Raw genomic sequence first — 144,179 nt, forward strand, 5'->3', positions numbered from 1 at the left:
GAGGGGAAAAGGGACAGGCAGGATTTAGTTTCAGTTTCAGCAGCTTTAATTCATATCTAAGCATGATTTTACTCACTAAATAGCCTTAGAGATCTTAACCTTTAAGTAGTTACAAAATAGTATAATTCCTCATAAATACATGTAGAGGGGAAAAAAACAACAGACTTTCAAACACAAATATCAATTCAAGACTTAGGGGCACCTTAAAATCAAAGGAAAACTTTGTTGGCAGCACACTGCCCAAGATCGTTCTAAAGAATCTCATTTTTGAATATAATTTATGTTCCTCTTCTTGATAGGAACTCAGAAAGCCAAAAATTTGCTAAACTGTTTCAAGACAGAGTTCAATTTACAGATGTTAAAAAGGAGGCAGTGATACAAAGTTTTTGGACTCTGGCAAAAATCAGAGTCATAAAATCATTTAGGTTGGAAAAGACTTTTAAAATCATCTAGCCCAACAGCTAACCTAGCACTGCCAAGTCCACCACTAAACTATTATGTCCCGAAGTGCCACACCTACATGTCTTTTACATAGCTCCAGGGATGGTGACTCAACCACTTCCCTGGGCAGCCTGTTCCAATGCTTGGCCACCCTTTCTGTGAAGAAATTTTTACTAATATCCAACCTAAACCTCCGCTGGTGCAACTTGAGGCCGTTTCCTCTTGTCCTATCCCTTGTTACTTGGCAGAAGAGATCAACACCCACCTCACTATAACCTCCTTTCAGGTAGTTGAAGAGAGCAATAAGGTCCCCCCCTGAGCCTCCTTTTCTCCAGACTAAACAACCCCAGTTCCCGCAGGCACTCCTTATAAGACTTGTGCTCTAGAAAATACTAAATAGTCTCACAAATAATGGCTTGAGTTGAACTCAATATAGGCAGTTAAAGTAAAACCAAACATAGCTTCCTTGTCTTTGTTTTTTTAGTAATTATAGAAGTCTATCAGATTGTTTAGAGAGAATTCACTGTATTCTGTGAATGTTCCCATCCCCACATTCATTTAAGACAAAGCTCAGCCATACTGTGGCAGTCACACTACCAACGCTTGCAGTCAGGTGTTACTATTACTGAACAGTAATTTGATCATGTGAGCTCTTCCTGCAAGCTAGGGCCTGTCTTGTCACAGTTACACAAATTTGCTATACTTTCTGCTTGCACAAAAACTATGCACTTGGCCTATACAAGCCAAACACCTTTGTTATGTGATTATTAAAGGTTCTTTGTACCTAGCTCCAAAGGGTAAACAAGAGAGAAAGACACAGGAAAGCCAATTAAGAGCCATAATTTGCTATGTCACACCTACTTAAATAGCAGGACCTTCAGTCTGGTTATTCCAATGGGAATATTCAGTTCTGTTCAACTATACTTACCACCTGACTATGTTTATAATCTCACAGCAGTTGTCCTTATTCAAAAGCACTTATCTGTGCTTTTAGAGCTCCAACATCCTGTTTGTCAGAATAACAGAACTATCATTTTGTAGTCATTCTTCTCTCCCACCACACTGAGTATTTTGCCAAGTCCTGTTGATTCCCTCTTTACAGTACGTCCTTGAAAAATAAGCAAGTCCTTTCTCTCACTCTTTGTGGTTGAAACCTTTGTCTGAGCTCTGATGATCTTTCTTCTGAAGTTCCTAAGCTACTGCTACCTCCTCTGTTGCTTTTTCTAATTCCTAGTTGGTACTCCCACAATTGCTACAAACCGTTTCCACAAAAGCACTCCCTCTTACAAACTATGAATCACCTCATTAGCTTCCTCCATCCCAGCAAGCAAGCATTTCCAGTTTTGTTTATCCTATTCTTTCTGATATTTCTGATTTTTCTTTTGATCCTATATTCAATTGTATTGGCACTTCCAATCTGACTCCGTTCTGGCACTGGTAATACAGAGTCACTTCCCCAACCCCTGCATCAAATTCCACTGTCTCCTTCCCAAAGCATATCACTACCATACGTATTGTGATTCTACATACATCCTTCTAGGAATATTTTTTTGGCCAGGAAAAGTTTGGTTTGAGTATTCCTGAGCCAAACAAGAACAACTGCACTTAGCTTTCTATAAAGTTTTAACAGGCTCACATTAGAACTTCACAGTGAATTAAACACTGTAATTTCTAGCTTAATGCAGCTGATCTGCTGCATAAAGGTCCTCCTACGCAACAAGCTCTCTCATGCAGAGATTTTGTCTTTGTTCTGACACTTTGCTGAGAACATATATGTCTTCAGATCATATAATATAGGACATTTATTCCTTGTAAAATCAAAATAACTCCCTGCCTTTCCCTTCCTTCCAAAAATGCAAACTATCCTCCCTCTCCCCTCCTCAAAAAACCTCAGCTAATCAACAAACCTCTAATTAAACTAAAGGACTTGAATCGTTAGCTTGCGGGCTGGCAATAATTTTACAACTCAGGGGATGGTACGTGCTTGAAATGAAATGTTACTTTTACAGGGAAAATGTTCAAATTTGTTCTTCAGATATACAATTTAAAGTTATATAGCATTTATAAAACTGTATACTCACAATGAAATATAAATTTACCTTCTTGTATTCTAACTAAGCTTGTAGTTTCAAATTAAGCTACTTGTGCGTCACTGAAAAAATCTCACCAAAAATCTTCTGTATACGACACTGCCCCAAACTCCCATGATTGGGTAGGCTGGCAAGGATCCAATAACTTTACAAAATAAGGAGGGCAGGATTATTCCCCTGCCCTATGGCAAATATATATATACATATATGTATCAGTGTATAAAGTCACTTCTTTGTAACTGGATTTGGGTTCAAAATACTTAAGTTCTGTTATCTGTCTGGAGCCTTACAATGTAGTGCAACTTCACACAAGTCACATCATTGATTACCTCTCTGCTCTATCTTCATATACTTTGTGTGGACTCTTCATAGTTTTTAACATACATAGTTACTACAACAATAGGTAGCAAAATCCTGGACTTTTTAGAGAAGTCTGGTCAACTTCAGAGTATTTACCATTGATACATATCAGTAGTTACTGAAGAAAACTAGAAGACGTCCTCTAAGTTTTGGTGATGAACTATCAAGTAGGACATTTCCAGTAAACCAGAGTAAATTCCTACTATAGCTAGACAGACTCCTGTAAGGCAGAGAAAAGCTGTTTACAGTGAGCTATTACCCTTTAAACACAAACATTAAAGCGCCCCTTGAGAGTTCACATTGTAGATCTGGACACACTTCACACATCACATCCTTCACTTGCAGGGATGCCAACTGTAACCTCCCTGACAGGGCTTCTGGTCTAAACAGCATCCCATTTATCTGCCACACACACCCTGTGAAGAACCATGCAGGGCCAGCCTGTTGCATTGTTTGCCACATCTTTTAGCAATTGCCTACTTGCTGCAGGCATTCATTAAAAGGTCAAAGCTAGCACAAGGCTGACAAAGGGTCTCTCAAGATGACAGCACAACGACAACCCCAAGAGACTCCAGTCTTGCTGTGGCAAGATGGTTTGGTTACCTCTAAGAGAAAGAGGAAGGGAAAGAAGTACCAAGAGCACGGGGGAAAAAAACCCCACGTTTTTAAAAGCAGCCTGGAGGGAACAGTCATTCACAGATAGGAAAGGCAGGCTGAGGTGTCAGACTGTGATCTGGGAAACATTTTGGAGAGGAATTAAAAGCAGCTCCTGCTTCTCGCCTTTGCATTTTTGCAAACCAGAGGCAAGGATGCTATCACCAGTTCAAAAGTCATCTGAGCTGGCCTCTGAAGCATGACGAGAGAGAGAGACCCTGCATGTCCTGACTACAACCAAGTAACTGTGAAGGGTCAAACACTACCAGGTATGTGTACATCTCTAACACTGACCTGTAGGGCACATTGAAGATGCTCAGCATGGTCCAGCCCAGACTCTATACCAAGGTGCTTATTATGCAGACACTGGTGGTGTCACATGCCCTAGGCTGGCTACTCAGGCAGTAACACAGAAGCAAGACTTAAACTCAGTAACACTGTAAGAATTCATCACCTGGTAGAATGTAGCTAGAATGTATTAAGTTTTATAGCACTGTGTTGATTACCCTCCAGTGGACAGCGTTACAGTACCACAAATCAGAGAAACACACAGACAAAAGCTAAGATGTTCCTTTAAAATGAAAGCAGAGTAGTGGCAAGAAAGACTGTGAAAGATTGCACACAGACAAGCAGAGAGGTTTAAATATTGTTCTGCACTTTTTGTAAATCTTTACACAAAAGAGCAAAACCATTTCTTCAGGAACATGTTGAAGAGAGCAGGGTACCTTTAATGCATTTAAGGAAATACAGCACATACACTATCTTGCAGAGTTAAAGAAGGAAGAGATTGACGAAATTGTAATTAAAATTTGGAATATTATTTTGAGCCTTTTGTACTAAAATTTTATGCATAAATTAAGGTTGAGTTTAAATATTTGAAGAGCAGCAATGGAGAGATTTAGAAGTAGGGAAGATTTAAAGGAGAAAGATACACATATACTAAACAAAGACTTGAAACAAATCTTCAAATTAATTCAGAGTTGCCATGGGAAATGGAGGTCTCACTCTACAGTTAAAACATGCAAAAAGTTCAGAATGTCACAAAACCAACCTATAACGTTAAATCAAGATGCTTTATATCTGTGGTCTGTGTTTGGCATAGAATTTGTTTTGCAGGAGAAAATGGCACAGATTAAGATTTTCATTGTGCAGAACGATACTTCAGAACAATGAAACTCAACCTCATTTAAAATCCAGATTCGCTAACAATGCAAAAACTATGGAAATGGCAGGTCATGACCACAGTTTGACTTAAAAATCTGTAATAATGCTGTGCTTAAGTTCAATCTTTTGCAAATTACTTCAATCAAAAGACAGCTAGGGTCTATTGGAAAATAATATGAAAATTATTAAAAGAATTCTTATAAAAATCTGAGGAATCCATGATAGGTCTTATTTGGAACTACTACATGACAACACTTGTGAAACCAGGACTGTCAGGTACTAATGATGCTTAGTGGTCATATTTATCAACCTGATGTTGTTGTAAGAATTTACAATGCTCAGCTTTTTCATAAAAAAAAAATAATCCAGGAAGATGACGTATAATAATACGGGTTTGCATAATCAAAACCTTTGCATGTATATGAAGGCAAAAACTGTGGGCTGCCAGGAAGCTGTAGCTTATTTCCATGTAATGATTATAGCAGCAAACCTAAGAGAGTCAGAAAACACCTTTCTCCTTCTATTGCAGAGGAAGCTGAAAAGATGAATTTTGAGTCCTAGAGATCTGAAGCAGAACATGCCAGGAGCATGTATGGAAAGGACTAGATCAAAAAATCTGGCTATTAAGAAAATCTTGGCCAAATTTTCAGTCTTGCACAGAACCTTTCTAAATGTGAGGATCACAGGACTTCTGATTTCTGTATCATCCCTTCCTTCTCCTCCTCCCCATTATTGTAGGCCTAGATTTAAGAGCATTCCCAGTTCACAGTGGTCACACCCACCTTCATTCACTAGATAAAAGCACTATTTGCAGTCTACTGCAGTACATATACCCTTCATCTACTTTGGATACTTCAGCATTTACACAATTTACTATCAACAGATACAAAAACCTTACCCAGAGAAAGCAAACAATCTGTCCAAGATCAGTAAGTGAAAATCTTGAAACATGAATGCCCAGAAAAAGACTAATGCATTAACACTTTGGACCCCCAAATTTGAAATGATCTTATTTTCCAGTGTGCTTAAATTCTCAATTCCTACCCAAGTCAGTGAGAGTAGTAAAGGACAAGACCCTGTGTAGGGTGTTCCTTCCCAGATTCACTTCTAGTTTCTCTGATCACCTGCCTTTAGATGGCTGGCTGGTCCTCTACCTCTCCAGACAAAACCTGCATTTCAATAACTCTTTATGTTACATTTTTCCTCTCATAATCTGTGCTAATTTACAAGCCGAGAGGTTTGACAACTGCTATTTACTTTGCCAGTCACACAACACCACAACACAGGGGTAAAGAATTAGCTTCTCCTAAACAAAATATGGCTTACTTACCAAAAGACATCAGCACTCCACGTGCAAAGATGCAGCAGTTAAACAACAATCACCTAAGCGCAATCTTGTTTACACATGACATTTCTCCTGAAAACTAAACACATGTGGCTCTCCTGGTACTTATTCTCTGGGGAACAATTTTTAACATTTGCTGCCCTCAGTCCATCAATATACATCGCACAAACACACATCTATACAAGATACAAAACTAGCCTAAGATCCTGGATATGAACTCCATGCTACTCAAAACTAATTCAGATACATTTAGATAAGGCACATCTTGGATCTCATTTTAGACAGAACCACATTCAACATTCCTGAAAATACAGCTGCATTCACCCTTCAAGCCTCCATGTTCTCCTTGCTGCAAATCTGATTATTGTACTCTTTATTTTTTTAGTTGTTCTTAACTGCTACCCTTAAACAACCACTTCTGACCTGGTTCTCTCCACATAAGTTATTACCTCACACAAACACACTGGAGAAGACTTGATAGTTATTTAAAAGAAAATATACAGGTATTTCACTGTTCCTCCAAGCAAAGCTTATTCTGGAGCAGAAAGAAAACTTGTTGTTCTGTGAAAACCTTGGCCCTTCTTCCTAGCATCACATTCAAATTTCATGCCCTCAGGGTGAAAACATTCCATTTTTCATCAAACCATTTTCTTAAATCTGCACATAATACTCACCTGTCACAAGCTTTTGCTCTGCTCCTTTGAGGTGTTTCTGCAACTCCCACTCTTTTGGCAAGAACTCACTCCAGGTAAAAATCCAACACCTTCCTTTATTCATCATCTAGGAGGCATGACTAACTTTCTTTTTTCAAAGTTGTTGCCTTCAGCTCTGGGTGTTGACTACCCTCATATGAGGAACTACACCTTCTTCAGTGCTGGCACATGTTTCCGCTTCTTTGGGCTGAGAATTCATAATGAAGCTGGATCTGTGTGTTGCACCACCTAGCCAACATGATACTGACATCTTTTTGGCACCTGTTCCATTCCCCAATTTATTCATAGGCTCCATCTTGACATGGGAAACTACTTCTCCAAAGTACAAGTGATTTATTGCATGAAATATATTAAAGCATTTAAGATCACAGACGTAAGCAGTCTCACCTATGTATGACAATGCATGTGAAATCCCTAAATGGAATGTGCAACATTAAGTCTAGATCACATTTCACAGGTGCCAAGTTACATTTGCTACAAATCCTGGTTCTAGAATAATGCCATCCCTTTCCTGTAAATTTTGTAATAAATTATTTGGTCAAGGGGGAGGAGATGGCTGTTAATGCATAGAAAAAAATATTTTAAAACCTTATTGCCAGAGATGAGGATTTACTCACCCAGCTTGCATTTGGCCAATGTGCTAATCTAGCCACTGTTTTCTCTAATAATTCCTTTTAATCTACTTCTGTGCATCCAGGGAGTGTATCGTCACACAGCTGCACTCCAGGGCCTATTCTCTGCTAACAAGCAGAAAAAAAAAGTTAATCCAAAGCATAAATATTCTCATTTCCACAAGCAGGATGCCTGAAGTACAGAGGATCTTAGTTACCTTATGCACAAAAGGTGCATAGCTTTGGGAAGCCCCGAGTTAGCAGAATTTAGAAGTTCTCATTTTTTCCAGCTGTTAACTCTGATAATTGTACTTCACATATGCTTTTGAACAGACACCCACTCTTACATTCCTAGGGAGGTTTGCCTTGATGTGGATTACAAAAAAGGCTGAAACGAGGAATTTTTGTAGATAACAACTGATGAACAATGAATACTCAAGAATTAGTTCAGAATTCTTAATTAATTTAGTCATCAGACTAACTTCTCTATGCAGATTTTACAAGAAATTAAACCAAATTAAAACCTAGACATTTAGGAATGGCAGAGCTCACGGAAAGATGAGGAAAATACTATTTTAGTGATACCTATACTGGACTGAATAGCCTACTAATCTGAATACTATAGGCAGACAGTTTAATAGATTTAGATGATGGTTCTGATACTATTTTCCCCCCTATGATAATCAGTATATGTACAGTATTTATTCTTTGTGCCATTCTACAAAATGCAGCCTTTCCCAAAACAGAGCAAGGAGAGAAAAATCAAACTTACCACTGTCTAGTTATTTTTGTATCTTTCTAGAACAGCAGTTAGCAACACAGATAGAAATACTAATTCTCTGAACCAACATGTTCCCTAAAAGCTTTGACCACAGGAGAAATTGTGTGATGGAAATCACAGCCAATACTTTTTACTTTTAAATTAAGGTATGAGCCATCAGCGAGCATCCAGCAGAAAGTATGTTTGAAAGAGAAGCTCTCACAGAAGAAAAGCACATCTCAATATTGCTTCACTCACTGCTGCCCAAGGGTGCCCTAAAGAGGGAGACAGGGGCAAACACAGCCCATTTGTACCTATAAGGAGAGTGAAAGCTGTCCTATAAGGTGAAAAGAAACAATATTTCTGGTGCAGTAGTGAATGTCTGAAAAGCCGCAAGAGCTACTCAGACATGTGAAAACATAACCTCTCTAATATGACCACTGACATGCAGGGCTAGTGGATATACAAGTGCTGGTTCAGCAAACTGAAGTCTGTGGGCTGTTTTAACTTACAGTGCACTTCTTACTTCTTCCAAGTTCTTTTTTTTTTTATTTGTTCTTGTTTATCGCTTCTATATTTGGACATATATAGCCCTTTTTTCTTCCAAGCACATGGTATTTTCCAAAATACATGCCAAACTCTAGAGAAAACTACTACATTATATAATTCAATCTTTGAGCTCCTCTTAACCATTTAAAATTCCAGGAAAAGATAAAACACATGGGCTAAATCAGCTAAAACTACAGGTCATAAAAAACTGTTTCTGTTCAACTCTGAGATGTAATTCTGAATAATATGCTTTGTTTCAATAAGCAACTGCTGAGTGAATTTCACATAATAGAAAAAATTCTTAGAACCCTGATTTTTGAGAAATTTTTTGTTGTATGTAGTGTCCTGTAGGACTGCTGCATATAAATGTAGTTAAACACTGCATAAAAACTGCAGTATACTGCAGTCACAAATGGCCACATTAATACGCCAAAAAGGCTTCCAGTAAACATTAGAAAGACATGAGTACAAAAGAAATAAGAATCCTTGGAATGTAATAAAGGTGGAGTTATAAACTCCTCAGGACTTGCAAACGAGAAAAAAGAATTGTAGTTGTTCTTTTATATACACAGCAACTAACAGAAGTTTCTCAGGCAAGTCCAAGTTTATCTTGCAGAGCTGCATCGGTGCTGTATTTTGGAATCCCAGCCTCAAGATACAATTAACACAAAAGACATAGATACTTGCCCACACGCAAGGGCTGCTATGAAGGAAGCAGTGGGACAAGGCAGGCCCTTGCAGCACTTCTTTACATATCAGTTACACATAACCATTTCTTGTCAGGCAGTGTATCTCACCAACACGTTTTAGATAAACACAGCCTTCTTTTTATGCAGAGGTGGCAGAGCACTGAACATTACTACACTGCTGCTACTACATTAAAAAAAAGGATATTGACAGTTTCATAGTGTCTATAGGAATAATATCTCAACCTGATATTACTTGGAAGGAAAATGGTAATTAATAAGCTGATGACAGTACAGATGTTGACAAAAATTGGACACTTTGCTAGCACAAAAATTATTGTTGAAAAGATAACAGTATTCTCACTTGTTACTCTAAACATTACGACCACAGGATGCTAGCTATCTGAGATTGTTATGGCACAGCTGCACCTGTATGGGCCTTGTATGCTTCCATAAGGGAATAAATTAAAAATCACATAAAACTTCAGAGTCGAAGTAGGCCTACTCAAAATTACAAAGTGCCATGAAACAGAAGAGTACTTCTAGAAAGAGGTAAATGAAAGAGTGTGATTTCTGCTCTTAGATATCTATGTAGTCAAATTAAAAATGTGAATATATTATGAAAGTCCCAGCAGAAAGAGAATACAAATTCCTTCATCTGGGATAATGAGCTGTTGACTAAAACACCAGAGTATTTTTACACCTTAATGTCAGGCAAAACTTCTATACTGAAGAGCCTCTTGCTATGTAAAGTTCCCCTTCATGAGATAGATTAATGGAAATTTAGAGCTGTAACAAGACTAAAGACAGATAGGGTAAAGTCTTCTACAGTTGTCTTCCCTCCCCCCCCCCCCCCCCCCCCCCCCCCCCCCCCCCGCTTATAAAGAGTTCAGAGAGTCAAATACCAATTTGAGTAACCCAGATTATATTTATTCCTTCCAACATCAAAAGCGTACAATTCTTATTATTTTTCGCAAATGCATTTGGCTCACAAGAGTGGAAATGCTTATTGAATTTTATCAGAAATCAAAATTCTATATGCAGAACAAAGAAAGGAAGATCATTTCCATGCATAATGGAAGGCTCACTGCAGTCTGCAAATATTAAACATGACAAACCACCAGGAGAAAATAAACCTAGAAACATTTATTTGTTGAGCTGGGGCTTTAGCTGCAGAAGGCAAAAAACCCCAAAAACCACCCACCCAGAAAATCTTCAACGGCATTCTATGCAATTTCAAGCAAATATTTCATAGAAAAAATCTCCAAGTCTTGTCTCTGTTTAAATGTACTTCTATACTAGCCTATACAGCTAAACATTTACAAAGTATCTGTCAAAAAAAATCTACCTTCCCATGCATAGTGCCCTAAGGTATTACAAGTTCAAATAATGAGTCAATCAAACCTACTAAATAATACATAAAAGCAGCCATGGCTCTAGATGTGGTTCTATATGTAGTTCTAGTACAGGGACTCCTCTTACATACCACACAGAAAGCTGAGTGCAGCTCCCTAAAATCCCCTGTATTTACATAGCACTATGTCTTAAGTGGTTATATATGACATATACATACACCTACCCACAAAATGCCTCATCACTGCCAAGAACTGACAAGAATTTGACAGTATTCTTCCTTTGTATACAGGGAGATTTCCTTCCACAGCACAGCAAATACTGCCTTAGCTTTTGGGCTATAACACACACATTAAATGGCAACCAAAAATCCAGTATAATTACTGATCCTAAAAGCATAATGCCGCCAGTGTGAAGCGTGACAGAACAGAGTGATCAGACCTGACTTAGGAAATCAGGTACAATCTTTAGCAGCAGCCACAAAGATGCGAGAGCAACGCCAAGTGACAGGTCTCCAGGCACAGGGGAGCCCGGGCCCCTGACCATCCCCTCCTGCCACTCTACTCACAACTTCGCTAGATACAGCTGCTGAACGTCGGGAAAAAAAACACTTTGGATTTACACGTGGAATAGGGATATAGCCTTAAAAAGGGGTAAGGTGTTCAGAAAACTGATGTTGCAAGGATTAGACAGGCCATCGTCCAAGCGCACACCGCGCCCCCGCGCCCCCAGGCGAGCCCTCCGGTCCTACTGCTTGTGCCCTGGCTCCGATGGAGGGAGCCGGCTGCAAGAGGCGAGCAGCGAGGTGCACCACCGCTGCCCTCCCTTCCCCGCCCGGCCATCCGCAGCGCCCCGCTCCGTCAGGGCTCCCTCCCCGCCGCACCTGCGCCGCCGGCCTGAGGCGAGAGCGGCCGGGCCCGCCCAGGGTGCGCCCGCCTCTCCGCGGAGCCAGCGCCGGACGCCGGCAGGGCAGGGCAACCACCCACCCGACCCTGCCGCAGCCCGACACAAGCCAGCCTGCCCCCCACCCTCGGCAGAAACGAATGCTGTGGGCTCCGCTCCCGCAGAACCCCGCACCCGGCAGCCCAACACCCCGGCGCGCCCCCCGCTGCCCCTAACATGGCCGCTGCGGCCGGGGTGCGGCGGGCGGCTCCTCCCGGCATGCCCCGCGGGGCAGCCGCCGCTGCCTGGAGACCGCCGGCAGGGCGGGGCGCGGCGGGCTGCTGCGGCCGCCGCGGGGCGAGGGCAAGCGGCGCGGAGGATGCGGCGGCGGCGGCGGCAGCAGCAGGAGCAGGCGCAGGAGCGGGGAGCGATGCGGTGCTTGCGCGGCGGGGCCTTGGCCGCACGGCGGGGGTGCCCTCACCACCCTCCTGCTGACAGGTCGGTCACGGCGGTGTTTCACCGCGGCGAGCGGGCACGGGCCTCGTCGGCAGCCGCCGGCCTGCGCCGCGGTGCCCCCCTCTCCTGTGGGCTCCGGGCACCCTTCTGGCGGCGCCCCGCGCTCCCTGCGCTGTCCTGAGGCTGCGGCTCGCTGTACTCCGCTTTCCTCCCACTCCGCGCCCTCCGCCGGTGCGGGGCCCGAGCCGCATCGGCATCCCCCTTCCCTGTGGCTCCAGCGCTTCCCGGCGCGGCGGAGGGCACCCCGAAGGCGGCGCGGGGACGGCGGCCCGCCGCCCTCGCCTCTCCCCCCGAGGGAGCGGGGAGCCGCCGCCCGCCCCTCCCAGCGCGGCGCCTCGGAGCGAGCCGAGGGAGCCAGCGGGGCCCGGGCTGAGGGAGCCCGGCGGGGGCGGCCGGGCCGGGGACCGAAGCCTGGCGGTGTGGAGCGGGTTTGCGGGCCGGGCGCGGGAGCGAGGCCTGCCTGCGAGCCGGGGCGGCGGGGGTGGCGCCGCTGCCGGGGAAGGGCCGGGTGGCGGCCCCCGCTCCACCTGACCGGCTGGTGCCCGTCCCCGAGGACTGGGTTGGGCTACCTTGAGTACAGGGCTGTCTTTCGTATTAATCCACCCCCCCAGTTATTTCCCAGTTTGACCACTTAATCCAACAGTGCCAGAATTAAGACTGCAGGAGTCTTAATTCCGCTCCCTAATGCATGGGAGTAACAGCTGTTGTGCCATAGGCAGGTTTCACACCACAAGGTTCTTCACAGTGAAGTACCTCAAACAGGTAACACTCAATAGCAGCTGAGCCACAGGACTGCCTTTGTGAGACTGTTGCTACCCCCAAGAGCAATTAACAGCAATAAATCTATTTCTTAGGTTACTTTGTGGTCTGAGAGGTCAGTGATGTGTCATCTGAAAGCTAACAATCTGCTCACTCTCTTCTCACTAGTATCTAGGTACAGTTCCAGTATGTGGCCATACTTGTCATAGGATACTGACAGTAGAAGTGACATGAGGCATTGGATATATTAAAGATGCAATTAGCACCTAAGCATTAGGTTGTTCAATATGAAGATAAAACTGTCAGATGCAAGGTGCTGCTTTCTCCTTATATGGAAATTCTTCCTGCCTCTTCTGCCTCCCTCTCCCAAGTTCAGTTGTGGAATAGCAACAAAGAAAGAACTAGGACAAGCTTACAATAAGCTTTCAGTATCAACTAAGATACTACGTTTTAAAAAGTTCAACTGAAATGACTTTCTAGAAGGTGAGTTGTGAGCTTAATCCACAAGTCCCTTCCAGGCTACATCGTAAGAGAAAATGTCTTAAGGTTTTTTAGTGTTAAGCTTTTGCACTTCAAATTCAGATCTTTTTAAGCTTGCTTCAGTTGGATTTCATTAGTTAAAACAGCAGAATACACTGCTTGAGACCAATGTAAAAAAGGAAGCATGAACCTAAGTTCAGTCAAGATCTTTTAAGAATATCTATATAAAATTAATTCATCAAGTGGAGTTCATAGTATGTTTCTGGTCACAATTCAGGTACAAGACAGCTCATAGAAGTTTGAGTGATGCAGACTTTCCCAGGAGTTTGCCTGACCTGTGCCCACACACCCCTTAATCACCCCGCCCCCCCCCAAAAAAAAACCAAACAAAAACCAAACCCTAAACAAACCCCATTTTTTTTTTTATGATAGCATCTGCCTGCTTTCCCAGAGCCTTGACATCTTAACAGTGAACAGGTGAAAGAACTTCCAGCCTCATCTGCTGGCTCTTGAGATGAGCCACAGCCCTGCATGAAAATTCTTTCTTTTGAATCCTGTTCTTCAGTAGACTGTACAGTGCTGAAGCATTACTTAACCAGGTGAAAGACATCTTACAAGCAAAATAGAACATGAGAAGTAGCACATGATCTGTAAATAGATTTGAGTTCTCCTCTACTAGTAGAGATTAGTTTTTGCCATTTCTGTTGTAGCACTTGATCTACAGAAGAAACGTGACTTATGCTTTTTGCACTTCTTGAAGATGTATGAAACACATACTTAAAGGCTTTCTGGAAGAGGGTGGCTGCTATCAGAAGCTGGGTTGTCACCCTTCCACTCCTTCCTGCCCTCCCTGTGGCAAAACATTAATTCAAAACCCAGAGGTTTCAAGAGATTTAAGAGTTTAGAAGGTGTAAGAGTGATTTCATAATTCTAACATTTGTTCCGAGGAAGCTAATATAGTACTCAAATTGAAGGTACTGATTCTCAAACACTAGCTGGTGGTCATTTTGCACACTGCTAGAAAAAATGGGACGTTGTTAGAAGTGACGTTTAATACAAACTAAGTAGTTGTTCTTTGACTCCAGTTTCATAGTAACAGAAGTTTACTTGGTAAACTTCTTACATAGTAAACTCTAATAAACTTCTACCAGATTAAGCTAGTAGAGATGTCTGCCATATTAGTTTGACAGAGCAATGAAATACTCCCATATTTGCTTCTACAGAGAGAGTGGTCATCAAAACATTGTTTGAATGGCTGTGGCCATTTTATGGTTATTGCCTGTATTTCTACATGTAAAGAATTAGTTGTCGGTGCCTGTATTGTCCCTGGAATCTGTTTTATCCCAGGAACAGGGAGTCATAGAGCAATGGAGTCATATTCACCCTTTCCTATAAAGGGGTTAAAATAGGGAAGCAGCTCATTAGTTCTCACTTCGGAGGCTGTGATTACATGGTCATATTGTCAAAAAGTTGTGTTGCTGCCAGAAAGCATTCACCTGTCCTTCCACATCTAGGTATTTTTCACTGCTTCCCTTGTGGGCACTGAATAACTTGTACAGTGACACTATGAATTGGGTCATCTGGCTGAAAACTAGGCAACCCACAAACAAAAATTTTTCACTGAAATTGATTTACTGACCAGGACTTACATGGGATCATTTACGCTGGTGTGTTCTAGGTGGCCAAGGATGTGCTGGGAATCCCCACTTTCAGCAGAGCCACAAACTTATGCTAGTTTAAAAGAACTGTGAAATCACGGGCTAGGACGGGTATTCAGGAGACTGAACTAGATCCCTGCACGCATCCTGCTGTTCACAGCAGAAGTGCCATTGGCAACACTCCGCTTCTCAGCTGGGCTCTGCAGAGGGAGGCGGAACATGTCATGGATGATCTAGTGTTTTCAAACTAATACCGTTGCATACCTGCTCTTTTTTTTCTTTTGTGGGTGCAACCATAAGGGCAAAGAAACAGGTTTTCTTCATACAGGGCTCTGAACCTCTGCCTGTGGAAGATGTTGCCTGTCAAGTCTTTGTACTAACCTGATCCAGATCAATAAATAAACTTTATCATCAGTGAGGACTTGCTTGAATAAGTAACTAAAGGAGGGAAAAGGTAGCCATTCCATTAGTATGCTTTTCATTACAGAAGCACATTATTTATAGGTGGTATAGCTTACATGGAGACATCTTAGAGGTCCGAAAGCCAGACAATAAGTCATCAGCTTTAAAGCAGGAGTTCATCTTCTAGATGTAACTTTTAGTGTATAAAGAGAGGGTTATTTTTGCTCCTTGATATTGTTAGATTTGGTTAGAATTTCATTAAAATACTTCAGGAGCTACAGTCACCAAAGTAAACCCCTTTCTTCAGAAGAAAGATTGTTTTCAATCAAACTAAAGAGGAGTAAGTTCAGACTTAGACAAGAATATGTGTTTTGGTACAGCTTTTGGGCTCTTCTTGAGTAGATGTTGATAAATTTACAGCAGACCCTATCAGCGTAGAGTGCCTTCTTCTGGCAGAGCTCTGGGGGAAAGGAGCAAGTTGCTAGTTTTGATTACGTCCATAGGAATGTGAAAGAAACAGAAGAGCCAAGAAATCAGAGAACACATGTTAGTTTCACTCCTAATCAGTTGAACTGCTTTTCAAGCAAGTAGTAGTAGAATCAAGAAGTGTTCTAACCTCAGAAGATACTTTACATTGCTATCTTGCTGAAGTGTTTTCAATGTGAAACAGGGTGCTACAGACTGAGAGCTGAAGGTATGGATTTCAGTTTTCACAGATAAGTATTGCTGTGTTGGAATTCGCATGAACATGTTACATAGATTTAAAGTATACATTGTCTTGTTAACAGCATAGTTATGGCGCTCATTATGTAATACCAATTGCAACACAAACCACCAAAATGCCTTTTAAATAGATTATTTTCAGTGGCAGTCCAAGACATGAAGATTAGAAGTTAGAAAGAGCGATCTAGTGATCAGAGAGAAATCTTAGCATCTTGAAATCAGAAATTTGGAATGTAATTGCAGGAATACTCTGATAATTCATATCAAGAGATGATAGAAATGCGCGGGGGATCCTGGAATAGCAGGCTTATAGAGGTGACCTGGCCATACACCTTGGTTACACCATGGGGCTGGACCACAGGAACTGGTGATGTTTTCATCGCCTTCATGGAAAAGCTAATCTGATTTGGTTCTGTTGTCCAGCCTGCAGTAGGAGGGAGAATGGTGGTGGGTAAATGTTACTGCTAATAAAGCATGAGGTTTTTATTCTTCCAGTACTTAATTGGCAGCATTCCCAAGAATGCAAATGACAAAGTTTCACAGTGAGGCTGACAAAATGTCTTATTCAGTTACTTTTCTTGAATGGTATTGGAGAAATATTCAGATATTACAGGAATCAGTAGATAGCACAGAAACAGGTAGAAAACCATTACCTACTGAACACAGGTGAATGAGTATGGAGCTTAAGAACGTTTCTGGCTTTGACTTGAACTTTTACATCTACAATAAATGGAGTGCAGAGGGACAAGAGCAATCCGCAGTGGAAAACTAACACAAATTAATTCTTACTTCTTCAATGACAGCTACTACGTAAGAAGAAGTTGTCTGTTAGAAGGCATCTAATCTGTATGTGAATTTCCACTGAAATAATCCACTTTAATTCATAGTAAATTTCTACATCTACATCTACAATCTACAGATTGTTACTTAAGTACTGCATATTAGGTAAGAGGAAGGGGTGTGGAGGTTGGAAGAGGAGGGAGAGTGGGTGGTGGTGCCACTTCAGCCTCCTCTAGTGGATGGTGTGACCAGCTGGGCAGGTATCTCCATGCAGACACCAGTGGATCCTCGGTTAACTGCCTGGGTGCGAGCTCTGATTTGAGTGGTGGGCTAAGTACCTTAATGCAGATGGTTCCCTCTTGACAGATGTTTTGTTTCATCTTGGTGGTGTCAGTTTCTAACTGTTCTGCTCCACGGTTCTCAGCAGCCAATCAGAAATCTGTGCTGTGTATGGACCTGTGCTGCCAGCTCAGGATGCTGGAAGGACTCAGACCCAGATGAGACAGGTGGTAGAGGAGTGCAAGGGTAGTTTTTTGGAGCAGGATGGTGTGGTAAGAGAGTAAGGGGTAGTGGAAGTATGGCATAAGGTCCTGGTCTGTGGCATGAAGGTGGCAAGTACGTATTTAGGTCAGGTCCCAGATGAAAGTGGAGGTGTGGGAGAGAGGCGAAATGCCAGGTTTTGAGAGCCAGAGCTGTGTGCTGCTTTAGTAGTAGGGGAGACGGGCTTGAGATCCTACTTCAAAGAAGCGCTAAGGAGGATAGGTAAGGAGGATGAAGGATGGTGTGTGGATGTTAAGAGTGCAATAAAAAATGGAGATGGTGAAGTTGGTCCATGATACTTAGGTCCATTTCTGATTGTGAGGTGGGCAGAAATTGCGGGTATCTTCTCTGTTAAATATTCTGGTTTTAAATATTAATACTTAAAACCTTTACATAAAACCTATGTAAATATAATCAAAGAAAGGGAAAATAGTATAAAAAATAGGAATCTAATTTATAAAATAATACAGATATAATTAAAGGAAAAATAAAAGGATTAAGGAAAAGAAAATTAGAATAGTAATTAAAGAAAAAATTAAAGAAAAGAAAATGTTGTAGATGTACTTTACCTGGGCAAATTCAAGTCACAGGCAGAGCTGTGAGTTGCTCCCTGTGTTAGAAGTACTGGTGGCAGTGTTAAGACAGTCCTGCTGTTAGAAGCTCCAGCAACTGTGGCAAATGTGTAACAAACTGAAGAGTCTGATACTATTAACATTTTTTTCAGTGTGAGTACAAGGCTGATCAAATTAATTCTAAACTGTCTCTTTGATAAAATGCATAGTTTGAATTCCTGTATTCTGTGGTATAAGGCCTCTTTTGTCATCCTTTAATCATATTCACAGATCTTCCCTGAGCTTTCTTCATGTTGTCACTATGCTTCTTGAAGGCTCTATGTAAGTACTAGACAGAGCATTTGAACAGTGATCATATCTGTGTCAAGTACAAAAATAAAATCTCCCTGCTCTTCCTTGATGTTGCTGTTTGTATCAGCTGTTCTAACCAGTCTTCTGCTGAAAGTTTCCATTCAACCAGTTTGTGACGTACATCCCTGTTTTTTATCAAAGTTCAGCGTGCCTGAAGTGCGTGCTCTGTAGTGTGTATATTGCATGCCACCTTTGTTTCTGGGTATGCATTTATGTTTTATTCTGTTGAACTGAACATTACGCATCACCTTTTAACAAAACAATGCAGACTGTTCTGTGTCAGTAGCATGTCATCTCCATTATTTGTCAATCTCCTAGCCTTTGTTTTTACCTGCAGATTTTATCAATATATATTATACATCCATGTAATTTTATTTTATATATATGTATTTTATATATATATATTTATAAATAAAGATTGCATAAGGCCAATGCCAGAACCTTGTGAGGCCCACTAGAAGTCTCATATAACAAATTAACAATGTAGTAACCCTATTCTCTTGCTTGAGACTGCCATTCCTACAGTGAAAGCTTTTGAATGGGCAGTGTGCTCCTGAATTGTTACATTTCGCACCTGTTATTTGAAATCAAATAGATGATGGTATATATTTGTATTAAAACATCACACTGTAAACTCTAGGATCTGAAAGCAGGCACGCTGGTTGCTTTTCAAGTTCTCCTGTAAAATGAAGCGTAGGGTGGAGAGGTGGACAGGGAACCTTTAATCCCCACAACTAAACCTAGCAAAGCTTGTGAACCCAAGTCAAAGACACTTACTGATTGTTTATATTAAAAAATAAATCTTGGAACCTGACTTGTTGGGGGTTTTTTGTTTGGGTTTTTTTTTTTTAATACTACTTAAATAGGCTAGAATGATTTTGTATCTAGTTTCTCAATCAAAGTGCTAGGTGATAGGCTGTATATCTAAGGGTAATCGTCATTATTGCTGTCTTTATCAGAAAAAACTTGGGGACTCCTTAAAAGTGTCTGAAAAGATGCTTTCAATCCTTTTTGACTGTGATAAGTATAATACTCTTCTCCATTTAATAATTCAGTGATCAATCTTGTATTAATTGCTTTGCTTAATGCTGGTTTGTAGCTGACAAGTCTTTGATTGCCCAGCTCATCCTGTTGAAATACTGGAACAACTTTATTTTACCTTTTTGGATTTTCTTGAGTGTTCCAAGAACTATAGAAAATGTACACTAAAGGTCATATATAGTACTGAGTGGGATAATCCCTAGGATGGTATTATATTAAGACTTGTAATGTATTCAGATCCTTTGTGTGTATTGAAAATCAATGAAACTTAACAGAAATCCATGATTTAGGATCATTGTGGTGGTATGGTAATTTGAACGCATGTATATTTTTTTAATTGCACTTCATCCTCAGTTCAATTTTAGGTGTTTTGTGTGTGTAAATTATCATTAATAAATGGCTCACTCACATGTGTAGATTGAGTATTTGTGTATCTTGAGTGCTGCTTAAGTCAGATCTGTTGGGCTTCCTAAATTCTTTTTGGAGAATGTAGTATCAGTAATGTAATAGCTGACTGGTGTAACTATGTCAGCAGAAGTTTCCACAGATGTTTGAGCTTCTGGTGTAACTGATATTTGCATACTTCGAGTGTTTGCCATTAAGTGTTCATTTTTTCCTGCAAACTGGTATATCTATATGCAAGTACTGCTACTTGATGTTTCTGATATTGCTGGTTTTGCAAGGAAGTTAAGATGCTAATCTGATAACATCTTTTAACTGGTGTTTGACATGAGTTCTTGCTCCCAAACTATTTCAAAAAGAAGGCTGATTATTATGGCCACTTTCCCTTTCCTAGCATCTAACTGCAATTCCTTCCTTCTGTACTTTCAGTTGACATGTAACAATACAAACAGCTGGTTTATCTATTATTCATCACAGAATAAAGGAAACGAACAAAAAGTGGGAAATGAGGGGGGAGCTTTCTCAGGCAGTTCTGCTACTGGTGAAATAGTCTTTCTGTCAGCTCCGCAGCTGCTTTCTGTTTCCTGTAATCATTTGCTCCTCACCACATTTAAATCTTCTTGCACCTTCAGCTGCACTGATCCAGCTGTTCTGAGGATGTGTTCTAGCTGTGTGGGATGAAGACAACCATTTTTAAGTGGGTCTTTTTCAAAATTGACTATTGGTTATGTCTGCAATGGATATGTCTTTGCCTGTATATGGGGTTTTGCTGGTGCAAATACATGTATCGGAGAATGCTTTTCATCCTCTTTATTATCAGTATGCCAGCAGAACTGTATGCAGAGGTTTAAGCATTTAGTGTAAACCTAGCTTATTTCAAAAAATTAGTGTCAAAAAAGTGACTGTCAGAAAGATTATTATATGTTTATATATTCAAATCAAAACAAACACCACCATTTTTTTAAACTGAGTTTCCTAAACTCTGACTAAAACCAAAACCTGGTTTAGAAGGCATCTAATCCCATCTGACACTTTGTTTGTGGGAGTCTGTTGATCTGACTAATGTATTTTCTTTTGCATTTGTTTTATTCTGAAAAGCTTTTTTGTTAAGCTCTGCTGATGGCAATAATGGAACAGTTAACTGGACGACTAAGCAAGCCCACAGTTATATTATCAGCAGAATAAAGGCTGTTGGGAAGAATGGTGAGTTTAGGTTGCAAATTTAAATCCCATGTTGGTTCAGTCAAATCTGCTTTTAATACTACTCTTGCTCTTTCAGTCATGTCCTTGTTTTAGGAATAAGGTGCTATTTCAAGGTAAGTGATTTGGAAAATTTTACATTTCTTCAATCTTTTAAACATTCACAGACCTGTGTGTCTTTGAGTCTCCCCCAACTTTTCCTGTTCCTATAGCTTTGCTTGAAATAATGGCTGTGTGTATACCTAATATTGCACATTTTCTTACCATGGCTGGTTGCTTGGAGATACCTCTGCAGTTTGCTTAATACAATAACTTGTCTGTAACAATTTTAAAAAATCTATTCATGTACATATGTAAAAAGACTTTTACTGTCATTTATGCAAGTACACATAGAATATTGTAGCTAGTGTACACTAGCTGAGAAAACGCTTTGCACTGATTGCTTATCCAGGCAGGACATCTGGATTGGCTCCCAAATCAAGTTATTTCTGGGATTGGACTTCATCTGCTAAAAATCAATGGGGAGAGAACCCATTGAAATTCCCAGAAAAAAATTCAAGGTAGATTTTTTTTCTGAAGATTATCAACATATATGTTTCAACAGACATGGAGATCTGAAATTTCTGAAGATGGGGGTCATCTGTATCTGATAACAGACTCTGGGCTGGAGACTGATACAATCCTAGCTGAATTCCTGGCTGTGCCCATGTTCAAGTCCTACAAGAATAATAATTGGGACAGTTTCTGTACATAATTCTAAAAATGATGTATGTTTTCCAACTTTCAGTTCCCCATTAATCTACTTCTTTTCTAATCTCCAGAATGTCTAACCTTTCTGCACAGATATATCTTGGGTTCTACGTTAAATCCTTCAAGGAATCTGGAAACAAGAAAGAAGAAAACAGTGCTGTCGAGGTAGCCGATAGTCTTCTTTTTCTAGCAGGGGTCTGTTGTGATCCTGTGTAGTGAAGATTTTTATTTTCCCATGGTTAGTTTCACAGAAGCCTTTCACAGTCCCCAAGATTTTAGTCTACCACAGGGAGTTTGCCCAGGCAATTCACATCTAGCAGTCAGCTGTATTAGATCAGTATCTAGAAGTTGGTAAGTATATTCAGTTTCATCCCTAGATCACCTAAGATGATTATGCATTCATCTCCAGTCTCAGGCAGCCTTACGAAAATAATTGTGGGTTTTAAAAGCTTCTGAAGAAAATAGCATTTCTCTTGTTTCATTATTGAAAAGCAGCGATTGCTGTAGTGGGCTGAAGACTGATGATTTTCCTTCAGAGTTTGAAGAAACTCAGGGGAAAAAGAAGAGGGCTTCTCTGGCAAGAGGAGTGAGAACTTTCAGTTTCTTAATCTCCATACTTATGTCATTACGATGTGTTTGTCATTATAAGATAAAATATATTTGTATGTTTTTTCCTTCTGAGAGGCATTTTTAGACTTCCACCAAGATCGCTGTTTCATATCTGCATTATATCCGTGTTGATATGCTTACTTCAGCAACAGAGAATGTCTCATTACTGGGAATGGGCAGGCATTTAGTGGTGGCAATAGTTTTCTTCTCAAAAGGAAAAGGTTGGGTTTTTTTTCAGTAACTGCTGATTCTGCTATCCTTCCTTTCTAAAACTATTGCTTGTGGAGAAAATATACATTAATTTTTCACTGTTCTATGTGTTTGAAATGGATTTTCATTGTAGAGTCAAGTACTCAGAAATGGAAAAATGTTTTATCTAGATATTTGACAGATTTTCAGCCAGCCACCATATTTTTGTCAGCTTTTCTGCTCTATTAATGTTATAAATTACTTTTCCAGCTTTTCTTGAAAGTATTTTAAAGGAAATTAATCAGTTGTCTTGCTTTATTTATAGCTCATTCACAGAAGTGAATGCAAAATTTTTGAGGGTCATCGATTTACTGATTTTAATTATACAAATCAAATATTTATATTACTGTACTTAAATTACATAATTAAAGTCACAGTAACTGGTTTATTAACCACACAAAATTGTAATAAAGTATTTAAATTTCAGGATCCATTTTAATTTTGTGTTTAAGGTAAAATTATTAGAAAGATACTGTCTTCGGTACTGTGTTAAAAGTGGTTTCCAAAAGCGGAAAAAGCAACTGCTGTGGAATTTGATCAATAGCATATCCAAAGTTTGATACTATTAATTCTGCAATGTCAGTCTTGAAGAGTGGGAAGTATGTAACTAAATGTAGAGGTCTACATTAAAAATCTCTGCATCTCCTCTCAGCTGCCTCTGCAGTCAGTGGAGACCTAGTCAGCGTAGTCAGGATTCTAGGACATGATTAATCTCATTTTACAGGAGAAATCAAATTAATCAACACCTAAAGTGTCTTGTTTCTTCTCCACTGACTATAAAAGGAGCCTGACTAACTCAGTGGTGGATGTTGTTTCTGTAGGCATCTAAAATTAGGTGAGAGAGATTCCATACTGAGTACGTGGTGCGAGGGGTGGAATGCCTGTGATTAATGCCTAATTAGCAGTGGCTTTTTAAGCAGCTCTCTAGTAAGAAGGTTGGTATAACAAGGCTGGAGAAATTTTACCAGCATTAGAAAATTACATGAGCTTGAGCCGTGTTTCAAGTGTATCTTGCTTATTGATCCAAGTGTTGAAATTAGCCCTTTAATCATCCAGGAGGTACAGATTGGTTCCTATGAGTTTGTTGCAATGACTCTGAAGTCACTTTCAGAGTCACTTTTCTCTATGAAAGTACCCCCATGCTGTAGAGCCTATAACCTTTGTTCAGAGATGTGACTTCTCATAAAGGTTCTTTCAGTTGAGCAAGCAAGGCAGGTAGCTGTGGCTGATCGTTTTTATTTACCACCTGTGAAATCCTCATCTCACTGACAAAATTTATCAGCCATGTTTGATTCTTTCAGGGCACTGACTTAAAATTCAGTAGTGATATGGAATATGACCTACAGTCAGTCCTGTGAAGGCAGCATGAGAAACATCTATTAGATCAGTATTCTCCATTTATACTTAAATTTTAAAACTTTTTGATAAAGTAGTTATCCATTTAATGTATCGTAATGATTTTTTTGTTTTTCTGATTCATTAAAATGTGTATATAGTACTGCATCAAATAGGTTATATCTAAATAAGATTTGCCTTTATCAACTAAATTTGTAACTACATAAAAATAGCATATTCCTTTGACACATGCTGGTTGTGCTGAATTGAATTTCCTTTAGGTTTTTAATTCTCAGTCCTGTAAAATACAGCTTTGTCTTTTTTGTTTGGAATCATTGACACCTGACTGGCCTACAACTACACATGCCCTTCTGTTTCATCCATCTTCAGTAATGAGCTCTCTAACCAGATTTTTAGATGTATGTTATCTGAACCTGCTGGTGTAAGAAAGTCTAGCTTTAAGAACTCATAGAAATACTCAACTGAAGTGAGTTTCTTTGTCATTTTCTGCACAAGAACTGAACTATTGATTGGTAAGGTTCATCTGTATTCATCATGTTCTTTATTAAATAAAATAACAAGAAAACATGATTGTATTATTCATTTAATGTGTATTTATTCATGTGGCATTACAAATAAACCAACTATAAAATTACAATAGTCTTCCTTTTTTAAAAAAAAAACTGCAATAAAAATAAAGAACTCATACAATTTCTAAAATCCTCATGTAGCCAGTTTTGTTCATTGCAATGTTGGAAGGGATCCTATTGGGCAAAGAGAGGGTTTGCTCTGTGTTCTGTTCTTTAATCTATGCAACCTTTTAAAAATCTTATTAACAGGTATCTAATATTTGTTGCTTTCCTGCTCCCAGATGCCCACATTGCTGTTGAAATGCATGCTGTATTATCTAGAGCATGTCTCATTTTTGCTTTTTTCTGTCTCTTGTCTTCCTTCTGCTTTCCAGTGTACACAATTCTGTCTAAGGTGCACTCTGATCGGAATGTATACCCTTCTGCTGGAGTTCTTTTTGTTCATGTTTTGGAGAGAGAGTACTTTAAGGGGGAATTTCCTCCTTACCCAAAGCCTGGTATGGGATGCTAAGATCTTTCATCTTATATGAAAATGTAGGGGGAAAAAATGTTTTAAAAAATTCAAGTCTATTTAGCATACCTTAGGGTTCAGCATATAATGTACAAAGAACAGGTTTTAGTTTCTATTGAAATATCTTCAAATTAAATAAAATGTGTGGACGTACAATTTTAAAATGTTCTGGTTTGTGATCATAATTTGTGAAACGATGCATATAACTATTTATTGTGAAAAATGTATTTAAAAAATTGGGAAGGTATAATAGCACAATATGTTATTGTACCTGAGATTAGGAAGTATACCTTTTCTTCACTTTTGCATTAAATAGGGAATTGTGGAAGTTAAATGGCATTTTTGACAGACATAATTATTAATCTGATGACTGTTTCAGACATAGTATGTATCAAGCTATATGAAGGAGCACTTTGAAAGCATGTAGTAAACTTGAGACAAAACAGAAGATTAAATCAAATATGAGACTACATAATGATGCTTTCTTTCATTTAAAACAAATGCTCCTTCGGTTTCAGCCTTCCTATGTTTAGGAACAGTTTAATGTTAGTTAGCAGATTGTTTGGAGAAAGAACTGTAATTTCCGAAGTATGGTCTTTTGATGTACACCAAGGTAAAGCTAAAGGATTGATCCTTGCAGGTTGGAATACATACAAGCAGTCTGGATGGTGGGGAAGACAGCATTCTGCTGCACATGCTTATTGACAATGAAAAGGAGCAATAAATACATAAATGGATCCTATTTATATAACTCCTGTTTTCCTATAGAAATAGGAAAAACTTACAATACATGTACAGTGTACACATAATTAAAAATTTTTTCAGTAATAAGCTTTTGAATTGATGTAAAAGTACTATTTTCAAAATTCACTTTAAGGAAAAAATAAGCTTCTGTTAGCATTAGTTAAATTTTGTCATTAATAGAACCAAGTGTTTTAAAAGTTTCTGCTCCTTGAAGAAATGTTTTTCCTGATATGTATACCTGAGTCTTCATTTCATGTAACAGTGACTGGCAGGGAAGTTTGCCTCTGTCCCAGTTTTCTCCCAGTTTTGGCACATAGATGGAAGGAGCCTGGAAACTTCACTAATGATGGATTGTCTTTTGAATGCTTACAGCCCCAGGCTGTCTTGACATTCATGTGATTCAAAGGCAGTATGAATCTGATTTCGGATACTGCTGAAATTGCTGTACCCATAGACAGTTGTGATCATATCTGCAATTCACTGTAAGGCCAGATGTTCCCATGGTCCTTTCAGTTTTGTCTGCTGTGCTAGATCATTAGCATGGCCTATCTTGATGAAGGGGAAGCCACAATGTGTCTCAGGTGGCTTTCAGGATTTCCCCCAAATAATTTGTGATGCTGGGAATGTTGTTATGAATGCAGTAATTAGATTACTGAGATGTCCTGAGAGAGTTGTGAGGAAAGTTGTGTTACACCGTGGTGCTGGATTGGTGTGGTTCTGGTCCATTTTACCCACAGCTGGATGTGTAAATGCGTACCTGCAAGCTAGTTATCCTTTGGCAGTAGGTCTCAGTCTCTTCGTTCCTTTCTGGAGAAGATGACAGCCACTCTTCAAAGGGCTCAGTTTCTGGCTTCTGTGCCAGCCTGCCTGGTATCTTCTACTGTCACTTGTCCTACAGTGGCTGTTGTGGCCATTTCAAAGGCGAGTTGGAGGAGCACAGTCCAGAGGTGTCTGTGCAGGCTCAGAACTGATTTGCCAGAGTTCTGTGCCTCAGCTGGATTTGCTTTTGCCTCAGCAGTGAGGGTCCGGTAGTGTTTAGGCATGCCTGACTTTACTTACAAAAGCTAGAATAAACTTAAGTCAAGTCCAGACGTTTGTGAGAGTATCACCAAGGTCCCTGAGAACTGTTGTACTGGTTTGACTTGAGGGGCTTTTGCAGATTGCATCTGGACTGTTGTATTTAGTAGTCATTAGTGGATCCATTTTGCAGGAACGTCTGGTCCTTTTTTGAGTTAATTTGTTCTCTAAAGAAAAACTACTGCCAGGCTGTTGGTACTGAAGACCTGTATATATACTCTGATGCTAACAGAAGCTTTCAGGCATTGATGATTACGCAGCCACTGGATCCGGCAAGCCCTCCCAGGTGCATTGGGTCTCTGGAGCCATCGTTAAAAACATGAAGAAAGTTTTTTTTTGGTATTGAAGGACTGAGACTTTTGTGCTTTTGTTAGTAAGGAGGTTAGATGCTTCAGTCCTAGGTGGAACTCCGCTCTAAAAATCAAACTTACTAGCACGAGCACTCAGTTAGCCAGGATGCTAGTAAGTACCAGCACATCAATCTCTGTAGCTGTTTACACTTTTCAGATATGGTTAATACTTGCAAGTGCTAAGTAAGAGTTCGCATATGTCTGATACAGTAAAGGTTAGCAATTATTTTTTGTCTTTTTGGAAAAGTTTAGAAAACATAATTGGAAGTCATAATAAGACTTCGTAGTGGAAACATCAAAATCAAAGCATGTAGTATTTTCTTGCAAATGTTCTAATACAGTTTTTCTTATCTAGGTGAAATAAGTAATGATCCTATAACGTTTAATACCAATTTAATGGGTTACCCTGACAGACCTGGATGGCTGCGCTATATTCAAAGGACACCATACAGTGATGGAGTGTTGTATGGCTCACCAACCGTAGAAAATGTGGGCAAACCAACCATCATTGAGGTATTTTCTTCCAAAAGTCCAAAAAGACGTATTTTGTTTTAGAGTGTAAGGTTCAGAATTGTAAACAAGTAGTGCTTCTTAGCTTTGAAAAGAAATTACAATAATTTAAAAAGATTGTAAGTCAAGGACAGGGACGTGTAATATTAACATTTTCTCTGAGGTACCATTATGTCCTCTTTTGTGAGAAAGCCAAGTTGTATGACATTTCATTATTTACTTTTCAGGTATAACTAGTAAATAGCAATAGCCAGTTAACCTTAATGTGCCCAGTTGCGGTATCTCTTGATTCTTGCTGTTCGTCTAAGAGGCATTTCATTTCAGTAAATCATGACTATATTAAAGTTTTATTCAGAGTACAGGCAAAAAAACCTTTGCAAACAACTGTACTTGAAGAATAACTGAATTCTGAACTTGTAACATTCAACCCTAAATACAGACCAGACTTTTCTCCATTGGAAAATAGACTAGTCTGTGAATAAACAGGTTTTGGTTTGTTTTGTTTGGAGTTTTTTATTATTTTTAATTACCTTTAATCAGATATTTCCTGATTCATTGTTCACATTTATTGATAGATTTTATTTTAATTAGCACTCATATGTATTTAATTTTATTCTAAGTGTAACAATGACAAACCCCAGTACCTTTTTTTTTTTTTTACAATTAACTACCCCAGTGTTTAAAAGAACTAATTATTTATTAAGCAGCAATTGAAAGGGGAAAAGGACTATATTCTCTGCCATGTATATTATAAACAGCAGACTGAATCAGACACAGTGTCATTCACTGTGTTAAGGAGAAATCTGCTCATTAACTTGCTCCAGCCGTTTTGCTGCTTCAGCAGTACTTTTGTCTTAAATTTTTGATGAGTTTGGGGTTTTTTTCCTGAATTGCATTTGATACCATTTTTCTTCCTTAAGAGTGACGTTGCTAAATGTTAAGTTATACTGTAGATAATTTCACCCGTGCTTAATTGTATATACATGATTCAGTTTTGATTTCAGCAGGACTAATCACATCTGTGAAATCAATCATGTGCAGAAGTACTGGCAGACTCCGCTTAGCTTTCTGTAGAGGAAGCCATTATTTAAAGTGGCCCTTTTTTAAATAGCATGTGCTTTTAGATTCTAGCATCTATATCAAGATCTCCATTCTAAGCATGACCCCAAGCCTATATTTGAACTAAGTCTTGCCTAGCATACCAATTAATTCCTTGCAGACCTGTTCTCAGATGTGGTGTTTGAATTAATTCTCTAGTATGTGAGGAGGGCAGTTTGCACTTGATCCACTTCCTAGTGCCATCTGAGAGGAGTGGTTGCATATTCCTGGCCTGAATATAACTTTTATTGTGTCATAATTCCGGAGGTGGTGTCATGGGTAGGTCAATTAGTTAGAAGAGACCTCATGAGTAGAAGAGCTTAACATTACGCATAGCACTGCAGTAGAGCGGGTAACATTCTTAAGCTCAAGCTCCTTTGAAAGCTGTGCAAAAGTAGTTTGTGTTTGAATGAAAGTTCAGTACAGAGGCAATCCTCGCCAGTGTCACTATTACTTGGTACAGGTGCGTGGTCCACACTGGCAGCTCTCACTGCTGGGGTGCAGACTCAAAGTGGGTACTGTTATACTCCTGCAAAGAGTTGGTACAAACAGAGAGTTAGGTTTTCTAGGTACTAATGTTTAAACTACTGTTGAAACAGCCCATTGAAAAATTAACAGAATTGAGGATTGGAAAAATCTCAGGAATTTATTTTCTATTAATTTTATAACAAAATTGTTACATTATGTAAGATGTAATTGTGCCAGGTAAGCTTTTCCCTCTACACTTCAAGGAACCTGAAGAAGACATTCCAGAGCATTTTTCCTTTTCATTTAAATGAAAAGAAATGCAACATGTTACTTTTGTTTGTTTAATAACCAATGTCACAATGCTGTGAAACTCTGTTTGCTGAGAAGCAAGGTAGTTCTGTCACTGTTGCCACTCAGAGGAGGCTCTCCTTGTTCCTGAAATCAACGAGCTAAAGTCTAAAATTAGGAAATTATTTTTCTTCAGTTTGTTTCATGAAAAACTTACCACTTTTCAGGGGAAAAAATGAAGTAGAGAAAATAATACATAATTAGACTGATATCCAGCCTCATTCTGTATTTCTTATGAACAAGCACTTAATCATAGTACAGCTTTGGAGTACAGGCACCTCTGAGGAGTAACCACTTGTGAGCGTTTCAGGCATCCTGTACCTTTAAACTATATGATTGGTATCCTTACGTAATCTGACCATGAAAGCGTAAGTTTCCAAATATGTGTCATTAATGTTGCATCTACCTAATAGTTTTCAGTTCCCGTACAATTAGAGATTCCAGGATTTTTTTTTTTTAAATTTGTGTTGAAGTAATGCCTGTGAACCCATTCCTGGAGTATGACTTCACTGGTACCAGAGCTAAAGCTAAACCCCAGTCCCAAAGGCTAGAACTGCTGAGATCCCGACACTCTTTCCTTCAAATATCTCCATCTAATGTAGTTCCCTAGGAGCCATCAATGAATGTAGATTGTTACAGTATTGGTGGAAGGGAGCTGGGTGGTGGATGGGGAAATGGAGAAACCATCTTTGGTTATGGTTGTTCTTAGGTCAAAGATAGCAGAAAAGAAAGAATACAGTGTCTGGCCGAATACTTTTATCTGGACCAAAATATATTATTTTCACATACATCCCTTGGATAATTGTATTTGGCTACAGACTGGTCAAGAAAATTCCAGTATCCTGACTGAAGGTAGTACTGCATCAAATACATTGACCTTGCCTTTCAAATTTTACATTAGTGAATGAATGTTCATACATTTCAAAATAAGGAGCGTTTAAAAGGTGATAAGTATTTCTAAATTATCTATTTAATTTTCATTGGTGTTTCATTTACCTGATTTTCGTATTTGCATTGTGGTTTTGCAATCTTTTTCACTCTAGATTACTGCATATAACAGGCGTACTTTTGAGACAGCGAGACATAATTTGATCATTAATATAATGTCAGCAGAAGGTATGTACAGAAAATAGCTTGCTGTGCTTTGAACTGAGTAAGTAGAACCATCTTATGGGCTCCTGTTCTTTTAGGGTATAAAATACTGTAAAATAGTTGTCTGGTGTTCAAGCCAAATGCAGGGGCACAAAGGGGGGAAGTAAAAGAATATTCCCTGATGTGATTCAGTTTGTTATTTTTCTCCACATTATTGCTGTCAGGTAGGACTGTTATCCTTCATTCATAAAAAAAGTCTGTTTGCCTTTTTTTGATTATTTTTTCTCATCTTTTCAAATGGGCCTTACATGAAGGATTTTACTGTCTTTCTGCACATTGTTTAGTTTTCTTAGTTCTGTATGTTCTTTATGCAAAGGACAATTGTATAGGCAGATTCAGAAAACAACAGATGATGACATATAGATGGACATTTGTGTCCTTAAAATTAGTGCTTTTCATTATATGTACATACTTAGTCTGGAGTGCTGCACGTTGGAATGCATTGTTGCTGCAGATCAGTTTTGACCCCCAAATTAGAATGAATGTCATTTTCTCTCTTTAATGAAGATTTACCAGCTGAGACTTTTCCTCTAGACTACTCTTTCAACTCCCAGTTGTTCCATAAATAGCTAGTGGTTTTCAGCTTAAGTAGTAGGTAATGGTACTAACTATTTAATTAAACATAATCTCATTAGGTTCAAAATGAGCTAGTTCAAATATAAGATTTTTGGAAAGGTGTGTCAATCTTGGAAGTTGTATTACGTTAATCATTACTTCAAATTCTTCCTTATGAAGCCTTTGTTTAAGGCAAAACTCTTGCTTTTCCATCACAACTAGATTTTCCTTTACCATATCAAGCGGAGTTCTTCATAAGGAATATGAATGTAGAAGAAATGTTAGCAAGTGAAGTTCTTGGTGACTTTCTCGGAGCAGTGAAAAATGTATGGCAACCAGAACGCTTGAATGCTATAAATATTACTTCAGCCCTTGACAGGGGAGGGAGAGTTCCACTTCCTATTAATGACATGAAAGAGGGGTAAGTACATGTGTCAGTCTAATGTTTTTGCTTTAATCTTTTTTTTTTTTTTTTTTTCCCCCCTTTACTGAAAAGCTTAATATTTTTTCAGGTTTTGTAGAAAGTTTACAATTACTGTTTTATGTTTTGGAATTTTGGAATTAGATATGAAAAGTTTACTGATGATGTTCTGAGCCCCCGTTAAACCATGGGTTTATCATGTTAGTTACCATTTCAACAGGCGACAGTTCCTATGTATTGATTTTACAATCCAAGGAATACTGATAAATTCCATTAATTAGAAAACAGTTGGTAGTAAATATGCTTATTTTGTAATTCCAGTTTTACTTCTGAGCAGTTATTTGGCATGCTTTTCAAGTATTTAATAGTTACCAATTATCAGAACTGAAAATTTTGAAACAAGGTGCAATAGGGCATAGGTTACAAAGGCACTTAGATTTCTAAGAGCGTTTAGCCAGTAGCAGCATCATTCATAGCTGTGCTCTTACTTAGAGAAATGTAGTTACGTACTTCAGGAGCACTGTGGACTTTCATGTGAAAGTGATAAGCTGAGGGATGTGGGGAAATTATGTTACTGAGTGTAAACTGCAGGAATGGGCTATTTCCAGTTGTGATTCATAACCATAAATTCTATTCCAAAATGATACTTCACTTAGAAACTAAAAAGGATTCAGCCTTCAAAATATGGTTGTGGTAGTGTTTTTTCCTGGCAAAAATAAAGATGCGTAGTTATTTTTAGACATTTTAGGATTAAATAATATCTAAGAAAGGGCTGAGGGTTCAAAATCTGAAATGTGTGCAGAAAATACTGTTTCAGAGCCCTTTTGTGCATCTGGAGTTTCTGAGCACATCTAAAGAAGGAAAGCAACTTCAGTAGCATACAGAGTAGTAGCAGAGACACTTAATACAAGTTGCTATATTTCAAACATTTAGTTTGATAATGCCTAATATATGAAATGGCAACCAGGACCTAATTTCTGTTTCAGGATCCACTGATACATCATCACGTAGTACAGCAGACTGTATTTTCCAGGAGCATTCTTCATGTTCAAATACAAAAATGAATAATACAAGTAGCACAGTAGCTCTTATTTTATGTACTGTAATGCTAAATGAAGTATTAAGTTTACATTCAGCTTTCAGTATTCTGCCAATTTTGTTGGCAGTGTATAGCTGCAGTATGCAATATTTTAGGCGAAGCTGAGTGCTCTGGCATGTTCATATTAGTATTAGGTATAGAAATAACTAGCCTTCCATGACTTTTTTTATGAAAAAATGAGAACAAACTCTGAAAGTACTATGCTGAGCAAGACTGAGGTTTTCCTTATGGCAAAATTACACTATTTTAATGCAATTTTCAAAAGTAGTACTGATTTACTTACATGAGGAATCTACACTTGGAGCTCTAGGACTTCATAGAAATTGACAACTCTGATGGTAAGTAAACATTTACATTACGCAGCAGAACAGAATAGGTTGTAAATAAGTAGCTAGAAAAATCCTTTTGATTTCAATCTGTTATTCATATGCTTAAAGTATAATTTTTAAAAGTAGTTTTAGTCTTTAAAGTCAGATGAATGTTACTGTGAACAATAATAATGTTTGGAAGAGTGGTTCATCATCCTTTGGGGATTTGTGAGAGGTATCCTGACAGTCTGTCACTCACCTCTTTCTGCAGTGTGTATGTTATGGTTGGGGCAGATGTTCCATTCTCTTCATGCTTACGAGAAGTGGAAAACCCACAAAATCAGCTGAGATGCAGTCAAGAGATGGAGCCTGTAATAACATGTGATAAAAAATTTCGTACTCAGTTCCATATTGACTGGTGTAAAATCTCTCTGGTGAGTTGTTGGTTTTTGTTTTTTTTTGTTATTGCATAAAAAATGTTTACAGAAGTGCAATATTTTATGCCAGACGTGATTGAGGTAAGACTTTTGCCAGCCTGGCCAGACAAGTCTGCCAAATTCCACTTTACTATGACTGATTAATACTGTTTTCCATCTAATAGACACTCATAAGGATTTTGCTATGTAGGCTAAATTATATTAGAGTTGAGCATCAGTGAAACCACCATATTCATTTTCATTAGCAGTGATTTATATAAATGGCCAGAGAACTCTAGGGCTTATAAAACTAAAAAACAAAATAGAAAGAGAGAAGTGTTGACTATGAATCAAAATAAATGGGAACATTCTTCTCAGTCAAACACAAGAAAAATGATGCGTGAACACTAGGCTATTTGCCATGGAAGGAGTATAATTCCCAAAGAGGCTTTTTAAAATTATTTTTGTTTAGCTCTGGTAAGGAAAATCAAGAAATTATAAAGTATTGTAAGAGAACATTGTAGGTAAGTTTGAACAAAGATGGTGAACATACATAAAATGAACTTAGATGGTTATTGAGCTGGTTCAGACAATCCAAGAAGAAACTGCAAGGGATACGTGAAAGGCTTTTGTACAATGTAAAAAATGTATTGAGTATGAGAAAAGGTATTCATACACAAATTTGATTAGTTAACTTCCAACCCTTTCTTTCTATACACTAGGAAAGCCGTTAGAAAGCTGGAAAATACTTGTTTTAAAAGAATATCCAGATTACTTACTGTTTTTTGGGTTTCTGTTGAGAAGTTCCAAAAGATGCATGTGCTTACCAGCAGCTGAAAAATAATAGAATGCAGTCAGCCTTTATCAAGAACAAACTATGTCAAGTCTTTGATTTCCTTCTACAAGAAAGAACAGGTGCAGCAGCAGATGTCATTTCTTTTTGGTAAGGTTTTTTGATAGCTCATAAGCAAGCTCAGAAACATGGCCCAGATGAAGCTAGGACCTAGTGGAGAGCTGGTTGGATAGCCATAATCATAGCAGAATCAATAATTCCTTTCCGTTCTTCACTAATAAGCATGGTGATGGAGCATGCTTATTACACTGAATTTGTGGTCCCTGTGAAACTGAAAGGATCTGCAGGTGCATTGAAAGACAGGATACAGTTCAGAAAGGTCTTCTTGAGAAATTGGAGAAACAGCCTTAGAAAACGGTGAATTTCAAAAGTAGTGGCAGAGGAATAGTACACTAACGCAAGAACTATCAACAGTACCCATGCAGAATGAAGCGTGGCTGGTTAGGAGTACTTCTTCAGAAAAAACATCCAATAGTAACAGTGGCTCATAAACTCATTAAAAAAGTCATGAAGCAGCATTGTTGTGCTGCTATGAGAAAAGCAGAGATCACCCTGGGGTGTGGAACAGGAACAGGCTTTCAAGAGAAGCATCACCCTGCAGCAGCCTATGGTGCAACCTTCTTGAACTCGGCGCTTGTTCTGGCAACGTGCCGCAATAACTGAATTTAAACAGTCTTAGGGGTGTTTGCTGTTGCCAGCGGCACTGCAGCTGCGTGTTGTAACCTGGTGCATCAAAGGGAGAAGGGAGCCAAGCCTCCCCGTATCTAACCACAGTCTGCTTTTCACAAGACCAGGCAAGCAAAGGGGAGGGGGTCCCTCAAGGTCCACGGGTTGTGGGAGGGACTTGAGCCTCATTTCCCGTAACCACAGCATAGAGCAGCAAGTGAAAATACAACCATCAAAATCCTCTTCCTCCCGCTTTTGATGAGGTGACGTTGGCGGTTAGCATTTAAATTTGTGGGTCCCAAATTCTGCAAAGAGGGGCAGCATAATACATGCTTCCTCTTAACGCTTGCTTTTTGATAGCCCGTTCGCACGCCATGTATGGGCTTCTGTCAGTCACAGAAGTGCAGAAGTATTTTCTGTGCATTACGTAGGATTTGGGATTCGGCTAAGCAGCCAAGTGGAACTTGGTATACCTAACATAGAAGAAACTGCAGAATTAATGAGTGGAGAATACATAAATTAATTTGTGTCAAACTGTCTTGCACTTATTTTGTATATATATATGTGTATGCATTTGAAGCTCAGCACAACATTATTTCTAGCATTCCATGAAAACCTGTTCGTTCATTGCTTAAGTTTTAATACAGCATTTTACTTAAAGTGTAAATTATAAAGGAAACACCATCAGTTGCAAGATTTTTCAATGAACAGGCAAAAAGTCAAGCGTGCAGGCAAATAGAATTTATTTTCATTAATGATTTGAAGAGAGTTTTAAAACTTACGTTAAAACTAAATCTTAACAGTAATAGCTGACTGAAGATAACAAGAAAATGGAGGTGGAAAATTGAAAAGTCATGTGGGAAAGGCAGTCAAACAGTAGCAAAAAAAACCGGTTGTGTTTCTAGAAACATTAGACAGAGACATAAAAAAAACCCAACAACTTACTTGTGACCAGGAATGCAGCCTTCTGGAGGTTAGTTGAATTGGGAGGTAGAAAAACTTGGGCACTCTGGCTCTGATCAATTAAATGCGTATCTCATGTCAGGGTGCTTCCTGCATCGGGTGAGGAGGGAGGCAGCAGAGCTGCTCAGCCCTCGGCAGGTCTTTTTCGAGCACTGGATGTGAAGCTCAGTAGGGAGGAGGAGGGAGAAAATTGTAGGTACTCCACTCTTCATCTTTACCACCTTTATACAAGAGAGGGCAGTATTGCTATTTAGGAAGACTAGTAAGAAATTGATTCATTTGTCAAAAAGAAATAAGTATTGAATAACTAGTTTGCAGTAAAAAACATTTATTGATTTATTTTTTTTTAACTCAAATACTATTTGTGTGAGATATCCCTAAAATTAATTTGTAAAAAATATAGTATCTGTGGTAGGCACAAAATAAAGTAATAATATTACTTAACACATTCAACAAAATGTAAGGTTTATTGTTTAGAAAAAAAAGTGATTGGATGAAATTGTATAGAATTTGTAAAATGTGCAATATAGATTCTTTTATATGTTATGGTTGGTTAAATACTGCCTGTTTTTACATTCTGTTACTTTGTTGTATAATTGTGGTTTTTTTTCTTTTTTTTTTTTTTCTGGGTATCAGGTTGACAATACAAAACAAGTTTCCACCTTTCAGGAAGTGATTCGTGGAGAGGGGATATTACCTGATGGTGGAGAATACAAGCCACCTTCTGATACACTGAAAAGCAGAGATTATTACTCGGATTTCCTAATTACACTGGCAGTGCCCTCGGCAATAGCACTGGTGCTTTTTCTAATACTTGCCTATATCATGTGCTGCCGACGGGAAGGAGTGTGAGTACTTTAACACACTAATAAGTAATGATAGATTTTTCTAAGACTATAATGCATAGAAGACTATTTGTTAGAAGGATTCCATTCAGTTCATTAAAAAACATTAAAAACAGCCTAAAGGATATCTGCTTGAAATTTTGAACTATTCCTCATCCAAGCACATACAGTAATATCCAAGAGAATGGATTTAGGGCCTTTAGTCATTCTAGCTGAAAGGGTTAAAATCTCAGCACACACACAAAACTCCACAAAATCTCCACATGTGCGCAACTCTCCCAAATGCCCCAAACAAATAAAATACTAATAAAGGATCATTGGTTCAGGACAATGTTAAGTAACTTCTAAAATGCTAACTTTTATAAAATAAATCTGGTTGAGGAGATGAACTGAATTTAGACATATTATAAAAGAAAAACACATAAAAGGAAAGCAGCAAGTAACGTAACTTTTGCCATTTCTTACGCAAACTACAATTTCATTTTGTCACGGAATTTATTTTAGCCAGAAGCTTGTTCTTTAACTTGCATTTTCATTTCCCTGTGTGTGTGTCTCTGTGTGTGTGTCAGTCATCCGTATCACATCTCTATACGTGCGTTCATCAAGGCCTCATCATAAACCCAGTTGCAAATGCTGCCAAGTTGCGTTTAGCAATAACCTTGTCAGCATTTCTACATCATGTACTATTTTCATCATCAGATAGATTTAATGTTCCAACTATCAATGCTATTATTTAATTCATAAATTTTGTTTTGTTTTTAGGGAAAAGAGAAACATGCAAACACCAGAGTAAGTGTCTTCTTTCCTGTTATTTTTCTTTTACCATTTAATTTTCATTCTCAGTAGCTTGTCATGCTTCATACATGTGTGTCATAATCTTTTTTCATTCTCTCTAATACATGGTTTAATTCATAAATGTGAAAGCTGCTTTTAAATCAGTCTTGGCAAGGATAGAAGACCAGAATAAAAAGGGTTTGAAATTAACAACTGTCAATTCCAAATAAAATAGTGCTGTTAGAATAAATATGTAAATATGCAATTTATTCTCCTGGTTATTGGACTTCCCAGCCTCTATCTTAAAGGCAGTGGACAGGAGAACAAATATCCTGGAAGGTATCCAGTGCCTGTACTACAGAGCGTTAAAATTTATCTGTGAGTTTTGATGAATCTACCACAAGAATCAGGAGTTAACCATAACTTTTATTTTAACTGTAGCGAATAAATTGAACATTAGCCGTAAATTGCACAGTCTTGGATCCTATGAAAAATACATATGCAGACAGCAAAATGGAATAATTACTGCCTTAAAAATGAAATAAATTCAGTATTTATTAAATTAATTATGTAAAGGTTTGCTTCTATATTGCTGCACTGTAGAATCTGTAGCACGCATCAAAGCCCTTGTATCTTTAAGAAAAACAATAATTGTAAAAGTCTGTCCATTTTAATAGAGCACTTAGAATATATACTTACTACTTTATTTTCTTTTGACATAGCATCCAGTTGGTCCACCACAGTGCTATACAGAAATCAACCAAAGAGCTTCGTGACATGTCTAAAAACAGAGAGATAGCGTGGCCTCTTTCAACGCTTCCTGTGTTTCACCCGGTTACTGGTGAGATTGTACCACCCCTTCACACAGACAGCTACGATAATACCAGTATGCCACTGATGCAAACACAGCAGTGAGTATTTAGATGTTATTTTTTAATACTTACTGTGTTGCATAATTTAACCATGGATTCCAGTGCTTGTCGTCTGAAATGTGTTTATTACGGAGCTATTGGTAATGACTCTGTAGCTCAAGATTGCTGTGGTGTTCGCATTTCAAGCAGAAAGAAAGGACTTCTGTTACAAAGTTAAATGGCTGCAGACTTGGCAAGAAGCTTTGCGTGGAACAGTTGTGTTTCTGCATGTTTTGGAGAAAGACTACTTTGATAGAGGAATTAATTAAAACTGTTCTATTTTAGACACCCTGCCTCTTGACCCATGACTTTGGAGTTCTGGTATAAAACTACCACTGGATTGGTGGTAGTTTCATACCAGAAAACCCAGACTTTGTGAGTACTTAGTACCTGTCAGACATGGTTTATTTTTTAAACGTTAACACTGAACAGAGGAGCATATTCCATTACACAGATAATAAATACAGACTTGCCAGTCTTGGAGCTCTCAGCCATTTCCATTGTTGCCAGCCTCTCTCCGTGACAGAAACCAGAAGAGTTAGTTTCTATTCCTTAAAGTTAATTTATCAGTAACTTAATGAAACTGTCGAGCAGACCCATCCAGTGCTTTGCACACGGTTTTAATTCAGACAAGTCAGCAGTGCTGTAGAAAAAAGGCGTTTTTAGAAAGGCTTGGTTGAGGTGTCTGGGGTTGAGCAGATCTGAGGCAGTAGTCTCAGAAGTGGCTGGCGCTGGTTTTTGGTGTCGTGCTATGATACTAGCTCCAGTCAGTGGCTTCTCAGCTGGCAGGTCTGCATGGCCCCAGTGATACTGGTCCAGTGCCAGCACTAACTCAGCCCTATTTTACACATGCTTGCCCTGAATTCCCTTCATAATGTAGTTATGTGCTAGAAGAGTGTGTTCTTCCTGTCCCAAAGCTAAATTCTCCAGGACGTACAGCTGTATGAGTTATCCCTTGTACAACTGCTGCAAAGTGCTCTACCCGGTCTTTTACAGTTTCTTCTCTATTCAGAATAGCAATATTTTTTAATAACTGGAGTGCCAAAGCCTGTACCAAAGGCTTTCTTGAGTTGTGCATAGAGTACTTACCCACTTCACCTACATTCCAACCCCTAATTCCTTTCTGTAAAAACAGCCTTAGTATCTGGTAGCTGTTAAAATAGACACTTAAGCAGGACACAAAAGTGTTAACTTTGCCTTTATAAGTAAACTGATCCGATTTGTAAAACTAGCTGACCGTTCGTTTATTTCGCTGTCAATAATGTAAGTTGCAAATACTGTCACGATTTCTGTGTTCATCATTTACAAAAACCAAACTTTGCATAACATCAGAAACCTGTGGTGACTTCTGCTGCCTCTGGCGTTTCACCAGATCTGAGCCTCTGAACATAGTTGACAGGTGGAATAATAGGAACAACCCCTTAACACTTTCTTTCTTTCTTTCACTGGTTTGGCTAACATTTTGACAACTGTATTTGCATAGTGAAAACGGATTATTGCTTCATAAGCAAAAAAAATGAAGTTTAAATACTGAACTTTCATGCATAATGTATTTTAGACTTTGTATGGAAGCATTAAAGATATTAAATTGCTTTTTGTAGGAACTTGCCACATCAGACTCAGATTCCACAGCAGCAGAGCGCAGGTCAGTACCGAGAAAATACTCTATTAAGTGACCAGTGTGGAGGAATCACTAGCCAAAACGCATACAGTCTATGGGCAGTGGAAACCATTAAAGTTTTACAGCATTGTCATTCCAGATATTATTTTTTTCATACATCAGTGAAAACTTTGGGATGGGATTGATACAACAAGTAGGAGAAATGCTACGTTAGGACTCAGCATGAGACAGTGGAGTCTGGTACAGCTAAGATAGAAACCTCCTCGTATAAATAAAGCTACAACCGGATTCCTAAATGTGCTTACACTGTTCAGATTCTCTAAAACTCGATAGGAAATCAAAATTTCTAATTCCCACCCATACTGGTTAATCTGTGAAGGAGGAGCTTTTCATTGCTGTTACTGAAAATAAAGGAGTTGATATTGGGGGATCTGTGGTGAGGCACGTATGCATGCTGCAGGTTTCCTGTGTCTTATTCATCACTTCTAAATCCTATATATAGGATATAGCCATATGACAGGGGATAAGGATCATACAAGGAAAAAGTAGAGGCCACAGTAAAATTTTTGAATATTCAAAGAGGTATTTAGGCATTATTCTCTGTATATATTTATGTATTGAACATAATACGGGAACTACAGATCCAAGAGGAAGATTTGTTTTAACTTAGAGAGGAGTTACATAAGCAACTCTTTTTTTTTCATTCAAAATCCTTCTTCTTCATTACTGCTTTCGGGGATTAAAGGAGAATTTCGTATGACAACATTTCAGAGATTTGAGGCAAGTATATAATAGATGCTTCTGCCCATGTGTTTTGGGTTTTTTTGTTATCTGGAAATTAAAAACACATTTATAAAAACAACCCAACTGACTGCAGTTCTGCTAGCTTTGCTGTTTGTGTGCTTTATTATACGTATACTGGAAACGGCAGATGCCCCTGGCAGTCCAAGCCTCTATCCAAAGCCTCCAGCACTGGTTTGGGTTGACATTTAGCATAGCTTTTAACGCTCACTACTGCAGGCATTTGGAAGGCAGAGTAAAAATGCCACGTAGTTCAGCTCTTCTGTTCTGTTTTGTTACAAGAGTTCCAGTCCGTCTTGCAGTAAAAATCATCTGCTAGTGCTGTGTGTTGACAGCAGTGAGAAATTTTTAAAAAGGTAAGAAATACAAGCTAGCTAGGTTTGTCTCTTGCAGGTCACACTGAAGAACTGCCATAAGAATAGATCTTAAAAATCCTCCTGCGTCTGTATTTTCTGCAGGACATTATTTTGGTAGAATACACCTGTTCTTTAATATTCATCACAGATGCTGCCTGTGACAAGCTCTCAGAAATCAGAGGAGGGAAAAAAAATGTATTTGGGACAGACAATGTGTCCTCCTCTTCTCTTGGTTTACAATGACACCTTTGTAACTCAGATGTGCAGGTGACACTGCAAGCCATTCCATGACATGATGGCATGTGCCTCTTGCAGTTTATCTTCTAAAGGATATCTAAGACTCATGTCAGAAGGGTAGACTTTTAGAGTTACAACTTAAAAGAGAATTCAGGCGCTCCCAAGATGATTTTTTTTTTAGTAGCATCAGTACAAACTTACCAACCAATTTTCTTGATCTGTTCAAATCAGAAGTTTCCAGACACTTAAGGCCAAAAAAATTAGAGAACTAGATATTAATTCTTTAATTTTTTTCCCGTCCTACGAAAGATTCCCAATAATATATTCAGGATTATTAACATGCTATCAGTCACCACCATGAATAAGGAGACCTTTCTGTTTTAAAGGTTCAGTAGACCATACTTAGTAACTTGAAGAGCAGACTGTGTCTAATAACCACTAACCTCCTCAGGAACTATCTGAATCCCCAGTAAGAAACAATTGTTATTTAACCTTTTACAAAAATACGGACTTAACAGCTGAGATAACACTTGATGGTTTTCACAAAGTTCATGCAATTCTTTCCCAGTTATGTTTTAAAAGTGACAATTCAAATATATTAACGTTCATATTACACTGCTGAAAATTGCTACTGGTCTCTAATATGAAAAGTTACATTGGCAAAACTCATGAGGACTATTTTAAGGGGCTTAAATGAAAAAGTTTATAGGCTATTCCTATAAATATGCAAAAGACCAAACAGTGTATGTACACTGTATGGCGCATTTTCCATTTTGAGTTTCGCAGCCTCCTTATGAAGTCTGTTAGATCTCAGATAGAAAAATAAATTCCCGGTTAAACAGTCTTCTCCCTGATCTCTCTCTTCCCAGAAGAAAGCAAGCGAAGCTTCTTCACGTGTATGTCGTCTTTTGGTCCAGGTTGTACATGTAGTGTTTCTCCAATGTGGTTGTTGATACAGGGACTAATAAATCCTATTTATGTGCTGTTCAATCAATTGGCAGTTCAGTATTGTGGAAGCATCATCTGCCACTGATGGATTATACAAATTCTCATCTATTTGCAGGTAAATGGTATTCCTGAGGAAAGAAAACTAACAGAAGCAATGAATTTGTAATCGGAGAAGGCAGCAAATTGTCTTATTTCCTTATTTGTTCTGATTGATGCATGAGTTTTTCTGGTGTATATTGTGCATGCCCACAGTATTAAGACTATTTCAGTGCCAGAGAGTACAGTCACTTCCATGTAACTAGTGTACCTTATCCTTTTGTACTTTGGACATTTTTGACAATTTGTAAGCACTGATAACTTTTTATATTTGTTACATTCAAAAAAATAATCTTTCAAATATATGTATGAATAAATATCAAACTTTATTCTGTCCTGTGATCCCTCCTGAAAGTTTTAACAGGGAAATCAAAACTTTAAAATATGTGCCAGGTTCAAAGGATTTCAGCCTCTGTTCAGTGGGATAATTGCCTTACATTTGCACACCAAAAGCCGTAGTGTATAAGCATGAAAACTTGTGCAATGTGATGAGGTTCAGAATTAGTATTCCAAATTTATTAGGCATTAATTTTTTAGAGATTATCAAAACACAGTGAGCAAAGTTATTTTTGAAAAAAGAAAAATAACACACACACCCCCCCTAAAACTTTTCCTGTTGAAAATTGGATTTTTGTTCCTTTACCAGATACTACCCTATTTGAAAACGTGTAACCAATGAAACATTTAAAATCTGTCCATTCATTCATCTGGTTTATGTTACAAGAAACTGTTACAAACTACAGGCAGAAATTAATGTCTGCAAATAAATAAGGGTAACTTTTGTTATGGTATACCTGGACTAACTTTTAACTCTTTAAGAATACTTGTTAAATAGTTCTTTTGTTATATTCCTGATGCCCCAGTACAAGTTTATTTTTTGTATCCTCCACCTTCTTTGCTCCAAAAAGAATAAAAAGAATGGTGGGAGAACTAGCTATGTAATAAACAAAGGATTCTGTTTTAGCATCTTAAAAAGGAGTTTATTAAATACATACTTTCCTGGAGGTGGCTACTTTGAGAGGCATTTCTCTGTGCAGCTGAAAGCTTAGTAAGATGAAATTTGTTAAAAGGATGTGAACCGAGGTTTCCTTATTCTTCAATAGATGGTGATAAATTTATTTTCTGACACTTTTCTGTGTATTTTAGATGAATTATTCTGATGCTTCTTTAAATCCTGAATGCAGCATAACACAGGACTTAAGGGTCTCCAGCTGTAACAGCTCACACCCAACAGTTCTTGGCGTTTTACCTTAAAGCATCATACCATTTTAAGCTGACACTTAGGCTTTGGTTTTCTTCTGTAATATTTTGTCTTTCAGGAGCTGTACGTTCATCAGGATGCTACATTGTAAGCAAAAAGCTGTCTGTTTAAAATTGCTAAATGCTGGTTATATTTCCTTAGTTGAGAGTTTTGAGGTCTCTGCTAAGAGAAATTCCGAGTCATTTAGGAATTTAAGACTGAGGCTAAAAAGAATCTGTAAAATAAGGTTATTGGAGTTTGTAAAAAGACCAAAAGTAGTCACTGGCTTTTTTTCTTTCTTTCTTTTCACAGTTATGACCATGTTCCTTCAAAACACAAACACTTAATGTTCATTTTTAAGTAAACGATGTGTTTATAGGCTTGGGCCTGAACGCAGCACCTCAGCAGGTAGTTAAAACAGTCCTGAGCTGCTTTTTAAGCTGCATTTTGTGCAACAAGTATGGTAACTTGCAGCAAAGTACGTAAGTGGCGCTCAGTACTTTATAGGTACTTGTATATTGTCAAGCCTTAAATGTCAGTTTGCAAGGCTGCCCTAAATGCCAAGCACAACCCACAGCACATCCAGCCGCATCTAACCCTGCGAGTAGTGCTGGGGGTTGTTACACACTACAAGAGGTAGTTCAAGCTACAGTCATGTAAGTTGAAAAACTACGTTTCTGAAACAGTTGGAATAAAGAGCCATTCCTACTTGCTTTCCAAGTGGCATGCATCGCTCCTACCTACCTCATCCAAAAGGGACCAGGGAAGAGATTTCATCAGCCAGTGAGCCTCCTGAGACCCCTCCTTTTTTCCAGCAGCTTGGATGGTTATCAGTGGTGAAAAGTGACCTAGAAAACTGCACACTGAGATTTATAGTGAATAAAAAATTTATCCAAGCTGTGAAAAATTTGAGTACAATCAGCACTTGGTTTCTACTAGTTCCTATCATTTTCTACTCTATTTTCAAACATACAAGCTGTCAGTGCTTTGAAACAGAAATGAATGGAATGGATTTTAAATAATTTTTAATGCAACGTAAGACTAAACTTTGTAAATAGTGTTGGTTTTGAATCGTAATGATTTCTGATAACTCGAGGATGACACGACAATCAATTAAGTACCAGCTGAGCTGCTCCCATCTTAGTTGTACTAATATGTAACAGTGCCAATATGTTTAAAGAAATTTCTTAAAACTGCTATGTACATGCATGAACAATCACTTTGTACCAGCGGGCACTCCACCTATTTTGACAATAATCTGATGATACAGGTGACTTGCGTATTAAGCACACCTGAACTATTTTATGATTGAAAGCTTCATTTATTTCAGGTAAGTTTAATAACAAATTATTTTTACTTACTAAAACAATTACTGTGGAAGCATAGCTTTATAAAGCTGGCTAAGGACACTTAGTGGCTAAAGAATTAGTAATAGTTAAACGTGCCAATAGTTAAAACAGTAAATTCACAGCCTCTTTTTAACAGTGTATGATGACAGTATGAATGGACATTGTATTAAGTGACTGTCGCAACCAAATTAAACAGAAAGCACTACAGCTGTCTTTGTAAATATAGGAAATGTAAAATCTAATAAATAGGAAAACATTAAGTGGTGATGTTTTTGCCTGGTTATTTTACGTAATAATGCCTCAACAACTTCGTGTCACCGTTGCCAGTGTTATGGACAGTAATACTGGATGGTGAGCATCTAAGAATGGAGGTGCAGCTGACGGCACAGCGTTTCTGTTTAGCTGATGGAGATGCTGAAATAGGTGGTGTAACCAGCAAGGATGGAGAGTATTTGCCCACTTAGTTCAGGTGCCCACATTAGATGGTACCTCCCTGATTATACAAAGAGCTCTGGGGACAGAAACTACCACTCTGAGTCCTTTGCTTAAGGAGCCCCTTCTGTTCAGTGTGGGACTTCAGTAGCTAAATTAAAAGCTACATTTCTTGACCCAAACAAATCTTAAGGATGGATTTCTTGATGTTGCCAGACTGCAGAAAAGCCAACTCCGTTCCTCTGCTTTCACACAGTTTGCTGCAGAATTTCTAGCTTGTAACCCAGGGAGGAAAAGTATTTGACACCTCCGCTGTGGAGTTCTGCTCAAGTCCCCTGACCTCCAAGGGTGGTTTTGACCACTGGAGCTGTAATTTCATCAGACCTGGGACAGTGCAATTAACGGCAGAAGACTCTTTCTTGCTGCACTGCATCTGAAATAATTTGTGATACAAGTGAGTATCTGCCCTTCATTTGAAGTAACAGTATCCAGAACATTACTCTGGGGGAAAAAGCAATACTAATCTGTAATTTAAAGTAGGCATAATAGTGAACTGTACCCCAGCTAGAGTAAAGCAATAAAAAGTTTTTACTTAATTGACGTTGCTCCCATTACAAAAATAAGCATCCACAGCACATTTATTTAATGTTTAAATTAACTTCATATTTTTACATAACCTGAAAAGAAAATATATTTATCCCACATACAGTCATAGTAAACAAGTGCATTATTTCAAACATTAAAAATAAATCTTTTAACCAAGTCTGTACAACAGATAAATAAAATTATATCTAAAATACTTAAAAGTTGTGAAAAACAAAACAAAAATTCTCTCTCAAACTCACAGTTCCCCATTGCTCCTAATACTGGCATAGATGACAGTTATGCATCCTATCCCCCACTACACTGTTCCCCTGTACCATTTCTTTCAGCCATGCAGATGTACTGATCGAGGAGGTTAAGTTTCCAAACACTGGAAGTAATGCACACAATGAGTATCCTTCCAGTAGCTTCAAAGTAGCTGGCAGGCTTTGTAAAACTGCTAAACTTGGGGAAGTGAGTGATACATATTATTTTTTTTTAATGATGAAACTTCTCCACCAAAAAAAGAAGTGAAGCCATTCCTTTAACACAGGTTTTTTTGCACTTATTGGTGGCTGCAAGTTTGAATTCAATTTAACAGGGATAAGATCAAACCATGCGCGTGACAGTTAAGCACGGTACAAACTGGGATTCATGTTTACAATCATACATAATTGCACATACGCTTGGAAAACAGTATTGTGCTTGTGGTTTTGCCTGCTAGCAAGTAATCCATAGAAGAATAAAATTAATAAAGCAACTAGAGGTCAAACCAGCACCTGAACGCAAACAACAAAAGGCAAAGAAATGACCACAACCTCACTGAGTAAGTGGAACATAAATTACAGCTTGTCACTGCCACACTGAAGGGCTGTTTCTTTCAATTTAACTTTTTATGCTAAAGGAAAGAGTAAGAAAGATGGGTGCTGCTAAAAAGGACGGGGAAAAAAGGTTCCTCCAAACAGCTCCAGTCTCATCTGTAGTTCTGAGACTCCACCATCTGCATGCAACAAGATAACCACTCAGTCCCTCCTCCTCGTATCATCAACAGATTTACTTCCACCCTTGACTTGCATCCTTTGAAATGAAAATACTATTACTGGAGGGAATATGGCACCAGTTCCTTAATGAGACCTAGGTTCAAGGTCACCTGCAAACTCAGAGAGAGGTTTGAAGATCACTGCTGCCCTGTTCTCCTGTTTCCTTAAGATCTGGTAGACTGGATATGATGGGATTTCATCTGAGTGGCAAAAGGAAGCTGGAGGTCTTCCAAGAATTCTCCATCTTGAACTGAGTCTGAAAATTATTCATCTGTTTGTTCACTGAGATGTTACAGAGAACTGCACATAGTTAAATGAATTAGTAGAAAATTTATGAAAAAGCAAACGATTTTTGGAAAAAAATCAAATTGTCTTTATAAATTTCACCTCAATTTACCGCATTCGCTGAAAACATCTTAAATTTCTAAAAAGATCCCATAAAATATTATGTAAACTTGTATATAATCTTAAATCACTGGTGATGACTTTTTATTTCCATGTATAAAGGGTTTCATATAACATATACTATCTCCACCCAAAATACTCATTTCTAAACAAAAAAACTATCGCTTTGTTCAGAAAAATGCCCCCATTTACCAATAACTTCACGTTTCACATCCGCTGAAGGTGACCATTAACGAAGGATCACAAGTTTGCTCTTTTCCGAGAATGATCACAGCATGTGTTACGTGTAGGCGGTGCCCTAGCAGCATCCGCTCTTCGTTTGGCTAATTCTGTGATATGCCCATGATATTGCTAAACCACTTCACTTCTTCGTGTCATGTTTAAACAGATATGTAAACAGAAACATATATCCAGTAGAAAAGACTCATTTTCACATGCAATTCTGTACAGTGCATTCTTGTTTCTCAGATTATTTGAGAAGGCTGTTTCCACACAAAATATGTACATTTGCACTATATACATTTTCCACACACTTAACTTAAATATCTTCTTGTACCTCCAGTTGAGAATTTTTGTTTAGGCAGACACAAAATAAACCTGAAGAAAGTTTCCAAGAATCTTTTCAAGTTAATGCCTTGACGGATCTTGCATTGCTGAGAAGAAGTGTAGTCCAGAAAAAAAACCAGCTATGCATAGCAGCCTTTTCAGCAGAGTTGAGTTATCTTTAGGAACCACAATCTGTGCTAGATCATTAGTGATCTGAGAAATCTCATGTGCCACACACACAAATATAAAAGTGCTGACAAGAATGTTAAACATTGGATATCCAGGAATGAGCACCAAGATCCCCTTTGTGTCTGCTGCCAGCCAAATATGGTATTGGCAAATGAAAAGCTGAAAGAAAAAACGAAGTGCGGTTAATAATGATTATATATATAAATATTTTTACTTACATAAAAATATCTAATTATTACTATTGCACCGACACACTATCCTTCTGCTTAAGTCAGACATTTATGATTAAATAACATACTTCGAGAAGCTGTATTCCACATGTTTTTCATTTACATTATGTCAGAGCAGATGAGGAGTACGCCTCCATTCAGTTACTATAGCTCTGGTGAGGGACTGAACTAACATATGCGCCTGCAAATGAAAAGACGATGCTTCAACAGCTGATGAATGGAAAGATCCCGGGAGCGGATCAGGACCAGGAATCAGAACAGCGAAAATGTGATCCTTTAAAAAAATCAAATTCAAAATCATGTCCTACATACACATTTTATTGCAATGAGTTTCCCCCCTAAGTTCCTATCCCTTTTTAAAGTATATTTTAGTAATCAGATAAAATTAAACATTTAATATTATTAAACAGCAAATAAAATGAAAAGCAAGATAATTCCTACTGTTTCAAAATACACACTCAATGCAACAAGGTAATATTTGGACTAAGAAGGGGTTTTTTGTAAAGGTACATTGTTGATTAATGCAGGAAAGCTTTGTAGGGCAAACACTAGTTAGTATAATTCATGCTGATCCTTCAGCTGGCTTACATTTTTATCTTCCAACTGCATACACACCACAGCTTACTCCAGCATTAAGTCCCCACTCTCACAAGCCTATACTCCCGCCCCCCCCGCCGAAACAGCGTAAGAAATAAGTTTGCTACTGTGAGACTGCCACTTCAGCGATTTTTAAGTGTAGACAGAAGCTACAATGCCAAGAGGTCAAATACGACAGCATGATACTAAGTAAGCCAATAAATGTTTTCGCTATTTATGTGTTATACTCCAATATTGATAATAAAACCACCTGTCATTTCTAAGTTTCAATTCACTGTACTTCTCATCATTCTACTTACCTCTAAAGAAATTTTGCCAAACCAGGCAAAGAACGAGCTATACACAGATCTGACATATCCAGGAATGTTCCTGATGAGGATGAAAGCTAAAATCTTAAAACAAACAAAAAAAAAAGTGACTGTGGATGACAAGCAGATTACACACACACGCACATCAAAGGTTTAATCACTTTCGCTGTCCGAAGTACCCCATGCATTAAATTTTCTTCATGATCTAGTAAATATATAAACCAAACAAAAATCCATGCCAGTTATACCTAATAAATTTTACCTTGAAATTGCAAATCTCTTACATATTCTTATAGCATAGCAAGTCACATTTACACCTTCAGTAGAATCACTAGGCACCGTCACAAAACATGTTACACCATGCCAGCCTAAAATGAAAGTGGCCACAAATCGGAGCTAACCCTCAATTTTTAAAGAGAGGGTGTCGGTGGACAAACTAATATTAAAAAATTAAGTCACATATGCACTGAAGAGAGTAGGACAAACTATTTAAAAAGAGGAAAGGGAGGAAACAGAATCAGACAGCTGGGATACAGTGAGGCAGGGAACACAGTAAGAAGAAAATCTAAATTTAAGAAAACCACATGCATGCCCCTGTGGCCCACCCCCTTTCTGCCTAAAACTGACTACAGGGTCCCATAGGTTCCTTCCTACACTAACACCTCCCAAACACTCACGCTTCCCTACAGCCGCCTTCTTTTCTACTGCTGTGCAATTAGTTAAATGTTGGGTTTGGCCTTAAGCAGTGTATACGAAATCTACACTAAGGATATCAAGGTTAATCGAAAGCATAACCGCACTATGCGAGTTCAGTGCTTAAAGGCAATGAGAAACAGTGTACAAGGCAGTTAAACCCTTTTTCACTTTCAGACATTAAAGACTTTCAGAATGACGCTCAGTATCTGACATTCCATGTTAAAGCAAAAATATATACTTTTTTTTTAAAAAAAAAAGCCCCAACACGAACAGACTACATTCTATCACTGTAAGGAAGAGGATCATAATTATAATTACCTGCACCACAGAAACAGAAGGATGTAGTTCATTGCACTCTGTCTTGTTTTTACAGCTACTAGCCCAAATAGAGTAGGTCTAAAAGATATAAAAATCAGTCTGTGTAGCAGTTATATGTAACATTTAAAAATTAAGCACAAGGTAAGCTATTTTGAAGTGCTTTCAGCAGTAGTTGCTTCACTAAGATGTGAGACAGTAATAGAAAAAACTACATTGCGCTTAGTTTTGTGTTTGTCTCAAATTCATCTTTGCAACTGATGAATACCATACTTACTCACACCTTAAGATACATGCACACTGTTGGCAAATTTCTTTTATCACAAATAGACAAGCAATTAAGAGTGGAGGTAAGAGCCGCATTATCTACCATATTATTTTTATGATCCAATTTTCTTGTAACCTTTGCAATGAACTGAAAGAATGACGATGTTTTACAGTTTACTGAAAGGAAGAATATTTTATTGAGTAGACAGGTAGGGCTGTGCACAAAAACACAGCTGAAATATCTCCAGATCAAGATTTGATTTTTTAAATCAACGTATTTTCTAAACAAGAACTTCAGAAATCTTATTCTTTAGAGATTTACAAACCTGATTATACTAGTTATACTAAGTACGTACCAAAAAGGATACAACTGAAATAAATAATAAAACATTTGAAATTCTGCTGGAGAAAAGAGGGTCTCCCTTTCCTTCTGATATCATCTGACGTTTCTGCAATGCCAGGTAAACGAAAGCAAAGAGCATCCCATGAAAAACCACCTGTAAAAGACAAACAGAATGCAATGAATATTTCATGGCTTTTACAGGAACTTCAGGTACAAACTCTAACGCTACAGGATAAACTATTTGTAATACCAAAGCTTAGGCTTCAAAAGGTCCTTTCCCAGATTTACTGAAGTGAACAAAAATAGGCTTTCTACACTTGATTGTCATAAGCTGCATTTTTAACTCAACTCAAAAACTACAAATAAAGTACTCTTACTAATGCTTCAGAGCATTAAAGACATAACAACAAAATTTCAAGAAGCTTTCGAGTACCCAACATACCCTCTGCAATCTATGCCAGCATTGAGAAGGGCTTTCTCTGGGGAAAACCCAAGAGTCTCCGGCCCTCTCCCAAGCTGGCAGTTGAAAACATTCAACAAGCACTACAAGTGCTTCCCTCCCTCACAGACACAATTCTTAAACAGAGTGTTTTATGACCTTATGCCAAGTTCTCATTAGCTAGCAAGATGATGCTGTTTCAGGCCCATGTGGTGCTTATCTTCTGTATTTATTTTGAGACTTGCTCTTCAGCGGCGTCACAGCACACCCACTGTTCACGAGCAACAGCACTCCAAGCCTGAAATGCTGCAACACAGTGTGCGCTGCTGATGGGAGCAGCCCAGGACGAGCCTACTGTGTGCTTTGTGAATTTCAGCTACTGCAGACCAACAGACATAGAAGCGTGCAAGTCACCCTATTAAGCCTACGTTTAGTAAAGAAATGCTCCCATCTTAGAAACTCCACTTGCTTACCAAGAAGGCAAAAAACCAAAAAAGAGACCAGTGTCTCCCTGTTCTATTCCCCCACACTGTAGGTTCAGTAACCGGAAAGAAAGCACTTTCCCACTGGAAAACTATTTTAAAATACAGGAAAGAATAGTCTGGTTTGAGCATCAAGACCCTGATTTTAAAAGTGTTTCAGAGGTAACATTAAAAGAAATATATCCTTAACTGATATAACATTCAAAAAATATTATTAAGAAAGCCACCACAATAATTTGCCTTGTATTTCAATAGCCTAAAGTGCTACAGGTGTTACACTTCCACACTAAAATTTTTGAGAAAAGATAAATCTCGGTCATTTGATGACTTTATTTTTTAAAAACAAACTAAGTAGGATCCAGCAGTAAGTAAATCAACACCCAAGCAAGGCTTTCACTGACATTTGCAGAAATAAGGTGGAGGTAGCTTAGTCTTCTATTAAACAACACACTAGAACAAATTCTTGCTTTCTCTGGAGGAAAGGAAAACAACCCTCCCCTCTCCCCACATTAAAAAATATACTTAAAAGACCATGTAAATTAATGCAAATGTTACACACATAGCGATCCAGCTTCCACCTAAACCACCATTCATAAACATTCCCATTCAGTTCAAAACACTTGGACAGTGGCCAGAAAGAAAATATCTTCTCAAATGCACCCTGTAGAAAATAAACATGGCAAAAGCATTAACAATTGTCAGCCATATTTACTACATCAATATGCTGTCTTTTAATATTATCAAATCCCTATTTCACTAGCTACGTGCCATTACCAAAATAACAGGCTTCCTTAAAAGGCACTCCCCCCCCCCCCAAAAAAAAAGAAAAAAAGAAACCCAAAAATACTTCTTCAGATGAGAGAAGGTTTCAGTTTTGCTTCCCATAAAGGTATTGGCACACCTTCCATTTTGTACGGCAGGCTTAAAGGAAGAGAGCACTGACTTGTTGGGATAAGGAACGCATACTCTACCTACAGAAGACTGCAGTTCAACAGGCTTGAAACCAATGAGGGATTAAAACCACACAATGCCCCCTGTAAAATCCAAGTGACAAATCCTGCCCTTATTTCTGTCAGCTACACTTACAGCATTGCAGTGAGTTGCCAATTCAGCATGAGAACCAGTCTTTTGAGGAGCTATTGAAGCCAACACCTGGTCTCTAAGAGACACCGGTCTTCATGCCACCACCTATCACCAGATGTATCACCATATGCTAGCAAAAAATAGTAACTTTAAGCACATAAAAAAAAAACCCACCCCAAAACCAAAGCATAGACTTTTGTATTTATCACATTTGTAGTAGTATACTAAAAATATGTCAAGCATTATAAACAAATGAGTAAGATACAGAATTGTGTTTTTTCCAGCATCCACACCAATTCAAATATGAAAAGAAACTGAAAGTTTCAATTTTTTTTCATCTGTATTTATGATACAGGAGCAAATACAGAAGTTACAAGCACATTAAAAAGTAGAGATAGGTAACATACTCTTAGGCTGTTAAGGATAAAAATAGTCAAAATTTACGAACCTGAGAATATGACAGAAAATATATACACGTCAGTAAGCAAACCAGTTTCAGCAGTAAACCAAAGTGCCACAAGCAATTCCCTGAGGAAGAAATAACCAGTATGCAGTCATCAATTTTTCAACAGCAAACCCCAGGACACATTAAATAACAACTGCCAATTGTTTAGTGTAGCTATGCTTAGTAATAGATACACTCACAAATAATTGTTCAACTATTACCAGCAGTATTTTACCACTATCTACATTTACATACCAAATTTTACTTTAAACAATTAAAATAAACATTCACAGTAATTAACCACCTATTAAACTTAAATTAAGCCTCATGTCTGAAACAAGGACAACATACATACAGAAAGAAGAGAATGTAGGTTTTCAAACAGAAACACTATTTTAAAGCATCTGCTTTCCCAAACACCCTGCGCAGGCAGTCCTTATTCTAGGTGAATACAACTAAATAAATAAAACACAATGCCCACAGCTTGTGTCTTCTGAAATAAGTAGAGCATATGTTATTAAACTTTGAGGTACCAGTTGTACTCCAAAGCTCAATTGCAGGTCATTAAGGACAAGTATCTTGTTAAAAGAAGCCTGAGAAACTGCCCATCAAAGCTGTCAGCTGATACTAAGGTCTACCCAAGCCTCAGCACTGCAACAGAGATCATCTCCCTCTCTCTCCACACACATTGGCAGCCGTAAACAGGGACATAAACAAGTGAAAGCTGTCATTGAAACATTTTCTAGTTTCACAGTACACTGTTGCTCTGAAGTACACAACAGTCATTTCTCTGTATCTGGAACAGAAGTGCCTTTGCAGAAAAAAACCCCAACATAATAGTGGAGCTATTTGCCTTTGAGATATTTTGTAAAACTACTGTCAGATTATATTTTTGCAGCATCTATTCCTAGTATGCATTTGGTATATTTCATTGTCCTATCTGTAGACTATAAAAACTAGGTATTACTCCCATCAATAGGGAAAGAGGATCTAAGATTCCTAAGGTTCTAGTTCTAATTTAGGTGAATTAAATAATAAGCATTTACCAAATGATGACAGCTTTTGAATGAACTGCAATGCATAAAATAAACTGGGATTCACTTTATCTAAGATACTAAAATAACTAACCCAATGTTCTTACTTCACAGGATATGGCGGAACTGGTGCTCAAGGTGGATGAGACATATTGGCAATGCAGAACGGGGAAGGTTAAATGCTCGCTGTTCGTGCTCTAGCCATCCGTATGCTACAGCAACGGCCTCAGCTAGCTTGGGGAGTGTAACCTATGGGTTTAGCTTGCATTCAGTAATATTACAGCTCTTGATAGAACAGATCTCTGATGGTCAAAACCTATTAAAAGGTATTCTAATATAACTGTTACCAGAGACAGTTTAGTTACCAGCTGTTAAAATTTTCAGCTGACATATAGTTCACCCACGACAAACTATTTCTGCTAACAGCTGTCTAGCACGCTTTGGCTATGTTACGAAGAGACAGATCTACTAACAATACCATTTTCTGTATGGTTATCATTGTAGTAACATGCAAATGTTTTATAGCAGAAAGAAGAAAAACACGTACCATTTGCTTTCTTCTGGACTATCTGAGGCCATACAGCTAAGGTGGCATAAATGATCATAAACCAGACAGTGACTAATGGTACAAAGTAGTAGAACTGGTAAGGTCGGTCCATCACTATGCACAGTACCACAACTAAGAAATTGAGACGAAATAAAACCTGGAGGGTGTCAGAGGAGAATACATAAACTGGGAGGCAAAGGTGAGAGAGACTGAGGACGTGTTTCTTCAGCACTATAAGGAAAAAAAATCTATGTATTTCACACCTCACATGCTGATTCTATTTCAGTGGAAACTCAGATAAGTATCTCTCCTTAACATCCACAATGCAATACTACAGGCTGATCATGTAGTACCGGACCCATCCTATGCTGGCCTAGGTAGAGAGCGCAACAAAAATAGGGTAAAACAGAACTGACTGTTCCCCAGGCTGGGGACCGAGTATTCCGGCCACTGGATGCTGTTAATGCCTCTCTGCTTTCACACCCACAGGTACCTGGGCTATCTCAGTTAAAGCCAGGGTAATGTCATTACCAGTGCTGCAGTTAGGCTGTAGACATACCTTTAAAAAGCACCATGACCTGACTTACCTGACAATGTAATACTTAAGAGAAATAAAAGATCAATTCTTTAAAAAAAATTTTAAACTGCTACAGTACAGGCTGCCAAATGCGGAGAGACACCACAAAAACAGGTATGTTTTCCAGTATCATTACAGTGCAAAAATTCCTTTTCTTCATAACAAACGTAGGCTTCAATACACTGACTTTGGAAGACTGTGTGGATCATTACTTACATATTCTTCTCTACTGTAAATTGCTACTGCAACGAAAACTCCATTGCTATATACTGGAAAATATTTGTCTTGATATTTTAAAGCCTATGTACTTAAATATTTTACATTGTAAGTGTCATTTATATGCTATATGTTTGTATTAGATAAACACTACTGATAAAACAGGTCAGATTATACAGAAATAACAGCCATTTTTAATGTGCAAAACTTGGTTAAGTAATCTGATATCACACTATTTAGGGATTACAGATATATTATGGATGTTCTGCTATCTGAACAATTTTCTTTATAAAAACAGTAAGTAGAGATTCTTACCTGACACACTCTGTATACACCGAAGTCCCCTTTTATCCAAAAATATGAGAAGTGTCCATAACCTGTTTGGAACAGATATGCAGCAACCAGAACTCGAATGTGCATGTACACGGGCAAAAACTGTTGAGAAAAATAAAGCACCTTTTATAAATAGCCATGTAAATGCTTTTGGCTTCCCTTTTTACCCTCCTATTTTATATTTTTTCTGCATTGTGATAAATCAGGTTTAAATAAGAAAAGAAGCATTATGCTACATTTCCTTGTATTCTTACTAAGCTCTGCTGGTGCCCTAACCTCTCTGATGTTAAAATTAATTTCTTCTATTTATTGCTCTACGCTTTCCACATTCTATTACCAGTTAAGAGAGACTTAAGAGGGCTCTTTGAAAGCTTACCTTCAGCAGTTTCAAGTCCAGAACATAAAAAAAGAAGTGTTGCTAGCCATTAATGTAATATTCTACACGAGGAAACAAGTATTTTTTCCCACTGACCAAGTAATGCATAAAGTGCTCTTATCAATTAAATCGACACTTAAATAGAGAGAAAATCTAATTCTGTTTTTTTAAGTTTTTAAAACTACAGGAACAATAGCATTAGTAATTCATTCTATTCAATTTTAACACACATTTGCACTATCTTTCTTTTGAAGAAACACCCAAATTGCATTCCCACTTAAAAAAATATGAAATTCAAATCACTTACAGTGCTTGCTCCAGAGATATGATAAATCAAAATAACAAGTTGCATCCAGCCCTTCCATTCATCAGTCTGTTCTCTATTTAACACTTTAGTCTAATGCAAAACAAAACAAGAGTGTTGCTATTCCGAAATGTACAAAGGAACATCTACAAAACGAGGAGAAAAAGTTAAAAACGATAAACTACTTTATGGGAAAATAGGTCACAATTGTAAAAGCCTTCCGTCTAGCGGACACAGGTCTACCAGATTTTGACATGATCTCTACTCTTTTGTATCCAGGCTGTGCCCACTTCCAATATGACTGAGTGGCAATGGCTAAAAGTGCTTATACCCATATGCTTTCAAAAAGCTTTTGCATCTAATTCCATGCAAATGCCATATTGCTGGTAAGCGTATTTTTTGCAGATGAGTTTTCTTGACTTTGAAAATTTGACTTTCAATATTTAGCAATTAGTTATTTACACTGAAACTGGGAAACAATGTTATAAGCCGGATGTCAACATAATCATTACCTCTTTGGTATTTTCGGTATAAAATACCCCCAAAACCAAGATATAGATGATTGGTATGAAGAAAGATGAATGTGTATAAAATTTATTTTCCTTCATGAAAAGATTTGCTCTGTCACATAGATAAAAATAGGTCATGATTAGACCCAGCTTGCAGAAGGAGTGTAAGAGCATCTCTAAAGTAGAAGCACTAGGAGTGCTGATGGCAGGTTTCTTCTCCTCTCCACTTTCCAAATCAGTGCATGATTTGTTCTTCCGATAATTATTCCGATGAATTACATTGATAATTAAATATCCAATAATGGACAAAGTAAAGAAACAGAAAGCTAACTTCTGTATCAGAGTGAGAGGAGGCTGAGGCTGGCAGCAGGAGCCATCAATGGGCTTCATGATCTTATTGCAGTAGACGTTCATAAGAATCATCGCATTCTGTTAAAGAAATAGGCAGTTTTGTCAATTAATCTCTAATAAAAGTTAACATTTTCATCGTAAGGAATTTTCTTTTAGATCATGCATTGACATAAACCATGCAATTCTCCCTTATTATCACGTAATTTCACAGTCCCCCACATACCTAGCTGCATGCAATAGCAACGCCTCTTCCAAACAGGAAACCCTTGAGCTCCTTGAGGTAAGCAAAACCACCTAAACCTATTCCTTAGAACAGAAGGGTTCTCTCTACTGGCTGTAAAAGGAGCTATAAAGAGCTAAATGGGCTATAAATGAAAAAAAGCTAACAAACTTGGCTCCTAAAGGGGCACTGTAATAAAATTCTCTCAAACACAACGAGGAGGCTGAAACTTGTGGTGGGATGACACTTAGTTTCTAAACTGAAATATGCAAATGACTGGAACTAAAGCGACACAGCCGAGGAGCTCTTTTACAAGAAGGGCAGACTGACACAGCTCAGGGGGACTCACTACAGGCATATTTATATTGGTAGATTGCAGATAAAGTAAGAAATAAAGTCAGTGGCACTCCATGCAACCAGGAAGGTGTGTATTGTGTGTTTTGTTACCCTTTTCATACTCCTTACTATATAAAATCATATGGGCATATAGGGGAAAATTTAAGACTTATTTCTTAGCACTGCTTTACAAATCATTATCACCCTAATTCATTCATGCAGTTGAAGGCACAAAGTTTGCACTCAGGATCTAAAAGATCTAGTGGATTAACAGCTGTTGTAAAATAGCTACAGACTGATGGGTTCGCTGTGTTTTTCAAACATCTTATGTAACTGACTGCCCTCCCACCCGTTGAGATTTTCTTAACAAAATTTCTTGGAGAATGTGCAGGTCCTCATTACATTCATAGCATCTGCCATTTCAGAACATTCACTTAGAATCTTGTTTAACTATTATTATCACTTGATGTTGACCAGTTATAAACACACTTACTGTATCTCTGCTTGATTCAGGGAGATGCAGGCCATCTGCAGACTTCATGATAGTTTCTTGTGCTATCAATTTTGATACACTGAACACTTTAACTTTAGCTTTGGAATTTCGGGAACTGCTGTTCAGAATACGAACAGCTGCTTCATTATAAGCATCTATTTTCTCATTAGTGATCATTTTCCGGCTTTCACTCAGCATATCTTCATAAACAGGATCTGAATTTGAAAGAACAAAGTATGAGCACATTAATCTTCTACTTGACAAACACATTTGCTTAGCTCAAGTTGCACAGGCTATTTTCTTGTAGTTTGTCACAATTATTTAATGGCATAGAAAAAACATACAGCGAGGAATGAGTGACTGTTGAAGTAACTAGGGTAGTAACTAGAATTGTTTATGATAAAATATACTTATCACCACTCCCTAGTCATGCATATGTATGTATAGATTAGAAAGCTTTGAACAGACATAAATTCCTGTCTAATTTCCCCAAACCCATGAAAAGTGTATAATGCTGGAGTGCAGAGCCGCTTACGCCTTCTCTCAGTAATGGAATCCCCCAGGGAAAGACTCCAAAGCCAAAGGACACAAGACAGGCAGCAGAACAGACACATGAAAAAAACCAAACAAACCACACCCTAAAAACTCTCAAACTCTCTAGTTACTGTGGAAGAAACCAGCTTCTCACTTCTCTAAGTCACAGTCCAATGCATATACCACTTGCTCCTGTTGATTCCACTTTAACTAATGGCGGAATCTCAGTCTTTGAGAAAAATGGAACATCACTTAATTGCCTGCAGACTTCATGAATTATGTAAATCTTAACACAAAGCTGCATGGGGTTCTAGATCAAAAGGTCAGCTGGAATCAATAAGCTGCTACGAGAAGCTGCAGATGTTTATAACTAGTCAAATACACTCTAAGCATTATAAGTTGATTTACTTTTGCTACCTCATGCCTGCTTTTGGACAATCAATGTCAACACAGCTCTGTGTACAGACTGCTTCTCCTCTCACCTGTTCCATTGAAGAGCTCAGATGTGACTTAAATGGACTGGATCTTTACCAACAGAATGGTGGGACATGTCTGGCAGCTAATTGCTTCTGTTACAGATAAACATGGTTTTGAAAGTAATGCGAGAAGATGAATCTGTTGATTCAGATCTAGAACTATCTTTGATAGGAACTTAGATGTGACTGTAAAGGTACAGCTGGATATATTGCTATCAGGGCTCAAAATCTGCCTATGTTTTTAACTGAGGTGATGACAATCTAAAACGCTATGTTCTATGGCAGATAAACCAGGAGCACATTCTACCTATGAGCTCGCTGTTCAGTGTCAGGGACATAGTTCAGTTTTATTGAAGAAAAGCAAGGGAATATAGATGCCATAATAAAAATCTCACAGATTCATTGTGAACCATGATTTTTGGCTCCTAATGTTAACTCATCAGTGCTCAGTGTACAGAAGCAAGTTTCATTGCAGAGACTTAAATGCTCTGTATTCTCAAGAGTATGTCTATTCATTCTAGACACACACAGAAGATGCACTTGTTGAACCTCTTCTATTATTTATGTAATCTGAAAATTTAATAGAACACCAACACAGGAATACAGTTGTTTTATGCACCTGTGTTCTTGACTCCCAGGAGCCATATACGGAGCACAGCACAGGCAGAACAGACCTGGCATGTTGAGTCGGAGAGTAAGCTAACAAAGCATTAGGAGTTGAGAAGGCAAATAATTTTCCTGACAGATCTTTAAAATCTCCATCACTACTAACAGCTAGCTAGGGACCAGCTATTTAAGGCTGCAAGAAAGGCCAGACTGGAATTCAACCAACACCCTTTCTACTCTGCAAGTAACCAGTATGGACTAAGTTTTCCATATCCTACAAGATAATGATTCAACAGATAGTGACAGTACAATTTGTTACCTACTGTTCATTACTTTACCTTGTAAAACCCAGTAAACATCACTACTTTTTGCTAATTTTTCCAAAAGAGGTGCAATTGAAGTGATATTGATTTTATACTGCGCGAGGGCTTCGTTGCTGCCATTGTGAATTTTGATAGACCACTGGAGAAATAAAGAAAGAGATTCAGAACCTGTATGTCTAAGGACCCTTAAGTAACTGATGCCATTACTCTGACAGTAGCTGTTTTTCATTATTTTCATAAAGCTAGATTATTCTTTAGCCTTTGCTTTTGAAGTGCTAAAAAATTTCTTTTGGACTGAGCAGATGTCTAGACATAAAATTACACTCAAACAGACCATTTAAATACCGAGTATATAATACTCAATTTAATGTTTATTTGATTTTTCATTAACTAAACGATGCAAGGTGTTTAATTAAAAGCCCCTTGACTTTGAACAATGACGAAGTAGCAAAGCCAGTCACGTTATAGAAAAATCATGGCCAATTCAGTTGATTTTGCTCTAGGAAAACTGACCACAGCAAGAGATGCGTGCAAAAAAACTTGATGGCGGTACTGAGTTCCAATATTTCCATCTGTTTTGCAGATACCCGCAAAGAAAAAAAAAAAAAAAGAGAAAAAAAAGAGCTATTTTAATTTCTGATTTAATCTTCTACATGAAATGACTGGGAGGATGCTGTAACCACCCAAGAATTTCTCCTAACTTCTGAAAAGAATTTCCCACACCATAGGAAAAACAGATTTAGCATTTTTTAAAGGTATTACTGTATCTAGACTGATTCAGTAAAAACCTGCAAAAAAACCCCTTTAGCCTAAATGTAATGAACTCTCTAGTTATTTCTAAATATCTACATAAAAATTGTGATGTAAGCCAAGTACACTGATCAATCCACTTCCTGAGAATATTAGTGAATACAAATTAATACTTCATGAAATCAAGTGACATGCAGCTGCTCTGAGAACTCACACTCTGGGACAAAAAAAGCAGTTTCTCCCTTTACTTATGAATTTACTTATACCTTTACTTATGAAATACGTATTTAAACATAACAGTATTTAAACAGACATTTTAAGAAGCATATTCTATTCAACAGGAAGTCAGGAACTAATAAGCAGAGCACTATAGTGACATTCTCAAAGCATCTCCTTTTCCCAAAATATGTAAGCAACTGAGTTTTGTACTAGCTGGAGCTCCTCCAGCTTGTAAGACTTTACTTCTATTTATAGGCTGTTACGCAGTTGACATCTTAAGACAGACATGTCCCGATCCATGTAGCATGACCAAACTGAAAACTAAGTTAAAGACACAGGTAAGTTTCAAAATGCTGTTAAGTTCAAGGGCACGCAGCAGTTTAATAGCAGGTTACCACACTAGTGCTAGCCGTGGTAATGTTGCTGATGCATCAGATTATTTTTTACTCTTTTATTTTTCTGCAAGTAACTTAAAATAGGGGATATTCATCTTTGGCCAACTCTAGATATCATTATTAATGCTTTGTGTAAATATATTTATATGTGTATAAATATATTACAAAGAGCGGAGCATCACATGCATATAATGTTAGTTTGTATATCCTGCTGTCCACAAAGGACAACAAGCTATGGCTAATGCATATATAAGAGTAAAAGGAATTATTTAGCTATGAGTCCTGAAGTTCTGCAACCTGATCTGCATGCCAGAACACTATTCATATATAACGGCATTTTCTGTGTGAAATACAATGACTCATGCTAGTAAGACACGCTACATGCTCAGAATGAGCAGAGATATTCCAGTCTTACTAAGATTCCTAAAGCTCAAACACTTATGTGGATCATACAGAAGAAGAAAATTTAGGGGGTTCACCTGTAAAGAAACAGAATTTCTGATCCCTCAGGGCATGTGTGGCTATCTGCATACACATATGACCTTCCCCTAAAATTGGGGGAATTCACTCTAGATCGGCGTGCCCGGGAGCTTCCAGCTTGGTAGAATGCCTGAACTGTCTCTAAACCAAACTGCTTTCAAAGGATTTTGTTGTAAATGGAACACAATTTCCCCCCTCCACATTTAAGCCGATATGAAAATATAATAGCTAATCCCTTTCAAATTTCAGTTCCAAAATATTTGGAAGTAAGGAACATTAAATGTGGAATTAATGAGATATGCAGTTGTTCGACTCCTGACTCCCAATACCAGCCAACTATTACAATAGACTACTTAAGGGGGGCTGTTGAATTCTGTCCCTGGAAGTTTTAAAGAAGTGGTTGACTCTTGTCAAGCACAACACAGATATAACTGATCCTGCCTTGTGGCAAACCGATGGGTTAGGAGACCTCTTCGGGTCCTCGTCAGTCCTGCTTTCTGGGACACTACAGCCCATAGCAGTGGTGGAAACTTCCAGTGGAACAAGATTCAAGAAGTGCAACCTCTTTCGTTGTTGAATTATTCATGTAAAATTCAGAGTTTTGCCCATGTAAATCTAAAAGAAATACGTGTGCTCAAAAACAGCATTCCAGATTGGGTCATCTCCAAAAGCAGTATTTTGTGACTGAAAAGAGTTCATTAAAAATGCATCTCAGTAAGCATGTAAGTACTTTTATTAAACTTCCTTAATGAACAATCTGATTTAACAAAGCTACTTTATTAGCCAAGTTCAAGCTAATCAATGCTTATCAACCAGTTGTGCTGCCAAAAAGTACTGTACATCGCACAGCTACAATAAAGTATACCTGATATTTTAGAACTACTTGTTATAACAGAAAAATCACTGAGAGTGTATGTTGTTATTATAAATAGGGTTTAACAACTTCATCACGTAATCAACTTGAGACCATAAAATTTATCCTACTAGAACTTCCTTCTTTACTAAAATGCCCCATATATGTATAACTTACCGTGGCAGCTCCTGCTACAATTATATGAGGTTTTGCCACAGAACCCTAAGATGAAAGTAAAAAGGAAGTAATTTTAAAATATTCACAAATTATACTTATTATTATACTAAGCAGGTTAATTAAGATTCTTATCTTAATTAACTGTGGCTCAACTTGTCCATCAGTTAATGGTTACAAAAGAATAGATTGCAGATGCATTACAGAGAACACGAACTTGTGAAATACCAAAATTTTCATATAACAGAATCTGCAAAAGTGCCACGTATCAATAAGCACTTACAATTGTTATCTATTTAGCAGCATAAGCGCTCTGTAAAATATATCTGAACATCTTCTCCTAAGGTCAAATAAACTGTAGATCATACTATTGAAGTACTCTTTCTCCCAGTGCCTCTCGGTATTGTCAAACACCTGCTTGTGCTGTTGTACTGTCTGAAGTGACCAGTTTTTGCCCTAGAGGTCTGAAAGTTATATCTAGGACAAGGAACAGAACATGTACTCAAACAGAAGAGCATGAAAACACAAACCATTGATCACCTCAGTACCAGTCTTGCCTTGGCACTGTGAGGGTTTAGCAGCTCTCAATTTTTTGTAGTAATCGCAGAAAAACAAATGATAACTTCAGCTATCTTGATGGAAGGTGTTGTGCAAGAATGACCAATAGGGTAGGAAAAAAAATCACTGGGCTGTTACAAAATTAACTCCAGGCTATTTAAAGTTCAACAAAGGAAGAAACAAGAAAAATTTAGTTGTCAATCTGTAAACATGTTGTTACCAGAATTACATAAAAAGTTTCAGACTGAATTACATGACAACCTGTATCATAACTGAAACGTGAAATAATCATTACGTAATTTGAGGGAGATACTGAAAAAGAAAAATCAAGGCATTCTTGACTTCTCAAATTGCCTTTGTCCTTCAGTTTGGAACATTCAAATTAACCATAATATAAAATCACAGAATCATAGAATATCTCAAGTTGGAAGGGACCCATAAGGATCAAAAATATCCGGTCACATAAAAGCAGAGCCATTGCAGACAGAGAGGAAGTGAAACACCAAATCAGAGTAAAATCCTGGGGTTTGTCCCAAGTGAAGCCATCCTTGGGAGACCAAGAAATGCCCAGAAACATATATACCAGTAAACATCTGTCTTTCACTATTTTGATATCAAATTTCAGATCTCTGGTACATAACTGACTGAATAGATGTGATATGCTGCTGTTGCTGGTCTCCTAGAAATTATAGTTGTGCATATGAAAAAAAAAGTAAGGTAGCAGTCCTCATTCAGTTGCTGTATTTTCCAAAAACAGTTTTTAAAAACAAACCTCAGTCCAAGATTTGATACGTTGCCTCATAGAGCCATTAACTTCTGGATACCACAGAAAATCCTGTAAAATAAATGCAAGTTTACTCTGTAAGCTTAAAGAGAAGCAGTAGACTAATAACAAAAAATAAAAAAACCAAACTAAATGCCATCAATTCAACAGTGAAGGAAAAACACTCAGCCCACTGTGAGATTTCCTTCATAGTTAGCATGAAAAGCCCGACATTTCGCACTCGCATGGGAAACAGAAAGCAAAGGAAAAGAAACAGAAAAAAAAAACCACCACAAAACTTTGTCCCCATGAAAAAACAAGACATTTTTATTTGTAGTTCAGAAGTTGAGATTTCACCAAGAAGATAATTTTTTAGGTTCTGCCAAATGAGATGTCCTTGGGTTTCAAATACAATCCGGGATAAAACCAAGCTCACATCTACAATTTATTAGAACTTGCTTTCTGTTCAATTTCCCTGTTTTTACCGACAGGTTTTCTTCATCCCAGAACTTATTATGATTGATAGCAGGAAATCATAACTTTCAAACAAAAAGAAAACCTAACAACTTACTTTACAGCTTCATATATTATCAGATGTTTAAATCTAATAGTGCCACGGCCATTAAATGCATGACCTACTGACATTCTTTCAGCTGTCAGTAGTGCGCAACCTTCATCTACAAGGGCAGTTTAGACTTTGGCTAGTGCTATTGTGTCTCCCAGGTAAAGGCATGACTTCCTAGCATCTAGTTGCTCCTCAGGTGCAGAACTATCGAATGGACTACCAATACATATTAAAGTGAAATGGCATGGTTTACATATGCAGAAATCACTGTGTGGTAACTTTCTAATGCAGAATGCAGATGCACTGCTAGCAGAGAGGAAATCTCTATCTTCCACTTGCACAGACCTAAAGATTTTGGTAGTTCACTTGAGTGCTGTCAATTCACTACGTGGCAGGAATCTGTACAGCCCTCTGCAGTGGCGGAAGGACAGAAGGGTCAGCATGATGACTAGAAAGGGCAAAATTAAATTCTCCGCTTGTTCCCAGTGATTTTCTCTTTTGTTGGTCAAGTATTTTCCACATTGAGATTACTGGCTCACAGCCATTCTGAATGTGAAAATTCAGCTACCATGCCAATAATTTCAACAGCAGTAAGGCATCAAATCCAGAAACCAGCAGAGTAGAAATACATTCTTAACAACCCAGACATCTCCCAAAAGCCCAAACCTGTCATCTCAAATCTTGGTGGTTAGACACCTACCAAGGCTTAAGGGGTTTTGAAGATGTAGTTCTGCGTCAGGCTATGCCAACATAAATCACATTGCATCAGCCCCTTTCTTTGTCCTGCCTTGTGTTGTGCCCCTTCTTTTCTAGCACTCAAATAAACATACGATGAGCCACATCAGACCTGACCAAAAAGGAATCCTACAAGGTAAGTTTTTGGCTGATTCAACTCCTAATTGATACACTCCAAAGCTGTATCAGGGCTAGTTATAGCACAAAGACAGGAACATACTGTGAAGGGCAACAGGGTGGGACAGCACAGGCTTAAACTGCCATGGGCTCACACCCTAAAATGTTATTCTGTACCCTAAATCTTAACCATGTACACAAACAGATACTGAAAACTCGCTTGCAGACAACTCAGCAAATATACTGCTTCTTGGGTTTTCATGAACAGAGAATGAGTTGTTTCCAGGGCATAAACAAATACATGACTAGCAGAATCCCAGCACTGCTGACAGCTGTCATGGGAAGCAAAGAAAGCTATTGAGGACACCCTTTCCACTGCCAGGGCAGAGAAGAACAGTGTCCTTCATAAAACCTACCCTCAAGTACTTTGTTTGTTTTCTTTTTTTCAAATATCCACATTATATTCACCATTATGGTTACTTCTCCATGCAAAACCAGCTAAAGGAATACTTGGGATAGCACAGAGAGCTCAATGGCAAGTATGACAATTACCACCCCAGGTAAGTTGGCCCCAGATACATATTCTTACAGCAGTGGAAGAGTAAATTTCCTGGAAAAAGCTATTCTTAGGAATAAATTCTGACAAAAAGAAAAATTATACACACTTCCAGAGCTTATGCCCAAAGTTAACACAGAACACAAGCACTCAAAGCCAAAGCCTCTCAAAGCATCTTATTCAAAACATAGTATGCTAAACTCCGGTATATTTTGTAGAAAATTTTACAAAGGATGTCAATGTTCTGAAGCTTCTTTTGACTTTTACAACACTTGTGGAAATTTGAGAAATCCAGCTCTGACTGCAATTTGGATTACACTGTATGAAATAATAGTATGATTACGGCTTGCATTTTAATGCTAGATAAAAACTTACCACTTTAATTGAAGCTGATTTATCTTCAAATGGGATATTTCCATGCTGCCAAAAAAACCAAAATAAAACCAAAGATAAACTTTCAGAATGAAAAAAAACCCCAAAAACCTTACATTTGTATGTTAATTTGCTCTCACCCAAAGGTTTATCTTCAGTAGAATGGATTTTTCTTGTGTAAACTTGTCAGTAGTCATGCAAAATATTTATGTTGCTTGATAAAAACAAGCTACTTGCACAAAGGGTTATTTTTCTTGGAAGAAATCTATCCAACAAAGTCTGAAATGCTTTCCGTTTACTCTGCTACAAAGGTATAAAGTATTTTCCTAAATCTAGCCTCCCAAAATAAGAAAAACTTAAAAGATTTTTTTCTCTTTCTTTTCTTGCATTTCCTTTTCCCTAGCCTTCCTTTTCACCTGCCCATCTTCTTTGCACAAAACAACCAAGACAGTTTTTATTAAAGAATAAAAGAAAATAATCTCAGGCAGAAATAAAGCCTGGAATGCATTATTAAATTTGTTGAGTGAGACTGTAAGAAATCAGAAAGGAAGCAGTCAGATGCTGCACACACAATCCTCCTTTAAAATATTACTGAACACATATTTGTTTCAATCCTGGTCCAAAAGAATAGGTGTATTTTTTTTCCACAAACAAGGTCTTGATTTCATAAATACTTGACAAAAGATACCTCTTGACTCAAAATCAACTATAGCACTCTATCATCTCACCATCACTTTTGGGCAGCAACTGTGACCTAACCAGAAGACTAGGAAAACCGGAGTTATTCGATCAATCAAACATCTTGTTCTGACAAGTGAAATTAACTGCACTCCGTCTGCTGGACAAGCTACCAGCTTGCACTTCTAATCGACAAATCTGATGTACAGTTGAAAGTGAAAGGTGTCTCTCCCCTCATATATATACATAAATCCATGAAGGGATATGCCTAAGAAGCATGATAGAGCAAAAGAAATTACTATTCTGTTCAACAAATGATACAGCTAAATCTTTTCTTACTGCTTCCACCCAGCGAGCTGCAGTTTACATTCTTCGTCTTACAAAATTTAGACAGCTCTTCAGCAGCAATCAAAACGAAGGTAAGACCAGAAGCTATTTTTAGTTTCAGCTTCAAGTCAGACCTGGAAAACTGTCATTGCTCCAAGGATTTTTATGAACAGATTAGATCACCAATCTAATAGACATTTAAAATGACAAATTATAAGATGCGAATTACTACTATTTAAAAACACACAAAGGAGCAGTCATTTTCTCATCAAGAAACCAAATATGAAGCATAAGTTGCTATGGGATAAATCAGCTTCATCAATTTAATCCCAGAATGCCACAAGCTTTCTCTTGAGCTTCCTAGTTCACTTCTCAGATTCCCAATCATCTCATCTGAACCTAATTATCTTGGTCTAATTTGTTCTTCTGCAAAAGACTTTTCTGTGGTTCTCCTTCCTGATGGCTATGCCAACAAATGGTATAATTTCTTGCTTTTCTGAAGTTTAGAGAAGAGTTATGAGGTAAATTAGGAAGAAAGAAACAAAAACATCATCAAAATAAACTATCTCACCTTATTTCCTTCTTCTCTGACTTGAGGATTTATGAGTTTTATAAATGAATAGAACAGCTGTCGAATTCTAGAATCTCCTATAAACACAATATGTTTGTCTATGAGGCAATTTTTTGCTTCACTGCAAAACAAAACAACATTCATGTTACAGGAAATGTATCTTTGAGGAAAAGTCTTTAGGAGATTGACAGTAATATAGATAATTCTAGCCATTATGTCCAGCTCTAAGGAACGGTAAATCTTTTTTAAAACATGCTAAATTAATAGAAAGTTCAGTGTAATTTCCATAGAAATGAAAATGAATGGTTCTGCTAATGTGATTAGGCAAACAACCAAGCAGGCTTTCCTATTCTGTGCTGCTACACAGTAGTTTCAAAATGGTAATATACAGCATAATTCTACTTGTTAGATACTTTTTTAAAAGAACTTTTTTTTAAAGTTCTCTTACTAGTAGGTGACAAGAATGTGACTGTAGTTTTATTGGGGATTTTTTTTACTTGTGATTCTATACATAAGGTCAGCATTTTCCCTTTCAGCAGTCTGAGGGTGACATATGAAGCTATGCAGTCTCTTACAGTATCTTGTGGCTCTCTATAACATGTGTCAGTACTACTATCACCAACATTTATTTGTATTTTTACATATAAATACAATGACAGTAAACACCATAGAACACAGGTAATGTACAAGGAAAAGACTTCCTTCTGATAAATGTTGTAGATTTTTGAAAGCCTAGAGAATCAGCTATAAAGTGCAAAATAGGTGACACTGTAATTACTACAGCTGCAGTCAAACAACAACTCTTCTTTCCAGGCAGATGAACAGAAGGGTTTCCTTACCTGTTTTTATACTTATGCATCATACAACTGTGGGGTTGCCATACTTTTTCTCCAAGAAATCTCCCACTGGACAGAAGATACTCACATGTATCGCCACCTTTAAATGTTACATTAGGATTAGAATTAAGACACATGAAAGTTAAAACATAGCCCCATTGCTATTAAAAAAATAATTTGACAATATTTGAAAGACAGGAATTAAAACAATCAACAGCAGTAAACAAATTTAACTTCTTCTAAGAACTCTTCCACAAGTTTCTGCAAATTGCCTTCTCGCTTATTATACCACACTTCTCTGTAAATCAATCCTCTATCCCCCATTTCTGCTATCAGAAAGATATTGTGACCTAGAATGGCACTTCCATCACAAGATGCCAATTCACTGTATTATCTACTATCCAGAATACACTAATATGAAATTACAGAACACAACAATTCAATATAATAAACTTCTACACAGAATCCCCATACACAGCATCTTGTGTAGAACAGGAACCTCAACATGAGATTTACAAGAAAACCTATTATATCTCCTTGCTTAAGACATAGTGGTCACCTTAGAATAGGCAAAATTACATGCTGGGTTAATACACAAAGCAAAAAACATGTACACAAGAATTCGCTGATCATTCTGAACTGCAGGTACTTTTTCCAGTCAAGAAGTTTTACACCAATTAAGATTAATCACTTTACAGGTGGTGATGTTTCAAGTCACTTTAAGTTCATACATTAAATACCTCAGTTATGAAATCAGTGGCTGTTATCTCCCAGCAAACTCCTTGTCAGATTCTGCAGCCTTATAACTGAACACAACTGAACACCATTCACAGCAAGAGAAGTTGCCCTCCAACATTTTTGTCATACTTGGCATTTCAGAGCACTGACAAGCAGGGAAATAAATGGTGGTGAATGAAATGGCAGGTGCCTGTGCTAGCTTGTGCAGCATAGCAGCCAAAACTCTTTAGTTCTCTCTTATTTGAAAACTCTAGCTCTCTCCTACTTCAGGTGCTTGAAGAACATTTCAGGTATCTCTGGAAGTGTTCAGGGCCAGGCTGGATGGGGCTTTAAGCAACCTGGTCTAGCAGAAGGTGTCCCTGCCCATGATCTTTAAGGTCCCCTCAACCAAACCATTCTACGATACTATGATACAGAAGCACAGACAGTGCAGCTCGTGTATGCTGCTTTCTGAAAAAGACTATCAAATTAGCTTGCAAGAAGCAAGAAGTGGCAGCTTCTACCTCTACTTCTTCCTTGAAACTCCTCCTGCCTGTTCTCAGGAAAATCAGAAAAAGGCAGTGTAGAACAGACTGTATTTTAACTGTTACTTCTTGGCTTGTATATCCAACCAAACCCAGCAGCAGTAACACAATCAAGTAGTATTATTTACCATGATCCCTCATTTCAAAATGCAACTCTCAACAACCAGACTTATTTTCTATCCTGGAACTTCAATTACTTACCACTGCTATTGCATCTCAACTACTAAAAAAAGCTGGAATAAGATGAAGAATTGTAACAGTCTCCAAAAAGGTCTGGATAAACATCTCTGTGTTGGTTCTCTGTGAGCAACCCACGCAACATACTCCTAACATGCAAGATAAACTGGCTTTATTAAAACTGTAATTTTTTTACTCTGTCTTTCAGTTTTAGGAGCTCTTGGTCAGGCAGATTTTGAAACATAGAAGAAAAAAGTGTTAAAAATATAAATAAAATATATACATACAGTGATAAGCTCCTGTTTTTAATCATCAATAAGAGCCTATTAATCACCCCACGGTAGTTCAGGAATTCCCTCAAATTGACTAATAACCTCTCAAACAAATCCTTGAGATACCACAAATCAAATTGACACTTCCTTCCTAATCACAATGCATACTACCCATGTCATACTGGTTAATTACTGCACAGTAGCAACGGGATGTGGCAAATGGCCACACACAGAAGGCCACATTCTTCTGAACATTTAAAGGAGCTCTCATGAAGTATTTTATATACGCACACACACCCCCCACAGACATAAGCTGAACTCAAGGTTTCCAGAACGGTAGTTTCTGGAAGTCTCCTATTTTTCAGCCGTTACAGGTCACTCCCAGTCAGCGACATCATCTTTTTTTCCAGTCTGTCCCTATCATTATTCAGTACAGTGCCATTTCTGAACAGATGACAGAAAAGATCTTCCAGCAGCAGTTTATTAATGCCTTTCTGCTCCTCTTTCAACCATTGCTACTTATAAAACAGCTACTGATCCTGTTGTCAAAACTTCTGCAGAAGTAGTTCAGACAGCAGATGACACAGAAAGCTGAATCTTTACCTACTTTTTAAATAGTTGGCACAGCTCAGATCTGCTGGGCAGACATCTTTCTAGTAGAAATCATAAATCTGGTATGATCATAGTTCCATCTCTTCTTAATAATTTCAAATAAAATCCTGTTTCTATACTTTGGCTTTCAAGCAGCATAATTTCCTTGATTCTCAACAAGAGAATAATTCTCACACTTATACAAACTATTATTTTGAGTAAGTTGCATAAAAATGAAACTCATAAATAATAAAAAAAACCATTATCAAACTCATGTTGCTTGTGAGTAGATTATAAGAATAGGTGACTTACAGTTACTGCTACAAAGCCCTCTGCTTTGTGGATGATGACAACTAGAAGACAGAGTGACAGAACAGTGAACTACGTAAAAGAAAATCCACCACTAATTAAATTCCCTCTGAAATCCATTAACTTGCTGAGGAAGATGCATAAGAAAGTAAGGACAGTTATACATGGTCAGACCAATGATCTGTCTAGCCTGGTATTCTGCCTTCAACAGGTAACAAGCAGATGCTCAGGAATGAACAAGACGAGAGCTAAGTGATTATTTCCTTGTCTGATATTCTTCCAACTACATTCAGTCCAGGGACCTCCTGAGCTGGACATGGTTTCCTGGACATGTAGAACCTTCCACAGACTTCTTTCTGACAAAGTCATGCACTCTTCTCTTCAATTTTTTAGCATCCTCCTACAAGAGTTTTCTATACCCACAGCTGCTCTTGAAGAATCACCTACCTTTATTTTAAATATGGCTTCTACCAGATTTAATTGGCACTCCTTAGTTCTTCCACAGGAAGACCGTTTGCACATATGTCTATCATGATTTGTAGACTACTGTCAATCCTTCCTCAAGATTTAAAGGCTGAAGAATCTTAGTTTACTGATTAGTCATATGAGAGCATGTTCCGTATCTTGAGTTCATGACCCAAGCCTAGTAGCTCTGCACTCCATGGCACTCCCATCATAATTACCCACAAATAAAACAATCCCCCATCCTACACTATAATTACTGAAATAACATTCCAAACATCACACATTGTATACATTTTAAACATAGAGATAATATTTTAGGCCAAGGAGTTATGCCTTCTTTCCTAACTCCAGATACTGAGTATCTTCCTATTTCCTCAAGCTATTACTAGAAAGATCCTGAAACTCATATAGGAGCACTACTGATGTCCGTCTTTAAACATAATAGCAGAAGTTCTGGGGGGAAAATGAGGGAGGAAAATGAAACAAGGCTGAAACAGCAGCCAAGAGAGTAAATTGGAGGTTACAGCTAAGGCAGTGCCTCCAGAAATGCCCGAGTCTTACTTAGGAGATGAAATACACAGCTGCCAAAGAACCACTCATTTCAATATACCACACCTTCTTCTCAACCATTAAACCGTTAATGAGATCTTAAAAGAAAAAAAGTAAAACAAGCAACAAAAAACCCTAACCCAAAACCTGAGGGGAAAAAAAAAAAAATCTAAGTGCCACTCTATACACAAAACAGACCATTATTTTTAAGCTCTTCCTTTGTGCTTTGCATAAATTATGCTTCCAACATATTACCTTTTATTTTCATCAAATATCATCACACTCTCTATTTTTAAGAAATGGAAATTCAATTGTTCTCTATAATTCAAAATAAAAACGTAGTTTTAAACAGGATCTATCAGTGCTGATTTTAAGAATGCAAACCTTAAATAAATACTCATTTCCAACAAGGTTTAGGACTGTACCTTTGAAATATGATAATAACTGAAAAATGCACAGCACTAACTTCACTGGATAGTATGTAAACATTTAGCCCACTTAACTCTTCACAGAAACTGTTTGCAAGTTAAAGACAGTCCTTAACTTCTCTTAATTCACTTCAAGTTTTGCAAAAAATGTATGCAACCCCTAAACACACTAGTCTCCCTGACATTGATATGACCTTGCACAACCCCAGTCCAGCGTTTTTTCATACAAGTAACTTTTATACAGGCAATTTTTACTGCTAAGTATACTGGGCTGCTCCTATCTATAATACGTATTTGCACAACTGAGGCCAGAAGTAGCTGAAACCTTTACATATGAAGACAATCAGACAAAGGCATTCTAACTAGTCTCAGACATCCAAGAGCTCCCAAAGGAACCACTACAAAACCAACCACTTTATAAAATACATGCATATTCTCAGCTCGAGTTGATCCGTTGTGAACTTTTCAATATTGCAAAGGGAGGAGAAAAATAGAGGGCAATCTGCAGAACATGGGTTTCTAAACTGAGCGAGATAAACCAGGCTTACTACCAAAAAGTTAAAGCATCCAATTGCTGCTCATCTGAAATCCTAAAAGTACAGGCACACTGAAAACACAGAATATCTATACATTAATACTTCCACTCCTACCCAGGGATAGTGAGAAAAGGGAAAAGATAGGAAAGAACCAGTTTTTATGTGCCTTTATCACTTTCAGAATGTCTTCCTCAAAAAAAAACAACCCACAAATAAAAAGTCTTAAAAATAACTACTCTTTCTCAAGGACTTTTTGCATACTCATGCTTGTACCACAGAAAGGATTCACTGATGAACCTTCTTGACATGTACCATTCTCTGTCTGATTATATACATTTTTTGTGGCTTTTTCTTTCTGGCTGAATTGTCCAAGGAAAAAAAAACTACAGTAGGGCAGGCTAGAAGTCTCAACACTGTCCATGTGTTTTGGTGGTATAAGTCTGATTATGTAAATAACAGAGGACATGAAATCACAAAGTATTTTGATTTAACACACAGTTTTTCTTCAAAGTCAACTGTGGTCTTTGCCACCTTTTATATGTCCTACAGGGCACCAGGATCTTGTACATCATTAGGCACACCGAACTCCATGAATGACACCTCTAATTCCAATCTCATTTTCCCCATTATTCAGACAGTTGCTATTTCAACTGATGCAAACTTTAGGTTATCAGCGTCTTCAGATATTAAAGAACCAATTTTTTTTTTTTTGGGGGGGGAAGTGGAATTCTACACTTTCCACAGAACAAATTGCACCTCTTTTTGTTCATATGCAGCTCAATCGTTTCCTCCGTATTCCTGGGTATCTGTGACAGAGAGATAGTATCCACATGGGTGCTAATTCATTGTTAAACTTCTTTTTTGCCCTAGTGTGGCAGAACATGTCTTCACATGAAAGAGTCAGTCTTGCCTGCTCTCCTCTTCCTGGCAGCAGCTAATGACAGATGCTCAAAGATAAAGTATAAAAGCATGACAAACACTGAGCAATCCCTTCCCTAGCACAGCCTTGCTTTCACAGCTTGGCGACTTTGAGCCAGAAGTGCCGCATGTCTGCAGCCCCACTTCACCCACCTTCTGCAAATCAGGATAACCCTTTTTTAGGGTATTTTTAGTACAAAATCTTGGTAATCTGTTTCAAAATGTCTTGTGTGGGGAAAAAAGTGCTTTCTTCTGATTTTTTTAAATATACTGCCTGCTAATTTCATCTTTCAGCTGATACTTTTTGTGTTATGACACAATCACAATCAATTTACCTTCCCCCAATAATTTATAATATTTGAGACTATTAGCAAGTTACTAATTTTCTGTCCAGGCTATAGAATGTTTATATATTTTATTGCTTCTTGTACAGAAGCTGTTTTATTCTTCTGCCATTTGTGTTGCTCTTTTGTACACATTTTCCAAGCTCTATTATACTGCTACTAAGAGGGGGTGACCAACGTTACAGACAATAAGCAAGGTGACAGTTACCTTTGGCTGTGCAATATCACTGTGAAATCTTGTTTTTTCATTAATTGCCAAAAATATCCTGACATTTGCTGAATTTCAGATGTTTGAGATCACTGAAGGGTTGTAGAATGGTCTCTCAAGTGCCTCTGCTTTTATCTATCCTAAAAACTTTTTGTCTGCTCTAAATGCTCCACCCTCACTTTCTGAACTATCTGTGTCTTTTGAATGTTGTTTGTTGAAAGAAGCCCAAACTGGTAACTCTGTTATCACTCCCATGCTACGCCCTGGAAAGCCTCTTTTACCCTGTAATAGCTTCAAGAAACTAAAAGCCTGGGCCAAAGGAACTTGTTGAAAGCTTTGTGAAAATCCATACAGACCGCATCAACTTAGATAAAGGCCTGCAGATTCCCACAGTTTTGCGATTTGTGACTCATCCTCCTCACTGACTCTCTCATAATATATTGTGTTTGCGCATATTCCAGTTTCCTTTAATCTGCTTGGTATGGCAGTCTATTTTCTTAGACCGGTCTGGCAATCCCTCTTTAGAAAAGCATCACATTTGCCACCCTCCTTCCATCTAGTTTTGCGACTGATCTGTGCCTTAAGGAACACAGCATTACAGGCAAGTTCAACTGCTTCATGCTTGAGCTCCTCTTGAATTCTGTAAATGCTTGTATCTTGCAATTTAGTACTAAGCAGTTTATCAGACTTACTAGAACGCCAGCCAGAGGAACTGTATCCACAAAGATCTCTATCCCCTTCCCCATTTCTACAATAAACTGCCTCAGTCTTGCCTTCTGTGGACGCTAGCAGCGTTGGAATACGTCATCTGTTGTCCCAGAGTAAACAGAGCTATAGTAATCGCTCTTTGGATCAACTTTTTATTTACCCGCAAAAACATACCATGTTTTTTAGCATGAATTGGAAACTAGAAAATATTTCCTTTAGCAGTTTCATTAGCGTTTACAGATCACACCAGCTTCGGGGCCAAAACAACCCGAAAGAGGAGGAATGAGGAAAGCTCCCACGACCCCCGCGCACCTGTGCAGCCCACCCCTCCTTCACCAGCGATGGTCTCCAGACCCTGGTGACTGCCTCCTCCACGGCCACTGCCACCACGTGAAACCCAACAAACTCTTTATTTCGCTTCATCCACCAATGAGGCTGGATTTTGTTACGTTTGAGACAATAATGCAAACAGTAAAAGAACATACACCAAGTCTTAGACCGATTAAGATTTTAATCGCTCAGTTGCACGTTAAAGGTCGTTAATGGTCCCGGACGGGAGCGGTGCCAGGGAGGAGGGCACCCTCCGCCCCTGCAACCCCACCTGCAGCCGTGCGGCTGCACACACCGCCGCAAGGCCCCAGGCGCGGGGCTGCGCCCTCAGAACGCCGCACCGCCGCCCGACACGCCCGCCCGCGCCGCGGGGCTCGGCCCGGCCCGGCCCGGCCGGCGGGAAGCTGCGGCGACCCCGGGGTCGGGCCCCGCCGTGGGGTCCCCGCCGCCGCCGTCCCCAGACTCGCCTCCCGCAACAGCCGGCGCCCCGCCACGCCGCGCTGCCCCCGCCGCCCCAGCCCGCCGGGGCAAGGTACGCGTGTGGCCCCCGCCGCCTCTCGGCCCCGCGGCGGCTGCTCCGGGCAGAGGCACCGCCACCCTCCCTGCACGGCCGCGGTCCCCGGGCTCCGCCTCCCGCTGCCCGCCAGCCGCGGCCCCCCGCGGAGCGCCCGCGGCCGCCCTCTCACCTCGGTAGCGGCGGGAGGCGGCGTGGCAGGCGGTGAGGAGCAGGACGGCGCCCAGCGCCAGCGCCTTGGCGCTCCTCACGCTGAAGTAGTAGTTGATCTCCCGCTTGCCCCCGGTGTAGGCCAGGGCCGCCATCTTGGCTCCTCCATGACAACAGCGTGCGATGGAGCGGGCGGGCGCAGCGGGGCAGCACTGGGTCCCCGCTGGCGCCGAAGGCAGACCCCACCGCTGGCGGCTGCCGCCGTCCCCACCGGCGCGGCGGAGAGGAGCCCGGTGCCTCGCTGCCGGGGCGGAGCCGCCGCCACCGCCCTCCTCCCGGCGTCGCCGCTTCCCCTCCCCGGCGCTCGGCTCCCCGCCCCGCGGCCCGCCGGGGGCAGCTGGGGCCGCAGGCGAGTGCCCGCGGGATGCTGCACCTGAGCCGGGCCGGGGCGGCTGGCGCTGGGCGGGCCGGGGCGGGCTTTTTTCCAAGCAATGCGATTTGTAAACACTTGTCACTTAGCTGGCTCGGTCAGGCCAGGCTGGGAGACGTTCACTCCCTCTGAACGAGGGTAACGCTGTGCAAAGACACCGAACCGTGTTCACGGATTTACCTGGGTTCACAGGAAAAAAAAAAAAAAATAGGGAGGGGGTGTGTGGAAGGTGCGTGTTGCGAGTGAAATGCTGGAATCTTACAAAAGGGAAACCCTGTTCCTCCGCAGGCCGTCACTCGGGTCGTAGCGGGGGAAGGTGCAGGGCGGCGGACCTGCGCCCCGGGACCTGCCCCCCCTGAGGCGGCGGTGAGGGGCTGCGCCAGGCCCGGCCCTGCGCGGGGCACGAGAAACCCTGCCACAAAGCCAGGTTACCGCATCTAACCCGTAAAAGCCATATGTAAGCAAACATAAAACTCAGGGAAAGTGTTCAGTAGGTATTCGCACAAATATGGGAAAAAAAATGGTGAGCGGTTGTCAAGCCTTGGGTTCACGATGAAGTCCTCGGTGTGCTTGGCAGACACCCTCCCTCAGGCCCAGCGAACTCTTCATTCAGACTGGCAAAAAAATAAACGGAAAAAGTTTTTTTTAACTGAGCAGGTAAATTGCCACCGTGAATTAGCTGGATTGTAAACACAAAAAAAGCGCCTAGTTTTCATTTCACCATCCTTACATTTCCCTGTCATTCAAAAAGCACTCATCTGGAAGTTCTGCAAATCCGTGAATTTGATTATTCATTTAATAATACATGACGAAAATAAGGTGAGAGTGGGGGGAGTGAAACATTTGAAACAAACCCAGGAAGTTTACACACTGCGAAGTTTTATTTTCAAATATTATCTGAAGAACAAGAACTTCAAGCATTATGCAAACATAGTGTGATATAAATAAAAAATTGAGTTCTAAGTATTCTGCTGATGTGCACTGTTACTATATGTTTAATGTATATCCCATTTCCACCCAACCAATGTCTTTACTATCTGCCACCTTGTACTCTATATTGTTTTCTGTTCAATCAATTCAGTCTGTTAATTCATCCACATTCTTAGCCATGTTTTTAAATAATAAAAACACTTCACTACTTTAAAGTGCTCAGATTTATTCTTTCAGGGGGAGAGCAAAAAAAAGGACCAGGTAAACTCCCAAGTGTACAGTTTTGTGGTTTCTAAAAAAAAAAAAAAGTCAACAAAACCAAACCAACAACAATAAAAAACCTCAAACAAACAAAAACCTCCAAACCTGGTCATAGTATGGAGTCTTCTACACCATAAGCAAAAAATTCCCATTCATGTATTATTTTTTGGTCATGCATCATTCAAAAAGCCAAGAATTTTCAAAACCTTCTGACTGTGAACAAACTTTATTATTTGTTAAAATATTCCTGTTAGTGCTTAGCTTTCTTTGTGTCCTCATTTCACATATGTTCACGTGACAGCTGCAAGCATTTTACACTCTAAGAAGCAACTTAAACATTTTTAACAGCTTCTCTAACTGAAAGTATTCACTAGAATATTTTTTCAGCTTTTTGCATTGTTGCTCATTAATGATTCTTAATAGTCTTATGAAATGCATCTTTCCTGCAGTCATTGAGGACCACAGATACTCTTCTTCGTTTGTTTTTGTAACATTTATTTATGAACAAGTAAGACTTTTCATCCAACCAAAACATACTTACTTCAGCCTGTCTTATTCTGCAATATAACTGTTTGCTGGCTATGTTGCAAGTCTGCAAGGTGCATTTATTGCTGTGAGTGTAGCTCCTCAAAACTTACCCTAATTAACACGGTTACTATAAGCTGCGTAGATGCAGAAGGCATGGACTTCAGCTGGAGCTCCTGGAGTGCTGACTCAGTTCTCAGTTAGGATGGCTGCAGTGCTTGAGCAGGGAAATTTAACCTTTTCTCTCAAAATTACTAAAGTATTCAGCTCTCTACTGCATGATAATCTCTCTGGAGAATGTCAGGGATCTTCAATTAAATCAGCTTTTTCCTATGAAAGAACAGCAGAAATTAAGAAAGTTACCATCAAAACAACCATGCTTTTATTTATAGGTATCTCAGAAAATTCCAACATCCAGAAATAGTGGCTGTCCCACAGCCTTTGGAGGACACCTTCAGATCCGCTGCCTGCCACTACAAGCCCCTGGGCAGTCCTCGTTTGCTATGAAGCACTAACACTGGCCTTCAGTGATGCCTGAAAACCCCATGTATGGATTACATCTCTGTTATCTATGACTGTACAAATGCATACCGATACTGTTGCAGGTTGAATATCTTAATTAAGAGAATCCACCTATGTATACTAAATATTTACATGGATGTGAGCAAGGCATCTGCTTTTACTTCATCACTCCTTTGGAGACATTGCTTAGGTGTTCAACAAGGGAGATCTTCATTTCAGCCAGAAGCTTTTGGCTGAAGTGCCATGAGTTAGGAAGTGATTTGCGTGCAGGCGGTCTCACTTCTTACACGTACCTCCTTGTTTTTTGCAAGCTAATTGGATTTGGCATCATTACATATACCTAAGTAAATCACACCCAAACCACTATATATAAAAGGCCTGATATAAAAGGCTAATTAGGGATTGCTAAGTATCCTGTGAAACCAGCTCCAGACATGAACTATTATTAGCTAGAAGCAGCTTGGTAAATTGGATGTCTGCTTTATTTTCTTCTCTGCTGATAATGCGCTGGAAGTAAACCAGAAGTCTGCTAGCTCTTCTGCCTCAGTCAGACCTCAGCTTTTGGTTTGCAAATGCTACAGCTTCGCATTGGCTTTCTGTTTGCTCTGCTGGAAGCACCAAAGGCTGTCCATGGGAGGGGAACACCCGGAGCAGCCACAGAGAGAAGACCCAGTGAGCAGACAAGCGGTTCCTTTGAGAGGCAGGGGACATGTGACGCTACGATGGGATAATGTCTATGCATATCAGGAGTAAAAAACATGAGGAGGGATTTCACATTTCTATTTTCTACAAATGTAGCCTTGGCTTAACTGAATCCATAATTTTCATGAGAGACGGTGCTGCTATGTATGGTCACTAATGACAGAAGCTAAAAATATTACCGTGGGGTTTGGCTGCACTATTTCCCCTATGTGGCAATATAATAAAGCAACCAGGAAAGGTGGGCTTCATCTCACCTAACTCCACCCACTTGTAGTGAACCAATCTATTTTAAACTAACATTTTATTTTATTTATTTATTTATTTTAAACGTCAGCCTCCCTCTATAGAACTGGTGCAAGGATGGTGCTGGTAATTTACTCACAAGTTAAAGTAAGGTGGACAACACCATCAGGAATAGCAACTCTCTGTTGAATCTAGATACTAAGTTTAAATTGGACAGATGTAATTTACACATATATGATTTTAGGTGAGATAATTCTTTTTTTACTGCTTCCTAACTTTGCTTGGCAGGCTCAGCATAAATGGAAGGAGAACCTTGTGCCATGAGTCAAACCTGGCATGGGTAGGCAAGTTTGCTGACAAGCCTAGTTCACAGTAGACCTCCTCCTCTTGATCTTCCTGTTTTCAGCCTTATAGCCACGTGTAGCTGCTGGAGTTAGATCTGCTGTCCTCAGTCCAAGTCACAAGGCAATCCCAAGGACTGTAAGCATGTAAGAACAGATAAAGTGACTACTATAGCTATTACAGAGAGCTGATATTTAAACGCTGTCAGTCAGAGGAATACTCTAGGGCATTCTTGTGTGATATTTTCCCTTTTGAGCTTTTATATGCCTATAGGAGTGGATTTACTAATGGGAGTAATATACTAAGCTAATATTTATAATATATAAAGCTAATAGGAGTGTACATACAAGTATATACAGCAAGGAATATAGGCTCCAGAGCTGGAAGAAAAAAAATGTGGCTTACCTATAATCTGTATGTTTCATAAGGAAAATGTTCATATGTTCATAAGGAACATAGTACTTGTTGCGTACTAACTGGAATATTCTCTACATTACCTTACAGGTTAAGTGTTGAATGATCAGTCAGTAGGATTTGCCATACCCCAAACCATATCACATCTTAATTTAATGTGTGCATCATTGTCTGATTGCTCTGGTCATACTGTAATTCCAGAAATAAAGCTGTGTTCTTCAACAGATTCCTGGGTAGAACAATATTTTCTGTAGTGCAGCTTTTCCTTCAGCAGCTTTTGCTTTTGTGTACTTGCCATCAGACATTATAATTGCTACATTTTCAGCCTCATGGTGGCAATCAATCTTTCCATAAGCATCAAGTTTCCATGTGACGTGTGCATGCATGGTAGCTATCTATTGCAGATATTTGATTACATTAATGAAGAGGGAGTACAGAGAGTAAGAAGTTTGTTTTTTTTCTCAGTGGACTTATTCAATCAAGCAGTTTACCCTTAGTACTGTCTCAGCCGAATACTGAAAAAAATATACCACCAAACCTGTAAGACCTTGGAAATTCTATCACGAAGTACTGCTTTTACAGATTTCTACTTTTGTAAGAGTTATAAAAATGGTTCCTCAGTAGTCTGTACTAAAATAAAGCTAATATTAAATGAAGTAGTTTTGAAATCACAAGTAAAAGGATATGTTTAGCTTTATCAATGAGAGAGGTACATCTGCAGTTCCATAACATGAAGCTTAATAGTGTCTTCATTTCAGGTTTCTGTGGATCTGAAATAGAGGTGGATTGGAGGGATGGAGACAGGGAAGGGAAACACGCAGATTACAAATGTCTAAGTCATCTGTCCTCTTCCATTAAGGACAGTCAGGAGGCTGCACCTCTGCATTGTGGGCTGTGGTCATCACTGTGCAGCTATACAGTTTTGAGTCTGGACAGGGACTCTGCGTGGTTCATTAATGCAAATCGATTTTTCTTTCAGCTGCTTAGATCCTTATCCTCAAAACTTTGTGTTCATCAATGTAATGGGTTAAGAATTTTCAATTTAGATGAGTTTCTTGGGATGAAGGTACTATTTGTTTCCATTTGCCCCCTCTCTTTTCTTGACTCCCAATTGCGAGAAAATGGTAGTCACTGTTAGCTCTTTGTCAAACTGGCTTATTTATTTTCATCAACACTTCATTTTCACATTGTTCCTCTTCCCGGTTCCACCTTATGCTCCTAGATGTGTCTCTTCAAAATTCAGGATTCTTTATATTTGTGAGGCGGTCTTTGGAAGCCTACACAGTCACTGTCCAAGCCGTGTTGTGTTCACGGAGCGTCAGAAGCCTTCTCCTCTGTTTGGCTGCCAGCAATACAGATGCCGTGCTGTAATTACTCTTTAAAACACACAGAGAGACAGAGAGAACATAATTTTCATTTCTGTCCATGTGGTATCTAGTAAAAATCATTAATGCTAATAATGATTAACATTCTGTTACATTATAGTACATTAGTAAGCTGTCCGATATTGGTCCATTAAAAAATACTTAGCCTTGAGTTTGAAAAGTCCTACATCAAAGTCTCAGGCAGCTTATGCTTAGTGTGTGTCTAAAACATCTTCTGCTTCAATGGTCACCTTTGTCACAGATGTTAGATAGGTGTGCTCTGATGAAAAGGCCTGTACCTGTGTGAGTAAGAGTTGATTTTCATTTAATGATCATCCTGACATGAAGCTGAGAGGCAAGGAAGTTCCAGGAAGAACTTTACAGAAAATACGAATTAGGGAATACAGCAAATGAACTAAACCAAAGTAATAAAAGATTGCATGAAAGAAATGCGTAGGCAGAATAGTTTTTACAAATTTAATGGGAAGGAAAACAGTACTGATTGTTTCTACATTTAAAAATGTTAAAGAACATCAGCTAAAGAAATCTTGAAAAAATACTAGTAGGTGGTCCAACTCTTAAGGATAAGTCTTGCCCAAGATTCAGATTATGAGCTGTAACAGATTAAAAATTCAGTGCATCTTGAAGTGCAAACATCTGAATGACCATGGGATTCCTCCCAGGGGAGCAATGACTGAGTGCACATTAGTTCTAGGGGTTAATATCTAGCTGCTAATATAAAGCTGCATTACTACAAATCTAACAGGAAAATGTAACTGACTTTTCATCCTGTCGCTAGGCCAGCTAGGTCCAGTCTTTAGCCTAATTTTTATGCTTTGTGCTACTGAAACAAATCTGGTTTTTGTTTGTGCTCAGATTTCTCTCTGTGTTGTTTCTCTTTCCCATGATACCATCTTAGCTTAGGCCTAAAGATGAAGTTTTAAAATATAATTTATAAGGCATTAGAAGTCCTATTAAAAGCTCTTTAAAAGTCTTTTCACACAGCTACTTTTCTGCTAGTGCTGCTTGGACAGGCTTTACTCTTGTTTCTACTGTAGGAGGAATATTTTTGCTCTGTGCTTGCGCAGCATCTATTCTTACAGTTCTGTTCGTGCCTTGTGCCTGTTGATACTGTTCTGTTTTCAAAGCCTGGAGTCTGTAATGGGGTCAGCAATCAATATAGAGCAAAACACAGCAAGGAAAAGACTAAAGGAAGGCAGGCAAAACCTAGAAAATGATCAAAAGAACATCATGAAGAGGCTCAGCTAATGAGGAAAGTTGGATTTCCTTGGAAAACAATGTTCACAGGCATAAAAGCACTATAAGGAAGGAGTGACATTTTGAGAGTTAAAGGCGGGTAAAAAGTTGCAGCAAGAAAGCAAAGTTTTCCTGATAGAAAAGAAGGTTGGAAGTGAAGCAACTATTATTGGCCTGCATTGATGTCTGGAACCCTGGAATAGGAAAATATCCCAGTGGATAGGAAAACACTGGGATGGGAAACCAAACCCAGTGATCCCTGAGACTAGACAGAGGCAAACTTCAATGTCACAAAGGACATTTGGATAAATAAAAAATAAGGACAATATAAGTATTAATGATGAATGAAGTGACATCTCCTACGGCCCATGAGAAACCGGAAGAATGTTCCACCAGGTTTCAGCCCTCAAAGCTAACCAAACTGTCAGCTGCTGTTGTTTTTCACTTGTGTATGTTTTCACTCATGTATGATTGCTGCTATTTTTGTACAGTTTAGTGGTTCAGAACCTCTCCAAAATAGAAACTAAAATATTATAACATACCTATGTCCATAGGCGTGTACTTGACTAGGCTGTTTAATGCTGCTGGAGGAGGGATGCACAGCAACCCCTCCACCTGGCCAGACCGGGCATGCTTGCCTGAGGTCAGGGAAGTATCCCTGGTTGTTGATTTTGACAGTGAGAGATCAGGCCTTTGGAGGAGGGCTTTGTTCTCCCTCTGCCACCCAATGTAGCTTCTACAATAAGAACAATCTTATTTTCCACTGTGATTTCTTTTGGGAATATGCAGGGTGCTTGTCCTGGTTTCAGCTGGGATGGAGTTAACTTTCTTCTTAGTAGCTGGTGCAGTGCTGTGTTTTGGCTCCGATGTGAGAACAATGTTGATAATGCACTGGTGTTTTTAGTTGTTGGTGGGTAATGTTCATACTAAGTCAAGGACTCTTTGGTTTCTTGGGCCCTGCCAGCGAGAGGGCTGGGGGGGGCGGGACAGCTACCTGAACCAGCCAAAGAGGTATTCCATACTATGGGATGTTATGCTTGGTATATAAACCTGGAGGGTTGGCGGGGGGGATTGCTGCTGGGGGACTGGCTGGGCATCCGTCGGTCAGCGGGTGGTGAGCAGCTGTGCTGTGCATCACTTGTTTTCCTTTTCCCTTTTCCTTTGGATTTTACCCTTTGCCCCCCACCTTTCCATCTTAATTGTTATTATTATTACTAGTGTTGTTCTTACCTCTTTATTCTGTTTAAATTATTAAATTCTTCTTATCTCAACCCTCATTCCTTTTTTTTTTTACATTTTACATTCCTTTCCGATTCTCCTCCCCACTCCTCCAGGCTGCGGGGGAGTGAGCGAGCGGCTGCATGGTGCCTGGTTGCCGGCCGGGGTTAAACCATGACAGTGCTGTTGAGTTGTTTTTGCATTTAAACCCTGAATTACTTAGTTCCAATACGAAATGCTCAACTACAATGAAACATTGTTTTGTAAGGGTTTTTTTCAGCTTGAAAGATTCTAGGATATAGTAGGGTTTAGTGCAGAGTATCTCTGCTACGTGGAATCAATGTTTTTAGGAAGGCAATTTTATTTTAGGATGGAAAATTAGTTATTATTATGAAGAGAATGGTAACCGGGGAGTCTCTGTGGCGCAATTGGTCAGCGCGTTCGGCTGTTAACCGAAAGGTTGGTGGTTCAAGCCCACCCAGGGACGGGCTTGCCCCTTTCCTCTGCCCATGGCAGGGGGCTGGAACACCTCTAAGGTCCCTTCCAGCCCAAGCTGTTCTATTAAATTTTGGAAGACAAATTCTCTGTCAGCCTCAGGCTCATTCACACACTACTTTGCTGAAGTATCAGCAGAGGCTTAACAGACTAAAATATTTCCACGGGTCATTATTTGAAGATGAAATTGCATAGAAATAGTTTAATTTAAGAAGAATATTACAAATTGTTCCTTTAGGGTTCACATTGTTCTGGCATACCTGTTTGTCTATACGGTGCTGTGTTGCTGTGAGCTCTAATGGGTCTGTGTAATTTTATGATATTGAAATATAAACATATATATACAAAATATCAACATGGGCTACTGTGTACCTCAGGCTTAGCAAAGATTTGTCACTTAGGAATTAACAGGTAGCTGAGTAGTTGTGCTATTCCCAGAAATGTTGTGTGAAAGCTTGGTGAGCTGAAATCTGCAGGACAGCTGTTATTGTTTGCTTCCAGCTTTAAATCTCCTGTGCATGGCCCACTTTAATAGTTGCTTTTATAACAAGCATACAGATCTAATTAATGACGGTCATGTTTTTGCTTATGCTTTAAAAACACTTGTACTGAGAAGCTTAACTAACAGAATATGACTTTCTTTAAAGCCTAAGTCCGGAACAAATCCATATGCAGTGAAACCACTGAAGCCCATATCCTTCAGCAGCTCTCTCATGTTAGCATTTTATGAGTCAGCCCTTCTGTCACAGGGAAAACTGATAGGGCTCCCTCTCCACTGCCCATCTGTGTGTTTTCACGGTATGTGCAAGAATTTAATCTTTTTGAAATGTTCCTTTCTCCAGTGCTGGAGCACAAGGATCTAACTGCTAGTAGAGAGGCAAGCGAAATGCTGGTTTCAAAGCTGAAGGCAAAAACTCTCACGTACTATCTATCGACTGGGGAGAAGGAAGAAATTGGCTGGTAAAGAGGTGAACCAATAACAAAGGAAAAGTGCTGGCCTTGATCTAGGTGCAAAAGAGCAGCTAATAAAACCAGAAGAGATCTTTGGTCTTGCCTGTTGGCTTTGACAGAGTGCTTCCACCCTACAGATAAGGCACCAGTCTTAAAAGCACCTTCTGCTTTTCAGAAGGTGGCTCTGTGCCCTCACGGTGGCAGAAGAGTGCAAAGCAACTTGTAAATGGGAAATAAATCCGAGCTGGTTTTCAACACACGAGATCCAGATCGTATCAGATACGCAGTTTACAATTGTCGTTTTTTAGAAGATCATGCTATCATAAATTTCAGAGCTTCAGATAGTGAAAGGCTATGAGTTTAACTTACATAATTATTTAAACTTCATAACCATGCTAAGAAACAGATGAAGGGGTCAGTAAGAATCAATGCAATTATTCTTCATGTGTTTGAACAGTGTGCACTATCATGATTGTGGCAAACAGGTAAAGGAGTTGTTAGACAAAGCCCACAGAAAACAGCTACTTAGTTGTTGCATATGAGATTTATGCTGTATTTATGTAGAATTAACATAGGGAACAGGTTTATAGACCAAGCTTCTGGAGCAGAGGATAAGGGGAAGAACATTGACATGGACCTGGAAAGAAGGTGAGAGAGAAACTCAGTTAATCCAAAGGTCGGTTCTTGGCTTATCATTTTATTAACAGAGTGTTCACACCTGGAATGATACCCAAGTCTTGTTGCAAAGAAAGAATCTATGACATCCTGATATACAGAAAACAGTAAAGGCTGTGAAGATGTTAATGTCATTGTATACAGGGCCAGAGGAACACTGGCTTAAACATGAGCAAGGTCTTAGAAAAAGTATTGTTTACTATTGGATATGCTTGTCAAAACACCTTTTTCCTGGTTAACCTGTGGGCAAGGGGGAAGGGTAGGAATGTCATTCCTGAATGTCCAGAAGACAAAGAGCTCATAGTCCCAAAGGAGCTGAGGGCATCCTAGCTCAGGAGGAGGGAGCTGAAACATCAGTTCCTCTTGCCTGGAGCCAGCCAAGGACATGTCCTCTGTAGGCCCAAGCCACCAGCTTGTCTTGCACAGGGAAAGAATTCTTAACCTTAGCTCTTAAGATACTCAACAAATTGGAGACTACTAACTAAACCAATATTTTCAAAAGTTACTACATGAAATAAAGTATTTGAAGTTTGCACCACAGAAGCAAATATGGAACTGAAAAAGTTCAAAGGATCTCTTGTATCTGTTTGCAAATGAATGTAGCTGAGAGAGATGATGATACACACTTTAATTCTACTCTGTGTACTGTGAGGCAGATGATCTTTGTGGATGTGGTTTGGCCTTTTGCTCCTCTTCAGAAGAATAAGTGGAGGCCCTTTGGATCTCACTGCAGAGTCTGGGGAGCCAATCATTTTTGGTATACGCAGCTTCTGTAGGAATTGAGATTTTAGATAACTGTGGTAAACCAAACATGGTGTCAAGATAGGTACAGCAGTAACAGCCATGATGTTCCTTTGAACTGAAGAATTGTGAGTCTTACTCCCTTATTCCCTCTAGATACTGAAAAAATAAGGAGAAGGTAAAAAAGACTATCAATCAGAAACAATTGTATGCGTGAAAAGCATTTTGCTTTTTATTAAAATTAAGGAAGGCTTTGTGTAGGTGACTTCTCTTGATATATGTTCTAGGCACTGTTTAGAGAACTTACTGGGAATCAGGAGCAGAGACTGACACCTGAAGACACTAAATATCTTAACCAAAAAGTAGTGGTAAACACCTTTGAAAAAAATTGCCCAGAAAAACCTGTAATCATTATGGAGGGAGGATTTCATGGAGACAAAACCCTGTCCTTTCGACCACTGGGTAGAGAAGGTAATTTCAGCAACCAGGCTATTGCATGGTTTTCCCAGGCCTGAGAACCTGGCCATTTTTATTCCTTCAGGGAAGAGTACAAAAATAATTTGCATATGGCAGTGAGGTAACAGAAGGAACCACTTTAAAACAAAATCTAAGTGTAGAACTAAAGCTGGCAGGTGAGATAGCTTACTATGCTGGTGTTACGAAGAAGGTGTGGAAAGGAGAATGGGACAGATATTTCTCCAACAGTCATGAACATGGTAGAACCACTTGAACAGAAAACCAAAAGCAAATTCTGGTTTTTAATAGGAATCTTCTAATTATCATATTATGTACTTATTTTAATTAGTGCTATTTAATATTATAATACCAGCAATAATCAATAATGCCCTAATTAAATGTATTAAATAATTAATTGATTAATATCACTAATCTTTACAATAATTATAACATTTAGTTATTACTACTACTTAGTTATTCAGACATCCTATTGTTCCAGTCAGTTTTTAGGTACTGTAGATTTTTTTTTAGAAAGAGTATGAGTAGGCTGAGGAAATGCTGCTCTTCTGGATAGTTTGAATTTTAACAAAATAGTTCAACCTCAAGACACAGGATCAGAGATTCCTTTCTTGCTTTCTGAAGCGAGAACTACTTTCTGTTTGAAAATAAAGATGCATAATGATAGAAAGACAAGGGCCGTGCCATTGCCTGCCTTTGCAGACAGTAAGCCAGGGCCTGATTCTCCCCTGTTCTGACTCTGATATGGAGGAAAGACTCCTGCCATGGAGTTATTGCCATGGAGTCGATGCAGAAGTTGATCATATCAAACACCCAATAAATGCTACAGCTGGTGTGTTGTCATGGTAAGTATCTTGGAATAGTGGCATTTCTGAAATAACCCTCTCAGCTAATTTCTACTGTGACAATTTGTGGAGGAAATTTGTGCCCTCCATCAGTGCTGAGAGGGCATCCAAACCCATTCTCACCTCAGACTGATTTCCTGCCATTTTCCCCCACTATGAACCTTATGTTAACCCTGTACATGCATTCCTGTAAAGCAGAATTATCGATACCCAAGTCCCGCTGTGAGGTCTGGAGGCTTAGTAGATTGTGAATGATTTACTCAAGCATGGGTGCAGTTGTTAACAGCTTCCACTTATGCCTCAGGACAAGGCTTTCCTTGCCTTGCAAAGGAATCTTTACAGATTCTGATCTTTACAGAAGTGCAGGCAGGCAACAGGAGGACAAAGCTGAAACCTTGCCCTTGATTAAGATCAAATTAAATAGTCCAGAGTGATACCAGTATGAATGAAGCACTTAGAAAGGGAGGTGGTGTAAGTGCTTTACTTCTCCAATTGATTTTCTTGTGTGAAAACCGAGGGCATGCTCGAAAGCTAAGTTCCTGACGATGGGAGCTGACTGAGCATCTAGCCATTTGTTAGGAACACAGAGAGGAAGAAAGAGATGCCTGTGAGATGCCATCTTCAATTTTATTCCTTTCTGCCACCTGTGTTCTTATAAACCTCATAGCAGTGTTGTGGGTCTGGACAAATGGAAGGAACCCAGCTCTGCGTTCCTCTGTAAATTAAATTCCTTTTGCTCTGACCTGTTCCAGGTCACTACCAAACGTACTGCATACCTAAAATGACAGGAATCCAGTCAACAGCAGTATCTTTGCACAGAGGTGGCTGCAGGAGACTGATAGGTGAGTTATGGGCAGCCTGTTTACAAGTATTTGCTTCATTGGGGAGCTATTAATCACATGAATTTGCATTTGCTATTTCGAATTCATAGAACCTGACAACTAAAAGACTAAATTATTATTGTCTTGAGTCTTTTTTACCCCAAGTAAGACTGCAGTTTGCTGCCAGGAGCTTTCCTGGTTTGGATAGGTATTCTTCTGATAACCAAATATATTTTTAGGATGAGTTGTGATGCTGATACTTTGCAGAAATGGCCCTTAGGGAAATTCTTGGCCATAGGCAGCTCAGAAGATTTGGATAGTAACCATGACAGGGAATTCAGGAAAAAAAACCTCACAAAAATACTCTTCAGGGGCCGGTAATTAATGTCTGAGTCAATAGGTGGTGCACTACACGTGTGGAAGTGGTGGTGAACTGCTCTGGCTGTTTCACTGAGGGTCTTAAGAACTGGCGTGTGGGAAAACTTTCATTTCACCCAAAAATTTCAGTGACTTGAAAGCAGTGAGAGAAAATGAAATACATGTGTGTTTGGAAGATGTTGACAATAGTTACTGGAATTAATTATATATATTTCAAATGCCTGTGTTCAAAATGGCATTCACATGTTGCATTTGTTTGTTTTGATACTTATATTTGGCTTAATGAGAACCATCATTTCATGAGTAGCTGGAGAGTATACTTAAGCATGGAATCATGTTTAGGAAATTTTGCTCATGTAATACTTGTATTCAGCCACCTATTTTCCAGGAAAGGACAAATTTATTTCAGCCTAAGAATATAGACATACAGTCATTTCTGTGGAAGATCTTTGTTTATGTTCTGTAGATTGCATTCATTTTGCATCCAAGATTTATGGGAGGGCAACACAGAAAATCAGTGGTTTTTTTAATGAGCTCAGGATGAAGCATGAGTAAAGCTAGATGAATTAGAGATACTTCTGGTAGTATGTCTAAGCACTGCTTTGTTTGAAATTGGTATACATGATTGTAATACTGTAAAACACTGCATCAAGTGGGTGGTAGGAAAGGAGCTTTTAGGAGATCTTGTCTGAAACCACTAAGCACTACAGCAAAACTAATCAAAAGTCACATCGAAAGCTGCAACTTACACCTGTGTGGTAGAAGCGTAGATCTGTTAATTTGTTAATGTTGTTTGTCACTTACTTGGATTAAAAGCAATTTGTCTATTCATAGTGTTTAGCACAGTATTTGTATCTTAAACTGATAAACACAGATCCTCCAGATAAATAGTGGCTCGTGGTTCCCTTCCCAGTGAAGAAGCGGCTTGCTGTGCAACCACTTTCCAGGTTTTGAGTTTCTTTCTGCTCTGTGCTTGTCAAATTTCTGGTGTTCTCATAGCTCTATTTTTTACCTACTTATGCCATGTTCATGCAAAAGCATATGCTACAGAGAGCCCAACGTGCTGCCAGCTGAGCCCGCTGAAGCAGTATGTATCAGGTTGACACCGGGCCCAGGAGAGCAAGTTATGCTCAGGAGGAGTGAGAAAATGGGAGACCAAATTCATCACCCTCTGGCAACTGTCGTGGTTTTCTTATTCCCATTTATCTGAATGACTCCCCTGCATACTGCGATCACAGGCTGACTGAGAGGGAGTTGTGCTTATGGAAATACATCCTTATAAAAGTGCAGGTCAGACCAAAGAGATCTTGTCCGTCACAACTGGTAAAATTCAGGCATCAAGAGGACTATGTAGCAAGCCCAGTTCATACACACAGAGGCACTTCAAACACTTCTGAAGACTTTTTAGTAAGTATGGGTACCATAAGGAATATTTGCACTTGAGACTTCAGGCTTCAGTTCAGATGCAATTCAAAGCACCTTCTGACAGGAGCCTTTTAATCTCTGCTCATCTCCTGGGGACATGATGTAAGAAGAGCTGACAGACAGGACACGTGTATTGATCACACAAGTGGGTGGTCAGTCCCACAGATTCCAAGGAGAAAAATGGTCTGAGCGCTGCAGTACTTTCGTTTACTCAGTTGCATCAAAACTGAGCACCGTGTGTGTCGGTGGCTCCTTAGTCTCCCTACCCAACCTTCTGCAGCTTCTCCAGCAGTTCTGTTCTGTGCAGTACAGCCAGGGCTTGCTGCAAACCTTCTCTTTCACTAGTTACTCCAGCTGTTTTCCATTCCTTCCAGGTTTCTTTCTCGTCCTGAATGCAAACATAAATCTATTTTAACCCTATTGTTTTAGCTAATTTATGCTAGTGGTCGAGGTGCATTACCGCTAATGCATGCCTGGTCATAGGTAAATTTGGATCCAGAGATAATCCTTATAGGGAGGCAGACCACTCCCAAAGATGATTAAGCTCACTTTACCAGAAGTTTGCTCAACATTTTATATTCCTAAAAGTAGAAAATATGAAGGCTCCCTTCCCTGTCTGCCATTCATCTCACTTATTTTCAGCTATGAGCCTTGAGAGGAAAGACAGTTTCTTCCATACTGTACATAGCACAAGCAAAATACTTGACTGTGCATTACTTTCTGAAGATCTCAAAACCTGCGGGCCAAACCAAGTATCTCCTTGGTGCTAGTGAGGCTACAAGTTGAGGTGGATGCTATGTATTTTTTGTGCTTTAATTTCCAAATGAGTCCACTTTTGTGCTGAAGGTGTGAAAACACAGAATTTGGATGTTACCCATGGCTGGTAGAAAGGAAGCATTCTCTGCCTAGTAGGGCAGGCTGTGAAATAGATCACAGAGAGCAAAGGACAAATCAGAAGATGACAAGAGACAGCGTCTGCCCTTTCTAAACTTCAAGTATTTAAGTGTAGGGTGTTTCTTTTTCCCTTCTCAGGCAGCAATAGTCCACCTCCCAGTCCTAGCAATAATCTTTGCTTACATCCTAGCAGATTACATAGACCGAGGGATGTAATTTTAGCCTTTCAGTCCTTGTAGGAACTTGCTAGCTTGTAGATAATCTACATGAGAAAATTCCCTTTTTAAAGAGGTTAATTATTTTTTTTGACAATAACAAAAATCAGATTTTGAAATACTAAGACAATGATTGAAATACTAACCATCATGGTCCAATGAATAAATGCAGGTATTTACCTCCGGAATGTTTTACTCACTTAAGAACAAAGGGGCTATATTTTATCACGGCAGTTCCTCTCTTACTAATTCAGCACACAGCTGTGGGCACATAGCAGCTGCATTTAGGGCCATGTTTTGGTGTTTTCCCTTCTTTCCTTAATCAGTTCATTGCAAGCAAGAATGAAGACCTTTTTTATAAACGGCTTTTAGTGCTTATTCCTCCTTGCACCATTTGGAGCTGCCTTCAGACACTCAGCTGCTAACCTTTGTAGTGGTGCTTTCTTCAGGTTACAGGGAGCTGCTTCTGGATATTTTTAATTCATGCTCCTCTCCGGGGGTTCCTGCTGACTAAGCTTGTCTCACCTGCCCCCTTACCTGCTTTTTCTGTTGTCTTCACAGTCCTTCGTGTTTTCTTCCAGTGCCTTCCCCATTTGAGGAACATGGCTGTTGGAACTGCAGTTCATTTCTGTTTTTCAGAAAAGCGCTATTGATACGATAGCAGGCTCTTAAAAGGCCTCAGATAAGAAAAAAATTATTAAGGTTAGCAACAGCAGATAGTTTTGTCTCTCATACAGAACTGGGTGAGCTATAAGGGCCTAACAGACACTGATCTTCCTGACAAGACAACTAAATTTAGAGATTCCTTGTGTGGACTTCTGCACATCATTTCAAAAGCACACAGGCACAGTTCTGCTGATTACGGCACAGCACCAGCCAGCACAGCTCTCCCAACACCAAGGAACTGTCTTCAAGGGTAAGACAGAAGCTTCATCCTCCTTCTATGTTTAAGTGAGAAAAAAGATCCTTCTTTTGGCATTAATCCTGCTTAGCATTTGGAAAAAATGAATTATTTCTGCTTCTGAACTTCTCATACTATGAAGCATAGGGTTACTGAGTTTCTTGTGGACTTTTCAAAAGGTGGTGTTGAAATGAAGAGTCAAGTAGACAATCACACCCTTAGTTGTAGGCAGTCTTCAAATGCTCTAAGCAAATGTTTTACAGCAATGGGCTAAGATAGCTGTAGTAAAGCAAATGTATTGTAAATTCTGGGGATGACTCTGCCAATGCATCTAGGCAAGTAACTTAACTCATTAAATAGTTTCTTTTGGAACACTGGACATGCTTTATTTCATTTTTTCACAATTTATTTAAACATCTCACATATACAAAATACATTTTCTTTCTTTTTTTGAGAAATGATTATTTTTTTTTAACCCATTGTAGAAGATGGAGATGAGATTTAAAAGCAGGAGCACCTGATTTTGGAGGAAGAGGACAAAGATGAGCAAAAATGATCCACATGCTTAAGCTGCGGGTGAGACAGGTCATTCTAAGTTTTGAGACAGATTTCAAAGAAACAGAGAAGTGATTTAAATGCTACTAGCACCATCGAAGTTCAAGTATTGGAGATATACTCTGTAATAAAGCAATTAGCACCACTGTATTTTGAGTGGAACTGAAAGTACCTCAGATCACATGGCAAAGTACCTACAAAAGATGTGGATCACACTTGATTTAGTGTATGAGGTAGTTTAAACCTTTGGAAGTTGTGGTTTTAAACTTCCTCTGTGGAAGATATTCAAAGACCACAAGTGGTGCAAACTTTCATGATTTTTTATTTTGGTTTTTTTTCTTTACAAAGGTTGACATTTCCCAAAGCAAGGTGTTAAATCTTGAAAGACTTCCAAGTCCTTTTGGGGCTGTATTAAATTTCATTGCACAATGCTCCAATCAATTCTTCTCCTTCTCTTTCGCCCAGAGTTTAAGCAAGTAGATGAACAGAAGAAATGGAAGGAGTCAGCTTTCATTATAAAAAGAAATGACAAGAGAATAATTTGGGAGAGGCTTTAAGTTAATTTTAGTTCATTCATTTGAAACAGACTGGGCCAATGTCCAAAGCGAATTCTTGGTTAGCGCCGCCAATATCCAAAGGTGCAATGTCAAGGATGGGCAAGCGAGATGGCTTATTTGTTCTGTATTCAATGATCGTTTTGCCCCATTCATTGTTCTTTCTCTGCAAGAAAAGATTCATTACAATTATCGCATTGTTCATAGTATTGAGAATTGTTTCACCTGAACAAATAATTTCTGAAGGAATTTCATACTAATTTTGCTGCCATTGTTTGCAAATCAGATACACATATCCAGCTATTTAGATTCCTGATACAGAGAAAATATTTACTTTAATCTTCTGAAGTCTTATGTGTGATGCTCTACATAAACCATCATATTATTCACACTGATGTTAAATCCTCAGTTTTTCAGGACTTAAAGATCCTGGCCTTCCTACAGCTTTGTAATATTTTCTCATCAACCTTCAGCTTACATGGAATTTGGATTTGGTCCCTCTGAAAAGCTTTTCCTTTTTTGCAACACTGCAGGGTACAAGGTAGAATTTGTTTGTAAACTAGTCCTTCCCACTTGCTAAAGATCTGGTATAGCTGGTTTTGTAGGCTATTTATCTTCACTGGGTGAAATTTTGCTGGTCTAAATAATTCTGAATCAAAGCACAACTCTGTCCCTAATCATGTGCCTAAGCATGGGCAATCATGGTGCCCATGGTTTCTGCGTTACTTACAGAGCATCCATCCTCAAGAACACTGAAAGTGAATCTGCTGTTGCCTTCAGCTCGTAGTTCAACATCGTTGGATCCCTGCAGTATAACAGCCTTTTTAAGGTTGCCGGTTTCCTCATCCAAATAGGCAATGCTGTTCTTGCAGTGGTAGGTGATGTTCTGGGAGGCATGGTTGGCCAGCAGACGCATGAAGGCAAGCTGGGTGGCCATATCCTTTGAGGTCACTCCTTCATGATTGTATTCAAACTGAAAAACAGAAAGGAACCCACTCAGTTGTATTGCTGGGGAAAGGTGGATGCTTGTAATGGAAGTATGTGATACTTGCTCTAGGAACATTAAAGAAAAATAATCACACAAGTCTGCGATCACTTGTCTTGCAACTCCAGAGCTAAAGAGCATCAAATAAAACTAGTAGGGGGTAGATTGAAAACCAGACATGAGTGGATATAGTTAAATTGTAAAACTCTGTTCCAAGATAGGGTGTTAACAGTTTAGGTGGATTCAAAGACAAGATCACACAAGTTCAAGATAGAGAAAACTATTGTTTCCATAGATGAATTGAAACAATACCTGTCTCAAGAAAACCCTGAACTTTTTTTGAGTGTGACAGAATAGTGTCTGTGGATATTACAAATGCTTACTTCATTCTTACGCTCTTTTACAGCATCTACTTTTAGCCACTGTATGTGGCTAAGAAACAGGACCCTAGACTGTTCTGACCCAGTGTGATCAATCTTATCTTCTTTTATTAAAGATCTTGGACACTGTAATTTCATTGTAAGATCAATTCAATTTCATTTAAGAATTATGTAACTAGATCTCCTTAGCTGTACAAAACTTCATTTATTTACAGTTGGCTGGTACAGTGTCTAATGTGCAAGGAGACATAGTTCTTGTTTTTACTTACACTGGCAATTCTGAACATTACATCTGTGATGGGTAACAAATATCTTTCTGGGAACAGTGTTACATGTAAAAAAATCTCAATTAAAAGAATAAGCAAAGATGTTTTTCTTAACTTTTTCAGACAGTTTCTAGATTGTCTTTATGCTAACGTACCATATTCTAGCCCATGCTTCCCTTAGCAATAGCGTTTAGTCGTGCTGAATTGATCACTTGCAGACACCAAGAAAAGTTAGAACACTAAGAAATCCTTTTAGCAAACTGTGATCCAAACCAGAACTGCAGCATTGTTCTCTTGAGATAAAAAGTAGTTCCCTTTTTCATACTTATTCTCTAAAAGAGTTTAATTTCTGTGTTTGTGTGCTGAGAGCTGGTGAAGTGGGAATTCTTCATACAGTACTGTAGGAAACAATCATCCTCCCATACATCACTTACTTACCTGGGTGCCACCATTGATAGTTTCACCAAACCATACGTGCTTCTTGTCCTTGGGATTCTTGTTCACATACCAGTTCTTGGCAGGAATATTGTCAGGGTTGGCACTGATGCAAGTCTCACCAGTGGCAAAGTCACAGTATACTCTAATGGCATCTGCAGAGCAGCCTTGGTTAGGATCAATCCAGTAGAAGCCTGCCATTGAGGAAAGAAATGCAAACAATAGTTCACTCAGCCTAACATTTGCATTCAGTTTATATTCACTTGTTTAATATAAAAACTCAGGGAGAGTTCGTAAGTATCACAACTAGGTACAATATTAAGGTGATAACAGGATAAATACATATTTTAGATTGTTAACATATAAGAAAGTGTATTTGAAAGGTAGGGTTAAATATTTTTGTATTATTTTGAAAAATTATTGCAATAATTGTTCAACAATAGCTATTAAAGAGCTTTTCAGAATGTCCATGTATCTACTTTCAGTGGAGGCAGAGAGAACATCTTCATTGGTCATTTAGTATTTTCACTGGGTGGCCAAAGATACCATTCAAAGAAAGCTCATACGCTGGAAGTACTCCCTGAGCCAGAAATGACAAATGTCTCACACTAACATACCGCTGCTCCATTCTGGGTGGCTGAGTCTTAGGTCACGGCAGGTGCGAGCTGGGTTCTTTTTGGAGCCTTCTGGGGTCAGCAGGGTCTCAATTTGGTTGTTCAATGTTTTCAAAGTGGCATCAACTTCATAATCCTTGGGTCTGAGAGAAGGCTGATCAGCCCGGTAGTATTCTGCATCATAGCCAACTTCATATCCACCACCATTGGGACCAGGGGGACCAGGGGGACCAGGAGGACCAGGAGGACCCTTAAGGTTTTCGAAAGTAAAAGACAAGAAGCATTTGTTAGACATATGATTCTCTCGGTTAAATGCTTCCACACATGCATAGTCTGCTTAAGTCCTAGTACCCTTAGCTTGAATCTGTGGCTGCACATACGGACTTGTCCTGTGGTGACTACTATGGGCTCAAGCAGAAGATGCACCGTGTAGGACTACCACATCTTCTTTGTGTGTTTGCTGTCTGGCTATAGGGAATGAACAAGGACTTCAAGTTTAGGCCTACTGGGCAAATGTTTAATGTTAAGTAACAACAGACATTTGGAAGTCTCTATGTTTTTTAATAAATAAACCCTCATCTTTTCACAAACTGCTAGGCTTTTGAAGTTACTTTCTTGTAACTATAAAATATATGTGTTAAATCAACAAAAAATGTTATACTCACAGCAGGGCCTTGGCTACCGTGAGAGCCACGCACACCAGCAGGGCCAATAGGTCCAGGGAGACCATTTCGACCATCTTTACCAGGAGGACCAGAAGGACCAGGTGGACCCTAAAAAGAAATTCAAACTGTTTAATGACAGTAGAAAATACTAGAAATAGTTTCATGTAAATGGGAGTGTACATATATATTGCACAAAGGAAATGGGAGAGTTACTTGAATATGCTATTAAATTCACATACCCTTGGGCCAGCAGGGCCATTGTTACCAGGAGGACCTTGATCACCATGTTGGCCCTGTTGGGAAAGATACACACATAGTCATTTAAAACATGCAGTGGCACACATTTGTATTTGCATAGTTCAAGAGGGAACTATAGTCATGGGCTCAGAGAATGGGAACCTAGCGCTAATGGCATTTATTAGTGCAGCTGGGGTATAAAATGCCTGTTCTGGGGGTGAAGAGAGAGAGCATAAAGAGGTATTTAAGGGCATAACCTATAAAAATCTGTATTATTTCTTCAGATTTTCGGAGAAGGCTTTAAAATAAAGTCATAGTTCCTAAAGGGCATAGAATTTAAGGGGGAGAAAAATCTATAAATTACTTCTGCTTCTCTATAATACAAAGGATTTAACATTTCTGGCCAGAATAAGAAATAATATCATAACAAAGGCAGAGCTTTTTGAATCTATTCCAGCCAAATGACGTCAAAGTTTCAGGGCAACCAATGGTACTCACAGTTCTAAAGCCAATTTATCAATGGCAATATCAAAACTTGCCAATTTATGTGAAAAGCGTTGACTGTTAGAGAATCTTATGGACTTTGAAAGATGATGCAGAGTGGAGTAAGTAGTATCAACCTGCTGAGTTATGCATATGTAATTCCACACTAGGGTGACCTTATTTCCTTTTTCTCTTCACAGTTAAAATCCTGGAAATCATTTACTTACAGCAAGACCAGGAAGACCCTGCAATCCATTGTGTCCCTTCAAGCCAGGCAGACCTCTATGCCCCTTATCACCAGGTTCACCCTTCTCACCACGTGGACCTTGTGGGCCCTAGGAAGGGATATAGGTGTCAGAGGAATAAAAGAGAAGGTTACAAGTATGTACAACCATCAAAGCAAAAATTAGGCACGAACACATTCTGCATTGTGCCATAGATTTCCCCTGATACATATATGTACATCCTGTTAACACACCCAGGAAGTGTGTCAATCCCAAAAGCTTCAGGATCAGCCCATTAAGAGAGAATGCTGATTGAGATTCTAGGTCTACAAATGTTTACGGCTCCCTGAGTGCTACTTTTTGGGCTCATATCTTGAGCATAGCCATGAGTCCTTATTAATAAAGCACGTTTTCTCTTCTTGCATCAGTGCAGTAATGTATTTAGAAGTGAGACTTACAGCAAGACCTCTTGGACCAAAAGCACCAGCAGGACCGACAGCACCAACAGGACCCTGAAATAGGAACAGAAGCAGCACGTCACTGCTGTATACTATACTGAATAAAGGTTCCGTGCTCAACACATTTCAGCAGAAAGCAAAATAATTATCCAGTGCACATACTGTAGAGGTTTGATGCATACAAATGTTAGTCCTGTGTCAATCAGAACACCTGAGGTCTTGTCAACTTACAGGATCACCACGGTTTCCAGGCTTTCCAGAGGGACCAACTTGGCCGTGAGGACCAGGAGCACCCAGGGCACCACTGGGACCAGGGCTACCAGGAGCACCACGCTCACCCTGGCAACAAAGGAATGCAAAAGAAGAGACAGTGTGTTACTTCTGTCTTACACATACTGGAATATTTCTTCCATGACTATGAAATAAAAGAAAAGAACAGTTACCTTGAAACCAGGAGCACCATCACGGCCTGGAGGACCATCGTTTCCAGGATTGCCCTGTTAAAATACCATGACAAAATGTTAAATTCCATCAACCTTCATCTCACATGGAACTGTTAGTCTAATTGCTCCCAATGAGAATAAGAAGATGCTAGGATGGGATAGCATGAAGGTAACAAATTGTTCCTTATAGATGCCACTCTCAAATCCCTTAAATATATTAATGTTCTCAGAAAAAGAGGATGGTCTTCAAATATTTTAGATTTTCCAAGTTCAGTATAGAAAATAACTACCGAGTTCTGCTATATTTCTCACAACGGTGGTCTTCATCTAGCTTGCACTCTCGTAAAACTGAGATCTACTTTTTAGATGAAAAATGCTAGGGGTGAGAAAAGAACTTGGAACAGTAGTCACAGCTAAATTACTTTGTTGTGGTACTTCAAGATTAAATGGCTTCCTTTGTGAATGTATAGCCACTGTATGGACAACCTTCTTCAAGATAAACTACTAACTTGGATGGTTAAATTTGATGGGTAAGTTTATTTGCTGCTCTGTGAAGAGCTGCGCACAGTGCCCTGGCCTCCAAGTAATCACCCATGAGGCAGGGCATTAGAGGGAGCAACTTGTTCCACTGGAGTGTTCCCACATTCCCCCTTCTGCACAGGACTCAGGTCCTGCATTGTGTCTTAACCTATGTCAATCTCTCCAGAAGTACCTGCCACACAGGCCAGAGTTTGTTCTGTCATGCTTTTTGCCTACAAACCTTAGGTTTTGTGGTGAGGGAATGCACATTGGGAAACATTAGGTAGCTCAGCCACAATGTTGAAGTGTATCTGTTCTGTTAGGACTCCAAAACAGCGTTGAGTGTTGCACAAGTCCAATAACTGAATTCCAGTATTTTATGTAATGTGCTTCATATGCCTTCTGAGTGGACCTTAAGTTAAAAAACACTTTTATCTTTAATATCATGAATCATTAGATCCTTTAAATAAAAGGGACTGCACAATTTTTATCCTTCCCTGAAAGACATGTATATTGCATCTCACACGATTAAGAAAATTTGCTGATAACAAGCTTTCCTGATAGCTCTTCTATAGCCAAAACCTTATCCCCTGGGATGTACTACTTTTCACAGCTCCAACAATGAAGTAATCTTTTCCCTACTCTGTCTTTCTTGGCAATTAAGTAAAAAGTCAAAAGATTCTGACAGTGACTCCAGAATCTAATTGCCAGATACAATCTGTGCCTTGAAGAATTTGTCACCTAGTTGGGGATGGGGAGGGAAATCCATGTCTATTAGAATCCTCCTGTAATTTTTCTTGAAGACACCAGAAGTTACAGGTTTGCTAGCAGAACAGTCTCCAGTTGCATCCATTTTTTCTGTGTATTTGTCTTTGGCTCAGAATAAAAGAAAAGCAATCTTCAAGAGGAAATAAGACATAGCTTACATCACGACCAGCTTCACCAGGAGCACCATTTGGACCAGGAGAACCCACAGGACCAGAGGGACCACGGGCACCAGGAGGACCAGAAACACCCAGGGGACCAGGTTCACCCTAATACAGGAACAGTGGTAACAAAATGTGACATTATAATACAACACAAACCAGTCTTGCAGAACTTCTGACATACAACTAAGAGAAACATTTCTGTGCAATCAATTCTGGAAATGAAAAAGAACCAGGACACAAGAAACATATCTAACTATACCATATATTATCTTAATTCTGTATTTTCTACCTCTTCTACCAGAAAACTCTGATGCCATTCTAAAATATGCTCATCTGCAGACAGAAGTTTGTCTGCAGCAAACAATAATTTCTTCTGCTGCTCTGTTAGGTCCAGATCCTCTGCAGCAGCAACAGCAGAATCTACTTCTCCTTTTCCCTGGTTTCCTGTAAGAGGAGACCTCAACTCTTTTTTTACATGTACCTGTTAAAAGCAGTTAACTAGTCATATACTCACTGTTGCTCCAGAGATGCCTGGAAGACCACGTTCTCCCCGAGAGCCAGGCAGACCAAGGATACCAGGGGCACCAAGAATACCCTGAGGACCTGGGCTACCAGGTGGACCCTATGATATGAAAGGAATATTATTTATATTAATAGAGAAAAATCAGTAAATATGGCCCTCCATATTTCTCATTTGTTTTGCTCTGTAACAGTATGAACTGCTTTCCAAGGATCTCAATGTGTGTCAGTGCTAGCTCCTGCATAGAAGAAGGCACAACCAAGCCACAAGACTTTAAACTCCAAAGCTATAGGCCTGTGAGAATGTAATGCTCGTTATAGTCCCCTCACTACTGTTTTCCAGTGAAAATGCTGTTTCTGACAACACTAGACACATGCTTTTTCCTTTCCCATTCACTAACAGTCAGTGATGCATGAAAACTGGAGAGTATCCGGTAAGAGAAGACGACTAGGTGAGGGGATTCCATAGTGAAGAGACTGATCATCTGAGACCGATCATGAGACAGTCTTAGAAGACATCTAGGTGGTATCTGACCTCTCCAAGCAACCCTTAAGAGTTCTCTACTGATCATTTGAAAAGTAAAAAGTTTGTTTAATTAAGTGACTTTTCCATTTTCTTGAAATTTGAGCATATATGGTGCTAAACTTGGCATTAGTAATCAACCTGACAGATTACCCTAAATTATTACCCTAACTTACAGTCACGCCTACTAGTTAAATGTTTTTCATAACTGAAATTAAATGAGAACATAACAATTAGAAAATGTATTGCTTTATACTGGACATTGAAGGGCAAATTTTCAATTATCACCTACAAAATTTTAACATACACGTCTGACAGTGACACTGAAGTTTTCCTTCTTAGCTGCAACTTCTGCAGATCACAGAAGAAATTTCTGTAATTTTTTTATTGAGAAACAATAGGGTGGTAATTCACACAGGTGTACTTCCATAAGACCAAAATGTGTCTGACTTTTAAAAAGTCAGTGATTTTGGATGTGGAAGCTTAAAGATCCTTAAAATTGATTTATTTATTTATGTCATTCTAAGCCAATCTAGGATCAGACAACTTTAACCTTGTGAACCCCGCAAATTAAGAGTTTCTGATGCAGTAAATGAATTGAGCTTGTTCTAAATGGATGTTCATGTGTTCCTCCTTTTTCCACCCATGATGCTCAATTTCAGAGCAGGAGACCCTGATTCCCTTTCTCAGGCTAAGCAGCAATTTCTTCTGTAGTTAGCCTTGTTGCTTTCATTTGATCTACTTGCAGAGACATATGCAACTCACCACAAGAGTAAAGAGAAAAACCTGACCCTGAGATCAGGTTCATTTTTTATGGCATGCTTGTCAAACATGTCTGCAGTTTCTTGGGTGTCAGTGGAGCTTCTACTTAAAAGCTTTACTAAACTTGTGGATAAAAGAGAAAAGCCCTTCACAAATCCCAAAAATATCTTAGAAGCCCTAACATTTACATGAAGAGAAACATTTTTAATGAGATGTGATAGTAACTTACAGCAGCACCAGCCTCTCCAGATGGACCTTTCTCACCAGCAAAACCAGGTGGGCCAGCAATACCTTGTTCACCAGTACGGCCAACTGGACCAACATCACCACGTAGACCTCTAGGACCATCTTTGCCAGCTGGGCCAGGAGGACCAGGGGGACCAGTGATGCCCTAGGATTGAGTATGAATATGATAACGTTACAATATAGACCCATTAACTGGGGAGAACAGAGGTAAGTATAATTTTATGTCCCTGTACTAAAATTGTGCTTTGCAATAAACAGGTTATCAACTATTCTAAAGCAGCGACTTGTACTGGTTTTGTTAGCAATGGATATCAGAAGAATGTTAGCTGGAATCAGAAGACTTACTGAACAGAGAGATTTATTTCTTTTACTCAGTGCAGGTGAAAGTGGCAAAATTTGGCAGGAACATACCAATTTGGAGCTGGAGACACTAATTGCAACTATAGCATCTGTGGTGAAAGTCTATTAAATAGTGATTGGTTACTGCTTATGAAGAAGTTTTTGATCATATATTTAATTCAGAATTGTTTAACTTGGACAGTGAGCTTAAGGAGCTCAAGGACAACTATAAATCGCTTTTAATGAATCCAACAGGTGGTGCTTGTTCTGCGCCCCCTGAACAGGCAGGATGTGAGCAGGACCATCCCGACAATAAAAATTGTGTGCAGCTGTGTCATGACAGTAACTCAACCATGCTCGGATGTCTGGCCAATGTCCCTGGCACGTGTGGACCTTATGGATCATAAGACAGTGCACATCTGCACTTGGCACAACTTCAGAGCTTGCATACACTAGGTATGTAAGCCAGTTTTGTTTTCGCTGCGTATAAAGGTGGGCAAGCTCTGGGACTGGGTCAGAAGCCTCACCTACAGGTGGACCCACTACGCAGGAACTTCCCAGTTACCAAAAGACTCCTGGCACTGGCTGCAGTGGGGCTTCCCAGCCCAAGTATGGGTCTGGATGATATTATTAAGGTGGCAGTTGGTGATGTATCCTTTTCTTAATCACTATAACGCTTTGCAGTAATGATTTTATGCATCGCTCCTATTGCTCTTTTATTGTATTGTGCATAATAACTAGTATTAATCCCTTTTCTCATATTGCATGCTATTTTCCTTTATTATGTTGTAAGATCATGATCTAGATTCATTTTTGTATTTTATTTGGAGTCCGTTTTTCTTGGTATCCAGTCAGTCAGCAAAACAACACCTATGAGAAAAAAACCTCCTCCAATTCAACAGGTTTATTTGCTTTGGATACTGAGATTTACAATTTATTTAAATGCAGGGTATTAAGGAAAGAAGTGCCTTTTGGTAAAGGTTGGAAACACCTCTGAATAGAAAAAATGCAAATGTCAATTTGACATGAGAATTTTTGGCTGGGAAATAAAGCAGCAGGGATTCACATTCTTAAACACAATGAGAGGTTGCCCTGCTTGAGACAGGAGGTTGAACTGCCAATACTTTAGAGGACACAAGATAACCTTAGTATTCTTTTTCAGATAGGACATGACCTTATTCCACTCAAACAAAAGCAAAATAATGGTTTGGCATCTCAAGATGGAGAGGGATGCTTGATGGATTGTAAAAAATCCCACAAATTAAATGCCTAAATCCCACTCCGGGAGTTTAAACATTTAAGAGACTTTTTCTTATCTCATCCAGTCCTATAAGGATCTGAGGTGATTGCAGTGCAATTAGAATTTGTGTCAATGTAACAAAAATGAGGATTATCCCTAACCAATGCAATTTCTGACTTATCTCCCATTACAATTTCTTCATTAGTTACTTACAGCAGGGCCAGGAGGACCAACTCTTCCAGCAGCACCAGGGAAACCAGTCATGCCCTAAAAACAAAAGTGAAAAGGAAGACTCGTTTAAAGGAAACAATGACTTAATGAAAAGCAACGATATTAGTGCCAAAAGCCTGAAGACTTACAGGAGGACCAGCATCACCACGAGGGCCAGCAGGACCAGCAGCACCAGCAGGACCCTATGTATAAAGAATTGAAAAAGACAGATGAATCAAGCAAAAACTGTTAATGTTCCCTAGTTAAAGTAAGGGCTCTGTCTCACTCATGAAAGCTGAGGGCAATTTTGCTTTTCACTTTAACAGGAGGAGGACTGGGCACAAAATCACAATTCCTGTCTTGGTACTAGGGTAGTAAACACTCACAGAAATTTTAAATCAGTATCATAAGGACTGGTAAGAGCTGCATAAGGCATTTATGATTCAAAAGAATTTGCCTTGCAAACATTAAGTGCATTTAGGCAAATCTGTAAGTCAAAACGTGAAAGACATAGGAAGGCAAAGAACAGCATGTCCTCTGTTAGCACTGTATGACTAATACAACCACATAGTGCAAGGGCCTGGTATTTCTCTATTAGAATCATACAGTAAGAACCCCAAGCCATGTCATCCTGCAACACTTTCAGTACTTGAAACAGCAGGGCCTGACTTTCTGCATCATTTCAGCCAGCTCCCCAATAACAGGCTACACACGTGAAGTAATATACACCTTTGGGCTATAAAGGTGTTAGCACATGAAAAGCCTGTGTGCAAGTGGGTGGACAGACAAATTTGCACATAAGCTTCTGGATGACTGGGTCTGAAATCAGACTGTGACAGCACATCCTGTCTTAGAGAGGAAGATATCAACATCCTCAGCTCAGAACTTACCCATAATCACCCCCTGAATGGTCCAAGATAGACTGACTTTGCTGATCTTCAGAGCAAGTTGAAAATTAATTTTTTTTCTCTTCCTTTCAGTTCCAGACTCATGATCTGAGCCCATATAAATAGATTGATAAAGTGTATAAAATGTGTGAAAATCAGTATGGTGATTCTCCTCACAGCCTAGTTTGAAATTATGTTTCTTTTTTTAATTACCTTTTCAAAATTCAAGGCTTTCAGGCTAGCATATTGCTTGCATAGTACAGTTAAGAACCATGTATTTTACAAAGACACAGTTCACTTACTGGTGGTCCAGAAGCACCAATTGGGCCGATAGCACCTGTTGGTCCAACTTCACCCTTAGGTCCTTTAGGCCCACGCTCGCCTTTAGCACCAGGCTGACCAGCTGCACCCTACAGGCAGAAAAACACAGAGAATGAGGAGTTGGAAAAGCATGTAAAGGAAATAAGAGGAATGGCATGGCATCAGTAACAGGAAAGCGCAAACAATACTCACAGGAGGTCCAGCAAATCCACTAGGACCTACGGGACCAGGCTCACCACGTTCACCCTAAAGAGAGGACAAAGAAGAGAAAACTGGTTGGAATGGGCTTTAAAAAGAACCTTTTTTTGAACATCCCATCTTTAGCACAGGAACAGTGGTAGGAATTGCTACTTACAGGGATGCCACGGGCACCAGCAGGACCAGCAGGACCAGCAGGACCTCCTTCACCCTAAAACAGATGGTAGAAAACATTATGACACTGAGGGAAAGGCCTCACAGAACTGGGGTGATCATGTGGTACAGATGCATGTAGTAGGTCTCCTCAAGCCTCTGATGGAGAGGGTGTTACTGAAAACGCTTCTGTTCTGACCTGCCCTGTATCAATAACTTCTAATGATACTCAGACAGGATAAAGAATCATTCTGAGCTAATGTGTGGTATGTTAATCACGGTATCAAAACCTCTTCTCATAGTGTGAGGAGGATTGTGGCATTTAGCCTCAGCTGGGAAGAATTCAGACAAAGCCTAAATCAGAATCTTCTCCCCATATAACCCACTGCCATGCAGATGTGCATCCCCTCCCTGCCCTTTTACTAAAAGGTTTGGGGTGCTATGGCAAACTTCACTGAACAGTTCTACAGTCCCAATAACCCTTGCCTCTCAAATCTGAAACACTTGCAGAACTCATGCACACTAGAAAGATGGAATTGCTTTTTATGGAACTCCTTATCTTACATATTCATGTGTGGGTAAACTGTATAAACAAGCAAGACAATTTTTCATTCAAAGAGTAGACTTACCCGATCACCAGCACCACCAGCAGGGCCAGGAGCACCAATAGCACCAGGGAGACCCTACAGGTCAAGAGACAGGACACCATTTCTAACAAAATGTAAGCAGGAGTGACTACTTTTAGTATTTTTTCTTTCCTTCTGAAGACAGGTGTGTGACTTTCTTCTGGCTGTTTTCAATATAAAGGACACGTGATTTATAAAATAAAATCAGCTATTTTTCTTCCAAAGTATGAATACAAGGATGGGCAGACAAAATCTCAAATTAATGATAACTTTGTGTGGCTTTGCAGGCTGAATTTAGAATTAGAATCAGCTGTCTGGGATGAGCTGGTGAAATTAGAGGATAATGTCACAATGAACAACTGTCTATCAAATACAAGGTTCTCTGCTGATGTCATTGCTCTGCTTGCGTGTATGAGAAGTCATCACTTTACTCTCTCCCCCCAGAAATTCAAAGATCCCTGGACAAGAGGTAACAGAATCACATTGATTTGTATCAAAAGCGAGCAGATATAAGCCGAAATGCCATGCAGTGGGAAACGTGAGTCCTGAACATCCTTTTTAGTCACTTAAGTTTGGAGGTGTTGCAAGATAGACTCAAGTAGAACCAAAAGATACTTACACGAGCACCATCTCTTCCAGTTGCACCAGTATCACCTCTCAGACCTGGGGCACCCTAGAATACACAGAGGGGAAAAAAGCATTATATTGGTAATGAGCACAATAGTTTGTATGAAAGAAGTCTTGAACAGTTCACTGAGTATCCATCTATCCATCTATACAAGATGCTTATGCTAGTTTTTGGGGGGAATGGACTTTGATTATTTTTTCATCCTTGTTGCTATGCATGTACTGATTTGCAAAGCGAGAATTTGCAGACAAAGGGGACTGACATGCTTTTCAGAATTATGAGCCTGCCTCTTTCATGGGAAACCTACTTAGTTTCCCCCAGGTGGCAAGAATTTTGAATGGAATTAAATATTCAAAACCAAGTTAATGCATATTCCAAATAATGAATGTAAATTCCCCCTCAAAATCCCTTCTCTTTTAGTGAAGAAATAAACATATGTAAAAATTCTTTTGGGTATTCATGTTATGCTTTCTATTTGAAGTGGGAAAACAACTGTTAAAAACATTGATGTGATATGAGTGGTCACATAAAATACCTTATGTTTCGTGTAACAAAAAGTTGTACACAAATAATCAATAGTGTCAAGAAATCAAACCAGCACTCTGTTCTACCTCTTTTTTAAACACATGCTGCTTTGCTGCTCCTCTGCATTAATCCACATGTCAGTACATAGTGTTTTATAAAACTTGCCAGCAATTTTCATCTTAATTTCCTTACAACTCCATTTATGCTAAATGACTATGGATTTTTTCAGTCAAAACAAATAAAGCAGTTCTAGAAATGGCAGTTGAGAGTTTATTAAATAATGAACAGAAGGGAATATGAAATGAGATGTACATAACAAGATAAAAATAAATGCTATAGGTAATGATAAGGATAAAGCAGAGCTAGCAACAGGACCAGCAACCAGACTTCACAGCTCTATATAAGGACATGCACTGGCCAAAATGTTCTCCGATTTTATAGAAAACTGATATAAACACAAAATTTTTTTAACTGATTTACATATATCATAGTCACGGCACTCTGAGCAGTCAAGAATTTGATCAGAGACTCAGTCTTTTGAGATCAGTAGGCCCATTCCTGCTATGAAGCCTGTACTCAAGGACAGATTTAGTATTTCTTCAGTAAAGATAAGCTCATCGTTAACCAATCCTGTGAAGAACTAACTGTCTCTTAAACCAATTCCAAATGCTGAGCAAAAATCAAAATACAACCTTAGAGAAAACTGTCAGTCTGTTAGACCAACAAAATCTCTACGTATTAAGTAATACAGTTTTACTGTAAATAAGAGTCACATTGGGGTAACCTGCAGGTTTATTTAAGTAAATGAAATTCAAGCATCTCCCAAACCTGTGCATGCACTAAAAAAGTAGGTTGCCCAGCTTACCTTTTCACCCTTGCCTCCTGGAACACCAGCAACACCTCTCTCTCCTGGAATTCCACCAGGGCCAGCAGGACCAGGACCACCAGCAGCACCAACATTGCCAGGCTCACCCTAGCAGCAACAGCATATCATTTAAGAGAAAGTCAAATCATTCACAGAATTTGGAACAAAATTCTGTCGTCACTACTTTGTCCATCATTCTGCTTGCTTGTAAACAGCATGAGTTGTAGCATTTTGTCTTAAATTATTGTTCTTATTTTACTTTTACAGCTAGTGAAGATGCCAGACATCAACGCTTTCTCTGATTGTGTGGGCTCCTGAGGTTTTAGAGTGTCCCATATTCCAAGCTAAACTTCTGTAGAAAGACTACTCATGAAAATCTTGAAAAGTGTGACCGCTTATTCCTGCGCCGATGTTTTGGGGAAAATATTGCTTACTAGACACAAGAACTTCATGTGTATAAGTAGAGGTGAGTACAAATAGAAGTCAGCATTAATTCTGGCCGAAATCTTGGACCCTATCTCAAAACTGAATAATAGTACGCCCAGCTGACAAGCTGCATTCAAACTGAGTCCAAACGGGAGTTTCCCTCCTATCATCTATAGTGCTAAACATAAATGCCTTTAATATTAGTGTGGACTAGCTAGGATGGAGCTTTACCACTTGAAAAAATGACCCAAGGCTATGGTGTATAGGTAACTACCTATTACCTGTAATCACTTATGCTCTTAGGAACGAAGGTTTTGAATTGCCTTCATCAGGAATTCAACAGCAAGGCAATGGCAGCTGAAAAAGGCATACCTTGTTACCATCAGGGCCCGGTGGACCAGATGGACCACGGCTTCCAATGGGACCAGCAGGACCAACAGCACCACTTTCACCAGGAGGACCACGTTCACCCTGCAGGAGACAGTCCAATTTGAGTTTTTCCTTGAATTGTTCTGTAGCTTAGAGGTTTAAAAGCACTGACTAGTAGCAACAACAATGTGATGCATTTTTATCTGAACAAACCATTAAGAGCTGCATTAGAACTGCCCAGATATTAACTAAACTGGCCACATGAATTGGCTCTAGCTTTTGATACAAATGTAGCAAAATTAAGTACTGAAGTCTTGCATCATGGTAACAGCTGACAGTACAGGTACTTCTTGAACACAGATTTTGGCTACTGTGCTCATTCTGGTAACAGTCTTGCATTCTACTGTCAAAAGGAGCTTCTGATAGAAATTTGAGGACAGAGAATGGATTCTAGTGAAATTTGAGCCGTACTAACTTGCAAACAATTATTTTTGCAGTGGCAAGTGCCTGGTGAATACTGGACAATAAAAGTGACAGCTAAAGCACAGTAACGTGACCTGTACATTATAACAGGTATACAGATAAATTCTGAAACAGAAGTCATCTGGAAACATGGAATTAGAAACATAGAAACTGGGCTTAAATGCACAGTAGATCTATCAAAGATGGAAATCCTAGTTTTACTAAATTGCAGTGTGATCAAGCTGGAACCTCAGTGAATAATCTGAGGCAGAGGAGGAAGAAAGGTATTTATGAAATATGCAGATATCACAAAGGTGGAAGCTCTTGTCAACAGGAAGAAGAGTTGGCATACTACACAGGAAGAAGAGAATAACCTGCTGGATAGCTGTCACAGTAGAAGTGCAACAAAATTCAAGAATGCAAAGGACCATGCCATTTATTTAGGCAACAAAAATGAGCATTTGTGCTGTAAATGGGAGTTTCACCTGGTGAAAGTGACAGAAAGGGAAAGGTGATAGCCAATAGTCACAAAATGATGTGAACATGAAAAAGGCAAATGTGGTCTGGCATAAGCAGTGAGGTATTTTTAGGAAACATTAATTTTGTAGTACAAAGCATCAGCAAGACCCAGTTTGGAATACTGAATGAAATACACTCTGACTGGGTACAAGATGCTGAAGGCAAACTAGAGCAGAGACAGGTAACTGCTACTACAATGACACAGGGAACTCAGCTTGGATATATTGGCAAAACGAAAGTTTAAAGAGGACATGGTTACTAATACAGCCTCAGGTAACTAAATATAGGGAGGAAAAGCACTGTTTAAACTGATTGATATGACTGCTAAGAGTGAATGGGAATATTTGTCATGAATACATTTAGCCTGGAAGTCAGAAGAAAAGAGGAAGCAACAGAAGCAGTTTAAATATCAACCTCTTTATAGGTCAATTTGGAAAGCAAATAATTAACCGAGCATTTCATAAACTACTCACTGCTCTGCATAAATGGGACCTTCCTGCCATGCAGGAAGGCCTCCACACAAAGCTCTTTACAGATGTTTATTCACAGTGCAGGAATAAAGGGAAGCGGGGGGCAGTATCTTCCAATGACTATTCCAGGCTCTGGATTCAGCCCACCATTTGTTCCAAGACATTACATGGGAGGCAGGAGCTGGCTAGCAAGGGATACTATCACTGAAATGGTCAGGCTAAGAAGGTCTGTGCACAGGCACTGGAGGTGAAAATTCTCATATGCCCGAAGCCTCAGTGTAATGCTGCAGGACCAGTCTTCTGCCACCCGCAATCTCATTGTGAGGTTCATTAATACAGGAAATCGTTACCTGGGTAATATTCATATTGCTTATCTAGAAGTTTACTAACACTGACAACCATTGTGTTCTATAATCATACAACCTGACACCTGCATAGAGCAGAGAAAATTCTCCCTCCTTCCTGGGAGTCTACTGCAATACACTATTCTGTAACTGAGAAGGGCCGCTTGTCTTCAGAAACATAGCTACTATTATTACTGAACACATTATTAAACCAATCTGTGTTAGATGTCAAATGAGTTACTCACTCTTGGGCCAGCAGGACCAGGGACGCCAAACTCACCATGAAGACCCTAGAATAGAGTAGATGCATTGGTAAAGTTTATTTCTGAAGCAAAATTATTAGCTTAAGTTTTGTTTCTTAGCAGTAAATAGAAAGGCTTCTCGAACTGCAGCAGCATATTGAAAATCTTCAGACTAAAACCAGTCTTTAAAATACACAGAAATAAACCCTTTTCATATAGCTGCACAGTATCTCAAAGCACACCTGAGAGAATTTCTCATCTGAAGAAAGAGTTAGCTATTAAATTCCAAGCTCATTTTTCAGGTACATACAACGTAAACTCTTTTACAGAGACACAGAGAAATGTAAATATACATGTTAAAGGTGGTTTTGACACACAGGATGCACAATTGGCAGATTACATCACACGCTGTAACTGAGCAGAACCTAGAGCCCGAATTACCACTGAGCTACCTCAGTTGTATGCCCTTGTAAATTCACTGAAAGCAACTGAGGTGCAGCAAAAGCATATAATTGGAGTAATGCAGGTTAGATTGAACCTTGAAGATTTCAAAAGAAATTCAAAGTAAAATATTTTTCATGTACTGTCTTGTCTTTTGGGTGAGGGGGCATGCATTATTGCTGCTTAAGGCCTGAAAAGCAAAAGGACTGGCTTTGCTCAGTTTCAAACCAAAACTTTGAAACAAGAACTATGTTGCAAGTTCCAATGGACCTTCTTAATTTGTGGCTAGCTTTAACAAAAGGAACTATTAAAATTTGCATATAACACAGATTGCTTTGTTTTGTCACCACATGTGCAATTGTAAACATAATGCTTATGCAATGCCTGCCCCTACTTGTGGAGTACTGTATCTGTCACTCACCCTTTCGCCTGGTTTACCAGCTTCACCAGCTGGACCCGAGGGACCTGGCAGACCCTAAGGGTAAAGAAACAAGAATACAAATAACGTTAGGTCAGAAGCACTTCCTGCTTTTGTAAACCATAGATAAAATCGAGCAGATCACGTAGTTACTTACCTGGAAGCCAGGAGGGCCAGCAGGACCTTGTTCACCCTTTCCACCTTGGTTACCCTAGATGGAATGAAAAACAGGTGATTAACTTGGAAGAAGAAATAAAGGAAAATGGATTTTAAAAAGGGAAATCCCATTAATGAAAAGTCACAAATTGGATTTGTATGGAAGCTGTTACTTACAGTGACTCCAGGAGGACCTTGAGCACCGTTGTTTCCCTCTGGACCAGGAGCACCCTAAATGTGTTCAAGTAGAAATCTGCTATCAAAGTTTTGATTTGTTATGAACAACAGGTCTCTAAAGTGATTCTGTGCCAAAACAAAGGTCTCCAGCTATGTATTTTGAAATTAACTACTTGTAGGAGCTTCACTGACAAAGGGTACTAAAGACATTTACAATTTTAAATCCTGGTGATTGTTTTAGTTATTGCAGCACGTTCATCTTTAAGGGAACTTCTTTTGGAAATACAGATTACAGGAACCTCGTGGATAGCATTTTTCCCATAACAGACCAATTACTTGGTCCCTTAAATGGAAGAATTAGTAAGTTCCAACTATCAATAAGAAGCTGGACATTTACAGCATAAATTAGAAACTATACACTGTCCTCAAAAATTTTCATGAGGAGTGCTATTTTTTCCTCTTCATAGGAGGCTAATAACCCATAATTAATTACCCAATTAATACTCAAGAAGGGTAGTTTTAATTTATTCCTTAAGCAATTGTCACCACTGACATGAGGCTAGATGAATGCACTCCCAAGTGCTTTTCTATTTCTTCATCTATTCACGCTTGCACAAGATTCATGCTATCTTATTACAGAGGTTTTGAAAATCTACATTTTTCTTTCTGGAGGCTGATAAAGAAAACATATCCACATACCCGTGGGCCAGCAAGACCAACATTGCCTTTTTCACCAGGTTTGCCAGGTTCACCCTGAAGTTGAAAGAAAAAGATACAAAAGTTAACCAAGACTTCAGAATAGATTCAGTTTAAACTACTGAACAGAGACTGATAGTCTCCTTGCCAGAAGATTTATTGTAATATTTCTTTAATCCTGATTAAAACACCCACAAGCTCCATCTGCCCTGTTGAACCACTTTGCAATAATAGCTCAAAAAGAGATGTTCTTCTTTTCAGAATTCTATTCCTTTATTTTTTGAGATTATAATTCATGACACTCTGCATAGCAGCCTATGCAATACACTATATATATATGTATCTGCATGTGTATGTACAGCCATGCCACAAATTCAGGAGATGATTATCGTTATTTCTGGCCTCTGTGTGACAAGTCAAGAGCGCCACTGATCACTGGTAGCTCTTCTTCTAAATTGAATGAGCTTTGGAATATGCTCCATAAATAACAATACTATGGAAATAAAACTTAGGCTTGCTTGGTAACCATCCTTAACAGAACTTTTACTGAACTGTACATACAGAAATGTTAAAATGAACATGCAGAAATTATAATACAAACATATATTATCATAATCACTTCAATGTCCAAATATTCCTAAACTAATTAAATTGTTTTGCATTTGTTTAATCATACTTTATATAACTGGAAATGATTTAAAACTGAACTCTTGGAAGTAAGTGGATGACATCCAATAAGCAGTACTGGAGAATACAGGGAAATGTGTTTGATTGTTAGTTAGTTGGGTACCTACAGATTAGTCTCAAAGTATCTTCATAGTAATAGAAAGTTCCTGTAGTGTACTTACAGTGGGACCTTTTGGTCCAGGGAATCCAATGTTGCCAGGCTCACCTCTATTACCAGCTGGACCGATTGGCCCAACCCTACCATCTGCTCCAGGGAAACCCTAGAAAAAGAAATCATACTATTAGATGGCTGGGGTAATTTATAACTAGAGTTCAGTTTTAGGAGAAGTGTGTACTGAGAGGAAGAAAATGCCATTTAACTTTTAAATGTTGTTTATACATTGTGTGCTCATGCATTCCTCCATTTTTCTCCTTTTTGTACAAGTGTATTTATTCTTCCCCTTTGAGAACACAGACCTGATCTGAGACCCACAGAAATGTGTGGGAAGTTTCTCATTGATCTTCTGAGTAACATGGTAGTAAAATTTTGCTGGTTTTACACTGAGTTGTGATAGAGCTCAGTAGAGAGATCTCTCCTTTTTAAAATCTCATTTTATGTCTATGTTTCACGTGCAATGGGGAAACAGAATGAAAAGCAAGGTACTTACAACAGGACCTTCCTTGCCAGCAGGGCCTGGGCTTCCAGGCTGACCTGGGAGACCCTGAGAAAGGAAAGGATTCATGTTTTTGGAAGGAAACCGAGTCACCCAAGAGTTAACCAAAATGTTTTTTCTACATATGCGCATACACACACAGAGATGCCAAATTATCAATACACACTGTGGAAACAGGACTGTATGTCCTATCAAGTTTACATCTAAAACACACTAAAGTTTAATTTGGTGGTGCATGCCCCCATGCCAGTTGAAAATCAGTATAGGTAAGTACCTGTTCCAATCAGATAAACTCATTTAGCTCTAATTTAGCAGAGAAGGTGCTCAAATGGTTGCAGATGCTTAACAGTTCACATGTGCATTGAAAACTTTCACTTCATGGGGTGGGGTAGGAAGAGAAAATGTAGATTAAAGAGGATAAACGACAATGACATGGACATAAGCTGGCTGCAGCCAGTACCACTAAAAGTGGATGGCTGTTCTCAGTGAAATACTTTGCAAAATAAAATTGAAATAACTGAGATCAGCCATCTCACATCATTTTAGTAGGGTTTGCTTTTCTTTTAGTTAAAGGGGACACACACATTTCAACTGTGACGTTAATGATCACATTCTATAAATTTTTGCAAGTGGAACCCTCTTTCAGAAGTCAATGCAGCACCCAGTACAAGGGGGAACTGCTCCATGACAAGGCAATCAAATGCTACCACATACAAAGTAACTGATTTCAATAAACATTTTGATGCTTCTTAATCATTTCCTCATGGATGTTTTTTCAACAGAACGGTGGAAGTACCCTAATTGTGGTTAGCACAGGCTGAATTTTTGCAGTTGGATTTCTGAGTAACTTTGTCCCTAAATTTTAAATAATTTTCTTTTTGCATAGTTCAAACTTACACCACAGAGTTCAAACTTACTCTTGGACCCATAAGACCAGGCTCACCAGGACGGCCACCATCACCACTAGGACCTTTAGCACCAACAGGACCACTAGGACCACGGTTACCAGCAGGTCCCTACCAAAATAAATAAATAAGTTTATTTAAAATATTTAAATATAAAATATATTTTTAATTTAAATATTTAAATTAAAATGTAAACAATGTATTTAAAAAAAGCATCACACATCCTTATATAAAAGATGTTTTAGAGATAGTGACCCAGACAAAAGTCTTACCATGACACCAGCTCTGCCATCAGCTCCAGGGAGACCACGAGATCCAGGCACACCCTGCAAGTGACCACAACATAAATCAAGAAAAGGAAAGAAATAAATCTGTTCCTGTAAGGTGTATAGTGCTTGCTAAATTTCAGCCTTCCAAGCAGGCTTGCTGAATTCGAGGTAAGTGCAGCTCTACACACACCTCTGTGCAAATACATGTTGTGAAAGAAATCTCTCTCATTTCCTTTAGATTTCTTTAAGTTCCACTCTGCTTGTATGAGAGCATTTTCAGTGTTCACTGAAATCTAATAGTGGGCTCTAGCCAGCAGCTAGGATCCCACAGCCTGGTCCACACAGTTTCACCTTCACTTCTCTGTAGAGAGTTACTGGCTTCTCTATGACTCTGTACACCCTTCCCAAGGTGCAATACTGAATCTTTACCTCTACCAAAAAAATCTAGTGGAAGCATTTCTATTTTCCCTATTATTTTCCTGTGAATTATCTTCCTGCATGAAGCCACATGTCTCCTGAAGTTTAGAGTGGTTTCCTCCCCCAGTGAAAAGGGTACTAGGCACCCTTGAAGACACTGAATTAAAACCTTTTGCCCCACATTATGTGTGAGCCAATTATTTGTTTTAAGCAGTTAAATCCCATCACAAAGCTTTAAGAGTAATCAAAGATAATTCACTAAGTATTACACAATGGATAAATCAAAGCAACCTGTAATTACTTCAGGGATAAGATAGTAAACAGCATTAATACAAAGCAAATGTAGGTGTGGTCCCAACTAATCAAAAGGCTCAGAATTGCAAATGATCTTTGCTTAGCAGAATTAATGTAAATTTAATTACTCATAATTACTTAATTTGCCTTTGTGACTGTAGCTTTATTTCCTCTTTCCTTTTTGCTTCTACTTCTGGAACATGAAAAGAAAACCTACTCTTAGACCAGCAGGGCCCGGGGGACCAGCAGAGCCAGGTTCACCAGTGCTGCCTCTCTTGCCTTCCTCACCACTAGGACCAGGAGGGCCAGCGGGTCCAGCAGCACCCTATTTCAGGAAAACAGAGAAAATGAAGAAATAAGATACTGCGTTGCAGATACTACCAGACTTTTTCATTGAAGAAACCTTCACATGTTGTCATACTTACAGGCTCACCCTTGTTACCACTTTCTCCCTTGGCACCAGCTGGGCCTGGTTCACCCTAGAGTCCAAAACAAAAAGACACCATAGAATTAAGCATCATTTAAAAAAAAGTCTCTCTTCTACCTGGACAACTTTTTCATGAATAAAAAACCTTTTTAATCATGCAATGCCATGCCTGCCTCTGTTGCAATAAATGGTCAATTAACATAACTGTATTTTTGACTTAACAGGCATGAAAACAAAGATGCTTATTAAAGATGCTTAAGAATGACAGTAATTGAACTATGACACATTCAGGGTTGGTTCCTCTACTGAGGATACACACTGATGGCCAGATCATGAGACTGCTGCCACATCTCTCCACACTATCAACATGGACAGAGCTTAACAGTCCTTGCACTCAAAGGGAGCGCAAAGTAAACCTCTTCAGCCTCAGCATCTGAAGCAAGCAGTGAGACACAGAAATTAACTACAATGTTAAAATATAGTGGAGCAAGAAAAAGTGGCTGCATTAAATACAAAAACATATCCAGAGGAAACCTTTTACAACTGTGCACACTGTGTCCAATTTTCAAATGAATACACGCAATATAAAGGGACACTTACAACAAGACCTCTAGCACCACTAGGACCAGCAGGGCCAGGAGGACCAGGAATACCACGGGGACCGGGCAGACCAGGAGCACCAGCAACACCAGGAAGACCCTGTCCAACAGAGGGGAAAAAAGGTATTATGAGCCCATTACCTTCTCTGTTGCATTAATTGAATTGGTATTTTTAGAGCAAACAAGTGTGAGTATGGCTGTACTTACAGCTGCACCTTTAGCCCCTGGAAGACCATTGGCACCAGGATTGCCCTGTTAAGAAAGAGAACAATACTGGTTAATTCAGTCTCACATTCACTCATCTGACAACAGATAAAGTCTGGCAAGCTACTCACTGGAGGGCCAACAGGACCACTAGAACCGGGAAGTCCAATCTCTCCTCTTGGACCAGCAGGACCACTGGGACCAACGTTACCAGCAGGTCCAATTTCACCCTGTTTGAGAGAAAGACAAATCCCTCTATCAGTGTACACAGCATTAGGGCAATAGCAGAGCAATCCTCTATCAGCCTGACATTAAGACAATCTGAGATAGATATATATTCCCACTTCAGAGGCCAAAAGATCAAGGAGCTGAGAGTTTTATTGGATTTTAAAGGCACTGAAAAAAATCACGTCTAGCAAGGCTCCATTGAAGCTGATGGCTAGCACGGGTGCAACAGATGCTTAGTATATCTAAGAAGCTACATTACCGCTGAGGATTACACAGAACATTGATCGAGAAAAATCAGAATTACAACTCCCGTCTTATCTGCAGCCATGTGCCTCCAGCATTGGCCTGAGATGCCTCGCTGTATGAATCCTAACTGACTATTATCTTGCAACTTAAGATGACATTTGCACTGATGCAAAATGATGCCTGAACAGAGCGCTGTAGGATAGTGTTCACAGCGAAGTAAATGACAGGAATAAGGTTCTTGGTTTTACTCTCAGAAACTTGTATTCACTAAGACTACTACAAAAAACTTAATATAATGACAACTTCAGCAATTCTCTAAGTACTCAGAGTTCACCCTGGACACACAGGCAGTCTTCTTGTGAAATTACATGCTGTAACATTCTCATCTGCATCAGAGAAGACTTCATGGTTTCCAAATGTCTTGCGTTTTGATAAGACTAACCAGAATGGGATATCAATTTTTTCCCATCCTCCCTGCAGTTAATATTAAGAGGGCTAGCAAGCAATGCTCTATTTTCTTCTAAAGGTAGATCAAGGTAAGACCAGGTAAAAATGCTAAGATTGAGCAATAAACTGAATCATCTAAGTTATAGTCTGAAAGAGCAAAATGGTACTGCCCTAAACCTGAAAAGTTACCATTTCTCCATTGTAGTTTCAAGAACATAGGTTGGAAGGATCCTGATACTCAACTGCAGCTTCTTGGTCCTCTACTACTTCTGTAGTGATATAACCTGCTACTTTGCTTATTTACCATGATTCATGTCACTCTTTGAAGGTGTATACCACTGTACCACATAGGAAGCAGTAAAAAAAAAAAAAGTTATGTGTCTTCCTGAACCTGACTAACATCAATCTTCAGCTGTGAAATAACTGCTGTATTTTAATTTAGCATTCATATATGATGTTTTCCAAATACTGTAGGCATTAATCTTCATCCTATCTGTAACTGGTAAGAAAGCACTTCCATTTCAGAGAGGGTGTTTTTTTGCTGCTTAGCAATACTAGTTACTATATTTCATTTTCACTGTCAAATGTACCAGTAGAAACAGATGTTCGTACCTTAGCACCAGGAGCACCTGGGAAGCCTGGAGGACCAGCAGCACCAATAGGGCCCTAGGAAATGAAAGGGAAGCAGATGTCTAAAGGTATTCAGTGATGACACAAACATCTTGCTTACTGAAAAGAACAGATTAAAAAAAATAATGCACATTTACTTAGATGCTTCTGCACATTACTATCTCAGAATATTGGTTGCCTTTTGCAACTCCAAACTGACAGAGCTGGTTCACTACAAAGAGTTAAAAGCAAGGTCAATGCTGAAAAACATGTGCAGAGCAGCTACAAAATTGTGAATTTACCAGCAACAACTGGTAAAACCTTGCCTTGAGGTCAAACACCTGAGAAAGAATAAACAAGAGGATGGGCAGAGGCAGGGATCTGCAAAGCAAGATGTCTTGCTGTACAGTCCCACAATGAATGAAGGGGAGCACTACATCCTGCAAATGCAAGTCTTGGGTGGCTATTTCCGACACATTTACTGTGCAGGTGTAACTGCATATGCTTTCACACCAGTAGTCCTTCTGAACTACTACCACACACAAAAATCCTGTGTTAATGATAGCATTTGTCCTTTACACATGGGAAGGTGGTTAAAAAGATACCTGCAACCACCTATTGTTATAAACTGGGTACCTGGAATTCTCACTGGTTTTGCATAAGCTAAGAAAAAAAAGACCAAATGTCCTTTGAGATATGTATGAAAATATAAACTTCAGAATTTCCATTGCAGTGACTCTTTTTATGCTTTAAATTCTCAGTGGCAAAGAGAATAAAGTATTTATTTCTGGTTTAGTTTTAAAAAGTACATTAGTAAGTGCTATGCAGAATGCTTGCAGCATCATAACCTAAGTATGTCTAAAATAATTTTAGCCTGGCATAGACACTCAGACTCAATGCAACTCCCTGCTGCTGACCATTCAGAGTAACACCTTCGCAAGCTCCAGCTCCAGAATAATTTTGTTACAGCAAGTCAGTTTCCTTTAGGATAGCTAAAATGTTTTGGTTCTATTATGAAGTATGACATCAGATCTCAGCTATAAGGTCTTTATTTACCTGCAATTTAAATGCCCAATCACATATATTTTTAAATATCCCATATGGAAGAGCTGAAGTGAAATTCACACCTATGCTAATGTTCTACTCTGTTGAAGTATGACAGATGTTTGAAGTGACAAGGAGTATTAAAATCAAACCTAACAAATTTAACAAACCCAAATATGACTTCACCACTGACTCAAATTCTGAAGGCAGGAAGGAAAAACTATTCTGGGCTATGGCTGATTTTTTTACAGCTTCAAAACTATACCCTTGTACACACGTTTATTTCACTGAAATAAATGGGGTTTATTGAAGTCAGTGGTATGCTATAGCAACGCTTAACTCCTTTTAAACTGACAGATCTGCACTGGATCAGCACTTATTAGAGCAGTTGTTGTTTACCAGCCTGATCAGGACAGTTGGATCTTTATTGGCCTTTCATGCTAGATCACGTAACTCAGGTATCAGTGGTGAATGAAAAAGGTTAGCCTCTCAGTCAGACAGGACAATGTTGCAGGTGCAAAGCTGTGTCCTGGAGTGCATATAACAGTTTCAGGATGTATATAATTACAGTAATCTGCAATGTGTGCATGGTATGTATCTGTTAAAAAGTGTAAAGTCTCTTTTGTTTTGGTATGGGAACTGTTCTGTTACACTGCTGGAAATGAGAATTCTGTTCACTGGGTGTTTTCCTATGAACTAACCAGTGCAAATGAGAGAATATTTGGTTCCTTTGATACAGGTGTGTTTAATACAAATTCTGAGACTCTCAGAATATTTTCTACAAAGGGTTTATGTTTTGTTAATTCTTTTTTTTGATGGTATGATAAGCAACAAAGAACTGTTTTAAAAATGCCTACACAATGAACTTCTTGGAAACCCAAGAAATCCTCTATAAACAGAAAGAGGGACACAAAGCCTAACTGAACCACATTGTCAAAGATCAAGACTGAAACTTACAGCAGGTCCAGTGGGGCCAGCACTGCCATCACTTCCACGAGCACCCTGTGAGGAGAGAACACGATAAATAAGTTTGAAAAGAAATGTGAAGGTCAGAGAAAGCCACAGTAAGTGGCTGGTCATGGTGACAGATAGATGGGAAGCTACTTACAGCTGGTCCAGGGGCACCTACTCTTCCTCTCTCACCAGGGAGACCACGAGCACCCTGAAAGAAAAATTAAATTAACTTGTTTATATCTATTCACTGAACAAAGACACGCAGGGTTTTTTTTTCTTCTACTAAGTCCCCATAGGAAGTGTGTTGCAGCCAGGCAAATATTCACATACTATTACATTACAGTATCTAGCTATCTTGAGCGTTACTGATGACAAAAATTGACCAAACCGCTGGCTGAACCATATCTATCAGATTATCATTCTTCACAGCAGCAGTAAATACTTACAGGTTGTCCTGGGGTACCATTTTCACCAGGGGCGCCAGGTTCTCCCTATGAAAAAGAAAGTTTGCAAGCTTTAATTACTGAGAGGATGCTTTGGACAGGTAGCAAAACTGCTGGATCCTACTGTCTTTTGTCTTCTGTAGCACGTGCACCACAGTAACAGCACATCAGGTCCTGAGGGTGTAGAGACTGTGACTGTCCCTGTATATACTGGAACGCAGCCAGTTGGAATCCTCTTAGAAGAGGAGGGCCAGAGCAGGTAGCTTCACTTACCCATCTCAGATTTCTTGACTCTCTTTCTTTATTCTGATATTAACTTTGTAGCACACACTTAAGAGATAGGGCCTAAATAGTCAGCTCCCCATTCAGATCAATCAGCAGCTGTTTTTCAGTTTGAGCAGAAGCAGAATGATGCTTTCTTTTGCCTCAGGTTAAGGTAACAAAGTTTCTGACAAATGGCTGGAAATAAAGATCTGCCTCAGGTATTGTTAATTTAAGACCAATAAGACTGATACGAGTGACAGCCATTAAAACATGACTCCTCTCCCTTAGGTATTAAGTGTTCTCAGCAAGCCTATAGTTGGTCTAGGCTGGTTTATAGTGACAGGATTTGTCCTAGAGCACTTGTATGCTGAATGTGCCTGAATGTACCTAGTCTCAGGTGCTGCAAACAGCACAGATGTTTGCCTTCATCACTGCTTTCAGCACAGTTATATCATGAGTAACCTTAGATTATTATGCTTGTGTTTTTCAGTCAGATTAGCACTCTTACCAATAATTGTTCTTTCCTTTACTTAATTGCTTTGTCTGCTCCTAATTGCCAATGACTGGACAGACTGAGCGGTTGCTATCTTTTTCCCAAACTTTTTCTGAAGGTTAACAACTTGCAGTGATAATGGAGAATGCAGTGTTACAACTAGTAACTCTGTAAGGAAATAATGCTAAGCTCTTAGAAACAAGCAAGAGGGAGAATTAGTATTTGAGCTTTTCATTATTATAGTAAAAGTTCTTGAATACAAATCTCCTGTGAATAAGCCAGCAGCATTAAAATTTCCTACAACCATATATTGCAGTAGTGTAATTTTAAGAACACTCCTGTTAGGCACTGAGGTGGAATGGGAGAAGAAGCTAAGACAGGAAGAGTTTGCTTGAGATGTTTCTAGACCGTATTTTAAAACATTTTTTAAGGATAGTGTTCAAAAGTGCACTAATCTGAAGGTAAAAAGGAAAAAGACTGTGAAGATCAAATAGCCTTAAGTCAGAAGAGTACTGCATCCATGCAAATTTTTAGCAGAAAGCCTTACACTATAGCATGTCTCACACAGTAGAATAATGAGAGAACTTTGCTAGAAAGAGCTACAAATGCATCCTACATTTTCAGATTTCATCTTTACCTTGTTGCCAGGAGTACCGGGTTGTCCCTTTTGACCATCCAGACCATTGTGCCCCTATATTGAGTAGGAAAACAAATATTTTTATATATATATGTTCCCACAATGGCTATACACAAACTCTTAGTCTTGTAAGGTAAATCCTTCTTTCCATACAAAATTATTTCCTAATATAATCTTAAAATTAAAAATATTTCTTTTACAAAATGTCTTTCAGATCAGGAGATATTAAAAACTTCATGTACTCCTAACTTTGAGGGGATTTCCAGGGGTTTCCAGTATGCTGAAGTGTTGACAGTCTTAACTATTTAGGGAAAAAGCATGTATATACTCACCCTAATTCCCTTAAAGCCAGGCAGACCAGGAGTTCCAGGGAAACCACGAGCACCCTAAAAACACACAGTGCATGAATGATTGTTTCTCGTATTATATACTGTAGTTAAAAAGAATGAAAAAGAGTAAGTCTTTCAATAAAATTAATGAGTAGATTTGGGCCGTGAATTCAAGTGATGAACACAGTCCATTCCCTAACCTCCCAGGACCAGACCTGCTCAAAGACTAAATGTAATCAACCTGATCTTCCAGTTCTGAATCTCAGAAATGTCATGCATTAACATGGGATAGCACAGCCATTTTAGCTTTCTGTGCCAAGGTGCCTGCTCACCTGCTCCTGTGTATCTCCCCACTATGTCACTTCTGTTAATAATTACAGTAGGTTTACTGCAGGGGGGAGCAGGACAGAGTGGACACAATAAACATAACTATATGATAACTCTGAAGGGCAAAACTGAAATTGGATTAATCCATAGAGGGGCTAGTAATAGACTGCTAATGTGTCGCAATTCAGAAATGTTGTTAGGTTTCATTGATAAGAGAACTGTTTTGTATTATATACAGTAGATCACTACATACCTGAGGGCCAGCAACACCCCTCTCACCAGGTCTTCCAGGTTTGCCAGGGTGACCCTAAAAAACGCAGTAAAAATGCACTAAGAAGGAAAGCTAATTTTATAAAATAACAAGATAAACCATTCAAAAAAAGAAAAGACATTGGCAAAGTTTCTATTTTTCAATAAATACAGAGAGTTTGTTAGCTTTTGTATTTTCTTCTCCCTGTATTCAGGAAGCTGTATAATGTATTTGGAGAAGTTTTGAAGTTATCCATTTTTCTGTACATTTCCAACACAGCAACTCCTGTATAGTAAAATAATTATTTTAGGGGTTTATTTATGATATCCAGCATTATAGAAAAATGTAAAAATTACAACCGATAGAACACTTAGCTTAATAATAACTTAATATTAGAGTTGAATTGCAGCCTTAAGAGATGAGAAGCATTTAATAATCACTTACGTCTTCACCAGCCTTTCCTGGAGGACCAGGGGGACCACGAGGACCCTGGGGACCCTGTTGAAAATAGATTGAGGATTACTTAAAGCATCATTTCCCAGATAAGTCTTTTCACTGGTTTCTGACTTGAGTTGGGGCACAGCTGGAGCCCCATTGACTTTGCACTTTATGATTTCAATCTGAAGGAGTCTGAATCTGAGCGTTCAGCTGTTTCTGTAACAGGATCAAGCAGGAATATCCAATTAAACATTCAGGGATGTGCATACGGGTAGGAGAAATCGGTGAAGCATTACAAGCCTACTTTGGGTCCTATTTCTAATGGTAACAGTGTCTGGATGTGAAACCTGTACTTACTGTTTGACCAGGTTCACCAGGTTCACCAGGAACACCTTGAAAACCAGGAGGTCCCTAGAAGATGAGGGAGATTTTGTTAGTGTTTGAACAAGGTATTTTGTAATTTTACAGGTATGTCAATGTTAATTAGTCACTAGGAGAGGTGAGACTGTACTTACAGGGGGTCCAGATGCTCCAGGTGGTCCTCTGGGTCCCATTAAACCCTAGGGGAGAAAAAGTACAATATCTTTTAAGAAAAATACCACTATATAAACTTGTCTGTAACAGCAGTTCCTGGGATTCCTAAAATATTGGTAAGTATTACAGTTTCCAGTGTGCAACGTCCAAATGCAGGAGGAGGAAGTTAGGAGATCTGCACAAATTTGCACAGGCTGTCCAAGTGCAAACTGATCTTCTAATGGCAATGACCCAGCACAGAACTCAGTGAGATGATTAGGAATGTACCATTATGGCTGGGAACTTTGTGATTAGGCTTCTTAATCTATTCTGGCTTGTTAGCAAGTGCACTGGTTCGTTCTTCTATGTACTCTCTCCCTTCCTGTGTGTGAACTTCCAGAGTTTAAAGACAAGGGCCATAACATCACATTAAGAAAGGTGGTATTTTGGGGCCTGTCAATTTTATCATGATTTTCCAGAAGAAATGTTGGAGGAAAAGATCATTAAAACGGTAAAAGGGAAAATAAAGGTATATAAATGGCAGTATTGCCATGAACTGGGAGGTTCACACATAATTTTGGAAAGAAATCAAACAGCTATTGCACAGATTGTATATACATCTATTTCTAATAATGATCAACTTCTATTTGAATATTTCATTGGTTTTTGTTTTTGATTAAATTCTCTTCATTTCACCTTCAAATTAGGTCATTAACATACTCTCCTTGAGTGAATTTAGAATTTACACACATCTTGGAAAAAAAGGGTCAAAAATCACTTTTAAGAAGGAAATTTCCATAGATTACTGCACTTTCTTAACAGCTGTCTTAAGTTTTACTAAGCAAGCAAACAACCTTGAACTGAAATTTAATTTAGGCTTCTATTGTCTAAATGAATGTTTTATGAGATGTTTCAATAGAAATCATTATAGTTTTAATTGGTTTTAAAACTTCCTTGGGAACTCTTTTAGATTTTCTCTTTACAAGATTAAAATCATATGCCAACTTTTCAATGGCTTCTGTAGCTTTCCCATAAGACTGAATACTTTTTATTAAGGGAAATAAATGCGTGTTAAATACAGGCATTTACTTATGGAAGCTAAAGCAACCTCATGGCTATAAAAATATGCAATAATTCTAGGAAAAATGTTTCTGGACAGTCTGAATCATATGTGCTGCATAAGCCCCGTGAATCTCTTCACAAATTATATTCCAGAATTGTTCTTCCCTCCTTTTGTATCTTTCCAATGTCTCACATTTTCTTTATGAAACTTAAAAATTCCTCACAGTTGGCAGATTCTACTGCTGCTGCTGTCAGATAAACTCCAAGTGAGTCAAAAATTGAAACACAGAAGTTGTGACACCCCAAATCAATCCCCCTCTCCATTTTATGATTTCTTGTCAGACAGAGGGCAGAACTTGACTGAAGATACTCCTAATTTTCATATTGTGCTATCTATGTACACTGAAAATATCTGCTAACATCAGGAAGGGTTAGAAATTAATGTGGAGAAGCAATAGACTGTTTAAATGTCCATTTGGACATAGTATACAGTAACTGATAAAGATTCCTCCTCAGAATAGCCTTGTAGTAGCAAATACTAACATTCAGTTGTTGAGAACCAAGTGTGGTGGCCAATTTCCTACCAAACCTGTGCATTCTAAGGATATCAAAAGGGTTATACAGCCATGGGAGAAAAATGGTCACCAACTGGAGCTGAGATACTGAGTTACTTTCTAGACCTATGTCTGCTTTAGAAAGCAGCTTTATAATTGATCTTATTCCTGAAACGCAATCTTCTGTCTCAATATGGGTAAAGTAATACTACATCAAAGTACATGTGTTATCTGACATCAGATGATGAGATTCTTTGATTCATAAAACTATGGAAAACAGAATTCAGGCACAGGACCCAGCAGTGCTATATCCAAATTAAATATATAGTCAGTCCCAAGACCACATCTCAAGTCCTAAGACCGTGTTCCAAACACTTCACGTTGTCCTACATCAAAGGATCAATTTAATAGTCTGACTCAAAATATGATCAGAACACTTAATTTTAACACTATACTTTGCATTAATACAGCTGGATTAGACTCAAAGGAAAATACTGAACACATTATCTATGCAAGTTATCAAGTGCTAAATTATATACCTACCATAGGTCCTGGGCCAAAATCAGCTGCTTTAGATGGATCATATTGAGCAGCGAAGTTCTGTAGGTGATAAAAAGTTGGAAATTAAAATACTAAAAACATTATTTTAGAAAGCATTGATAATTACCATTCTACATCTGTCCTCTGACTTGTGATATGGTATGTTAAGGCAGCATATGTAGAACTCAGTAAACATGGCCCTATACATTTCCATTCACTTGTTTCCAGAAAGACTTGATTTTACTAGCAAGGCCCTTTCACACAATGGCCTCAAACAGCTATGCTGTAAAGGTAATAGAGACATAGCAGCAGTGTGAACTGAAAATTAAGAAAGTCAACTCAGTGTTCATTTAAAATTGAAAACTTTCTGAAAACCCTCAAATTGTTCTAATTTCCAATGAGGGAAGTTATGCATGTTTTTTCACTGCATTGCTTAAGTAAAATTAATGTACCAGCCCTGACTATCTGATGAGGTGGGCCCTTCACCTTCAAAAAGATCTGAGGAGCATACAGCCTCAAACACTGCATTGGATTTTTTATCTTTTATCAATATAAGTTTTGTAGGCAAATATACATCTGGTTTTGTTGAGTATATTTTCCCTCTTCACTAAAATGGGAAAAAATTCTACACAACACAATCAAAAATCCTTTTCTTGCTTATTTTGTTTTATTAGCACATTAAAATAATAGAAATGAATGAAAGCAGTTTGGAGCTCGCTAATAAGAAAATTAATTACTGCTATTCATATTGAAGGCAAAAGAGTATTCTTCCATGCAGGAGGATTTGCTGAAGTTGATCAATACAACACGGTTTCTGTCTTCAGGCTCCCTGTGCAAGCTAATGTCAAGCAAAGAGTTAAAACCAGAATTCTGCAGAGAACACATGATGGACACTTCTGCAGAAAGTGTGCATGCGACACAGTCTACTTATGTTCTGCTGCATGAACACAGATAGAAATGAAAAATTCTAAAGGAAGATATTCTAAAATTCTAAAGGACTTTTAAAGTATGGACTTTTAGCTTAAGGATAGCCTTCTTCAGTTTATTCCAATACAGTTGCTGTCTCTTGAGCCCAACCACAAAGTGCTGCTTCTTTTCCCCATCTGCATAACAACACAGGTTTCATTTAGTTGATTACTAATCCATATACATTATGGCTGTATAATTTAATGGTAATTAACAGGGTTGATTTGCTCCTGTGCATAAATCCCTGTTGAATACAGAATCCAAATTTGCCACAGAAAACACATATCCCAAGGACAGTTTCAATGGAACTGAGATCATCAGTTTCTTGCAGATCACAAGAGAATGTTTCCTCTACTCTATAATGCCACATCAGTGTTTTCGAGCAGGTATGCATTTAGTCTTAGTCACAAAGCACAGATTATCATTTTCAGTAATATAAAGTGAGGATGCCTTACTCCGCCAAGACCTGGAGGACCAGGAGGGCCTGGAGGACCTGGTAGACCATCTTCACCATCTCTGCCTGGTGGACCTGGTGGACCCTAGAGTCAAAAAGAGGATTATAAAGTGAACATTGGAAGTGGCTAAAGAAATCTCTGAAGTGTTAAATTCATTAACAACCCAGCACACGCTACAGCAGTGCTATATATGCAGTTTCAATGAATTGCTAACTTTAGAAAATGAGCATAGCCTGAATTTACATTGCCTTGCCACACCTTGTATCAGATATTTACTGTACTTTTCTATTTGAGAAGATCTATGAAAGCAATATTGGATCTATGCTACCAAAGCGTAATCTCCAAATTGGGAAGTTTCATTTCAAGCGACCAAATTTTGCATCCGTGAACCCCAAGTGACCCATGTGGACCCACACAGCCTGTCAGATTCTGTTAGTGAAAGCCTAAAGTTTGACCAGCTGAGGACTGGTAGGGGTCAGCCCTACTGGTATGAACTAATGTAGATTCAGAGTAAGTCAAAGGGCAGTTTTTAATTAGTCTAGACTATTTGCTGGTATAATTGCAAATTCAATGACAATAAAGCAGTGCTCTTCTACAGATTTTTGATACCGTCACTCAGCTACCACCACCAGAACTTCTTTTACAACAGCTTGAAATTACATGTGTTCAGTCCTGTAACAGTGCTTATATTCTTTCACCCTCAACGCGCAAAGCTGGTCAAGTTTTGCCATGTGGCAACTGAGGTGAGGTATTTCATTTGGAGTGCATTTTGGACCCAGTTTAGTGCTAAATGAAATCCATAATAAAAGTATTACGGATTTCCAAAGGAGAAGGATTAGGCTTGCTGCCTTCAGGACAAAGCGTGTCTCTCACTTCATCAAACAAATTTAGTTAGTGGTAGCCTAAAGCAAATACCCAGTTAACCACACTGTTACACTCTTCCTAATAGTTCCCTTTACATTTCTCAGCATACTACGATCTAACAGATCTTCAAGAGCTACCTATCAGTACTACGGCATTTTCATTTTCAGAAGATACAAGGAAGATACATGATAGCTACACGCTGCCCAGATAAGGATGTGAATTTCAGAATACCACTTTACAAAAAGCAGCGATGCAAAAGCAAATCAGAAAAGCAGGTATCAGCAATATGAATTAACATTACAATTAAATTATTCAGATGTCCTTATTGATAGTTACTTTTACAGCAGCCTTTAACAGTACAATATCTGCTTTTACTAATTGAAGGTAGATGACAAATGCCTAGCTGTCAAGAAGAGAGCTTTTTCAAGCCATCTTCGGAGGCACAGATAATGAATGATCCTCAAAGCTAGCTTTGCCTATTCAGGTTTGATGTAGAGAGCCTACCCATACTCCATACTGTTCACAGACTACATCTTCATGTGTCAACTTTCCCTTCTGCATTTTCATGCACTATTTCCACTGCGAGCAGTTAAAAAAAAGTTTTTCAAACAATCACTTGGAGTGCCAGGCTGTCATCTGAACTCAGCCGCATCTGCTCAGGCACAATGGCTATAATTAGGTTGGTAAGGTATCGCTGGAGCAGAATTTGGTACACAGATAGCTTGGTTTCTTTTTAATGGGATTGTGCATGTAAGCTTCTACAGGTACATTCATTTAATCTCACACCAATGCTTAAATTTATTTTTTTCCTGCTGGTCTTCCAACAGCTGTTCAAAGATCTCAAACAAATGAACGTCAGTCTAATTCCTTACCCTTTCTCCCTGTGGCCCTTTGTCTCCTCTAGGGCCCTGCCAGAAGAAAATAAAACTTAATGAGGTACCATGGAAATTTTCCAGGATGATGCAAGGAAACATATACATTAAAAATAATTAGTGTACATGAAAAAGGGAGAGAAGACTGCACATACAGGTCCGATAGCTATTTTCCACAGACAGCATATTCTTTTTTTGCAATAAGCTACTGGAAACAGATCAGTCACTGTCATTACTACGTCAGTTAAAATATCACTACGCAGTCCACAGAAGTATTTGCAAAGTTGATTCTAATCTCTACTGAATAACTGGGTCTAATTTAGCAGTAGTGACTCTTAGAAACAAAATAGAATCTATTTAGCCTTTTAGACCTGTATGGATATTGCTATACTGTTCAACTTATGTAAATCTTTCCAAAGGAACTCTGGTTGAACAAGAATGCTTTAACGCAGTTTAGTTCTTGGAAGGGTTAGTTCTGCTCTTGGGTAAAGCAGCTTAAATCCAATATCTGAATTTACCATGATGTTAAGATGCTGCACCCACTGTTCCCTCATTTTTACTTCCTACTCATCGCAGGCTACTGCTATTCTCAGGGAACACTGGAAATAATGGATGTAGTCTGTTTTCCTTTCATCCAATTTCCAACAAAATATTAATCTGCCTAAGATTATCTGATATCATCTCCATTACCACACAAAAGAAATAAAACCGCTTACCTTCCGCCCTGCAGGTGCCTGGAAAAAATAAAGAAGAGAATTTAAAAAGATATAATTTCTCCCAATATTTCCAACTAAAATAATGTACAAACTTAGACTCATATTCTTACATAACTATAATTTTTCTCAGTACAATATGTTTAAGTATGGTGTATGGTTTTAAATTACTATGAATGCTAAGAGTTTATTATATAAGCAAAGATACATTTAACTACATTAGAGCATTCTGTGGAACACTCTGAATTTTATACCTATTACAGCCTATAAAACTGGCATAAAAATGTCACACCTGAGTTCTTTCATAATCCTTCTGTGCAATGAAATTTAGACCGTAAGACTGGCTTTAAAGCAGAGTCATCTCCAATCCAAACTGGCAGGTATAACATCCAAACACCACTGCTCCGTTACTTTCTCCTCATAGTCTTTACACCTATGAAGGCAGTCTCTCTCTTAAAAAGGCCGTCCCACTTGAGAAATTGGGGTGGGTACCTTTCCAGGCAGTCCCTTCAGGATTTAGTCGGTATCTTTCCATGACCATCTTGGAAATCAACATTAGTAAATAATACTGCCACAAAAAAGAAGTCTAGCCTGTTAATTGAAGTTGCGTGTTATGTATTAGAAAAAAAAAAATCATTATACTGACCTCACTTACATCTGGAAAAAAAAGGGAAAGAAAAAAAAAAAAGAAATAATTAGAGTGCGGATTCAGTTATTTTACAAGTTCTACATTTCAATGCTTTTAAATCAAAATGCAATTTTGTTTATTTTCTTAACCCCAAAAAAACATTTTCTGAATGTAGTTTCTTACTTTTAAGGTGATTATCTTAAACTGTGAAGACTCACAGGTGAGATTGCTATGTATTTCAAATTCCAAAGGCTTGCTAATGAAATTAAAACAACAGAGTTGATACAGTAAGAAGGCAGGTACCTTCTATATGCCTGCTCTAAATATGCTTAAACATATCTCCATGGAAAAATGCATGTATGTGTTTTCACATATGTGTGCACACAACAGATGAATAAACCCAGACAGGCTGACACATGTGAAGATTTTTTATGCAGAAGGGTCCTACCCAAACTTGCCTATTTCCACAATTTCCTGTACAATGTCATAGTACCTAACAGAGAACTGTCTGAAGCTATTAACACCAAAGAGCAAATAACGTTCTCTCTGCGTGTTACTTACTACTAAGTGTGCTCTCGTTAATTAGCTGGGGATACTAATTTTCAAAAATCTGTTTTCTGAGTTTCAAGCAATTAAAAAAATCTATCTTGGCTGAAACTTACCATGGTGAAAACGTCTCCCATCACACTCTAATGCCAGCAATTACACATTATTACTAACTAACAGGTTGTTGGGTGCTTTTTCCACGAAGTGTCACCTCGGCAGTGCGTGGTCACACCGAACGCAGCCGGCTCAGCCAGCCCAGCCAAAAGGGAGCGGTACTGAAGTGCCGAACACTGGATCACCCCGGCACGGCACCGCCTGCCTGCGCCGGAACGCCACACGGCATGAAAACCGTTACCGTTACCGCCCCCAGGTGACGGGGACACTGGCCACCACACCCCCTACCTGCGGCAAGGCCACGGCCACAGTGCCGCCCACCGCCACCGCCGGCTGCCCCAGCGCCCCGCGCAGGCGGGGGGGGCGCGGGGGACACCGCAGCGCACGGCTGCTGCCGCCCTCCGCCGCCTCGGAACGCGGCCAAACCCCAGGGCAGAGCCGGTGCCGCAGAGGCACGGCCGGGGGGCCCTCCCCGGGATGCCGCCCAGCAGGGAGGCGGGGGGAAGGCTCCGCTTCTCCCGCAGCGCAGTGCGTGGGGCGCCTTTCCCTCCCGCCGCGGGGGGCCCGCGCTTTTCCGCCCGCGACGGGGGACACTAAACCCTCTTCCCAGCGAGTGGCGGGAGCCGCGCCGCACCCTCGGGGAGCCCCATCCCCTTTCCGCACCGGAGCTAAGCAATAGTCCCTCCCTGCCTCCCTCCTCCTGCCTCGTACGGGCTCCCCCCGGAGACCCCCCGGGGGGCGGGCTCACTGTGCGGGGCGCCGCGAACAGCTTTGCCCGCCGGGCAGGCTCGGGGGGCGCCGTAGCGGTCCCGCTCCGCCTCCAGGGGGCGCCGCTGTGCGCGGCGGAGCGGCGGGCCCCGCACCGAGCTGCCCGGTCGCCCCCCTCGCAGGGAAGCGGTGAGCCGCCGCTCCCGCACCTCCCCCGGCTCCCCGCTGCGGGAAGCGCGCCTCAAGTCTCCCAGAAGTACGGTCTCGGTGCAGCCTGGATTCTCCCGCTCGCCGTAGACAGTCTCCTCCTAGCCTTTAAGCATCTGCGCTTGAATCAGGGCTTTGCATTCTCCTTTGGATACGAGCCCGTCTTTTTCCTTTTTCTTTTTTTTTTTTTTTTTTTTTTTTTTTGGGGGGGGGGTGTCTCGTTGGCCTTTTGCCATCCTTTCCTATTTCTGAAGGGGGAAAAAAAAGAAGCCAGATTCTGATCGGAGACGGAGGTGGCAGTTTTGCGAGATGGTCTCTATAGCTTGGGAAGCTGCAGCTCCCGGCAGACGACCGTCCGTTGGGAAAACGCCTGGATAGAGCGCAGCGAGTCGGACAGCCACCCCCTGACACCACCCATGCCACAAACAAGCTAAAATCACTTACGTTGGCCTGTTGCTAGGTATGAAGTTACTGCAAGCAGCAACAAAATCCGTGTATCCACAAAGCTGAGCATGTCTAGTTGCAAGACATGCAGACTCCTTGTGGTGCAGAGTCCCTGGTCGGTGGTTAGCTATTACCTATGGGACGCAGGCATACAGTCTTGCGGAGTAACTCCAACCTTAGCAGAAACCTGCTGCCCGGGATGCTAAATTAATCAAGCCCCGGTCCGCCCTATTTATACCGCAGGAGGGTCCCGGGCCCGCGAGTCACCGGCGGTGGCGCAGCCAATGGGCGCGCGGCGGCCGCGGGGCCCGCGCGGCTCCCAGGCCGTCACGTGCCCGCTGTCTCCGGCCGCCGCGGCAGCCTCGGCCTTGGGGCGGAGGGGGCGCGGGGTCGGAGGGGGAGGGGGCGGCGGGGGGAGCGAGGGAGGCGGCGACGTTAAATTGGTTCCATGCTTTGAGGACGTGGACACTTTGAGGCTTTCGGAAGGAAAATCTGACTCGTCGTCCGATTTTTTTTTTTTTTTTTTTTTTTTGTCAGACGTCCCCCACCCCTCGCTCCGCTTCCATGCGCTGCGCGGCCGGGAGCCCCGCCGGGGAGCGGCTGGCAGCGGCCGGGAGGGCGCTCCGACGGCTTTCAAAGCAGGAGCTGTCCAGGGCCTGCGGAGCCTCCCGCGCCGCTCGCGTCGCGGCGGGGCAGCGGCCAGGGGAGCCGGGAGGAGGCTGGATCCTCTGCTTAAGCCGTCCCTGCCGTCCCACCGCAACCGAAGGCAAAATGCGACGCTCCCCCTCACCAGAGGTCCCGGGTCGCCCGGCCCCTCCAGCACGGGGTGCGGGCAGCCTGTCACTCCCGTACCTCGCCCCTCGCATTGCCCCCTTTACCCGCCCCAAGCCAGCCGGCGTGGGTGCGTGCCGGCGGTTTGCTCTCCCCAGGGAGGTGTCTCTCCGGCCAGGGCGCGGGCCGGCGGCCGCCAGTTTCTGCTCCCGGCTCCGCTCGGGCAGTGTGCTTGTGTGAGGGGGGAGCCTGGGGTGCCCCGCAGCCGGCCGTCCCGAGCACTCCCCGCCTGCCGGCCCGTTAAACGGAGCCCCACGGCGGCTCGCCGGCGCAGGAGGGAGGGTGGGCGCTCGCGGCAGCTGCCCTTCCCGCCGGCCACCCGCGCACCCAGCTGAGGGGACAGCTGGCGGGGTCGCTTGCCACGTCTGTCAAGCAGCCGGTTTGTACCTTCTCGGGGGGGGGGGTGGGCGCCGGCCGCCCCACGGCGCTCAGGGAGGCCGAGGGGGGTGCGCGGAGCTGCCTGCGCCGTGCCCCTGAAGGGCCGGCACGGACAGGCCGCCCCTCGCGGCGGGCAGCGGGGCCCCATCTGTCCTGCTGGGGCGCCCTGCCCCAGGGACTGGGGTCGGGGGCTGCAGTCACTTGGGGTCGCCCATGCCGGCCTCTGGCCCGCGGCGGCTGAGGGGAGCTGACGTGTGCCCGCCGGCCGGGCCAAGCGGCGGCCGCAGCCAGCCCGCCTCCCCGCCCAGGGGCGCCTCCAAGGCAGGCAGCCGGCCCCCTCCCGGGCCCCCTCTGCTCGCTGAAGGGAGTCCCGGGCAGAGGTAACGGCGAAGGCGCAAGGCAGCCCCGCCTCGGAACGGGGCCCGCTCTCCGGCGCGGAAGGGCGAGGGGGGCGCCGCGGGACGCGGTGCTCGCTCCCCTTCCCTCCCCCGGCGCCTCGGCGCGAGTCGCCGAGCGGGCGGGTCCCGCTCAGGCACCGGCGAGCCGCAGCGAGCCTCCGCGCTGGCGGGGGAGCCGCACCGCCTCCTGCCCACCCCTGAGCGAAGGGGGTCGTCTCTCCCGCAGCATGTCTTCGGGGAGACGCAGGGGGTGTAGCCAGTCCTTACTTAGAAGCTGCCTGCGGGGTACGGGTGTGGAAAGCGTGGGAAAGATGGGACGGGGGTGCCCACCTGAGGGGGGAACCCACCGAGGTTGTGCCCTAGGGGCACCGGCGGCAGCGGGCACCGCCGAGGGCAGCAGCCCTGTGCCACGCTTGCAGGCGTGTCAGGCGGGGCCAGCCGTCCCCAGGCTGAGCAGCCCGCCCGGAGCCGCCCCACGGAGCGGGGTGCCGATGGAGCGGGTAACCGGCGTGACACACGCACGGCGTTACACCGCCCGTGGAATTAAACCTGCAGTCTGGATTTAAAAAAAAAAAAGCAAACAAAAAACAACAGCGTGAGGAAAAGGTGGTCCGACAAGGTATGCCTGGCCACAACATAGGAGCCCAACAGATGATGTCAGATTGAAACATTGTAATAAAAGTATATGGCCTGAACAGTACATAACTATTCTTTCAGATTCTCTTTCATGTGAACGGTATCAATTTAAATCAAGTAGGATTTAAAATTAATCTGGGCAGCAAAGTTAACTACTTCAAAGTTTATTCCGCTGTAAGCCTAAAACAGCTTGATGAGCTTCAAACAAGTTGAAATAACAATACAAATGAGATCCAAGGCACTGAGGCTCAAATCCGAGTATTTCCTGACACCTCCGCTTCCAGGGAATAGTGTGGGGTTTTTTTTTAACTTGTCCCTTGAAATTAATCATTTGGCTCTATAGCCAGAGATTTTCTTCATTTCATCAAATGATTTTTAACTCTGCTGCATCAGCAGAACATTTATTATTGATTACAATAATAATTACACCTTTTTGACACAAAATCTATTCTAATTGCATATATATAATGTCAGACAACTGTTGCTTGCCTACTTCTGTGCACATTTTCAAGAAATGATAGCCCTTTTCTTCTAATGGAATACTCTGATGGTGCAAAAATGTGGACATGTGTATGAGGAACACCTTTTTTACTTCGAGGGTGTTAGAGCACTGGGACAGGCTGCCCGGAGAGGCTGTGGAGTCTCCTTCTCTGGAGACACTCAGAACCCAGCTGGATGCAAACCTGTGCAACCTGCTCTGGGTGCACCTGCGTTAGCAGGGGGTTGGGCTAGATGATGTCCATAGGTCCCTTCCAATGCCAACCGTTCTGTGATTCTGTAATTCTGTGATCCTGGCCAAACTTTATTAAACCACCATTCCCTTCTATCCTACCCATGAAGTTTCATACTCGAAAATCAAGCCCTTACCCTTACAAGAAGGGAAACCTCTCTTCAAAGATGTGGATTTTGAACTATCTCTACCATAGCTGAGGGAGACACATAGCCAGAAGCTTAGCAACACACAAAAGCTGTTGAGATCATATGAAATGACAGTTCCTAGGTTTCAAAAGAGATATATTATTGGTATGCGCCAGCCATTTCAGGGTTGGTGCATATGGGTAGAAAAAAAGAGAAGAGATACATCATCGTCATCATCATCATCATTCATTGGTATGGCTCTTCCCATGTCTACTGGTCTCTTTTCAACAAACCACCATGCTAAAAACCACATAACTGAAGTTGTCTGAGACTGGCAGCTTTGACATACCAGTCTCAGATGTCTATCTGACCTTTGGAACCTGTGGAGCCCTTGGCCATTTTCTTCACTAACACTCATCTGGTAGTCTTTATATTTTGAGGAAAGATGAGGAAGAAAAAAGAAGAATCTCTTTACCTTCTAACCTCAGCACTAACTGAAGCAACACCAAATGATTTTAGGGTAAGTGGCAAAGGCCTATTAAGTTGATCTTCCTGCAAAGGTACCTTTATCATAGAGATACTGTCACACCTTCTGTTGTGAAGGTAGGCTACATTGCTCCTCTACTCTACCTAAGCATGTAAGAGTAATCTTAGAAACCGTGTGTGTGTGTGTATTTCCAAAAAAGAGAGGGCTCAGTGAATTTGGTTCTATAGTGTGAACTCAGAAAATATTTTTTTACTTAGAACACAGTTATTGCAAATAATTTTTATTACACAAATACCCTTAACTAGTACAGGGACTCCTAAATTAACAGAAGTAACATGACAACTTTTGAAGCCAATAGCATACCAGAAGTTATTTGATCAGCCAGCTTTAACAAGGAAACATCGAAGAACCCATTTTCCCTTTGGATCATATCTGTTTAAAGGAACTATTTCACACCGAAGCCAGTAATGCTTATGGCCCAATTTAAACTGAAACTGATGATAATAAAAAATAAGTTCTGGAAAATTTACTGTTAGGGCAAGCTTTGAAAGAGATGAGTTTCCAGGTGATGTCAAAGCAGATTTATTTCTTGTTGCTTTAAAGAATTCATTAGAATGCAGACTTAGAATTCTGAAAACTATAACTGTTGTTAATACATACATTGGAAAGCATTTGTCCTGCCTACTCCTTCAGAACTTAGCAGCCAACCATTCAGCCATTATCCAGCCAAACAATTTAATACTGTCTGGTCAGTACCATATTACAAGAAACCACAGAACAAAGCCAGGGTTTGGAGAAAGATTTGCATCCTTTTAGGCTGTCCCGGAACCTCATACCCCACAGTGGATAACTGGGTTTGGTGTGCTCTCAGATCCTCGTTTCCCTCAGGCTGATATGAATGGGAGAGCCACAGTATTTGTGGTTGGTGCAAACAGTTATTAATTTCTTTACATGTATTCCAACACAAAGCTTCACACATTTGTTCAGATAATGGATGCATGCCCAACCATATAGCAGTAAAGGATAAGCAATGAAGCTGCATAAGGGAGGTAGTGGGACTCCTTCAAGGGCCTATTTAAGTGACATGAATCTGGCTTTAGTCTTTCTTTTGTAGGACACAGATATATGAGGGTCTATACAATTTAATGCAGCGCTAAGCTGAACCTTGATAGATTTTTTATTTGATGTCTCCTGTGTAGACATACCAGCTTGACTAGAGTTAGCTTTACTTGACTAGAGTTAGCTTTAATTAAACTGCTTATGATTCTGCACTTCAGGCCTTAGCTTGGCTGTAGTTAGTATCTTGCTCTGAATAGTAAGGAGACTAATACGTTGTCAGTGGAGAAGATATAGAAACAGTATGGCATATCACCCTCACTGCAATTCATTGTTTCATGTTTGCTGTTTTCTTCCTGACTGCTTAGGTTAGAAAAACTAACAAAAAAGTTGTTCTATACTCTTATAGGAAAATCCTGAGGAGAGATGAGATAGTGCAAGGAGCTTCCACCAGTTCTCTGCACCCTGTGTTGAAGGGACAGGTATGCTAAGCTTCTGTGGCCAGGACACTGTTCCCATGTAGGCCTAAAGGTATACAGAGATCTAATGACATGGCACAGGTACATAAAGAGAGTCATGACTTGGCTGATTCATGGATCATCATTTAGAGGGAGTCTGTAAAGCACCAGTAAATAATATGGAAACCGGAACATTGATTTCTAATACTTATTTGATATTTTAAGCCAGTTCTTTCAGAATCATGTAAAGTGGCCTTTGGCAAGTAGTCCAGTAAATTGACTTTTAACGACAAACAAACAGGTTCTATGTGAATCAGCTATGACAGCTGCTTCCTTTAGTTCCTGTTCCCCGGTGGCTGTCTACACTTGAAATAAATCGTCATTTGTTATTCTCGGCAGGACTAATGGTCATGGATTCTCAAAAAAGAACAACTGATAGGCAGAGAGAAGCTCAGAAACCCATGGGGGAGTGCTGTTGAAGGGGTCAGTATTAAAAATTAATGGAAAATTGTCCTTGATTGTACTTAAGTAAAGAAAAAAAAGAGGATGGCTTCAAGGCTGCTTCACTGAAACTGAAGTATCTAGTTTTCCTCAAAAGTGGTAAACTTCTGCAGTCAGTGAACTTTGTAGGTGGTGTTTACTTATTTAAAGTATATACAGTTTTTCCTCTTTTCTTTTCTTTTTTTTTTCTTTCCTTTTTTGTTCCTCTAAGGTTACATATTTAGGAGCTGAGGAGGTCAAAACAAAGGTTTAGTCCACACACTGATAGAAGGCTCTGTTGGTTGTTACTGGATCCAAACCAATTTATCAAGCTTAAGTAAATTCAGGACACGTAGACTACTTTTCAGGTCGTTATCGGCTCAAATCTATTTCTCTATGACACTGAAAGTCATCCAATAATGCAATTATTATGGTAGCTTACTTTACATCTGAAAGCTAATCTTAAAACTCATTTTTTAAGACCATTCGGACTTCACCTCCATTTAATTTAATACTGTTATAAACAGCCCTTTACCCTGACTCTGATCCTGTTCTTACTCAGAAAACAGAATGGAAACTCAGACTGACTTCAGTAATAGCAAAGCCAGACCAGTATTCACTATAGTTGTATATCTGGCAAGTATTTAAGCCATATCACAGATTTTTTAAAGCTTTTTCAACTTTAACTATCTAATTAGTTTTTCTGGCCTGTCCTATTCGCCAGCCTTAGAATTTTAATTTAAGGCATACAAGATTCTCAACACAAACAGAAGGGAAGATAAAATTAAGGCAGTTGGTCCTTTTACAATGATTGCAGTCTCATTAAATTCTAGTAAAAGCATATTAAAGTAATGGTGGTGAGAATACATTATATGAACACACATATTGATATGCGTAGACAGACTCTAAATAAGTTGGTAAGTCTCTGATGTGGCAGTGAGTTCCGGTATACCAAGCTTGTACCACTGTTTGTTAGCATATTGCTGAAATAGAGAAAATAATAACAGTATTAAAAAGGTTACATTGCACCTTTATGGCGTAGCACTGCGAAGCAACAGCTACAGAGCCTCAGCCTCTGGGTACTTTCAGAATTTTCTTTATGAGAAAATAAAAAATAAAAAATACAGTGAACATCACTTGTAGTGGATCTGTATAGATCTATTCCTTCATTCTCAACAGTCTTGGGACTGATAAGGTCAGGGACTCAGAAGCACATGAATCAAATAAGCACTGGAAAATGTAAGAGGTAGAGATCAGTGGAGTAATTGAAAATAAGCAAACATGATCACAGTTGTATTTGCTTTGTGTGAAAACGTATTTGCACAGAAAGTTGTGGAGGGTACCATATAAAGCTCTAGTTATTACTTTATTACAACTATTATAGCAATCAAGATCACAGAGGAAACTGCCAAATGCCTTGAAATTAACTACTGAAAAGGTTTGCTGCACAGTTAGAATAATAAAAATCCAAAACCAAACCACCAAAAGAACACACAACTGGAATTATTTATAGCAGGTAGGAAAACAATTAGTCGTTTTGTTATCTTCAGGCACTGATTTTCAATGAGTGTAACAATAAAGGGTAGGTTTCCATATTAAGCAGTAATTTCCAGCTACAACAAAGAGTACATAACTGATTATTTAATGGAAAGAAATATGTCTTAAGGAAGGAAGCACCTTCAACCTGATCCTCGATTGTATGGATACCACTTGGTATGCACACTGACAGTTGAAAATGAGCAGGAGTGCAAGTAAAGGCTTGTTTCAGACAGTGCACACCACTGAAGTTATCTTCTGAAGCAGCTAAATTCCCACAGGCAGTGGGTGTAGTTTTCAAATGTGTTTAAATCCTACTTTGAAAAATGAGGCAGCATGCAGATATAAGTAAGATTAAGAAACAACATTGCCCTGTCAGTTCAGGCTTTAAAACTTTTCACCCCTTGTCATCCCGCAGAGAAAAAACCCCTTCTGCACAGGCCTGAAATGCTTTCATCTCCTACAGCAGCTATGGACAGATGTCTGGTCTGCTTCATGTGTAGTTAGAACCCCTCATTCTGGAGGGAGGATGCAGAGGAAATCATCTACGTACTGATTACTTTCGGATGTCCTTCCCACAACTTTCCACTCCCTATTCACTGAAAAGACAAACAACATCTCCTGCTGCAAACTAGGCAAAAATCTTAGAGCGTCTGAGTACAAGGCCTCATGGCACACGCTCGTGTCACACAGAGGCAAATGTGAAATCTCCATGGATGCAATCACTCATGTAAGGCTTGGCTGAGTGCAACGCCTTGCTGTGTCCCAGAATTACTTGTATACCACAGTGTTACCATTTCTAAATGGTAAAATCAAAGAATGGCATACAGTATGGTGTTGTTTCTCCCTGCACGCATTTTTAAAGCTGATTGTGCTTTGCTGAAAGCATTTACTACAGTTTAATAGGTCATTGTTCATTGTAATAGCATGTAGTTTTGTAAAAAAAGGCCAGGTGATTACATGAGTGGTGGAACCAATAGACCTTACAGATAGACGTGGCATACATCCTAAAGACTTCAGCTCTTCGCTTCTCCCAGATTACCCTCTCACATCTTCTATACCTGCTTCCTCTCACTAGGCTCAGCTCCCTCCTGTCGACTATCAGCTGGGCAAAAAGCAGCCCATGCTGCAGCTAGCCCCAAGCAGGCCAGCATATTTATACTGATTAGCCAGCTGGTAAGCCAAACTGGACAGGCTCTGACTCACACTGCGGCCTTTCTTTCTTGGAGTTGCTGATTTTAGACTTTTCCCTCTACCTGCCCATCACTTTCATTAAATGTGCAGATTCTTAGTACCTTTGTGGGTTCTTCCATCCGTTCCACTGAAGTGGGCTACGAGGTTAGGAGTTACAAGGGGTGCAATGGGCAGGCAAATAGAGAGAATGCAAGTGTCCCCTTACTGAGGTCTGTTGTGCCTTCAGACCAAAAATATGTTTTGCTAAATGTTATTGGCACTCTTCAACACAAAATACCTTCTTAGTATCCCCTTTCCTTGTTAGTAAATACCACTAATGGATAAAGAACGGTAACTCTCCATCCTCTTTCCTACAGTTT

General features: G+C 39.6%; 3 protein-coding genes and 1 non-coding gene across 13 annotated transcripts; 2 read left to right on the forward strand and 2 right to left on the reverse strand.

The window, feature by feature from the left end:
* Positions 1–11,938: 11,938 nt before the first annotated feature.
* On the forward strand, positions 11,939–45,542 carry SGCE (sarcoglycan epsilon). 10 transcript variants are annotated; one of them, XM_056338735.1, is made up of 13 exons: positions 11,939–12,106; positions 20,931–21,035; positions 24,940–25,062; positions 27,603–27,760; positions 30,715–30,787; positions 31,601–31,799; positions 33,478–33,640; positions 36,741–36,952; positions 37,712–37,738; positions 38,446–38,634; positions 40,236–40,279; positions 41,001–41,035; positions 42,713–45,542. In XM_056338735.1, exons 4-13 carry the CDS (start codon positions 27,644–27,646, stop codon positions 42,761–42,763), a joined length of 1,110 nt encoding a protein of 369 aa, XP_056194710.1. In that variant the 5' UTR covers positions 11,939–12,106; positions 20,931–21,035; positions 24,940–25,062; positions 27,603–27,643; the 3' UTR covers positions 42,764–45,542. The 10 variants fall into 10 exon arrangements, with proteins under 10 accessions (XP_056194710.1, XP_056194712.1, XP_056194711.1 ...); XM_056338732.1 differs by lacking the exon at positions 11,939–12,106 and adding an exon at positions 21,854–21,947 and having other exon boundaries at positions 12,133–21,035; XM_056338737.1 differs by lacking the exon at positions 24,940–25,062.
* A 792-nt stretch (positions 45,543–46,334) lies between these two features.
* On the reverse strand, positions 46,335–78,073 carry CASD1 (CAS1 domain containing 1). The gene is made up of 18 exons (XM_056338727.1): positions 77,649–78,073; positions 69,869–69,965; positions 69,030–69,150; positions 67,457–67,501; positions 65,118–65,180; positions 63,791–63,835; positions 60,932–61,055; positions 58,978–59,192; positions 57,581–58,006; positions 57,072–57,161; positions 56,371–56,490; positions 55,263–55,419; positions 53,685–53,764; positions 52,713–52,814; positions 51,246–51,386; positions 50,626–50,703; positions 49,603–49,695; positions 46,335–48,635 (listed from the first exon to the last, which is right to left on the reverse strand). The coding sequence occupies exons 1-18, from the start codon at positions 77,779–77,781 to the stop codon at positions 48,369–48,371; spliced, it is 2,397 nt and encodes a 798-aa protein (XP_056194702.1). The 5' UTR covers positions 77,782–78,073; the 3' UTR covers positions 46,335–48,368.
* An 8,174-nt stretch (positions 78,074–86,247) lies between these two features.
* TRNAN-GUU (transfer RNA asparagine (anticodon GUU)) lies at positions 86,248–86,321 on the forward strand. Its single transcript has one exon. It is a non-coding gene; the product is annotated as a tRNA-Asn (tRNA).
* Positions 86,322–95,508: 9,187 nt separating this feature from the next.
* COL1A2 (collagen type I alpha 2 chain) lies at positions 95,509–135,720 on the reverse strand. Its single transcript, XM_056336686.1, has 52 exons — positions 135,509–135,720; positions 133,508–133,518; positions 132,865–132,882; positions 132,149–132,184; positions 130,413–130,496; positions 128,995–129,051; positions 126,838–126,882; positions 126,680–126,733; positions 126,329–126,382; positions 125,888–125,941; positions 125,311–125,364; positions 124,979–125,032; positions 123,588–123,632; positions 123,296–123,349; positions 123,145–123,189; positions 121,147–121,200; positions 119,745–119,843; positions 119,617–119,661; positions 119,411–119,509; positions 118,809–118,862; positions 118,601–118,708; positions 117,676–117,729; positions 117,416–117,514; positions 116,493–116,546; positions 116,007–116,105; positions 115,162–115,215; positions 114,463–114,516; positions 114,287–114,340; positions 114,133–114,186; positions 113,274–113,318; positions 111,237–111,335; positions 110,439–110,546; positions 109,040–109,093; positions 108,424–108,477; positions 107,799–107,852; positions 107,636–107,689; positions 107,425–107,532; positions 106,385–106,438; positions 106,239–106,292; positions 104,430–104,591; positions 102,911–103,018; positions 102,394–102,501; positions 100,949–101,002; positions 100,737–100,844; positions 100,506–100,559; positions 100,051–100,158; positions 99,343–99,396; positions 99,104–99,211; positions 98,442–98,688; positions 97,828–98,018; positions 96,489–96,731; positions 95,509–95,924 (listed from the first exon to the last, which is right to left on the reverse strand). The coding sequence occupies exons 1-52, from the start codon at positions 135,576–135,578 to the stop codon at positions 95,778–95,780; spliced, it is 4,092 nt and encodes a 1,363-aa protein (XP_056192661.1). The 5' UTR covers positions 135,579–135,720; the 3' UTR covers positions 95,509–95,777.
* Positions 135,721–144,179: the final 8,459 nt, after the last annotated feature.

The sequence above is a fragment of the Falco biarmicus genome, chromosome 4 (genome assembly GCF_023638135.1).
Source record: "Falco biarmicus isolate bFalBia1 chromosome 4, bFalBia1.pri, whole genome shotgun sequence".
Lineage (NCBI taxonomy): Eukaryota > Metazoa > Chordata > Aves > Falconiformes > Falconidae > Falco > Falco biarmicus.

Bases quoted from the DNA above. Each gene is read 5' to 3' on its own strand.
- SGCE (XM_056338730.1), top strand. From the start codon at position 24,786: ATGCAACCTTTTAAAAATCTTATTAACAGGTATCTAATATTTGTTGCT. The intron at 30,788-31,600 runs GTATGTACAGAA...CATCACAACTAG, and splicing joins TAATATAATGTCAGCAGAAG to ATTTTCCTTTACCATATCAA. The intron at 33,641-36,740 runs GTGAGTTGTTGG...TCTGGGTATCAG, and splicing joins ACTGGTGTAAAATCTCTCTG to GTTGACAATACAAAACAAGT.
- CASD1 (XM_056338727.1), bottom strand. From the start codon at position 77,781: ATGGCGGCCCTGGCCTACACCGGGGGCAAGCGGGAGATCAACTACTAC. The intron at 57,162-57,580 runs GTAATGATTATG...GTTTTGCATTAG, and splicing joins ATACCGAAAATACCAAAGAG to ACTAAAGTGTTAAATAGAGA. The intron at 55,420-56,370 runs GTAAGAATCTCT...GACACCCTCCAG, and splicing joins GTGTATACAGAGTGTGTCAG to GTTTTATTTCGTCTCAATTT.
- COL1A2 (XM_056336686.1), bottom strand. From the start codon at position 135,578: ATGCTCAGCTTTGTGGATACACGGATTTTGTTGCTGCTTGCAGTAACT. The intron at 123,350-123,587 runs GTAAGTATTTAC...TTTTTCTTTCAG, and splicing joins ATGGTACCCCAGGACAACCT to GGTGCTCGTGGTCTCCCTGG. The intron at 95,925-96,488 runs GTAAGTAACGCA...CTTTTCTTGCAG, and splicing joins TTCTTGAGGATGGATGCTCT to AGAAAGAACAATGAATGGGG.